At 39.8% G+C, this 142,759-nt stretch overlaps 7 protein-coding genes and 1 non-coding gene across 23 annotated transcripts; 5 read left to right on the forward strand and 3 right to left on the reverse strand.

Moving 5' to 3' along the window:
* Positions 1–687: 687 nt before the first annotated feature.
* atg9a (ATG9 autophagy related 9 homolog A (S. cerevisiae)) lies at positions 688–11,886 on the forward strand. 2 transcript variants are annotated; one of them, XM_074661406.1, is made up of 20 exons: positions 688–864; positions 1,136–1,191; positions 2,383–2,534; positions 2,672–2,715; positions 2,873–2,937; positions 3,045–3,194; positions 3,698–3,839; positions 4,608–4,748; positions 4,863–4,983; positions 5,153–5,328; positions 5,419–5,541; positions 5,800–5,987; positions 6,707–6,860; positions 7,583–7,762; positions 7,924–8,136; positions 8,241–8,473; positions 9,296–9,413; positions 9,589–9,859; positions 9,990–10,138; positions 10,231–11,886. In XM_074661406.1, exons 3-20 carry the CDS (start codon positions 2,432–2,434, stop codon positions 10,237–10,239), a joined length of 2,580 nt encoding a protein of 859 aa, XP_074517507.1. In that variant the 5' UTR covers positions 688–864; positions 1,136–1,191; positions 2,383–2,431; the 3' UTR covers positions 10,240–11,886. The 2 variants fall into 2 exon arrangements, with proteins under 2 accessions (XP_074517507.1, XP_074517509.1); XM_074661408.1 differs by having other exon boundaries at positions 2,677–2,715.
* Positions 11,887–11,898: 12 nt separating this feature from the next.
* c15h21orf58 (chromosome 15 C21orf58 homolog) lies at positions 11,899–17,172 on the reverse strand. 2 transcript variants are annotated; one of them, XM_074661409.1, is made up of 10 exons: positions 17,033–17,172; positions 15,363–15,507; positions 15,180–15,236; positions 14,958–15,015; positions 14,561–14,637; positions 14,161–14,355; positions 13,790–13,904; positions 13,563–13,702; positions 13,242–13,471; positions 11,899–13,152 (listed from the first exon to the last, which is right to left on the reverse strand). In XM_074661409.1, the coding sequence occupies exons 2-10, from the start codon at positions 15,375–15,377 to the stop codon at positions 13,134–13,136; spliced, it is 906 nt and encodes a 301-aa protein (XP_074517510.1). In that variant the 5' UTR covers positions 15,378–15,507; positions 17,033–17,172; the 3' UTR covers positions 11,899–13,133. The 2 variants fall into 2 exon arrangements, with proteins under 2 accessions (XP_074517510.1, XP_074517511.1); XM_074661410.1 differs by lacking the exon at positions 17,033–17,172 and adding an exon at positions 16,412–16,482.
* Positions 12,294–12,366, forward strand: trnak-uuu (transfer RNA lysine (anticodon UUU)). Its single transcript has one exon. It is a non-coding gene; the product is annotated as a tRNA-Lys (tRNA).
* Positions 16,716–57,048, forward strand: pcnt (pericentrin). Of its 10 annotated transcripts, none has more exons than XM_074661395.1 (62): positions 16,716–16,935; positions 18,510–18,539; positions 20,685–20,861; positions 21,281–21,424; positions 22,412–22,561; positions 22,654–23,534; positions 23,624–23,983; positions 24,821–25,229; positions 25,421–25,825; positions 25,914–26,132; positions 26,681–26,776; positions 27,093–27,236; positions 27,536–27,764; positions 27,977–28,056; positions 28,155–28,449; positions 28,787–28,887; positions 29,730–29,841; positions 30,076–30,202; positions 30,479–30,598; positions 30,684–30,762; positions 30,993–31,097; positions 31,486–31,597; positions 31,686–31,726; positions 31,818–31,952; positions 32,075–32,321; positions 32,404–32,554; positions 32,804–33,257; positions 33,376–33,573; positions 33,722–33,793; positions 34,933–35,037; positions 35,357–35,509; positions 36,222–36,368; positions 38,263–38,423; positions 38,716–38,888; positions 39,080–39,261; positions 39,367–39,529; positions 40,857–41,099; positions 41,565–41,797; positions 42,017–42,124; positions 42,434–42,454; positions 42,812–43,048; positions 43,125–43,298; positions 43,537–43,689; positions 43,998–44,177; positions 44,285–45,313; positions 47,036–47,206; positions 47,340–47,529; positions 47,725–48,059; positions 48,506–48,608; positions 48,783–48,955; positions 49,039–49,314; positions 49,513–49,643; positions 50,161–50,290; positions 51,143–51,958; positions 52,072–52,272; positions 52,410–52,628; positions 53,541–53,764; positions 53,853–53,932; positions 54,024–54,174; positions 54,274–54,401; positions 55,592–55,747; positions 56,581–57,048. In XM_074661395.1, the coding sequence occupies exons 1-62, from the start codon at positions 16,888–16,890 to the stop codon at positions 56,622–56,624; spliced, it is 12,711 nt and encodes a 4,236-aa protein (XP_074517496.1). In that variant the 5' UTR covers positions 16,716–16,887; the 3' UTR covers positions 56,625–57,048. The 10 variants fall into 10 exon arrangements, with proteins under 10 accessions (XP_074517496.1, XP_074517499.1, XP_074517502.1 ...); XM_074661398.1 differs by having other exon boundaries at positions 51,167–51,958; XM_074661401.1 differs by having other exon boundaries at positions 28,155–28,383.
* A 3,088-nt stretch (positions 57,049–60,136) lies between these two features.
* senp2 (SUMO specific peptidase 2) lies at positions 60,137–69,746 on the forward strand. 2 transcript variants are annotated; one of them, XM_074661756.1, is made up of 17 exons: positions 60,137–60,440; positions 62,572–62,633; positions 62,727–62,839; positions 63,170–63,236; positions 63,347–63,428; positions 63,547–63,721; positions 64,918–65,024; positions 65,123–65,205; positions 65,482–65,530; positions 66,520–66,595; positions 66,710–66,856; positions 66,943–67,074; positions 67,665–67,889; positions 68,153–68,232; positions 68,348–68,426; positions 68,512–68,607; positions 68,721–69,746. In XM_074661756.1, the coding sequence occupies exons 1-17, from the start codon at positions 60,286–60,288 to the stop codon at positions 68,781–68,783; spliced, it is 1,791 nt and encodes a 596-aa protein (XP_074517857.1). In that variant the 5' UTR covers positions 60,137–60,285; the 3' UTR covers positions 68,784–69,746. The 2 variants fall into 2 exon arrangements, with proteins under 2 accessions (XP_074517857.1, XP_074517858.1); XM_074661757.1 differs by having other exon boundaries at positions 66,713–66,856.
* Positions 69,747–71,171: 1,425 nt separating this feature from the next.
* Positions 71,172–74,985, forward strand: iah1 (isoamyl acetate hydrolyzing esterase 1 (putative)). Its single transcript, XM_074661761.1, has 6 exons — positions 71,172–71,364; positions 71,472–71,524; positions 71,714–71,874; positions 73,912–74,073; positions 74,188–74,309; positions 74,619–74,985. Exons 1-6 carry the CDS (start codon positions 71,302–71,304, stop codon positions 74,793–74,795), a joined length of 738 nt encoding a protein of 245 aa, XP_074517862.1. The 5' UTR covers positions 71,172–71,301; the 3' UTR covers positions 74,796–74,985.
* Positions 74,986–74,999: 14 nt separating this feature from the next.
* Positions 75,000–96,045, reverse strand: adam17a (ADAM metallopeptidase domain 17a). Of its 2 annotated transcripts, XM_074661758.1 has the most exons (20): positions 95,828–96,045; positions 93,535–93,667; positions 91,578–91,711; positions 91,158–91,246; positions 89,669–89,858; positions 87,160–87,290; positions 86,244–86,330; positions 84,873–84,995; positions 84,245–84,389; positions 84,069–84,160; positions 83,509–83,661; positions 81,717–81,916; positions 81,477–81,580; positions 81,199–81,333; positions 79,923–80,053; positions 79,567–79,645; positions 79,266–79,354; positions 79,028–79,087; positions 77,957–77,993; positions 75,000–76,970 (listed from the first exon to the last, which is right to left on the reverse strand). In XM_074661758.1, the coding sequence occupies exons 1-20, from the start codon at positions 95,931–95,933 to the stop codon at positions 76,585–76,587; spliced, it is 2,604 nt and encodes an 867-aa protein (XP_074517859.1). In that variant the 5' UTR covers positions 95,934–96,045; the 3' UTR covers positions 75,000–76,584. The 2 variants fall into 2 exon arrangements, with proteins under 2 accessions (XP_074517859.1, XP_074517860.1); XM_074661759.1 differs by lacking the exon at positions 77,957–77,993 and having other exon boundaries at positions 95,828–96,044.
* A 1,752-nt stretch (positions 96,046–97,797) lies between these two features.
* Positions 97,798–107,879, reverse strand: LOC141783960 (14-3-3 protein beta/alpha-1-like). 3 transcript variants are annotated; one of them, XM_074661603.1, is made up of 6 exons: positions 107,720–107,879; positions 105,566–105,978; positions 101,758–101,881; positions 100,161–100,321; positions 99,974–100,069; positions 97,798–98,857 (listed from the first exon to the last, which is right to left on the reverse strand). In XM_074661603.1, the coding sequence occupies exons 2-6, from the start codon at positions 105,857–105,859 to the stop codon at positions 98,792–98,794; spliced, it is 741 nt and encodes a 246-aa protein (XP_074517704.1). In that variant the 5' UTR covers positions 105,860–105,978; positions 107,720–107,879; the 3' UTR covers positions 97,798–98,791. The 3 variants fall into 3 exon arrangements, with proteins under 3 accessions (XP_074517704.1, XP_074517706.1, XP_074517707.1); XM_074661605.1 differs by having other exon boundaries at positions 107,724–107,858; XM_074661606.1 differs by lacking the exon at positions 107,720–107,879 and adding an exon at positions 107,409–107,431.
* Positions 107,880–142,759: the final 34,880 nt, after the last annotated feature.

Here is a 142,759-nt window from a genome sequence, read left to right on the forward strand (position 1 = left end):
ACACGGTAAAAAAAAGAGCTAAACAAAGTGTAACAAAATATAAACCATTTAAATACAAGGAAGTATAAAAAAATAGGAGCAGTATATACAGTATTGACAATAAACATACTATTATTAGTTTTTAGCAGCATCACCTACAGTAGCCTACACTTGCAGTATGACCATAGTATATGACAGTATCTGTGACTACAGTAGTGGTACTAAAAACGACCAGGCGGTGGTAGCAAATACCCATTTAATTAAATAAACCACAGTAAATGAGGACACCGTCATGGTAGTGTCTAGCAGGTAGCCCGTAAATTGCGAAATCTGATCTGAGATCTCGCGAGACTCACCCGACAATCTATACCTTATCCATTCGATGTCAATGCTTAACCTTAACTATTAAAAGTCAATGCCTAACCTTAACCATTTGAGGGCCAATGCTTAAAACTTAACTATTCGTGATCAATGCCTAACCACCTTAACCATCTCGCGAGAGTTTCCCCCAATTTGCTGGTTCTCTTCTAGACACGACCTGGAGGTTCATTCAAGGCGTGTCCTCTCCCATATCTAACACAACACATTCGTAAGGCCCGCCTCTGACCGCATCTGATTGGCTGCTCTCCTTGCCTTTAGGGAACTCTCTTTCTGATTGGCTGCTTCTTCCTACCCGTTAGAGAACTATCTCTCTGATTGGATAACGCCCCTGTCCCTCAGCTGTGACAGACGCCACACTGCTAGCTGTTTGGAAAATGAAACTGGCTCGTGTTTGACTTCGAGAGGCAGCCAAAAGAAAACCAAAACAAGATTAGTACTAGATATAAACCCCCCGGGAGGTTGACTGTTTTAACTTGGCAACGACTGAGGCAGAAGAACCCGACGGTAAGGTCTCCACGAGGCGTCATATTGTTTAGTGAAGGAGGCAGGCCCGTGCTGTCAAACCACGACAACAACAACACCTGAATCAGTCTTCACTGTGTTACTGTAGCTAGCTGCTTATTACCTGTTTCAAACAACCACTCAACACTCAGGTATGCATGTCATGTTGTGTGGGTTCAGCCCTGTGCTGTGCTGTACTGTATGTTGCCTCTGATCTTACAGTCTGTTGTGGTCCTACATAAGACTAAGAAAATGTCTCTTCCTTTTTTTACAGCTGGTAATGTTGAGTAAACACCAGAGCTGGATGGGATCTACTGTTCTGCAATGGAGGTAAGATCATTTCTGTAGCTGATGTAAGACACACACCATAGCTTTTGCTTTGAGTCATTATGGGTGGGTTAGATGCAGGGAATGAAATTCGCACCTGCCACCTGCCAAATACAGGGTAAAACTTTCAGGTCACCTGCCACCATGGCAGATTTTCCTTAATAAATATTAGTTTTAAAAAGCAATTCCTAAATTAAAAATAGTCAGGGATTAAGGTTACATGATCCATATTTCTACTGTCTGTTACCACTGACTGTTGTTAGAGTATTGACAGTTGGGTAAGCCAAAATAAGATGCATTCTTAAGAAATAGTCTAATTTTAAGTCATTTTCTTTGTACTTCGTTCATTCTGGGTGCCATTGTTTTGTCACCATTGTTATGTTGTTTGTACTCCAAACCATGTAATCATGGTCTTGAGTCAATACAATCTTAATCTGTGGAGTCTTTGGGAATTTATTATCTACCTGGAGATTTTGAGATTTTGGTGTGACACAACTATAAGAGATCCTGAGGCAGAGACCCTTGTCAGTTACCTATGTGGTTGATTTTAGTTTCACTTTAGTTTCAGTCTAACTGACGAGGGCGGATGCACCACAAAGGCGCCATACCACAAGTTTTAAATAGGCCTAGACAATAGATAACTGATTTCGTTTCACAAATTTACTGTGCTTTTGGGGCACATTTCCAATGTCTACTCTCTCTCAAAATTTAGTCATGTGTGAAGATAGTTCAGTAGTCCAGTCTGGGTTGCATTTTTATGAAGGATACTGCCTTTTAATCAGGTTTTGAACCCCTTTGTCAGCAAGAATCCAGCTCAAGGGTTGCTGCTCCCTCACTGATCCTGACCTCTGACCTCCCCTCAAAATGATCAGGCAAAATGTTTCTTACACGGATTGATATTCAATAATGAATAAAACAATCCAAAATCAAGGTTAATGTTGATGTTGAGGCATCAATGGATGCTGTGTTCTGTACTACATGTTTTCCATAATTTAGGGTGTGTCGAAATCAGTTGATTTTGTACCAACATATGATGTGTAAACCTTGTGCCTATGTGTAAACCTTTCTCCTAAGGCTGATATCACCCTTTTTCCCCCCCTTCTCCTCCTTATCATGTTTGCCACTCGACTCGTCTGTATATCTTCAACCCTCTTGCCTTCCCCTTATCTCTTCCTGCCACTCTCTGTGCTCCAGTCTGTAGCAGTGGGCTCAGCTACTTGGTGAGACTGAAGCTGCTGTCACTATGGCGCACTTTGACACAGAGTACCAGCGCCTGGAGGCGTCCTACAGCGACTCTCCCCCCGGAGAGGAGAACCTGCTGATGCATGTGCCTGAAGGAGCCAAATGTATGACATGCATACACAAATCACAAACAAATCATGAACTTGTCAGACACAGAAAGAAACACACCTTCCTCTTTTACACTGACAGTGATGCCTAACAACGACAACACCATGACTAATGTGTAATACATTTTTTGCAGCCCAGTGGCACCATATAGAAAACCTGGACCTGTTCTTCCAGAGAATATCCTTTTACATGGCTTTGGCATGTATTTCTACTGTGTTGTGCCCCTGACAACTGAATTGTGCTTCTTTGATTTTGCACTGTGAAGGTTTTAACAATAACACAAATAGGACCGCTAACCTCAGATACATTTATAACTTTCCTTAACGTCCATTACGTCTATAATCTGCACCAGAAGAATGGATTCACCTGTATGCTGCTGGGAGAGATCTTCGAGCTGGTGTATGTATCCTATCCATCAAAATTATGTTTTTGAGGGACTCTTGTGTCTGTCTGTGGCAGAGCTTGATGTAGTGTGTTTTCTCCTCCTCCTGTCTTTCCCCATGCAGTCAGTTGCTGTTTGTGGTTGGCTTCACCGTGTTCTTAGCTAACTGTGTGGACTATGACATACTCTTTGCCAACAAGTTTGTAAATCACACCGATTCATCTAAAGTCACGTTGCCCGATGCCTTCCTCCCAGTGGATGTCTGCAGTGCCCGGTGAGTGTGTATTTAGTTAATGATTATTTTTTGCAAAGGAGCTGCAATTGTAATTTCATTGCGAGTGTGTAGCTGAAGATAGATGATTGTGTTTGTGAGATTCAGAACGATCAACACTTAAATATTCAAGCAGACTTTCTTAGTATGTGATGTAAATTATCACATGGAACTGTTTATTCCTTACTTGTTAATCTCCCAGGAACATAACTCGATCGTGTGATATGTGATGTTTGATATAAGAATCTTAGAATAAGGCAATGCTACCCCAAAAACCTTCCTCAATGTCAATGCCCTTTTTCATGTGGCATTTTCTTCCATAGTCAGAGCAATGAAATAAAGGTTCTGTTGTCCTTGATAAGGCTGAAATGCGCCATGAGTTGAGTTATTTAGGTTAACTCCAGTGTGTTTATTTTTGCTATATGGAAATATTAAATATGCCAAAGCAATTAGACATATCTTTAGACCTTCTTTGAATAATAGAAGTGAATATTTTTCTCCCGCAGTATCCGAGACAATGCATTCGTGATCTTTGTGCTGATAATCTCTGGGGTGTTTTGGCTACATCGCCTGATCAAATTCATCTACAACGTCTGCTGTTACTGGGAGATTCGATCCTTTTACATCAACGCACTCAAGATGACCATGGTGAGACAGACAACATTATGTCAGGAAATTATTCAGGGCGCTTTCACAAGCCATAGTCCGTTTGGCTAGTCTGAATCAGAGGGAAATTGACACTTTTTGGCTTGTTTTTCTATTTAGTCTGGTTTAGTTTCACAGAGCACAAATTGAAGCGGAACAAATATAAGATTAATTTGCTGAGGGGCGTGTACGAAGGAGCAAATTTATCTTTTTCGTCTTGAGAGCCGCCACTTCTATGCAGGGAATCACAGAGTTTGATATATTGCTGTTGAAGTGTTTTCACTTTGACTCGGCACTGATCTACTGTGTGCATAAATCCCTTCTCCTCTAGTTTATCTTGAATTACTTTATAAACGTCACTATTTTTGTGGATTTTATTTAGCATATTCTCTGTGTTCTCTATGGCCCGGATGTCAAGCAAACATCGGACTTCCCACTTAACCTGTTATTTACCTGTGACCATCTCAACAAATGCACGCACAGGCAGCTTGCAATTTGGTTCACTTGGAAACGGTTGAGACCACCTCTTGCAAGCGGTCTCGGACTGGTTGTTGTGGTCTGCACCAGAGTAGGATTACTGCGTTCACAACCGCCCAAACGAACCGCACCAGAGTTCGATTAAAACAAACTAAATGTTGGCTTATGAAAGCGCCCTTGGAGAGGTATTGAAGATTAGTCTTGTTGGCATTATATACATTTAGTAAGATTTATTATAATCACATAGAATGAGCCATTATAGCCAATAACCTTCACTGTGCTTTTTCTCTTCAGTCAGAACTCCCCTATGCAACATGGCAGGAGGTCCAGGCCAGGATAGTGGAGATCCAGAAGGAGCACCAGATCTGCATCCATAAAAAAGAGCTGACAGAGCTCGACATTTACCACCGCATCCTCCGCTTTAAAAACTACATGGTGTGTCCATTTGTGATGAAATGTAAACGGTTGCTAAACTGTTCATGTCTGCCACAGCTACTTGCAAACATAACAAAAAAACCTCAAACCAATGTTCTTCCTGTACTTCTCAAGGTTGCCATGGTGAATAAATCACTCCTTCCTGTGCGATTTCGACTTCCCGCACTAGGGGAGTCTGTGTTCTACACCCGGGGTCTCAAATACAACTTTGAGCTCATCTTCTTTTGGGGGCCAGGTGCGTCCATGTTTGATGTGATTCATTATATATGTACATTCTGCATTTCTATGGTGTCCTATTCAGGTGGAATGAACCATTTGCATGCACTCATATATTTGTCAAGCTTTAGAATTACAACAGAGTCTCCCTTTTTACCTCCCTTGTTTTTTTCTTGGTTGCTCTGTAGGCTCTCTGTTTGAGAACGAGTGGAGCCTGAAACCAGAGTACAAGAGGGGAGGTAACAGGCTGGAGCTGGCAGACAGACTAGCATCCCGTATCCTGTGGATTGGGATTGCCAATCTGCTGCTGTGTCCAGTCATTCTGGTGTGGCAGATTCTCTACGCCTTCTTTAGTTATACAGAGGTAAGTGATTCACACGCGCATACAAACTTAATACATTTTCCTTTGTCATTTAGTGCTCTAGACAATAGTTTGTTGTGTGTTTGTGCCTAGGTGATCAAGCGAGAGCCTGGTTCTCTGGGAGCAAGATGCTGGTCTCTGTATGGTCGATGTTACCTTCGTCACTTCAACGAGTTGGACCATGAGCTCATGTCACGCCTCAGCAAAGGCTACAAGGTCAGTGCACTAGCTCATCTCTTGCCATCAGCTGATGCCCTTACCTCGCTAGAGTTAGAATATTTTTCTTAAAATAAATGCAAAAATCATGTCTCTACATGGCAGTGCAGAACATCACTTAACATTATGGTTTTGTATTAAAACCATGCTCTTAATGCTGATACTGGTGCCTCTCATTCACTGCCTGTAGGGTTAATAATAATTTATAAATAAATCATATTTTTTCTCTTCCTCTTCCTTTGTTCCTGTTTCTTTCAGGCTGCATCAAAGTATATGAACTGTTTCCTCTCACCACTGCTGACGGTGGTTGCCAAAAATGTAGCGTTTTTTGCCGGGTCTCTTCTGGCCGTCCTCATCGCCCTGACTATCTACGACGAGGATGTTCTCGCAGTGGAACATGTTCTCTCATCAATCACACTGCTCGGAGTGTGTATCACAGTCTGCAGGTAGGGGATTAGTGTCAGCCAGACCTAAATACACGTGTGCAGAATTGATTTACTGATTTTATTTAACCGAGGCATTTTATAAACACACAGATGAGTCATTTAACTATTTTTAGTTGTGGTAACACAACAACAGTTGTCGTCAATGGGGAGGAAAAGTAGGGGGTGTACAGTACAGCCTGAAAATCACGAGATCATTCTCAAAAAGTATTTGACACTAATATAAATACATGTATAAGACACAAATCTTCAACTATGTGGGATGTTAAAGCCATTTCTTTATTGCCCTTTTAAAGCTACCCAGAGTCGTAATCCCTTTAATTCTCTTCGGCAGCTTATTCTGCTATATAACCGATGAGTATAAGAGGGTTTTCTTCCTTAAGTAGCTCTTGACTATTTAAAGTCTGTTAGCTCTAAATTGAAATATTAGATGTTTTGGATCATTCTCATGAATTGATCTGTATGGAAAAAATCCAGTTCTATTTATATAATTTAATCTTGTACAATCAACCATTCAAGACACTCAAGAATCCATCAGAAACGTCACCGGTAGATTCTGAGCTATAGGATTTAATTTGTGACTTGTATTGAGAGATCCTTACTAAGCAATATTTTTTTTAAATATTATAGTTATCAAGCACATTTCCTCAAAGTAATTAATTCTTTTACTTTGATTTTCAACCTCTTAAGTTGTAAGACTAAGTACTTTTTTCTCTCTTCAGATCATTTATCCCAGATAAGCACATGGTGTTTTGTCCTGAGCAGCTGTTGAGGGTTATCCTGGCTCATATCCACTACATGCCTGACCACTGGCAGGGCAATGCACATAGATATGAGACTCGTGACCAGTTCTCCCAGCTCTTCCAGTACAAAGCAGTGAGTATGAATACTGACCTGGGAATAAATGTCAAGACTCTAGAGTAATTACAAGGAAATTAACTTGTCAAAACTGTTATATAACACGAAAGTCTGAGGTGTAATTAATTAACATTAAGGGTGGCTATATTCCATTTATACACGCCAGTTTCAGGGCTAGTGTGAACTTGCTCATGGACATGGCTTTCTGGGACACTTATAAATGCATTCAAGCCATCATTATTGTTATTACTTACATCTATGCTGCTTCTGCTATGACAACTCAAAAGACCGGCTGAACATCTATTTCTATATAATTGTTATTTTTCCAGAAAATCTCATCTGAGTACACGCAGCTTCTTTTCTCTAATGCCGAGCGTTACCCTCATTCCGTTATTTGCATTCAGATCTCAGAGAGACTAGTAAAACTAAAGGTTTCTGCTGTTTGCTATCAAGAAGATGATAGCAAACAGCAGAACTGAAGCAATAGTGCCACGCTGAGAAGCACCTTGTCGGTATTTGTAAAGGGAAGAGATTCACACTGCACTCTCAGATTGTCCCAGCTGGTGGCATTTTTAATCTTTAATCATAAAGTCACAAGTGTTCCTCAAGATTTCAATCAAAATGAATGTGCCATTTTAAATAACACATTTCAACTTCAGAGGTTCTGCATACCTTTGATGCGTTTGCTGAACCCTACCTGAGTGTACAGTGTCAACCTTTCCCCTCTGGTTTTGTTCCAGGTGTTTATTCTGGAAGAGCTGATAAGTCCAGTGGTGACTCCCATCATCCTGATCTTCAGTCTGAGGAGGAAGTCTCTGGAGATCATTGATTTCTTCAGGAACTTCACTGTGGAGGTGATCGGGGTAGGAGACACTTGCTCCTTTGCCCAGATGGACATCAGGCAGCATGGACACCCTGCGGTGAGGGACTGCCACGTACACACATACATACAGACGAAGACACTTAGAAATACCTAAACGACTTATCTATAGACTGTGTGACATGCATTAGATTGAAATATGAGTGAATAAGAGAGTCTGTGTGTTTATCTGTGGTTTGATCGTCTCTCCCCCCTCCTTAGTGGATGTCAGAGGGGAAGACAGAGGCGTCTATCTACCAACAGGCAGAGGATGGGAAGACAGAGTTGTCTCTGATGCACTTTGCCATCACCAACCCCCAGTGGCAGCCTCCTCAGGAGACCACACACTTCATCAGCCAGCTGAAAGAGCGAGTTCATAGAGAGGCAACAGGGGCTAATTCAGACACACATCCACTCTCGCTGTCTGAGTCTGAGGTACAGTCATAAACCAACATTCAAGTACTCTAGTGGTCATGAGTTAAATGACATCATCAGAGGCGAAAACTGATTTACTCTCTTGCCCTTTCTCTCTTTTGCAGCCAAGGAGCCTCATTGCAAACCTTTTGGTGGGTCCGTCTACACTGGCCTCTATTCATTTCGGCAGAGACGGCTCTTTGACTAATCATGCAGCAGCTGGGTTAAGCGATGGGGCGTCTGCCTTACGCTCCCTTTCCCCAATCAGCAGCAGTCTTCACCTGAGAGGCAGCTTGAGTGCAGCTCACAGGGCTTCTGGCAACACTTCAACCATGAGCAAAGCAATGGCAGGCTCTGGGTAGGAAAATTGTCCTTCTGAATTATGCCTCAGCAACATCTCTCTGTACAATACTAAATATTTACTGAGTGGCTGGATGAAATCTCACAGTCCAGAGTGAATCTAAAAGGGCTTTGTCATGGATAACCAAACCTTAAAGCTACTATGAGGAACTATCATTTTGTGTTGATTTAGTTTGTCTCCGTGGACAAAAGTGGCAGTGTTTTCGAGCACCAGAGTCCCTTTAAAAAAACTCTCGTTTTGCTGCAGCAGGGTCTGACAGTCTGCCCCATGCAGTCCTCGTGCCTCACCTCCCTCCAGCAGGCCCAGCAATGCGGCCTGGGCCTCCAGCAACGTGGTGTCGGTGTTGGCTCCCAGCGAGGACCAGCAGAGCAGCGTGGCGAAGCTCTGCCCCGCTGCTGCCGGGAGCAAATCTTTCCACCTCCAGACGGAGCTCCTGACTGCAAGTCAAAGGCAGCAGCGAAGCCGAATCTGGGTCTGTCCGTGGTGGGCTGGTCTCTGCTGGAGGCCCTGCTGGAGTCTGAGCTGAAGGAGTCTCTGGTGAAGCTACATGATTTTGTCTGATTTTGCTTAAATTGGACCCGGTGGCACCGATGACGAGCACTATAATAACTATATATAAATATCCAATCTTCTCGCTGATGGTCTCGTTTACTTATGTAGGTCATATAGAGGCATCAGTATTACATTGAGACTGTTTCATAACCAGTTAAAAAGTTCCTCATAGTAACTTTCATTTATATTCACTATTCATCTTCTCATCCCTATCACCTCCTCTTCATGCCCTCATTTTCTCTACACTTTTGTATTTTCTTTCTCTAGGACTGATGCCCGGACTGTGAGCTCAGGCAGCAGCGCATGGGAAGGTCAACTCACCAGTTTGGTCCTGTCAGAGTATGCCTCCACTGAGATGAGCATCCATGCACTTTACATGCATGAGGTAATTGTGTGTGAGCATGTGTGGGAAGAGAGTAGAGGACATCTGTAAGAGGCACAAACTGAATAAAGCGCAGTGTGTGTTGCCACATTTGTCTTCTTACCCTGAATATTTCACTGATCTTCTCCGTCTTGCGTCCTACCCATTCTTCCTCCTCCTATCTATTTTTTCCCTGTAGCTACACAAGCAGCAGTCCCGTGGCGAGCTATCCCGTCACACGTGGCACAGGCAGGAGAGTGACGAAAGCAGCGACAGCATCCCCGATGAAGTAAGGAGCGAACCCAACCCTCACTCCAGACATTTCCCTCGCTCACACACTTTCCCCACCACAGTTCCCAGTCCCAGTGCCATTCCCACTTCAGCTTCAGCCACCAGCAGTACCACCATGGGCCAGGAGGGGGCTCCATCACACAGCAGCAACCAGCGGCGCTATAGTGGGCCTGCCACAGGTACCCATCTTTTTGATGTTATTTCTCCAAAAACAATGATAATCTATTGAATGGCTGGTAAATTTTTTAGATCGGTGTGTTGATTGCTGGCACTTTTCAGCTCTACTGTCTATGTCTTTGTGTTTTCCAGACTCTCTTGGTGCAGGGGGGAAAGTAGTGAGGTCAGCCCGTGGCGTGCCCATGGGAGGGTGGGCAGAGGTGGGTCAGGCAGCGCCACGACACCACGGGACACTACCAGAGGAGAGCTCAGAGGATGATATGCCTCCTCACATACAAAAGGTGAATGTTGTTTGTGTGTGATTGGAATTTTAATTTGCTTATGTAAACTCTTTAAGTAAATGGACATTTGTGTTCTCTTTCTCTCACTTTAGATTACATAACCAAGCCATGTGAATAAGTATCAGCGTCCCACCCTCCATAGACATCCAAACACACATCCTCGTCCTCGACCGAACCTTTTTCTCCAGGATTGACCGTCTGATCCGAGACAGATGAAGATGGACATGTGCCAGAGAGGCGTACCATGATCCCTACAAACACTTAACTAGTGAAATCATCTGGACAAGTTACGACCGATGCCACCATCAATCATTCAAAGATACCATATGACTTAATACATGCCTAAACAGGCAAACAGGGTAAATATCTGAATTTCAGAAGAGGACCTACAGGATCAAATTATTTCTAACAGCCATTGATACCATCAAATTACGCTACGCTCTTTTATAACGTCAAAGATTACATAATGAAAATAATGCATGTGTTGCTGGGATGTAAACAAAAATGATGAACATTTCTTCATCCTTTGCACTATGCTGCTGTAGAAAAATACATAACAATTTGACCAAAATGTGATTACTTTTACAAATCAGATGGCATGAGGTGAAATTTGAAGAATGTGTGGTGTCTTTCTCAACAATAACAGCATTCACCAAACTGTGCTCAGAATGATGCTGATAACACAATGACTTTCATTGTGTGTATCTGTTCTTGTACCAATAGCAGGAGGCTATGCGTCCTACCCTGTGCTCTGTATTTCAGCTTGCATTCTGCCTCTTCACAAAACAAATGAAGGCCTCAAATAGCATCAAAATCACCTGACATTTTTTAATAACATTTTACTCCTTTTTTTTTTTTTCTGCATGTATTGCATAACAAAATTCATGTGAATTTTCTCAAATGTTCAGAAACTTTTCCAAGAGTCTGACTCAGTTTGCACACATACAGTAGATTCTTGTAGATAATTGTACAGCATAGACCGGTATTTACGCACACATGCAATGTGTATATAAATGTTATCGGGTTATTTCACACAACAGAATATTTAATTAATCAAATTTACACAATTATAAGGCCAATATGTTGTGATGTGTGACCAGAATGCTGTAAGAAAGCACATTTTAATCTGATTTAATTTTTTTTATTGTTTATCATTCGTTATCTTTCAACAGATTTGCGCAAGGGCGAAGCAAACAAACAAGGCTGTTTTTAAGCATGTAATATTGACTTATGTGCCATACAGAAAAAACCCTCAAGCACAAGTGCATGACCATCATCCACACATCCCTCTAAAGAGTTGAAACTCATCCCACAAGAAGAAACCATGACCATCCTCCACATCCTGCTAAATCACAGCATGACTTGTTCTCCTGTCATTAGCCGCAATTCTTTAAAAGAATTATGCACTTTAATAAGTTAATGCAGAGGGTGTCACTTAACTTTGGATTGTTTATATGTGTATGTTTTCTTGTATATATATATATATTTTTAATTATTTTATTTATCAAAGGGATGGAATATGACATGATGATTGACGGTTGTGAATAAAGGTTTGGTTTACTGTTGTGCACTTGGATGGATGGGGGATAAAGAAGTCACTGCTAAACTGATAATATGGTCAAGGATGCAGTGCTTCAGTGCACTAATGTTAGATTAAGATTGTGTTTGGTCTTTTTTGTTTTATAGATCCTGTAAAATACCATTTTGTACAGCTGTAAATTCATCCATTAAAGACAATGATACAATAATTTTGTGTGTAAACAGAAAAGGAAACTTTTTTTTACTGGCATAATAATAGCAAAATATACAAAACAAGAACAAGGAATTAGTTTAAAAAGATGAAGGATAGAGTTCAGTCAACAATGGTGGAAATGATGCTGCAACACAAGCTCGGAAAAACAAACTACCACGACAACATGACACAGATAATGGTGACTGTTAGCTACATTTGACATGTGCGTTAGCCTGAGTTAGCATACGGAGGCTAACTAGCGTACTACTTTTAGGTAGCTAGCTAACGTTAGCTTCTAACATTACTCCAACGTTATGGGGACGTTAATATAACGTTAGTACAGTCGATGAAACTGAATGTGAAATAGTTGAGATTTATACTGTATAATATTCTTATACGACCAAATAATTTTCTGCCTGCAGAGCCCGGATAGCTCAGTCGGTAGAGCATCAGACTTTTAATCTGAGGGTCCAGGGTTCAAGTCCCTGTTCGGGCGAAGATTCTTTTTGTCTTGTACCAGCCATAATTATTATTATTAGTATGAAGGAACCGACATCTTTCATGTGATGGTCGCGGGTATAAGTCCCTGTTGTCCCAGCCATAACTAAGGAACCGACATCTTTTATGTGAAGGACCCGGGTTCAAGTCCCTGTTGGGGCGTCGATTCTTTTTCTTTCTGTCGTCCCATCTCTAACTGCTATTATGATTAATTAATTTAGCAACTATTGCGCTATTCAATTCAATTCAATTCAATTCAATTCAAACAACTTTATTAATCCCTCTAGGGGCAATTGGTTTGGAGCAGCTTGTACATACAAACATAGATAAAACATGACAACAACAACAAAAACAATATATGTAAGCTAAAAAATATACATAAAACAGGACCCAAAACGATTACTGATGTAAATTAGACTAACTAATAAATGAATAAACAGACTGAATAAGAACAACAGAAGGATCAGTTTAATAAAGGATAAAAGGATCTGTGACGGTAAAAGGATAAAAGTCCATAAGAAATATAAAATTTAAGGAGCATTCAATAATCTGAATGAATGCTCCTTCAATATGTGTTCACACATTCATTTTGATGTAAATGTTACTTGATATTAGAAGTGGTTTATGTAATTATGTTAGAAACCATAAGTTAGTGACCCCTTATAAGTTACTTTAGTTAGTTCATTTTAGGTCTGTATGTTTGACCAGTCTTATGCAGCAGGGCATCACTTCTGACTTCTTTGATTCAGAGACAACAGGGGACTCTCAGAGTGAAATCTGAGTCCTGTAAAGACACACAAACAAATGTGTTTGTCAGTAAAAATTAACTGGTTGAAATAGACACAAAGTACACGTGCTGTTAGTGAACCTTACGCATTGAGTGGTGGGAGTGTGAAAGGGGCTGTTACATGGTGTATTGACGGTAGATGTCCCCCTGCTTGTCCTGCTGGGACAGGTGACACCGTCGATAGCCATGTAGGGTGGCTGATGGGAGGCAGCTGTGGTGCTGCAGGGGTAGGACCGTAGTGATGATGATGATGGACAGCACTTCCTCTTGGTTTGACATCTGGCCTTACAAAAATGGGGTTTCCCTGGTAACTGTCCTGAAAAAACAGATGTGGGACTTTGTTGAGAGACAGTTGACATTTTTTGCTTTGTCTCTATCTATCAGAGTGTGTGTATGTGTGTATATACCTGCCCAAGATATGTAGTTAGAGGGGCACAGTGACTGGGCCCTCCAGGCAGTGGCATAGGAGGCATGGCTTTAAGCATCATATTGTGCATTATGATCTGGTGCATCTGAGCATTTTGCATCAGCATCAATTCCACCATGTCTATAACACACAAAATACACATACAGATACAAACATGTGAATACAGGGAGACTCAAATAAGATAGTTCTCTATTTGCTGTTGCGTACCCTCTTTGATGCTGCCTGAGCGTGGTGCGGGGTAGGGCTGAGGAGGTGGGATCTGAGTAATCAGAGGCTGCTGTTGCGGCAGCTGTTGTATGATGGTGGCAGGATGCTGGGGTAGCTGCAGAGAGAGAGAAAGACAGGGGGAAATAATTGCGTTTTTTTGTATATTTAATTTCACACTATACTTGAACTCATTGCAAGTCAGTCTGGGTACCAGCGTCAATATATACCTAACATGTGAAATAGATGTGCAAAAATAGAAGAGAAAAAGAGGATCAGGAGGAGGAAAAGAGGATTAAATACACTTAACAGACCACATAGAAACAGAGTAACAGATCTAGGGGTGTTTTTGAGATTAACGCTGAGTGTCTCACAGTCTGTTGGATGATGCGTGGAGGCTGAGGAGGGGCAGGTGGTGGTGGAGGGGTCAGAAAGGTCAGAGCAGGGGCTGGCTGGTGTAGTGGGAGTGGCGGAGGTGGCTGAGGGGCACTGAAGAAATGTGACTTGTACTTTCTGTGTGCCCCTCCCCAGGTGTGAGGTCTGTCAAGGTCCTCTAACATGTGCTGCTCCTACACAAAACACACACAATTATACACTTCTCACAATAACAGGTGAAAGACTAAGACATTGGTTAAGTGCTCTAAGTTATTGGAAATGTCTTTCTCTAGTTTTGTAGTCTTCATCTTAACATCTGAATGTAGGTACATAAGAAATTATATTAATACGTTATAAATAAAAATGTGTATTTTTGGAATATAAAGATTTTGTACAAACCCTGAGTCTTTGCAATAGGTCCTGCTTTCGCCTCAGTGCACGGTGCAGTTGATCCAACTGTCCATCATCATAACTCCCTGAACAGACAAAATCAAGCTCTCAGAAACTACTCCATTAACTTTTTATCTTTCCCCATGTCTGCCTACTCTAATATCTTGTTTTGAAGTAAATAAAATTCCTTCTTAGTGCTCAACTTTTATTACCAGGTTAATTTTACCACTAAGCATATTTAAAGTACGTTCACTGTATTATTTTTCACTTGCCATCCTGGGAAGTCATTCTAGGTGTCAGCTAAATGTCTATAATGGAGAATGTAAATGTTTCTGTCAGGGCAGGTTAATTTGATACTTTCCACAGCTCAACATTTTTCATCACAAAGAAGTCTTTGTTATCTTACTTGCAGACTGGGCAGACTCGGCTCTGTCGTCCATATTGTGCTTTTTGTTTTCTAGTCTCTAGAAACATAAGTAAAGAATATTTCTTAAAAATGTTGATGAAAAATTCTCAAGAAAAGCAGAACAAAAAGAATGTTGAACTATTTCACTTGAGAAAAATGACCAAAGTAAATGAAATTCAAGCATTATCTTTCCCTAATTGTAGACTATAGTGTCTCACCTACCTTCTCCAGCAGTTTGAGTTTGAGTTTTGTCATCTGATCAACCATAGAGCTGCCATGCTAAAAGATTACACAAAGTGTTTTTGTAACATTTTCCGTGTGCTGGAATGAACATAATTGGTTGAAATACTAGACACAAATATACAAACAGGCATGCAAATATATGCTTTTCAATATCTCATTTACCTGAAATCTTGTCATTTGTAGTCACACAGAGTTTTGAGTATACCTGTGTGTTTGAGTTGAGACTAAAGCCAGACAGTGGTTACCATGGGACACGCGTTTGCCACTGGCACTCGACCATGACCTGCATAACTACTTGGTTTCTATGCTGACAAAGAGAAAAGGGGAGTGAGACTTTCAACATCAAATAACCTAAACAAATTAGTTCAAACTCCTTTTGCTATTGATTGCATTTTTTTTTTTAAGAACCTTCAAGATTCAAGATTCAAGAGTTTTATTTGTCACGTACTCATACAGGATGTGCAGTGAAATGTAAAGTGGCAGTGCTCACCAGATTGTGCAAAACAACATCAACTGTACAAATATTTAAAAAATGTAGTAAGAATTGTAGGGACAATAGCGACATTTACAGTGAGAGGGGTCTATATACAATATGGAATATAAATATAAGTAAGTGAATAGAATGGTAATGAGTGTGTGTATGCTCTGTATGAGGCCCTATGTGTGTGTGTGTGAACGTGTGTGGATAACCTGACTACAGGCCAGGCTACAGTACCCAATGGGACACACTCACGCACACTGTAAATAAACAGAAATGTCCTGCATGGATAGGCTTATATTCTAAGATAATTTTATTTAGAAAGATATAGATAATAAGATAAGATAGTGTATTAATTAAAGGTAACCTACACATAACACACACGATATTATCAATCAATCAATCAATCAAGCTTTATTTACATAGCACCTTTCAAACAAGTCAAATGAAATTCAAAGTGCTGTACAGACGATTGACAAACGTGTAGAATGTTAAAAATGGATTTAGAGACTAAAGCACACCAAAACAACCAATATAAAAGTTAATTGAATAAGAGAGCAATAAAAGATAATAAAATACAAGGAAATAAATGTAACAATAAAAATAAATAAATACAAATTATGAAATTACACTAACTCTTGTCATTGTTTGAATAAATGTAATCTGAATGGTGGTAACCTTTCAACCCAGTTTTTTGAAGACATACTACATTGTAACCTCAGTTGGGCCTCACCTCATAAGTTAGGCTGTTCTATCTCCATAGAAACCCATCAACCAGTGGAAGACTCCACTTTCAAAACAGAAAGTGAGTGGAGGTATGTTTTGCATTAGCCTAACCTGATTGGCTACAAGTGCTGTCAATCAAACATTGGCGACTTGACACAGCCATTTCATTGGTCAACTTAGATTCTGGTTTTTGAATGTTGTTCAATACAGGAGGCGGGTTCTATTTAACAAACTCAAACCCCATTGGCTGAAGCTGTGTAACGGAGTGATCTGATTGGTCCGTTTATTCAGTTGGAACTCGATAAGGGCGGAGTCGAGAAGACTTGGCGGCCATATTGAATATTCTGGTTGACAGTTGTTGTCTAAAAGAAGCTCAGAAGATTTTAGTTTTATCAAAACTTATGCTAGAAGTGAAGATCTGTTGTGCTTTTAAGTTAGGACGTATGTCTCTAGACTTGTAATGGTTTGATTTAACCCCGAGAGATGGATGACGGTGAACGGCAGAGGAAACTAGAAGCTGGAAGAGCTAAGGTTCGTTGCTAATACTGAATGCTAATACTGAATGCTAACAGTTAATGCCAACTCTTTTGTCACAGCAATGCGTTAGTCCACTGCTCACTACACTCACCTCCTACGTTATTCTACCTTTGGTTAGTCGTTGCTTAGATTCCCAGTTGCACAGTTAAACTACTGGCACTCGTAAATTCATCTTTACTCATTTGCCGCGCATATGCCCGCGGGTTGATCATTAGCTGAGGCTGCTAACGATAACAATAACACTTCTGGAGTAATGGGGTGATCTGCTGAGGAGTTGAATCACTTCGTATACACACTATTTACAAAGACGAGGGGGATTTGTTTGTAACATGTAGTATGTTTTTTTAATGTTGACACGGTGCAGGTACATCCTAATACATTTTTGCAAGCACAATATTCAACAGACAGATTAAAACTTTCAATTAAATTCAATTTGCTTTATTGGCATGACTGTCAGGTGAACAATATTGCCAAAGAGTCAATTCAATAATAAATAAAAATAAAAAAGAACAAAATAAAAACAAAAACATATATATACAATTCATTAAGCACATTACAATATAAAGATATTTAAAAATAACATGCATGTAAATGGAAGAAAGCAATAAAGAAGTAATTAATTTTTGTTCTGTCAATAAAACGAACAAACAAATAAAAAACAATTAATAACAATATATTGCAATATCAAAGGATAAACAAACCCTGAAGTAGAGGAGTACATAAAAGTCAGAGTGAGTTATATCTATTATGTGTTATTGTTGTTGTGGTTGTCTCTTAGGCTGTGACATGCACTGATATATCCTGCAGCTTCTATGGCGATGACACTATTTTATTCAAGTAGATGTTGTATTTTATTTTGGTTAGAGAGGGAATCAAAATCTTGGAGTTTACATTTAATTTTTGTAAAGATTTTTTTCCTAATTTCTTCATATATGCTACATTGTAGCAGGTAATGTTGCTCTGTCTCCACCTGTCTCTGTGGACAGAGACTTTCACCAACACAGTAAATCATTTTTACAGCTATAAAATGTGCCGAATAAAAGGGGTCTATTATTGTAATAAAGGGATTATAGCACAGTCTCGCAGCCTTGTAAACAATAAAATGACTTATTCACAACCCCAATGTTAGTTGTTAGATATTGGCTGTTCTTATTATGTTGTTTTTAGCTTCCCACAGCTCTAAACAGATGGTATGAAGTTGTATCTAATTGACATTTATGATCATAAAATATAGCCTAGAGTGTCTCCTACGGCATTTTTTCACCAGTCTGTGTAAAGTGCTACTGTGGTGTTGCTGCCAAGATAGAAGCAAGCAGCTGTTTTTACTTCAATGGGAGGCCATATTAGTAATGGGCCAATAATCAAGAATGGTCTACCCTGTATTGACAACCAGGCCACGTTGTCTAAAAACTAGATTTAAAACTAGGTCACCTGTTCAGAGTACCTCATTGAATTGCATTTCTTAGATGTTGTAGTTCACTTTCAGCTCATGGTAGAACTCATTCAAAAGTATGATGCATAATACTTAGGAAATAACTCAACTGAACCGCTGATATTCCTTATGACAGAAATCCTCCAACATGCCCCGAAGCCAGTCAGTGAGTATAGAAACTGGTGACTGGCAGAGACATTTGACTTTGTCCTGGGTTTTTGGGTTTGTGGACATTACATCTTTGTGATTTTCTGTCTTCTTGCCTTTTTGTTTTATCTCTCTTGGGTGGGCAATTTTCTTCTGCTTTTCTGCACCACGATTTGACTGCTGTCAGCTCACTGCTCTTAAAAGAATGACTCGCAGTACAGATTATCAAGTCTGTCACCCTGAAAGGAAATCTGTTTTGCATTTTCAATTTCAATGTCTAATGTAGTCACACACCTTGAATACACTGTCTGTCATGATGGTTGCAGGCCATCAGGTGGTGCAGTGAGCCCATGAGATTTGGCAAGGTTCAACATGTTGCACTTACATCTCACATGAATGGTGTTGCTATGGTAATGCAGTGCTGTCAGTTGCCTTTATTGTATTTGGCGCATCAAAAAGCTGTGATTTATTTGCCAGCCTGAAAGCATGGCACATATTTATACAAATTACACACAGACAGACATACATGAAAAAATCAAATCCTGTGAGGTGTTTTAGTGTTGACATTGAGAATACAATAGTAGCATTCAGCAGTGCAGTAACATCCGATGTGGCCATAATAAGCTCCATCCAGACGGTTAGTCAGACTCTCAGTAGTGCGGAAGCGGCCTTGGGCTAAACACCGCTCATCTGGCTAATATGCCTTTCTGAGATGTGATGTGTGTCTGTGGCAGGCGGAGGCGGTGAGAAGGGTGATGGAAGTGCACGAAGGGTGGGGTTTTAAGTGATAATGAGTACGACAGCAGATGGACAATGTGAGGTGGGAAGAGATTTAAGTGTGGTTTTATAACCATGCATGTAACATGTCATCAGAATAAACATTGTCGCACATGCATACAGTGTTGTCATACAGATACATGTGACTCATCATCACACAGAGCAACAAGTAGCTCTCCTGGTGCCATGCAAGCTCAAATTGAATTGAGCATGCACGCTCTGAAGCTGCTCGCCACACACAGAGCTCTGTCTCCTCCTCTCCATGTGAATGCATCTCCCAGTCTCCACCCTCTTTCCTTAGCCTAGACACATGCCATCCCCTATCCAGAGTTTGTGGATCCCTCTGCACTGTACGTTGGCTGTGGCAGGGAGTTTTAGGATGAAAGGTTTGGCACAGCGTGCTGTTGCCTCCAGACTGCAGGATCTACATGTGGACAGTAGAGCAACTGCCCCGATAAGGAAGAATTGACAGGTCTCACCACCAGCAAGAATGGAAGTCGATGATTGACTGTCAGTTATTGATGGAGTGGATTCATGAGGGTTTCTGTCACAATGTGGACTGCTGTAATCTGATTTAAGCTGCTTAAAGAAGAGAGACCAGCAAAGAGAGAGAGAGAGGCAACGATTAAAAAGAGGAGTGTGTTGCAAAGAGAAGTAGTCTGAGTTGGATTTGTACCAAATGAGTCCCTCTGGAATTCCAGCTGAATATCGTGACTTGATTGTCGAAGACGCTTTTCACTGTGAATGAACTTCTCAGGTTCAAATTCTTGATTTTTTTATTTTTTCTGTCCTCTCATGAGTTCAGAGAGGACATTGTGATGCTTCAAAAAGCTCCGGTCAACCAGTTTCCCTGTCTCTGACTTTGACTTTCCTACATGTCAGAAAATGCAAAGACTGAGATGTGTACTTTAAAAAATCTTTTAACCTTGTTCTGTTTCTGGTCTGCAGAGAGGCTGTCCAATGTGTGTCACTAAAATCTGCACTTCTCATGGGTTTGATACAGCTCTCTGGAGATTTGAGAATATTTAGCATCGTCACCTCAGTTTAAACTTGGAGACTTTGTCAGGCTGTGGTGTAACCTATTTTGGGTGTGAGTTTGGGATTTCTTCTTGGTTCATTGGGTCTTTTTTTTTCTGCGCAACTCTGACTCATCAAAGTAAGAGCTGCCAAATCTATTTTCTTTTCTACAGCGGGGACTATTAACAACTTATACTTTGCGTAATGATTTCAGAGTGATGCTTTGATAACTTTTTCAACTGAGGAGATAAATCTGGACTCCAGTTCTCTCTCACCTTTGACCCCTGAGCGTCACCATGCTGATAGTGTGGTGGTGCTCAGTGGTCCTGACCTATGTGTCCGTCTACCTCTCGCTGTCCTTCCTGCGCAGCTTGCTAGCTTCCGACAGAAGCGGGCGAAAGGCGACGGTGCGGGGGCGCCGAAAAAGACGCAGAAGAGGAAGGGCAAGGCAGACTCGCAGACTGACGGAGCAACGCAAGGCCGCCTCGTAGAACCGGCACTTTCTTCAGCCAAGGACACAGAGCTGAACAAGAAGACCAACCATGAGGTACGCCACTGATGGCATAGAGATTATCAGTCATGCATCATTAATAATAGTTACAGAGGAGGAGTTGCATAAGACTATTGGTTTAATTAAAACAGCTGGTCATTTTCATCACACAAATTGCTTTATTGCATGACATCACTCAGGACTGTTCACGGGTCACACAGCCTGACCTCCAGCATTTGTCTAATTTTGTCCGCTCACTGTATGCTTTAACAAGTGGTCCGTTGCCCCCGGCTCAGTAAACATACATTATAAAAATGGGTCACTAACCATTACGTTGCCTGTAAGGGCATGTTGTCATAGCAACCTGGTCAGGATTAACTGTGGCACTATTTACTGCCTTTTTAAAGGGAAAGTTCACCCACAACATTAGATTGCACATGGATTGCAATGGCAGTGACTTACTTCTAATCCTTTAGGAACCACAGAAGCCGGAGAAATCGGAGGTTCAGAAGAACCAACGACAGAAGGATCAGTCCCCCGCCCTGGAGCAAAGCCCGTCCCCTGTGGAAGATTTGAAAGAAGAGGAGCTAGTCGCACTCACTGGCAAAGAGCAGCTCAAGGTATACAATGATTAAACACATACAGAGGATGTCTTGCTATTATTAGGGTTTAGCATATTTCATCTTGCATGTTGAAGCATCGGACTACTTTTATGTCTTCTACGTAGTAGTTTCTTTTGGCTTTATCTGGCGGTTGCTGTTAAAGACTCAACTGGGCTTAGCTATGACTAGCAAAAGGGAAGATGGGTTTAATGTCATGAATGCATACTTAGCATTATAATCTTAGGCTCTAAATTCACACATTGGAAACTGCACTCTGAAACTATTCTATAAATCAGTGTTCCTGTTTACATGACGTGTTGCAGTGTATTTAGATTTGTTTGGTCATATGGAGTAATTTGTCCTCCTGCTTTGTTTACCCATAAGACAATGGGAGTCTTGCTGTGTGTATGATTTAAGAAGGGTGTGTATGTATTTGTGTTCTGTGTCATCAGAAACCCATGGGGAATGTAACTGTCTGCTCTTCTGCATGGCTGCTTGGCTGCACTGATCTGAAAACACAGCATCTTATGTCTGTGTGTAGAGGAATGAGTTAAAACGGGGGTTCTCAAGTTGTGCAAAATATTGTAAACTGTTATGTTACGTGAATTCAAGGCCTCAAATTGTCTTCACTATAGACTGCTACAGGAATGAGTCCTAAAACCTGGAAATTAGTTAGCATTTTAGCACTTCCGGTTCCCTCGTCTGGAAGTCAATTCGTTTTTAGTTAGATGGCTGACATAAGGTCTGTGGTTAACACAAGCTTAAGAGATTTTTACATTTTGTTCTACAATATAGTACTCTAAAGTGTCACATAGTGTTTTACATGATACATTGAGTTTTAAAAGTCTTAAAATGTTGGTCTTTTTGATACATGTCTTCTGATTCTGTCTTTTTGTTTTGTTTTTTCAACAAGGAACTTAGTTGTATTTTCTATTCTGTGTATGTATGATTGTGTGTATGTCTTTGCTTATAAATAATCAACCAGTACATGTATTACACTTGCAGCAGCTACAGCAGGCTGTGGAGAAGCGTAATGAGATAATTGCTCGGCTCAGCTCCAACCTGCAGGAGGCCTTAGCCAGCAGAGACCAGGTACAACTGGAGGCACAGTCGCTTACTGGAGAGATTCAGGCGCTACAGATACAGCTCCAGCAGGTAAGTGGCACTCGAAGCTAAATCTGTGGCACTTCACTATTAGTATGCACAGCAACTGAACTTGCATATTCTCTGAATTGTCTCTCACACAGACCAGTGTTGAGTTTCTGCGCATCAAAAGTCAGTCAGGGGCTGAAGTCCTCAAAACTCAACTACAGCAACAGCATGGCCGTTGCTCCCAAGATGCAGACATCAATCATAAGGAGGTACCATCAGGGGTATCAGGGAGCTCAGATCCTGGCTCCCAGTCAAGTGTTGAAGGCTTCGGCACTGGCACAGACAGCGAGACAGACACTGTTCTGCACAAACTGAGGGCTGAGCTGGAAGAAGAAAGGGAGAAGAGCCAACGCATATGTGCTGAACTAGCGGAGGAGATGGAGAAACACCAACGTGTGTTTTCTTTACTGGAGACGGAGAAGAAAGGCAGGGAAGAGGAACGAACAGAAAGGGAGGCCCAGCTGCAAGACCTCCAGACCCAGTGCCTTGAGATGCAGCAGTACAAAGAGGAAAAGGAGAAGCTGAACAGAGAAGTGCTGGAGCTGAGGAAAAGGCTCCAGGAGGAAGACGATGCAGAGAGGAGATTCAGTGAGGAGGTGGCCAGCTCTGCTCTTCGTCTCCAGAGACAGGAGGAGGAGATGCAGAGGCTCAGAGAGGAGGTGGAGGGAGTTAGGCAGTTGTTGGAGGAGAGGGAGAAAGAGTTGAAGTTCAGAGAGGAAGAGGTCATAGGTCTCAAAGCTTCTAAGAATCGACAGAACCAAGCAAAAGCTGGTTTTAGTCGTGATGAAAAGATTAGTGTAGATGAGGCCAATCTGGAAAGCGGATCGCATGAGGACAGCATGAATGTATCAATACCTGCTGGGGATATTCTGATGGAGCGCTACTTGTTCTCCATTCCTCTTGCACAATCACAATCTTCAGTGGTCAATGAAAGCTTTGAACACTGCAGTCAGCTGGACATCTCCGCAGACTGCAGGTGAGAGAAATTCCAATTGTTGTCTGTGTGTGTTTTTGTTATATAGGCTAGTTTAATCCCCTGATTTGTCTCTGTGCTTCTCTTCACAGTTTTGAGCTGAACAGTGAAGTGTTGGGAGATGAGCCTCTGTTGTCCATTTCAAACCGTCTCCCCGAAGAGAACGACAACCTCCACAACACCTCTACCCCACGGTGCTCCCCTGGCATCCTCGAGGATGATAATTCACACCCTCAGTCTCCATCTCAGTGGTTTCACAACTCCTCTTCCGGCGAGCTGGAGACGAGTAAACTGTCCGAGCAGCAGTTTGAGGAGACAGACCTGGAAAAAGAGCTGCTGAATCAGCAGTGTGGGGAGCTCCGCGAGGACCTGCTTCTCAAGGACCGGGACTTGAATGTGTTGAGGGAGGAAGTCATCAATGGTGCTGAAGAGCTGGAGGAGGCCAGGAGCAGGTAATATGGTTGATTTTGTTTTTCCCAGATTAATGTCTTTGTATTAATTTCTCATCTTATTTTTTTAAAATTCTATTATAAATGTATTATTTCTTGGTGCTCACTCAGTTACAGTATGCCTGTAGGGCTGGGCGATATGTCCAAAATCTTCTATCACGATATGGGTAATTTCATATCTCAATAACGATCTATATCACAATATAGCATGTTTTCTGGTAAGTCAATAAATATATAGTCTATATGAAATAACAACATGGTAAAGCATATCTTTGTACTCTCCTGTGTGAATTTGACAAATGAAAAGTGCTAAATATTGTCTCATTTTAAGAACTTGAGTGCAAAATTAACATAATAGTTTTAAGTAAATTATAAATACAATAAGAAATAAATGTAGTCTTAGCCCATATCGCAATGGAAATGATATAGAACAATATACTGTATATATGATAGACATTTTTAAATAGTTTTGACGATATATATCGTCATATTGCCCAGCTCTACTGTGTGCCAACCTTAATTTTGAGGTCAGGTGTTTCATCCTAATATTTTTCTTTTCGCCACGAGGTAAAAAAAATATTCTTGGTTCCTTAAAACAAGCCCAGTGCCGTCTTTTCAAAGTAAATGGTTACTGCTTTTCACAAACTAGCCCCTGAATTTTATTGTGAAGTTATCTTCATATCTATGTTAAAGCTTTTAGATAGAAGTGAATTTACTTAAACTCACTAGTTCTAAAACATATCTTATGCAAAGTGACCCTATGTTTTAATTGGGTGCTCAAAACTGTTCTACGATTTGAATCAACTTAATAACTCTTTTAAACTATGTTTGTATGTTCAGGTGGGCCCAAGTAACAGAAGAGCTCCAACAGGCTCTCTGGGAACTCGAAGAGGAGAAGGAGAAGAGGAGACATATTGAGGAGGAGATGAACTTGAAAGCCCATGAACAAGACAACCTGAAGAACAAACTCAGTGCCTTAATGGAGGAAAGAGAAAAAGAGAATGCAGTAATGTTGACGGGAAAGGAAACTGCTGAAACATCCCTGCTGGTCCCTGCTACTTCTCCATCAGAGGGGGAAGATAAGCTGGTAGGGGAGCTAAAAAATGAACAGGAGAAGGAGGCTGCACTCCCGTCTCATCAAAACCAGCAGGAGCTGCTGTTGTTGTCTCTGCAGGAGATAAAGCAGCCTGCAATCTCTGCCAAACAGAACCCAGAGCTCAGAGATGACAGCCAGCTGCAAACACTACAGGTACACCAGTATGATAAGTGGGTTTGTGTTGACAGCTTAATAAGAATGTAAACATGCTACAGTAGTCTCTGAGTCTGCACGCAGTTACCAACTCAATTTTAGATGGATGGAAATAATATTATACAGCAGCAGTAATATGGTTGTGAGTATAATGTACAAAAAGCAATTTCCCTTTCTTCGTTTTCCCCAAGGCTCAATGTGAACATCTCATGTCAGAGCTAAAGGAGACGAAAACCACAGCAGACTTTCTAGGTCAAAGGACTACGGAGCTGGACGAAGCACTAAAGGAGCTCAAAACTACTCGTGCACAGGTAGTAAAAGTTCAAGCAGAAGTGGAAAGACTGCTGGACGAGTTGGAGAAGAGCCAGGGCCGTCTGGACTGTGCTGAAAAAGAGAAGGACGACCTGGAGTCTCAGGTCTTGTGTTTGAGACAAAACCTGGCCAACCTGGAGGAGGCCCAAGTCCAGGCAGCGCAGGAGAAAGAGGAGCACGGGAGGAAAGAGGAGGAGATGGATGACAGGATTAGGAAAATGGAACAAGTCCTAGAGGAGGAACTGGAACAGTTTGAGAACCTGCTGAAAGCCAAAGATGTCGAGGTGAGATATATGATGGAATGATTTATTTTGCTCTGTTTGAATGACTACTGTCAAGAGATTAACATGATGTACAAAATGATGTGTACAGTTGGTAGAAGAGAAGGAGAAATGGGAGGAAGAGAGACAGGAGAAGCAGAAAGAGCTCCTTGATGTGAGGCAACACCTGGAGGAGCAGAGGGGGGAGAGCGAGGAGGAGGTGAAGGCTCTCCTGCAGAAGCAGCTCATGGCTGTAGAGGAGATTACTAAAAGGCTCAAGACATCTCACCAAGAGGAGATAAAAGACCTGATGGAGAAACATCAGCAAGAGGTGGGATCAATTTTACAGATTTATGATGGCATTCATTGGAGAGTTAAAAGTTTAATGTAAATGTTTTATTTAAAACTCCCAGGAACCCGTGTTTGCTCCTCGTACCACGCCACAATTGCTTCCCTTAATTTTGTATTATATATTTAAATATACAGTATATTACATGCTGTATGACATCATATATTATATTTTGTGAGGTGCTGAAACCCACATTGACAATATTTTTTGTTTGTTGTTGGTTAGTTTGCAGGATATTTCAAAAACCTGATCAGTTTTTGGTATATTTTTTATTTTTTTCAGTATTGTAAGAAAGGGCATTTTTTTCTATTTTCTTATGAGCTACCGCACCAACCTGGGGGAAATAATTCACATTTATTACATGTTTTCTGAGTAATTTGATGCAGATTCTGATTAAATATTTGTCAACATTTTTATCATTAAAATAGAATTTAAAAAGTGGATTGTGCAGCATTAGTGACGCTAAACTTTGTGTGTGTGCCTTCTAGTCTTGTAATTTCCTCGATATGTTTATCTCCATAAATTCTTAGATTTCTGAGTCGAACACTCATCTGGAGTCAGAGCTGCTGAAGCGACAGGTCGTTATGGAGGAAGAACAGAAGAGACAGATCAGCCTAATCAAACAGGTATCAGAATTAATACTCTGAATACTCCCGAGCAAACACTTTAATCCCAGTAAGACACACTACAGTGGAATCTCCCGTTTCTACGTTATTTAACTTTTTGCAGTCCGTGAGCGAGACACTGAACTCAAAGTTGCTCCTCTGGCGCTTTACAGCAGCCCACTGCTCCTAAATGCTTAGGATGGCTTAAATGCAGAGGTCAAATGTCATGTATGTACCTGTATGTATATGACAAATGTAATAAAGTTTAAGCATTCTGTTGCAATTTTGTATATTATTTTTCAGCTCCTCACGTCTCCCTTTCTCTGTCTTCCCCCAGGTGACTGAACGTGAGCACGAGAGGATGGTTTCAGAACTGACCGCCAAACACAATGAGGAGCTTAGTCGACTGAAGACGGAGGTGTCCTTGGAGCTGAGGGAGAGCATGGAGGCTGCTCACCAGGCTGAACTGCAGCAGGCACAGGTACTGTATATTACTATATACTGTATATTCACACAGGCACAGTGTAACATCTTCAGTCATCACTTCTATCTGTCTCCTTTTTCTTCCTTACATAACCATGTCATAGTCAAAGGGATTTTGTCGCTTACAATGTCTTTAGGAGTTTAACTCTGCTTTTTATAAATAGAGTATGGAGGATAACAGTGTCCGCTAAATGTGAATATAACACACAACCATCTTTTCCCCCGAACAAGCAGTCACTACTAGACCCAGAAAAAGCTCTCGCACAAAACCGTACCTCATGCTTTCATTTCCTTTAGGTCCAAAAGACCAGGGAGCTCGAAGTCTTGCGTCTGAGCCTGACCGACGTCCCCATGTCCCAGCTGGAGCAGGAGTCCGCTCTCACCAAGGTCCAGACCTCTCTGAGGGAGACATTTGCCCAGGAATGTGCACTCCTGCAGGCCCGGCATCAGTTGGAACTGGACCAGATCAGACGGCAGAACCAGGAGCAGCAGGAGAGACTGCGTGAGCGGCACCAACAGGACATGAGTGAGTGCAGACTGGAGTGCTTTTTCAGTCCGGGTCCTTTTTCATGTTTGCCCGTAGGTGCACTCAACATGCGTGCCATTATGGATGTGGGTGAGTCACCCTCATCCCTTAGAAGCATGTTAGAGGGCAAAGCAGAGCACAATGACAGATGTAACCTTCAGACTCTTTGACGTGGGTGAATCTTTTCATTTGTTTTGTGTGTGTATGTTCAGATGAGTTGAAGCAGCACTTGGAGACTCGCGTTGCTCAGGAGAGGGCTGCCATGGAGGAAGAGCAGACCAAAGAGATACAGGTCAAGTTTAATAAAAAATGTTAAACAAATGTTGCATTTGATTACTGTGATTTGAAAGCTATTTAAACATCTGTATTGCTATTTCATTATTTTCGCAGGCTCTAAGGTCACAGTGGAATAAGGACGCCGAGAGCACCCTGTCGAACCTCCAGACATCTCTCTCAGAGACCCAGAACAGCCTTACTGCCACACAGACAGAACTCGCCAGCACCCAGGACTCCCTCACCCAGACCAACAAAGCTCTAACTGAAGCCCAGGCAGTTCTGTCCCAGACCCAGTCAGAGCTGTGGGAGTCACAAGCCAGGACCCAGGAACTCCAGACCTCCAGTAAGGAGCAGAAATGGAAACTGAAGGAGCTGAAACAAGCCTGGGCTGACAGAGATGCTGCTGCCCGTGAGCTGCCTCCCCTCCCCTCCTCACTCAGAGTGCATACTTCCACTGAGGCTGCACAATCTGAATTATTTTAACAATAAACTTTTATCATTTTAATCTGTATCTTCTTTATCAAAATACAAATGGTGATAGACTATCATGCTGACTGGCTGGTGGCAGTTTTTTAAGATTACCTCAGTTCTGTCTGCAAATATTAGAGCTTTGTACAAGCATGGATTATGCTAATTTCAGACTCCTGATCACTGCGTTACACTACGCATGCTATTCCATGTATTTTGCATCCTAGTTTATATAAATTGTTATTGATTTGCTCATTCTGCTTTTTTGTGCTGCTTAGATGCTCTGGAGGAATTGATTTCCAGTCATAGGGCAGTGCTGCAGGAGAAAGAGCAGCAAGTACTCCACCTACAGGAGAAGGAACAGCAACTGCACCAAGAGGTGAGTTCACTCAAACACATTAACATGTAGGTAAATTTCAATTTATTTCTCATTTCAGTCCACAGTCCCTATCATTCATTCATGGAACTACATATACTGTATGTATATTTTTCATTTTATAGACATGTCACTCATTTCGCTAACATCAATCTAGAAAATGATAGGAAACTTTAAATTTAAATCCACAATACAATAAGTTTACTGTAGCCGTGTTTCCATTCACATATTTTTATTCACATTTTGAAGTATCGTATTAGAAAAGCTGTATGGAAACGGCAAAATTCGATAAAACTTCCTCAATTGCGTGAACAATTTTGCCGAAAAACGGTTGATGCGTTAAGTTAATTATGGAAACACCTTTGCTGCTTAAATTCTGGTGTAGCGAACATTTAACTCACATGACTGATCAGCTGTTTCCGCTGTCTGCGTCTTCCCGGATATATATTTATATTGTTTTCGTCTTTGGACAGCATGAAACAAGGCCAATATGAGCTCACATGAAAGAACAATTAAAACCTGCCCAATTGATGCAAATTCCTGAAGATCTCTCTCCATTTTTTTTTTCATAGATCGGCCAAGCCGACTTGTTGTGTTTCCGTTTCGCAACCTCTGCTTCATCCTCTACTCTGTTTACTGGCGGATTACAGCCTGGCGTAAAGCGTAGCCAATACCGCCAACTTCTGACAAAATTACGCAGCCTAGTTTATTCGCTCCAAACCAGTTGATGGAAACGCGCTTAATTCTGGGTTTTTTCTTGGCGACATTTCAAAAATTTGCTTAAATATCCCTTGACAATTGAATGGAAACACAGCTAGTAACGATGATTCTTCTCTGTGAACCAGGTTTTGCGCCTTCAGGAGGAGAAAACCACGCTAAAGCAGAGCTCAGAACTAGAAGTAGGTCAGCTGTGGACCCAGCTGGAGAACATGAGGACCAGTCGCCTTGAGTTAGGAGGTGAGATTGATGCACCAGCCTGACATCTGCTTGACAATGCTGTATTTCCATGTACTACATTTATTTAAATACTCACAGTTAAGATATTCAAAAAGTGCTCTATCAACAATGGCTGTTGTCTGTGATGTGATATGACACAGAGAGGAAAATAGATCTTGACTGCATGTGGATAATTCCAGTTACTGTGCTCTTACCTTTTTCTGCCTTTGTTGTTTCTACCTTATTTTCTCACAGAGCTGAAGGAGCAGCTGCTCGCTCGCTCATCTCGTGTCGATGACATTGAGCGCCTGAAGACAGAGTTTAATGAACAGAAACGGGAAATCAAAGAGCAGAATGAGGCTGAGCTGGAAAGCCTGAGGAGGTAAGAGAGCACAAACGGGCACGTTGGCACACACCGGCCGGATGCATTTATCCTCACAAAAGTCATTGCCTGTCTTGTTTGTCCAGCTTTGAAATGTGATGTATGGAATACAAAACAATATTAAACCTGTGGTTGTTTTTCCACTGATGTGGTTTGCACAGCATGCCATATTTTGGCCACAGTCTACAAGCTTGTCAATTATCTATCAGTTGTCCTCTACTGCCCTTTCACTGACACCATGCAAATTATACCTGCTTTATCTTCATCCTCCTTTAGGTACTTTGAGCAGCGATTGCGGGCAACAGAGGAGAGCTACAGAGAGGAAATTGCTCTTCTCCAGTTGAAGCTGGTGGAAATTGCCTTGGAGGAATCTGTGCTTAAAACGGCAGATGACAGGTTGGCCAGTATATAAGTCCAGATACATGTACTACAAACATGGATGAAATTATTTTAGTAACGGTTCGTATGGTCTCTGTTTCAGTTCCATATCTCAAGGCCAAGCTGAAGAAGAAAGAGATGATGTGCTTTCTGATACTGACCTCACACTGGAGAAACACAAGGTGTGTACATATATCTATATCTATATCTACATATACAGTATATAATTGTATAAGGCATTTTGAAGACCATCTGTTGCTAAATAAATGTGTGCTATTGAGCACTTTGAAGTGTCTTAATAGAATTTCAGGTTTCGCAAGGTATTGGAGTTACATTTTCTGCACATTTCAGCTGCATTTGTTTGTGATCTTGATCCCAAGGTATCTTAAGCATCATATTATTTCTCATCCAGGAATCATTTGACAATTTGCGCCTCCAGCTGGAGGAGAAACACACAATGAAGCTTGCCAATCTACAATTCTCTATGGCTCTTTCCTTTAAGGAAGAGCTGCGACAGGTCAGACACAAACTCAGTCCTTCAATCTTTAATGCCTCTATTTACTGTACACAATAAGAAGTTAGTATAAGAGAGGCTCTCGGCACACAGTACCCTCGTTGTTCTAAACGCCAACACTTGAAGGCGAGGTGAAAAGGTGGCCGTTGTAGAGTTATTAATATTGTTTGAATATGGGTTAATGGTGCACATACTAGACCTTCTCTCCAAGAAGGCATTCACAGTGTTGTATTTTGTTCAAATAAAAGGTGACACAGCGCCCCCTAATCCAGGGTTGGAAAGTTGTGGATGGAGGTGGTTTCCAAAGCTATTTGACTGTCCGACATGCAGTTCTGTTGGAGTCTACTGACCCGTTTACTCTCTCATTTACTTGTTTTTACTTGTGCATTAGGTGCGCTCAGACCTCACTGACCAATACTATAAAGAGCTGCAGGAGAAGAAGACTCGTCATGCCCTGGAGCTGGAGCAACTCCGAGCCAAACTTTCTGACCGTCACTTACAAGGTGCTTCACACACACAAAATCCAAACATGGTATCGAGAAGTTGCTAAAGTTAAATATTATAACGGCTCCTCAAACATCTTTTTCGCAGAGCTTACCAGAGTTCGTTCGGAGGCAGCACGGCAGGTTGAGGTGAGAACCGAGAAAAGATAATGACATAATCTATATGACAAAATAGATTGTATGGGCCGTATAATGCAAGATTATGGTGATTTTTAATTAGGTGGAGGTTGAACAGAGGATGTGGTGTCACACTGAGGAGCTGCAGACAAGGATGACCATCATCCACACTCTGGAGAACAGACTGGCTGCCCTGAGTAAACAACATGATGCAGAACTGCAAAGGAACACACAAAAGGTACACACTTCTTATACAAGCCTGTATACTAGAAAGGTAAAAATATACTGATAGATTTAATGATACAATATAGGAATTTCAAACCATGTTACCTATGTAAATGTTCCGGCCAACTCCTACAGTTGAAACAGGAGTTTGCTGGGGAGCTCGTTCATCTTGAAGAAGCTCTTAAACAGGAGAGAGAGGATGTGCAGGGGGAGATGAAGAGGCTGAGAGAAGAGCTCCAAGAGAAGCATGAAGCTGAGCTCTCTGCCCTGAGGTCAGAGCTTCACAGAGAGATGGAGAGGGAGAGGACACGCCTTGAAAAAGCACTTCACGAGGAGCAGGAGAATTTAAAGTCTCTACAGGCTGCACTGGACAACGATGAGAGTAAGATCATCTTTGAAAGACTCAAGTGTTTTCAGTAGACTAGAAATGGCGGTTCTCCATCAGCTTGTGTTTTGTCTTCTAGGCCCTCAGGTCCTGATGGTGCAGCAGAGACTCAAGGCCCAGTATGACAGTGAGCTGCAAAGGGCAAAGAGCTGCATGGCAACAGAAATCGAGGAGCTGACTGCTCTCCTCCAGGAGCAGGGTGAGGAGCGGCTACGCCAAGTTCAAGAGAGGTGAGCTCTATTTAGGCTCAAGATCCTTAAATCCCAGCGTCATTGTAGCTTGAGGTCAATGGTTTAATAGTATGTGTGGATTTTTCTTTTTCATTTAAAACAAAAAAAACATCCACCTAAAGAGGTGCAGATAGGTAATTGACTGTAGTGTTTTTCCATAAATCATAATAAAATCACCTCCATTTTCATCTTGAGGACCCTTGAAAATTCTTTGTTTTGAACAATTTGTGGTATTTTGTGTGTTTTCAGGTTTCGAGATGAAAAAGCAGCGCTGGAGCAAAGTTTGTCCCAAAAATCTGAAATGTCTCTGGCAGAGCTAAAGAACAAACATCAAACTGAGTGGGAACATGAGAGAGCAACACTACTGAACAAACACTCCCAAGAGAAGGACACTCTCAATGCCAAACACAAAGCACAACAAGATTCACTCGGTGCCAGTCACAGAGATCAGCTCGCAGCTACGGCTGCCGAGCTTGAATCCAAACACAACGCTGAGCTCGTTGCCTTGGAAGCAGCCCTCGATTCCAAACAAAAGGCAGACCTTGAAAGTCTGGAGGCCGTTTTTCAGGAGACCAATCAGGCTCAGCTGGAGGCTCTAGAAGCCGAGTTGACCTGCAAACACCAGGAAGAGAGGGATGAACTGGAAGTGAGGATGCTGGGTAATATGGACACTTTGGAGGCCACATACCTGAAGGAAATACAAGTAAGGACATAGAATTTGCATTGTCGCCTTATGTGAGCAGTGTTTGAAATTGAAGCACACAATACTGCCATTGTTTAGTTTCTCAGTTTGTAAGTGTTTTGTCGTTGTCTTTTTTAAGGCGCTGCGTGATGAAATGGTTCAACTTGAAGAGAGACATCGTCAAAACCTGAATCTCCAGAAGTCCCAACATAAGCAGACAATGGAGCGCCATGCCGCAGATCAGCTGTCCGTCAGGGAGGAGCTGAGGAAAGAGCTCGCTCAGGTGCACATAGAGAAGTTTAGTGCCATGGCAGCAGAGCTCAGCCACGTTCACAAGGTGAGATATAAAGATGGGTTGGTTAAAATCTGGTATACAGTCATCAGTCAAATTATCATTCAATCAAAAAACAGAAATACATATAATTGACTACATCTACTGCCGACTTTACTCAAAAGAGTGTTTTTTTCTCAATCTGTTCTTGCAGACGGAGCTGGCTGCTCAAAAAGAGGCCTTAGATACTGAACACTGTGAAGCCCTGGAGACCCTTAAGAAGCAGGTACTTACCCAGTCATCCCTACATTACTTTATTTTTCCAATCTCTTAAAAAGCCCAGATTTTAAGTGTCTTCTCATGAGGACACTATAATGTCCTGATAATGGCTACATGCTGCCATAAATAAGAATTATTGATTATTTAGTGATTTTTATTTGAACTGATCAGAAGCAAAAACTCAGTGTCTATAAATTCAATAGCAAAACAATAGTTCCTACTGATTGAGTATATATTTGTGGTGGTTGGCCATCACATACTATTGCACCATTCTGTCATACCTAACTTGAAACAGCATTTCCTCACATTCTTTACAAAGGAATTTTATCACAAATTGCTAGTGTGGGGCAATATGGCTATTAATATACAATGAGATACTATACTATGGATCTATGGTTGTATTTGACCTTTGTAGGTAATGCTGCAAATGTCTGAGCAGCACTGCTTTATGGCAGTATTGGACTTTTAGGATTTTTGCATCAGTGTAATGAAGTTGATTGAAGATCTTAAATTGGTGGGTATTTGATTCACTGGATTTATCAAAAACACCTGTCTGGTTATTGTATCTACAAATTGTTTTTCAATTGATTTTCTAAAAATATATCACTATATAAATTGTTAATACGAAATTATGTCTGTAACTAACAATTATTTTCATTGTTGATTAACCTGTCGATTATTTTTCTCAATTAACCGATTAGTTTGGTTTATAAAATGTCAGAAAATGGTAAATAGTCAATCGGTGTTTCCCAAAGCCCAAAATGACGCCCTCAACACAAAAATATTCCGTTTACTGTCATAGAGGAGTATAGAAACCAGAAAATATTCACATTTAAGAAGCTGGAATCAGAGAATTTTGACTTTTTATTTCTTAAAAAATGACTCAAACTGATTAAATTGATAATCAAAATAGTTGACAACTAATCCATTGATTGTTGCAGCTCTACACAAAAATACAGCTCATGTGATGGAGGATTGTATCCATATTGCGAACCCCTATACTGGCGTTAGTTAATTTATAGTATCACTTTTTCCTTTAATGATAAGAGTGAAGTGTTTTGGACAAAAAAACTCCACTATGGTCAATTTTGACTTTTTTTGTCTAATGTGATGTTGTTTTAATGATCATCCTGTGCTCTTTCTCAGGTTTTAGAACTCGAGCAACAACACAGCGCTGCTCTTCAGGAGCTCTCACATACCTACACTGCTGAGACAGAGCAACTCATCGCTCAGCACCAGCTCCAGCTACAGGTGTGTGTGTGTGTGTGTTGTCAAGCATGAGTGAGCATCACACTACCTCTTTGTGTGTGTATGTGTCTTTTACATCCAGTGCTCTGGCTGGCGAGTCGCTTTTAATGGTTGTCAGTAGAGTTCTTGTCTTTGTGGCTCTCAACAGCCCATTAGAGAAGGGATTACACAGAATTATTGTTCATCCTTCATAATGGTGTATTTGTGTGCAGAGACACAGAGTGTTTATTTGGATGTTTTTTTTCTGAGAAGCATTGTGAATCTGAGCATTTAACCCAACTGCATAATATTGTGGTATTAAACAAAAACGTGTCTGCTGTAGGAGTTGAGGGGCATCTCTGCGCGGGAATTGGAGGCTTGTCGCCGGGAAATTGAAGAGGAGTCGTCACGGCAACGTCAGCACGTCCTAGAAGAGGTGGAGCTCCTCAAAGTCCAATCAGAGGAGAGGCTGCATGACAGGATTAATCAACTGAAGGTAAAGGTGGAGATGCCTCGGAGCGATGAGGAAAAGATGGTAGCGTGGATAGCCTCGAAGCCGCCTTATGCTAAATATCTTTAATATTTGACCACCTTTTAGGCAGCCTGCATTCAATCATTGATTTCATGTGAAAATATGATCTTTCCCATTTTATTTTAAGTTGTGTCTTTATTTGACTCAGAGTGCCGGTTTGAAACATCATTATGTAATATCTCTGGATTATTGAGAGCTGTAGCGTGTGTGTGTGTGTGTGTGTTGTGGCATTGCCCTCTCTAAGCTCAAGCTGCACCAGTTCATTCCCAGGGATAGCTCTTCCTGTTGGACTCTGTCCCACTGGAGCTTTATTCAAACCCAGTTTCCACATAATCCCACCATCATCATATATGTACAAGTGTTCTTGTCCGTCTGTTCTCTGAATCTGTGCGCTGGACAGTCTGTGTGTTTGTGTTGCTGCCATCTGAACAGTGGCTAAATGGGATGATCTAAGCTTTTTATCCTCTGATGCAGAAGGTTTTAAGGCTGAAGGTACTTTTTTTTTTTTTAGACATTTTACAATCTGAAATGTGTAAGCCAGTAGTCAGCCATAAGCCAGCGAGACATGACCAGAGATCTCTTTAGCTGAGGAACAAACAAACATTATGCTGCAGCTTTTTAGGATGGTGATCTGCATCTTTTAATTGATGTACCAACATCACTGCTTTGTTTGAAGACGGAGTTTGAGGAGCAGAAGGAAGCGCAGCTTGAGGACCTGAAGAGGCGCTTCACATCTGAACAGGAGGAGAAGGAGCAGAGCTACACAGGCAAGATGAGCCAGCTCACTGTTCAACTGCAGCAGCTAGATGCTGTGGTGGCCCAGGTACTAGACACTCACATTCATAACATGAAAATCATTACCTAGTCTGGTGTTTTTACAGATTTTACATTATGTTCTTGGTGCAAATGAAAAGCTTGAATAAGGTGACACCTGCTGCTTCACTTGGCTGGGGGCAAGACTAGACAGGCCTGAGATAACTGTGTTGTATCATGGGTGTTGAGGCTCAAAGGACAAAGTCAATGAATAAAAAATATAGTGACTTAGAAACTGTAAATAGAAAATAATACAGTCTGGGAATCAACAGTGAAGAGAGAATGTCGCTGCTAACGCATGGCATCCATAGAGATTACATCTTGTTAAAGAGATTATCATATCAATGAATCACCACACTAATCTGGTGTGTTTGTGTGTGTTGTGTGCTCATGCTCTCTTGGTTGAAGCACGCAGTAGAACTGAAATGACTAGTTGGGTAATCTATTAGTCGATCGGCAGAAAAATAATCAGCAACTCTTTTGATAATCAGTTAATCGTTGCTTAATTGTGGAGATTTTTTTGCTTTTTATTGTCTTATGTGATAGTAAACTGAATATTTTAGGGTTTTGGATTGTTGGTCGGACAAAACGAGACATCCGTAGGCAGTAATTATTTATTTAAATAATTTATTTAAAGTAATTAGTAGGCAATAATTGGCAGATTAATTTAAGAAATTGTTCGTTTCAGCTTTGGCAGGTAATAACAGACTTCAGGTGTCAGTATAATCTGTAAATCTGTAGCAACATGCATTCATACACATTTCTATCTCTTTTTATTCATTTTCATTTGATTATATTCTCATTGGAGCAACGTTTCATTTTGTTGCTTGGTTGTTGTGGAGATGTGAAGCCTCTTGAAACTTTTATGTTAATCGTTTACTATCCCCTTGGTTACAAACAAGGTCATCTCTATACCCCCTAAATCCTACATTTCTGTTTCCAAAAAACAGTTTTTGGTGACACAGGACTCACATCATTAATACATGTGTGATTTCTGCAGTCCCATACCTTTCTTGTACCTCTACATCTCTAAATCCATGATGAATCTTGTTGGTACAATCAGCATATGTATCCATTGTTTCCATGGCACCATCCTGGCTTGGCTCTTGATAGTGAGATATTAGTGAGACACACACACACACACACACACATTCACCCCCCCGTGAGGTTAGCAAAGAGAAGCTTAAGAGAGGTTGGGAGGGTGTTGTTGTCAGGGGCAACAACATTGTTTTGTTGAGCCAGGTGGCTGCACAAGGCGTGTTTGATGAGAGGGAAAAAGAGAGGGAAGACGTGGTGAAAGGAGACGGGGAGAATGAAGGGGTCGAGGAACGAAAGGTAAGAAAACTTGACCAAAGAGACCTGGAAGAAAACTGATAAAAGCTCTTCTGAGAGAAAGTGCAGCAGTGAATCCAGAAGTTCCATCCCACACTGACTTGGCACTTAACCGGAGTACCTCTGTGTGTATATCTGTAAGCTTTAGGCTGGTTTTAATGGAGGAGCAATTTGTTTTTTGTGTCATGGCGGATTTGGGTGCCGATTGTTGTTTCTGGATAAGGTGGATTTCTCTGACAAGCAACATCTGGTTTTGATTTCCTTTTGAATGCAGAGCATGCCTTCTGCTTTTGTCATGCTCTTTACGCTGATAGGATGTTGGTGGCCATGTGATTTTTCTTTTGTGACTATGCCAGCTTGTTCTGTTTGTTCAAAGTATGACAGTGAGCCATTCTGTGAGGTCTTCATTTGGTTCTTGCCACAATCGGGGGTCAATCCGTTGTTTCTCCCCGCTCTGGCACACAGTTGGTCACATGGATATTTTTTAAACAAATCACAGGTGGGAGAGGGGAAGCTGATAGGTGTGTGTTAAATGTTGGTAGAATTAACAAGCTATCTGTCTGTTTTTCCAGCTGCGAGCAGAGGTTGGCTGTCTGCAGGGAGAGCTAAAGGGGAAGCGTGCAGAGATGCAGACTTTGGACACTCTCCTCCAACGAAGGGAGCGGGAAGGTCAGGAGGGAGGCAACCTTCTGAAGATGCTCACTGATGACTTGCAGACTGCTAAAGGGGAAAGGTAAGTGATATTTCAGCTAGGTGAATTTTATACTTTGAAATGTGTCTTTATGGTGAGAACACCAGCCGTCAGTTAATATTACCTACTGGCTTGTAGGTGGACTTTGTGGCATAAAATGTTAATTTTTATTTTATTTTACTGTTTTTTTTAACCTTGAAATTGTATAATTGTTTCTGAACATTGGTTTTGACTGTATTGGAAACCTTCAGACACCAGTGTGTTAAATGTAGTAAATAATTAATCTGCCATTCTAGTCATGTACTTTGCTTGGCGTATGCGTGTCTTTTCCCAGACGTAAACTGCACCAGGCCAATGAAAAGCTGAGGAAGGTGCTGATTGAGATGATTCGCAGCACCATTGCAACAGAAGACCTGATTGGACAAAAGATCAGTGCCAGAGGCAAAACATCTGAGCAGCCGACCCGTCAGAGGAGCTCAACAGGGAACAAAGATGCACAAGAGTCAGGTCTGTTGGCATCTCATTCATTCTGAAGAAGCAGCGAACTGTCGTTCTTTTTGCTCAGTCTGGTTTTTGTTGGAGATACATATATACATAAACTTCCAGTTCTTCAGAGACCTTTTCTAGGTGCAATTTAAAAATGTTCTATATGCAATTTAAATATTTGCATCATGCAACGATTCATATATTTTTCGCAGGTATTTCAGTTGCAGACCTGTCTTCAGAAGACATGGAGCTGACCCATCTGCTCTGTGAGAGCCTGCTGGTTTCAGATACTCAGATCAAACCTGGTGGAGAAGAAGCGGCTCTGAATGCCTGCAGCAGACTCCGTCACACTGTTGAAACACTACTGGAGCTGCTCAACCAGGCCAACACGCAGGTACAGGATGCATAGAGCTACTGATATCTCAACAATTCACACATAAAGCTTCTTTCTTCTATTGTTTGATGTCTAATAATCGTGGTTTTCTCACTTTTTCTCTAGCTGGAGCAGACTCATGATGTCCACCTTTTTCTGGAGGAAAAGTTCTCTCAGGGCAGAGAGGACTCCGCCCAACTCATTGAGCAGCACAAGCTCCTATTGGTGCAGCTTGATCAAGAGGCGAAGCTGAAGAGTCAACTCCAGCTGGAACTCCACAAGGCAGAGGGTGAGCACTGTAACCCGGGTCTGGCTCTGCTTCACTTGACTCATCTTATGCTGCCAAGTTACAGTAATTAATCCACTGACTGTTACCACACCTTGCTCCTCTGTCTATGCTCAAATCTCGCCACTTGTACTGAAGTTAAAACATAACTTTTAAGGTCGAATCCACCTGCATTCTTTTCCATGTTTTTCAAATGGAAACGCCCACTCAGCCGTTAGCGAAAAGCAGTGACGTAGTTCACCAAGCTAATCAATAAGGTTATGAATAATGTGAACGCTAGCATTAGCTGAGTCAACGTTAGCTGTGCTAAGTTTGGAAATAAGAAGTGGAGTTATATGTATACTCCCATGTAGGGATATCGCAAGAACTGATACTTCGGTACCAAGTCGATGCCCAGATTCTGAAAATGTGACAGTACTCGTTTTTCTACAGTATTGCAGGTACCGTAGGTACTGGGGGTCAGGGCTGGAGACTAAGGGCGTCCTGTTGTCCCGGGGACGATAAAAAAATGCTACATTGTGAACAACAAATCCATGTTGAAATTGGCAGAAGTAGAGCTAGTTAACGTTAAGCCGGTGGGCAGCACAGTCCTGCTTGGCTAAATAACGGAGCTAACAGTTCATGTTAACAGAGGTTGCATTGAGTTACATTATGATTTGTTCAGTAAAAATGAGTATTGGGAGAAAGTAAATTATAACGTTATCATGATGCGTTCAACTGTAAATTTTAGTTTTTGGCGAGAAACTGGTATCGACTACTAAATTTCTGTTATCGTGACATCCCTACTCCCGTGTTCTGCAAGGTAAAATTACTGTTTTCATCAATGGAGTCTGGTGGCTTTGAAGAGAGTGATATAATGGCTTCAGTTCCACACCGGAAAGAGCTGTCTGACGTCGAGGTAAAGTGGCTGTGGACGGGAGCAGCAGAAAAACATATTTTAGCCACCTAAAAAAAGGCCCACATAACAAAATCAATATCACTTTAAGTGTACGCTATATTTAGAATATTTTCACCGCTTTACCTTGACATCAGAACGCCCTTTCCGACGGGGAACTGAAGCTCTCATATCGCTCTCTTTAAAGCCACCAGACTCCACTGACAAAAACAGTGATTTTTACCTCTCAGGACAGGGTCTACCGCTGCATCAATCGGTTAGTTTGTTTGTGTTATTGTGTGACTTTCAGATCCGAAATAACGTGGCGTCCATACAGCAGTACATTGCTTAGCTTCCGTGCCGGTACTCATGTCTGCTTCTCCAAACAGGGTGCAAAAAACAAATAATGGGCCCACCCTTTAAACAAAACTTTTTGACTTTGCATGACGTGTTCAGGGCTTCTGGAGGGCTACGTGGCAGAGAAAGCAATCCTAGAGGAGTCTCTGCAGATGAAGGAGACACAAGAAGAGAGACTAGTGGAGGAGCTGGAGGACCTGAAGGTGAAGCTGCACCAGATGCAGGCCCTTCCCAAAGAGCTAGATAACCTCAGACTGAAGCATCAGGAGCTCAGTGAGGAGCACGCACTGCTCCTGCGCCACAAGGAGCATCTCTCTGCTGATCTCGGGGAGAGGGAGAAAGGTAAAAAATCGTGTGTCTCTGTCTGCATAAAATGACCTCTTTAGTGAGCTTGACCACCCACTTATGAAAATGTCTGTGCTCAGATGTGTCTTCTCTCCGTAGGCCATTGGCTCAATTTAGATCCTGACGCAGGTTTGTAGGTCAGAGTGAAGTATGAGTGTGTGATGAGGGGGTGGGGATGAATATGCAGTATATTTGCAGTGTGCTGTGTGAGGTTGCTGTTTGCAACACTGACAGTAGCTTGTAGAAAATGAGTGCTGTGTCATTTTTGCCTCTTAAACAATGTTCTAGGTCAGAGCTGTCAAAGCAAATGCATTCAGTGCCTTTTCAGGAGAAAAGACACAGTATGTGTAACAGCTGTATGTATTTAACTCCTCTAATGTCTTGCCCGCTTTTTAAAATTCCTCTGTGTGTGTGTATTTGCATCGAAACAATTGCCCTAACCTCACTTTTTCATTTTTCAAGCTCTACTGGCAGAGACGGAGCTTTTAACCAAGGATAGGCTGGACCTGCAGCGGCAGGCGGCGAAGGACCACAGCTCTCTGTCCCTGCGCCTCAGGGCCCTGGAGAGAGAGCTGGAAGAGCAGGAAACCAAGGGCCTGGAGACGGAGCAGCACCACAAGACCAACACCGAAGACCTCAACCAGCGCGTCCAAGCACTCGAGAAGCAGCTGAAACACGACAGGCAGTTTATAGAGGTGAGAATTTACAAAATAAAATAATCAGAAATTGAATGTAAAATGTAGTTCTTCATAAATCTGCTCTTTCATTTACAGTCGTCGAAACCCTTATGATCTTGCATCCTCGCTTCACTTTTTCTTTCTAGTGTTATTTGAAAGTGTCGCAGGCAATTTTGTCACGTTGCTGCTAAATGTAGCGGACACAATCTTTCACATCACTTGTTCCTGTGCATATAGGAGCAAGCTGTGGAGCGTGAACACGAGAGAGACGAGTTCCAGCAGGAGATCCGAAGCCTGGAGGCCCAACTCAGACAGACAGCCAGCGTGGATAATAAAGGACACAGGGTGAGGTCCATTCATTTGATAGCAAGTATACACAGAAACATCTAATAATATGATATTTCTCAGCTGGACATTATCTCACAAGATTCTCTCTTTTCTAGATAAAGAGTGCATTGCATTTGCAGTGTGTGTTTTTTTGATGTGTGTTTTTTTTGTGAGGAGTGTCTAATGCATTGCTGATGGGATTATGAACCTAAGAATACGTAGTATTAGTAGTACTCACAGAGGTTGAAGTGATGAATGCATTGTTTGTTTGCCAATGAGCCTGACCTTTACCATGTGTTTATCCCTGTGCTGAACGGATTGCTGTAGTTTGAGGACTTGGTTCTGCAGGTATGAAATCGAACTGTAGCATACTTCTCTTAGCTCCTCTGACTCTTGTGCATGGTGTGTATTGTACATCATTTTTTGCATGTAATCATCCCTAGATTCATTCTTACTGCTTATATGTGCTTGTCATACGCTCTACATTCATTCCCATTTCATCCTCCGTTTGCTAATATTCATTTGCACGTCATTTGTCTCTCACCTTCATGTCACTGCTCTCTGGTATGGCTTAACTTCAGTGTTCGCTACCAGCGGCTGCAGATCGGGAATGGCTTATTCATCTACAAATCATGTAGTTTTTCACTCTACTTAAAACTCTTGAAACGTCTCATCCAACATGCTGCCCCTTCTATGCCTCTGCAGGTGGAGAGTCTACAAGCTATCATCAAAGACAAGACAGAGGACCATGCCTCCTTGCTCGCATCCAATCAGCAAGCCCAGCGCGATCTTGCAGAGCGCAACGAGGAGATCGACAAGTTAGCCGGGCGAATCAGAGAGCTGGAGCAAGCGCTGCTTAACAGCGCTGAGAGTAATAGATCTAACAGTCAACTGGAGCAAGAGCTCCACAGAGCAAAGCTGAGAGAACAGGAGCTCACACAAGTAAGACAATTTAACACTTGAAATTACTCTTAATACCGTCGTTCATTTTCTCACAAGTGTACTCACTTTTTGTCAGGATAAGCAGGCGCTGGAGCAGCTGCAGCTGTCTAACAGGCTTCAGATCTCCGCCCTGCAGTCCAAAGTGGATGAGACGAGACACTGTTACCATGACAACACGCGTGACCCCACCCAGGAGCTTAGCGATGCCCTGGACACTGCTCAGCAGAGCCTACAGAGCAAAGAGCAAGAGGTCTGTAAGATTTTACCCAAAGCTGGTGTTTGGTAGCTAAGATGATTTGGGCTGATATGTGGTGGCTGTTGTTGCAGTGCCACCTTTTAGGACAAATGTGTGCAGACTGGATCCATCTTTTAAAAACCATCACCAGAACTAGACACTTTCTCTGAAAGCTCAACTTTTTTTAACCCGTTACCAAAAACTATGTTGCATCTTTTGTCTTTATTTAATAAGTAATGTTATGTCTTTTTAGGTTGAGGTCGTGCTTGGCCAACTGGAGACTGTGCAAAGGGACTTGAGCATCAAAGAGGTTGAACTAAAACACCTCGCGCTACAGCTGGAGCAACTGACCAATCAGAACGCAGCTCAGGTTAATGAGCTCCAAGAACAGATTGCTGCCCTAAAGGTAAATGCTATTTCGCCGTCATACCATGTAATCTATTTTATTTAGCTGCATTATGAGTGAAACTTACAAACTTCATCCATTCCATTGATGTAAAGGAGAGAATTGCTTACAACTTGATCGAAATGGATTATTAACATTTAATCCCACAGACCATTTAAGTATGCATCATAAACACTAACTTTTGTAGACCAAACCACTAATTGAATAATCGAGAAAATAATCGACAGATTAATTGAAAATGAAAATAATCATTAGTTGCAGCACTAGATAACTTATAGTTGAACTGGTATGTACAACTCCACTTGCAGGAGAATGTGTCTGCTCTCACAATACTCAAGGAGGAGAAAGAGGAACATAGTGAGGTGGAGGACACAGAGGAAGAGACCCTCTCCTCAGCATTACTCCAGGAGAAAAATCAGGAGATCGACCACCTCAACACTGAGATTCAAAGACTGGAACAGGAGTTGGAGAACACCAGAGACATCAAGGTCAGATTAAGTACACACAGAATACATGCAGACGATGTGGAAGTGCCTATAGTTGATGAGAAAAATGGAATTGTCTGATTAAATGTTCTGATCTTTCTGACAAAAAGGCTTTGGAGGCCGAGCTTGAAGATCTGCGCTCACAGGTGGAACACCTTCAGTCTGAAATCATGAGAGTTCGTCAGGACAAACAGGAAGAGGAGGAGCGTCTTCATGAGGTCATTAGCACCCTGCAGGCTGAACTCGCCACATTAGGCCCCAACCTGCATGAAGTCAGTGACTCTCAGGATGGCGACAGCATCAATCCCTCGCCGGCTCCCAGCCCCGAACCTCACCACGATACCATCCAGGCACAAGCGAGGAGGGGAGGACCGAACAGCCTGAAGCAAGAGCTCAGTCTGAGTCACTCTGGCTCATCTCGTCCCCTTCGATCTCGTCTCAAGGCCCTCCAGAGTCAGCTGGAGACTGCGGTGGCAGAGAAAGAGGGACTAGAGCGATTACTGCTCACCCAGGAGGACGAGTACAGAGGGCACGGGGAGGAGTTCGGAAAGAGGCTGACAGCTGAAAGGGAGAGGGCAAATGAACTCCAAGTGGTCCTCTCCGTCAAAGAAGCTGAGCTGGAGGAAGTCAGAGCCCAGAAAGAAGAGGAGACGAAGAAGAAAAAACAACTATCTGAAGAGGAGAGGGACACTTTCAAAATTCAAGCACAAGAGATGAGCGCCCTGCAGGAGAAGAACGCCCACCTCAGCTCTCAGATTATGGAGCTCCAAAAGAAAGAACAGGAGAGCATGACCGAGATCGAGACTCTAAAAACAAAAGAGCAGGAGATGGAAATGGAAATGGAAGGCCTCCAAGACACCAGTTTCACTCTTGAGAGACAAGTCCAGGAGGTGAGAGCCGAGGTGGTGGACATGGAGGAGATGGTCGCTGAGGAAAGGACGAAGACTAAAACCCTCAAGACTGTGAAGGGGGAGCTTTTTGCTGAACGCGAGGCACTGAGGAGGAGGGAGAGACAACTCCAGGAGGAAATTGAAAGGCTCAGACAGGATGTGACTTCAATGAGAGCTTATATCCAGGACCTGACAGCTCAGCTCAATGAGAAGGAAAGCAGTCAAGAGGAGGCTCAAAAGGAAGTGCTGGTGAGTGACAACTGTGCTATTTCTTTTGGTTACAACCACAATCCAAGATGCAAATTGTAAACTATAATTTCAAACACAGGAGCGCAACCTCCTCGTCACTTCCCAAATGAATGACTGGCCTTTTAAGAAAAGGAGTAACTATCTATAAAAGAACCAAATCTAAAGAATTAATTACAGAAGATTTTGATGGGGTAAAAAGGTTTGTTTACATAATTGGTTTATAGTTTATTAGCACTAGGGCTGTACCGAATGTCTTTTTTTTTTAACATTAGAGCTTCTGTTAAAGTTTTCAAATGAAGCTTCAAATGTCTGTGGTCATATTTTCACCCATCACCCTAAAAAATGGAAGAAAAAAAATATAGTTTTGTTGTTATTGTGGTCATATGCTGCTGTGCTGCTACACCGCCCTGCTAATGCAGGTGCCTCATGCGTTCCTCCCTTTGTGTGCGCCAAGCAAACAGTTTAGACTACAGTGAAAGCGTTGCTTTTGAAAGGCTAAACGGCAACAAATATGGATTGAAGCACAATATTTTGTTAGATAAAAACATGTTTTTAATTTTAGAAATGATTACATCTGTTTTTTTCAATAGATTTTGACTTTTGGATGCTATAGGGTTATTGGAGATGTTTGGTTTACGAGTCAGAAACAGTCCTACGCAGCCACCACCAGAATCTAATTCTATAAATGGTATAATACTAATAATATTAGTGTAATCTAATATTTATCTGCAACTGTGCAGAAATACCGTGTTTAAACAGAATGAATAGACATGCAAAAAAAACACACAAAAAAACTGCGCAGCATTCAAATGTTGATTTTAGAATTTAAATGTCAACGTTATGAATGATGCTTCGAACTATTCGTTACAAATCTAACCAGCAGTAAAACGGGCCTTTATTTTCAGTTACTGTAATTATGCCCTGAATATACATTACTTAAAATGCACATGGCCAAAAAAGTACAGACTGGGCCTTTAATCTGGTCATAAGAACCAGAACAAACCTTTTTCATCAGCCTATGCTCCGGGTTTGAAGGGGGTCTGGGTCAGAGTATTTCAGATAACTTACTAACCCTGCTTCAACAGGCCCCACGTCCAGACAGGAAATACCTTGCTGCCACTTTTTTTTGCTAGTGTACAGCTGTGCTGTAGGCGGGACCACATCTGGTTCTAGTTAACTGCCGTAACACGTCACATCACAGCGTCGCTACTGAGACTGCAGACTCTTACTAACACAGGGGAAGTGACATTGAAATGAGGAAGCAGGAGGGACAGCTTTGTTAGCTGTAGTCTTTTAAAGCTCTGATGCACACTTTATTCTTCACTTCTTTACGTTCCTAACTTGGCAGGATGTGGTAAGGACAAGTTGTGGTCGTTAAAAAGAATGCATGGAGGCTGCAAAGCATTTGTTGGGCTGCTGCATGTCTGATCTGTTTTCGATGAGTTTATAGTTGTTTGTAGCAAATGTAGCCATTGTTGTAAAGAAGTATCTAAGAATGAATCGGATATAAAACGCAGCATGTACTGTACATGTGGTATTCATTAAACGGCTTTTTACATTGCAAAGCAGGTGATCGGTTGTTGCTCTTAATGTAAACAGTCGTTTTTCCTGGAAAAACTGAAAGCTATGACCAAAATAAAGTTAAAATATGCTATGTGGATGCAGGGTTTCATGAATGAGTCAAAGAAAGGCTGCTAATAAGAACGTTTTTCTTTGTCTCAGACTCATGCTGAGGTGACCCTGGCTAAAGCAGACGCTGCCTTAAGACAGAGGGAGACTGAGCTCGCTGGACTGAGGGCAGAGCATCAGGCTCTGAGGGCGGAGCTGACTGCAGTTAAACAGGGTCTGAGTACCAGCACAGAGAGGGCTGAGAAGCTACATCAGGAAGGACAGGTGAGTACAGAATATCAGCTATAAGCTGTATAGCGGGAGTTAAATCTTTTTGTCTGGATCCACTGTTTTTGAGATCATGGCAGCACTGGATTGAGTATAATAAGCTGTGTTGACATTTACTTGTGTGTGTCAGACCAAAGACCGTGCCCTAGTTGACCTGGAGACTGATAACCAGCGGCTGAAGGTGGAGCTTCAAGGTCTACAAGAAGACCTGGCTGTACAGGAAGAGGAACTAGCCTACCAGCAAAGAGAACTACAGCAACTCAGACAACACTGTCACCAGCAGGACACACTTCCTCACCAACAAGGATACCCACAGAAGGGTGAGTACTTAAAGATGCTTCAAACATATACTCTGCTGTTATATTGTCAGATTCTGTGCAGTCTCTATACAGTCTCTAAACAGCTCTATATGTTATCAGAGGTCTAAAACCCCACAAGGGAACCCTTTAACGACGATGGCATCTCAACAGTAATATGTTCTCATAATGACAACTTTTATTTTCTTCATCTGTCAGATATTTCTCACGGAACTTTTGAGGACATTGTGAGCGTCTCTCGTGATGAAGCCTCTCTGAGCTCTCCGGAGGTTTTAAGGAGACTCGAATGCCCCGAAGACAGAATCCCAGACCGGTTCCACGCCTCTGCTCTCTGCTCTCGTCTGTCCGAGTTCAGCACTCTGAACAGCACAGGCCTGGATCTCCACCAGAACAAGACCTCTCCTAGGGTTCAGATGGAGCCTCCACACTCCAGGACCATCACACCAGATCCAGCCACGCAGAGTACCCACTCCCCAGGCTCCGTGTCGGTGTCTGACAACTTCTCCATGCTCGACTCACTGGACACTGACAAAGTATGCGGTCTAACACTTCCATGCATGCTACCTTTTGTTGGATATTTTGGACTTTTCTTTGGTTTCAAATATGGCTAAGTCAGTGGGTAATCTCTGGGTCTGAAACCAATGCAGAAGTGCCTTAAACCTGCATTCTTTCTAACAGCCAGCAGGGGGCGACTCCTCTGGTTGCTAAAAGAAGTCAGATTGTATAGAAGTCTATGAGAAAATGAGCCTACTTCTCACTTGATTTATTCCCTCAGTAAACATTGTAAACATGAGTTTATGGTCTCAATCGCTAGTTTCAAGTCTTCTTCAATACAGCATGATGTTCATTTAGTAAATGATGGTCTCATTTAGAGTCAAATAGACCATAAAGCAGGGTATGCTTTAGGGTACGTCCACTTCTTATATACAGTCTATGGGCTAAACATTTGTTTAATATTTTGTAATTATTTTTTTCTTAGGTTCGTGAGTTGGAAGATCTTGACTTAACAGCGCCTCCATCTCCTCTTGGCTCCACCTCGTCCTTGTCGGCACCAGAATGGGCCAGTGATGGATACGGCAGCAGTGAGTATTGACACTTATTTAAAGAATTTTGGGCACCGAGGAATATCAGGCTTTGGCTACACAGACAATACATATTAGCAGTATCAATTCATTGTTGGTTTTGGTCTTTTTATGGAGTTTGTTGACAGTAAAGTTGTTTCCACTTAACTCTCCTGTTCTTCTCTTGTGCTTCAGATGTGAGTTCAGAATTGGGTGCGAGGCTGAGAGTGGAGCTGGAACAGACTGAAAGGCTGGATGCTCAGTTTCTTGAGTATCTGCGCTGCCGAGGAATGAACCCCACAGTTAACACAGACAGTGCTGCGGGCAGTATGAGCTACAGCGATGACCTGTTGTCACCTGAGCTTCAGGTAGGCTTCATTCATACTTGACAGGGATTCTGTTGATTTGACAGTAAGCTTGGATTTTACTCAGTTTCTCCGTCTTTCTGCAGGCTCTGTTGAAGAAAGTGTATCAAGAAAGCTGCCGAATTCTCACTTTGTCCCAACGTCGTGCCACTTCCTCAACACAACCTCATGTCTCGGACATAAGAGCCTTCTCACTGAGTCAGAGGGAGTATCATTGTGGAGATGGTCCCGTCGTAATGGACCATGGGGACAATTCATCCTCCCACGCTCCCATGAGCTGGCAGCAGGAGAAGAGGGCACTGCAGGAGACTGTGATCGCTCTCCGGGAGCTGCTCTGTCGAATGGCCCAGAGAACCACACAAGTGAGTTTCTGTGGTTTTAAAGATAAATGAGATTTTAAATCTTAACTAAGTGGCATGACACTATAAAAGACTCTGTATATATAATTTTAATTTAGGTATATGACAAGAGAAATTCAACTTAGTATCTTTATCAGTACAGCTATCTGATCTTGGTTCTATTGATTATCTGTGCTGACCACGTGCTTCGTTCTTCCTCAGACTGACCACAGAGATGAAGACGACAGGCAGGATGAATCTCAACTGAGGGCCGAGCTGGACGAGAGTCGGAAACAACTGAAATGTTCTCATGACACTCAGCAAGAGCAAAAGAGCAAAATACACTCAGCCAGGTATATTACAAACACCGAATAACGACATTCAAGCACACCTTCTCCACAAGTTGTCGTATCATACAAAAACAGAAAACACGGTGTATTGTCAATCATATTGGCTAAAATCAGCAATTTGTTACAAGCGGGAATCATAAAATTCTGCATACAGTGTTTTGAAGTGGTTTATTTGATCTTTCAAATTGAGATAAAATAACTTTGAACATTAGTCATTAAATTAAATCAAAATAAATCAAATATATATTTTTTAGCTCATGTCAACTAGTGAGTGTCTGGCAAGATGTGTAACTGCTCACCTCCCTCATTTAGAAATAAATACGTGTTATCTATTATTATAACATAGTTTAGGGAATCTTGGTTCTTCAGTTCTTTGTGTGGTTTTAGGTATCGGTGGTGCTAGTATGAACTATCGCTCTCTTCACCATGTCTCTTTCACACTCACACAAACATACCTTCATGTAATACGACCAAAAGTGGTGAAAAGTAAGGTTTGAATTGTGCTTTTTTTTCCCTTCAGGGTGGCTGTAGAAGAGGGTGAGGAAGCTTTGAGACGGGAGCAGACCACAGTCCAGGAGCTTCAACAACAACTGGAGCAGGAGAGAGCTCTGAGTCTCCGTAAGGACAGAGAGGAGGAGGGGAGGAGAGAGGTAAGACGAGGACCAAAAACATGCATACTGAATATACTGTGAATTCTCATATAAAAGCTGATATTCTCTATAAATTAAGGGGTACGGTATAGACCTGCTCTTTATGAAAAGTGTCTAGTCTTTTTATGATTTGACGCAATATAAATAAATTGAATTGAAACTGAATTGTGTTCAAATTATGAAATAATAGCTGGGAGCAGCACGTACAATTAAAAGCAAGTCGTTAATACAGATTGAGAGAGAATGATCTACCTGTAGTCAGTATAAACTACATTTCCACAGTACTAATTCCATCAGTACAACAACAGTCATGTCATACTCACCACTCTTGGCGCTCCGAATCTCTTTTTTAACCGAAAGTTACCGTCAACAAAACTCAACACTTCCGGATGGTTTTTTTTCACATTAAAAGCCTATGTTTTATGGGGATGCTGCAATTTTGGAGGTAGTGTTGAGATTCATTCATGGCAACTCAACATTGTTTGGGGAAAAAGGCAAAGTGGAAAACCTGATAGTATATGAACAGAAAACAAATGTACTTGATGCCTCCACAGTTTTAAAGATCAAACAAACACATAAAATGTACCCAAATTCACATTACTGTAAACGTATGTTGCAACGTCTGCTGTATTAGTCATGTCTTAATGATGTGTTCATGTGCATACAGAGCGGGAAAGTGAAATCCGATTACAAGTGGTCTCTCGAGATGCATTCTAATGCCAGGTGTGAACAGACGTACGTAGAGCTGTCCACTTGTGATCGGATCACCCAAGGAGCATGTTAATGACAGATCTGAGCAGGGCCAAAGTGAAGAATCCACAGTGTACTTGTTCCCATTTTAAACTCTGACAGATGAAACTCCTCTTCCCTCTCCAGGCTGTGCAAGCGTCCTCTGAGCAGCAGAGGTCAGAGGTCATGGCTCTGAAGGGTCAGGTGGAACAGGAGAGGGTGGCCTGCAGCAACCTCAGACGGGAGCTTCAGATTGAACAGTCTCGCAGTGTGCTGCTGGAGAAACGCCTAGACGACACCCAGAAGGAGCGAGAAGAGGAACGCCAACTTTCTGCTCACCAACAAGAGCTCCGCTCTCAAGACAAGACTTGTCTCGAGCGCCTCCTGACCGAAGCAGAATCTCGCCTCGCAGAAGTTCACTCCAAGCTCGCAGATGCTCACAGGAAGCTGGATGAAGAGAGAGACCGTTGCTCCAGGCAGGTGGACGAACTCAGCCGCAGACACGAGGCGGATGCTACCAGAGACGGGAAGTTCATCTCCGACATGCGCGCCCAGCTAGTGCAGGAGCGAAGGCAAGGGGAGGAGCTGGTAGTTGTGATGGACAAACTGAGGGCTGAGCTGCTGCAGAGCAGGAGGAAATGGGAAGAGGAGGACAGAACGAGGAGGTTGGAGCTGCAGAGGGAGCAGGAGGCCGCCACCCGACATCGCGTAGCTATGGAGGCCTCAAAGGAGCAGAAAGAGGAAACCTGCCGTGCTTTAGAGGTGGAGCGAGAGCGCTCCAGACACTACGGGGGCGAACTGGCTGAGCTGAAGGAGAGACTGCGACTGCTGAAGGACAAAGAGCGGGAGACGGAGGAGCAGTGGGAGAGAGAGAAGAGGAAGGGGAGGCAAGAGCAGATGGAGAGGGAGAGACGACAGGAGAGGACCAACAGCAAACTGGTAAAATATCAACCTACGTCTTTACTATACTCACTACTTTCACAAATATAATGCTCTTTACATTGTTTTGTACATACACCAACACGCTGCTTTGTGAATATTTTTGACTTTAGTGTGAGTTGGAGTTGTTGAGGCAACAGGACCAGCAGCGGATGCAGGAGCTGCAGCGTACTCTGGCAGAGTTAGAAAAAGAGGAGAGAGAGATGGCAGCTCAGAGGCTGTCTGGACAAACCACAGGGCAGCAACACAAGGCTGCATCTTCACAGCGTCTCCAGAGTGACCTCCAGGCCGGCAGCGCACAACAAAACCAGCAGGTACACAAGTGGTTATTACACAAACACTACAGTAAAACCAGCCACAGATCCCTGGACTTTATTACTGTTGGATACATGTAATGCTTGATAATATTATAGGAATTTACTGGACAATGACTGTACTTTTCTCACCGTAGACGCCGTCCGTGCCGTCATCACCCAGTCTGCTGGAAAGGATGCTGAAGGAGAACTCGGAGCTGACGGAGCGCGTGACATCACTGAGTCAGGAGAGAGCCACCCTCAAACATAGACTCACCTGCCTGGAGCGACAGCTGCAGCGCTCGGAGAACGAGCTCGCCAAGGTCACCGCCGAAACTGAAAACAGACCCATCCACGACGTGACCAGCAGCAGCAAGGTCAGTACGAAACGCATACACACATTTGTTATGATATAAAGAATGGCATAATAAATATGTTTTGGATCAGCTGTCCAAGAACAGATTGTACAAGATGAATCACTGCAGTGTTTTCTATACTGTTGATAGGATTTATCTCGGCTCCCCCTCCCTAATAGATTTGCCCTCATCCTAAATGGTGTCTTTATATTTTTTTATACAAATTTTCATATTCTTTCTTTTTATTCATATATTTTTTCAACTGCAAAAGTGTTGCATTTAAATTGACAGATAAGTCTCACCTCCTTAGCCTTCTGCTTTTCTTTTTCTCTCACTTGAAAGCATTACTACAGCAAGTTGTTGCACCCCCTTTTGTCTTCATCTTGTTTACATCTTCTTCCCCATGAGATCACGTGAGAAAGACGTGACGTGGTGCGTTGCTCCCTGTGGCACGATAATCTTAATAATATCCTGTAGTATGTGATGCGCCGTTATTTTCAAATCTTGTAGTGTGTGCATGTTTGACATTAGAGAGAAGAACATCAGTGAAGTTTCTCTGTGTGTGTGTGTGTTGCAACCTGATTTCAAAATCGGTTAGGATTTTAAACCTCCTGTAGTCTGAGCCCAGCTTCAGTGGCTCTAATATGTAATTCTGGTTTCTAGTCTAGTTAACATTTTTCCTGCACTATGTCCCAATGTATATTTGATGTTATGTATAAAACCTGTCATTACATTTTTGTATTTTGAGTAGTTGCTTGGCTTCTGGTAGTAATTAAACAGTTTGGATTCACCCCCTCTCCTTTACATTACTATATGTTGGCTTAACTGTAAAAATATTGAAATACAATGCAACCAATGTCAACTTGAACAACTTGCTGTCATGCTGATGAGACGCAGTGATGTAACAATTACAACCTGTTTATTGGTTTGCAGATGCAGCGTTTGTATGAGCGCTACCTGCGTGCTGAGAGCTTCAGGAAAGCTTTGGTGTACCAGAAACGTTACCTGCTGCTACTGTTGGGAAATTTCCAGGAGTGTGAGCAGGCCACACTGTGTCTCATCGCCCACATGGGGGCACGGCCGTCACCCCCGCTCTCCCAAAACAGACCCCTCGGACGATTCAGGGCTGCTGTGCAAGTTGTCATTGCTGTCTCGAGGTAGGTAGCGTACCAGGATGTAAAGATCTAAGAGTTACGTCAGCCTTGTGTTTGGATAAAACTCATCACACACGTTTTGTTTTTTCAGAATGAAGTTCCTGACCAGGAAATGGCAGAGAGCGATCAGAAGATTATCTATATCGGGGACCGTCAACGGGCATGCTCCAGGTCAGCTCAGTGAATGCATTTTATGATAATAGGCATCGCTTGAACATGTGTGTATGAGTGGGTGGATTGTTAATCTTAATGTCTCTCACAGGGCCTAAAGCTGAAGTTTTAAGGCAACAACAACAACAACAACCAAGATCAAAGTTTGACTCGCCACCACACCGAGAAATCAGTGCCGTCCACAGAGACACAGTGTCCGCTCTCGTTCCACCCACAAAATCACCCTTCAGGTTGCACAACAGGTTTGGGCTCCTCTTCAGCTTTTAGATTGCGTGAAGTGGAAGAATATTTTAATGGAATTAAAGTCATTTTTTCATCACTGTGCTTTCTTCTTTCCTCAGGACGTACTCCAGCACAACTCTGGTGTCGGAGAGTTCAAGAGGAACGTCTCAGGATCCAGAGCGATCTCTGACAGAATATATCCACCATCTAGAGAAAGTCCAGCATCGGTTGGTGGGAGCAAGACAAGGTGAGCAGCATTAAGTATATGAGTAAGGTGAAACGGGTGGAGTTGAACGCACTAAGGTGGATGAAATTTTTAAAAAAAAGATGTCACAAATTGGATGCACACTTAGTGTAGGGTCAACACTGGGTCCATTCATCGGTTACAGGATTGGGGCACTGTCACTTCTTGGCTTTCATTCATTGCACTTTGCTCCATGTTTATAATGTATCAGTGATGTTGTACAAAGCTCTGAGCAGCGTGCAGTTAGAAATTACACTGGTGATGGATCCCACTCGAAAACAATTTATTAAGCACAACTTGGGTTCTGAGCGCCGAATTAGAGTAATAGCGAGTGATATCACACTGGGAGATGTTACAGGGCACTGGGTTTATGTTTTATAGCTCTTATGCTGAGATCAGACCACACAATATCAGCACAGTTATAGGCCACACGATAAAGAACCCTTCCGCTTTCCCTTTTAGTGCCATAGCGGAAAAAGACAGTCACTGACAACTTCTACAACGTGCTTCTTTTTTTTCCGAAATAAGGTCCCATGTTGGTCCACCGGAACCGTTTAGAGACTTCTCCTCTCTATACGGAGCACAAACCACTTCTGTCTAAACGCTAAACATGGCAAAGTGAGGAAATATTTCTTTCACCCAAAGGTCACAAGCATTATACCAAATTAACCAAACCTATGGGTGTGACATCACCCTCTGCACAATCATCGTCTTTCTATTGAAGGAAAAAGACAGAGCCCACCTTCACTGCCAAGTGACTGTTTCCACGTTCACGTCACTCATGTAGGAGCTGTCGGGTGGAACAGTAATGTTGTTTCCTGGCACCTTACTGACCACCTCTTTACATCATGCAAGAGAAAAAAACTTCATTCTACGATAGGTTGAGGTCCAACATTTAATCTGCCACATCACTCAGATCAGTCATGGCAAGAATTTAAGATTGCCTAATCTGACACTATATCAAAAGACGTACCTATTGTGTGGTCTGATCCCAGCATTAGATGCATGTCTCCTAATTTGGTCACTCGTTTTTTACAGGAAGTGTTTTTCCCATCAGAGAAATATACGCAGGAAATGCGCTACTGGTTACGAAGTTCAGGACAAATTCTGATCTTGTGATGGGCAGCCTAACACTTCCTGCAAAACAGCATGTTATTAAATCCCACAATGTGCTCTGTCATCTCCCAACCTAGTAAGCAAGACTCATTTAGCGCTGCCCCCTAAAGCGGAAAGGAGGATACAGTCAGCCTGTTCCCCTGATATGATTGGTTATCGGCAGCGCTGGCTGCAGGAGAATAGGACGTGGCTGTACCTGAGCTGCTTGTCGCCCCTTTACCTGAACGGTCCAGGTGAGTGTGAGTGTACCGTACTCACTCCACCAAATCATGAAACAGCACAATGCACCTCTCGGGAGGGGTGCTGACTTTTCATCATTCACTGAGGGGTGCACTATTAGAGGTGGTAACACTCTGGTCTGACGCATACATGTCCTGCAGGTTTATGATCCTCCTACATTTATGTTTAATGCCCATTTTCTGCAGATCGCATATGTATAACTGCTTTTTGAATGTATTATACAGACATTTATCCAGCCAGCTATTTGTTTCAGTACATGACAGAATGATGTAAACAATCAACTAACATGGATTTAGATTCAGCTTGATATTGAAAAATCACTTCACAGTGAGCAGGAAGTTTATTATTGTAGAAAACCAATTAAAAACATGTTATTGGTGCGATGGTTGGGAAATTCTGACAATGTGACATGATAATAAATAACTTTAGGCCATATTGTCCTACTTGTTTCTCCATCCTATTTTGATACTTTGGACGTTATGATCCTGAAATGGGAATTAAATTGCATTGATGTACAGAGATGTACAGGCTTATACTTATAATACTAAAATTATATGTTTTTTCATTAATGCTGTTTTCTAATGGGTGCTTTGCTCTTGGCAATATCTGTGGTTGCTTGTACATTCATTTGGGACATACAGTATGCATATGTTTTAACATATTACATTTTTAAACAAATGCACAGTTGTCTTTACTCAAAGAAATAAAAGTCTGATTGTTGTTTTTGTCTTTAACTTTACAAAAGCTTATGTGTGGATTTTATGTTGCTAAACTCTGGATGCTAATCACCATGTCTTGATATTTTGTTATTTCTATGTCCTATCAGGTTCGTCTGCTCTCCAGCCCGACCCGAAGTTATCCGACCGCTGAATGAATGTCTGTCTGCATATAATCCTAATCTGTCCATGCCTTGTGTGAGAAATATGTAGAAAGGATTATCACGTGATTTTATAAGTATATAAATTATTTTTCAATATTTTCTATTGTAATTTTTCTACTGTCTGTACAATAGTATTTTGAAGGACCCTCTTGAGATGTTGAAAGAACAAATGTTTTTCATTTTAAATAGTGCTGTATGTTATTTTTCTACTAGTGTTTTTATACGCTTTTGTGCTTGTAAATAGGACTGATGTTCATTGTACGTGTCCAAATTTGCACTGATTTTTACTGGAACTCCCCGATCAACATAGCTAGTGAGCACATTATTGCATAAAGGTGAACCATAATTGTTTTTTGTATTATCTATGTTTCCACCATAAAGTTGATAAATGTTTTAAACGTGTGGTTACAAACTAAACGGACTGTGTTTATTTTATGGCAGCTCATAACTCAATCCTGAGGTATGTCACTTTGGCAGGATGAAAATTCTTCAAGAAAAAAAATATATTAGATGTTTGATTGTCGTGTGGTATTTATTTATTTATTTATTTAACCTTAATACAGGATAGACTGTTTGAATAAACATGCTATTTTAATACAATACCCTGACAGTTACAAAAAAATAACAGGAACAGAGTGCAGATATTTGTTCTGCAGTAACAGATACACAATGTACAGGCTCATTTAAAGTGATGACGGGCAGGTAGAGAATGATTATTGAGAACGAACTTTGAAATATAACGACAGTATACACAGGCTAAATATCAGCGGGATTATGCAATCTCTCTTGCAATCATGACATTTTACTTTCACTTTTCCAGTCCAAGTTTAAATAGTTTCAATTCATACGTTTTTGTCTCCATTTTCACCTTTTTAATGGAACTATTTTTTTCTTGGCCTCTATACAGGTTGTTTAAACGATTGTTATTCGGCTAGCTTAAAGTGACTCCTGATTAGTTAGACCTTTGCTTTTTTTTTTTTTTACCTTTTAATGAGATTTATGATTACTGTGTATGCTAGTTTCCACCAGAAAAGACAAAAAAAATGCACAAAAGGCATGATGAAAGTAGAAATACTCATGGTAAGTCAGATGTATGAGATAGTGTGGTATATTTTCAAGTCTTGCATTAGACAGCGAGGCCCTAATTGTAAACATATGTGAAAGAAGCAGGGCAAAGGCCAGGGGCTGAAAGATAAACATGTAGGAGATACCTAAGACATGTGGTCGAACCTTAGCTCAGGGATTGGATGACCTGAACCCGATATAAGGGGGTGCGAGCCCCCAAAGGGCAGGACTTTCAGATTCGACTTGAGGCCTCCGGACTGCTATAGACGTCCGTCATGACATGTGTGGCTTGTTTGTAATAAACTCTATTTTACCAGCAAGAACAGTGTCCTCGGAGCATCCTTCATCATCACTTCAACAGCACTGTCGCAGAAAAGATACGACAATAGTAAGTCAGAGTTTTGACTTTCTATCATAATTTACATTGCTAAAATTATGAGATAGTTTCAAATAATTGACCATTTTTACAATTAACTTGAAATTATGAAGGCACTTGCAAAATATAAAATGTAAACCATACTTCGGTGTCTCATTTTTACCTCTTCATTAAACTCTTTCCTTTTACAAAATTAACTAAAACACTGACAGAGAAAGATCTGGAGTAGATAATGAGAATAAATTATACAAAATTGAAATCATACTCCAAACCTCTAAACTAAAAATAAATCAGATTTGAATCAAACACTATTACTAAGCTTATTTACTATATATTTGTTATTATTTTGAGTCATTTTTACCCATCATAATTTTGATTTAACATGAGCATTTTGTTTAATAATTTAATATTTTCTTTTTGTTTTTCCTGAAATGACCCTTGACTTTTTTGTTTTAATTGATTACACTCTTGATTCCTTAATTTAAACATAATCAACTCCTAGACAATAAATACCTGTCCCTGTTATTTATTATTATTTATGTATTATTTATGTATTATTTGTCATTTGTTATTTATTATTAATTATTAATTATTTTATATGTTTGTCTTCTTGGGAGTCACTGAGATGTAGTAACTGGGATATTGACCATTATTATGTAACAAATAATCGATATCTGAGCGACTCATCAGCAGCAGCCAGTAGGCTGATCTGCCTCTGACGCTCTTTGCCCTCTCGGTCAGGGGTTCGTTTGTTTATGAAGTCCGCAGAAGCCGCTTGTAGTAGTTCCTCCATTTCTTCTCTCACTTTCCAAATGTACTTCATAACTCCGCCCACTCGTTTTCCGTAGGTGTATAAATCATTCGCACCACGTGAGACATCAACACTGAATGACGCACAACCTTTCGCATCTCAGCAGAACAGTAGTGATGGGAAATTCGGCTCTTTTTAGTGAGCCAGATCATTTGGCTCAGCTCACCAAGAAGAGCCGGCTCTTTTGGCTCCCAAACGGCTCTTCGTTTTTACCACTTCTGCCTTTTATAATTCAGCCACATTTAGCGCTGTTTTGACCTATGAGAAAGTATGTGTGCACATATATCACTTAATTTATCCAATATAATTATTTTAAACCTTATAATTTCCAGAATACAATCATTTTACATGGTGCTTCGTTTCCGACTGTCACTCATCTTGTCTGCTACCTCCGCCCCTTTCCTGCTTGATGGTATGATCCTTGTCTGTTCATCACCTCATTGGTCGAACGGACGTCATTAACACAACGTTCAGTCACAGTCAGTGCATGAAGTGCCCGTGGCACGGAAAAGATCATCCTATCATTCTGCCTTGAATTAAGTAAAAAGAAAAAAACTCTTATGGTACGTGTCCACAGTGGCGTTTTTTATCGCGAGGGGATGCAACGCTTCCCAACATTGGACGCTCGGTGGGCTGTCACTAGACACAAGGCAATATGCTCCTGATTGGACGGAAGCTTTCACTCCGTTGGCTGCTGCTTCTAACTTTCAAACCGGAAACAGTATGGAGGCTCGTTTGGAAACTTTCTTCTCTTATTTCACTAAAATAGTTCACCGAAATGTGTTTCTGAAAACATTTGAGGTGAGAAATAAGCCATGCATTTGCTGAATCTGTCTTTTTTTGGATCGACAACGTTTATTTTAAAAGATTCTCAGGAGTTTCGAGAGGCGGCGAGTCGCATCGGACGCCCGTGATTTACATAAAGTAGACTAGACCTCAACTTTATGCAAATGAGGAGCGGGCGTTGTGACGCTCCGTTTCTCGAATCGCGCCGCCACACTACCAGAATGCATTGCACGGCTGCTTACATAGACAATGAATGGGGAGCGTGGAAAGCACGAAGCCTGTGGACACGTACCATCAGTGAATGGAGTGCCCGTGGCACGGAGAAGATCGTCCTATCATTCTGCCTTGATTTAATTAAAGAAAAAAGAAAATAAGAAACGGCTCTCGGACGGGAGCCGTTTCTTATCGTTCACTTAAAAGTGCCGGCTCTTTGAACCGACTCGTTCGTGACCGACATATCCTTCGCAGCACAGTGTTGCTAACACGCTAAGCTAAGCTAACCCAACGGGCAGGTTGGTGTGTCGTAGATCCGTAGTTTGACGTCTTTATCTGTGGTGAAATAGTCCTGGACCGCGCAGAAGACCACGCTACACTCTTCTCGTATTTGTCTGGGATGTATGGATGGATAGTTGACGGACTCTCGTCGCTGTTTGAGCCCGTTACGGGACAAAACCCCACCGAGTGGCCCGGGAGAGGAGACGTTAGTGAGGAGGAGGTCCAGCGGCGGGAGAACCACAGCAGCAGACCGGCGAAACGAAACTACCAGAGGTCGGTTGGTCAACATTAAACACTGTTTATGTACTCTGTCTATGTGTTCACTAATAATAGTTGAATTGTTTGGTACACCGTTGTACCCCCTTGGTTATATGATGATGTAATTAAACGTTATCTAAAGCTATTTAACCTGTAACGGTCATCTAACCTGCTAACGTTAACCAACTGACACAAACGTTCAGTTAAATGACACTAACGGTCAGTTAACGGTCATCTAATCAAGCTAACGTTCAGTTAACTGACACTAACGTTAGCCAACTGACACTAACGGTCAGTTAACTGAGCGGTCGTTATGGTGACCTATGCGACCAATCAGCAACATAAAACAGAGGTGTGACATTCAGTTAATTGATAAACTCTCTTTGGCATAATATAAAAACATCAAGTAAGTTTACATTAGTTTGTTTACAGGATGATTGAAGGTACTATCAGCCTCTCAGATGTAATGTTTGGGCTAGCTAACCCAAATGACAGGTATCATCATGTATACTTTCAAACCTAGCTGATACTAATGCAGTATAATATAACACTGCAATACATTATAACCTTTATGAAGGTTATAAGCTTTGTAGTATGTCGCCTCCCATTTATATCAGTGAGGTATAACAATACATTACATTTCATATTGGCAGAAGAAGAAATTGGCAATTAATTTAATAAACTCTTTTGAGCAACTCTTTTGATAATTGCCTAATCATGAAGATTATTTGTTAAGCAAAAAAACAAATATTCTCTGTTTTAAGCCTCTCAAATTTGAGGATTTGCTGCTTTTCTAAAAGCAGCAAAAAAGTAGTTTACATTAGTTTGTTTACAGGATGATTAAAGGTACTAACAGCCTCCTAAATGTAATGTTTGGGCTAGTTAAACCAAGGTACACTTTCACACCTTTACACCTAGCTGATACTAATGCAGACTAATATAACAGCACTGCAATACATTATAACCTTTATGAAGGTTATAAGGTTTGTTCAAACTGTTTTAGAGAGGTGTTGAGTCAACTACATGGTCATTTAGGAGGCTGTAGTTTATGGTACAGTTGAATTGTATTGAGAGAGGTGTTTTTAATAGTATGCCACCCCTATTTATATCAGTGAGGTATAACAATACATTACATTTCATATTCACAGAAAAGTTATTGGCAATTATTCTATGTATGATGTATATAAATTACTTGTTTCTGTGTTATTTCTCCATGATATCTTGTAGTATTGTGGTGATCATGTGATTGCTTCCCATTGGTTGTCAATATAATAATAGGTGAGGCCAAATCCACTTTGTTTGTTGAATGCCCTGACCAAGACCTACAGTGGTCGAAACATGTTGGCTTTTTTCATGATTTAGCCGCTGCAATAAAGGCTTTTTAATATATTTCCTTCCTCGTTGCCACTTGTTTTAGTATTGTGGAGTGCCTGGATTGCCTTCCTGTCTATCCTGATTTCTTTCCCCCGTTTTCCAAGAGTACCCGACACATTTTACCTTATGGTTGAATACACAGAGCAACCAGTTATCTCTCTTTCCAAATAATTGGCAACTATTTAGTTAATCGCCTAATCATTAAGATTATTTGTTAAGCAACAATACCAAATATTCTCTGTTTTAAGCCTCTCAAAATTGAGGATTTGCTGCTTTTCTCTGTTTTTATATCACTGAAACTGAATATCTTTGAATTTTGTTCAGACAAGACAAGATGTTTGAAGATGTCACCTTGGACTTAATCATAGTTTCCCAGACAAACTTGGCAGACTACTCGATAAAGAAAGTTGTTAGTGTCAGCCCAAATATTTTGTCTACCCCATTTATATCAATACCAGTACACTAAAGAGTAGAAACACCACAAACTGCAGCCTCCTAAATGACCATGAAGTTGAATCAACACCTCTCTAAAACAATATTGACCCAAAGTGAACATTATAGCCTTCATTAAAATAGGATTTATTACAGAATGGTTGTATTAGACTGAACACATTTTAGGCAGGTGTACCTAAACAACTTGTCAACTTAATCAAAATGTAAGAGAGGCACAAATTGAATCTCATTGTTGATATTTATGTTATTGAGTCGGGAATATTGTGATATTTGATATTGTTAGAATAACCCATCTCAAACTTTGTTTTCCCTGTTGCAGTGTTGATGTCGCAGACGGTGTTTGCCAGAGTGACCCGGTAGAGGTGAAAAGACGGAGGCGAGGTTTGTTTAAGAAAACAGAAAAATCTTGATATTAATTCCAAAAGTCTCCCACAAATGAAGCCCGTTGTTGATTTGTGGTGTCCTGTGTGTCAGATATAGTGATTGGCTTTGTGAAGAAGACGGTGGCCGGGGTAGCGGGTCTGCTCAGGCTGCGGAACCCGCTGAAGACCAGGTTTGAGAAGTCCAGACATTATGAAGATACGCAGGTTTGTGCTCCAACTTCCTCCATCACACATGTGCATTTGAAGTTTGATACATTGAAATTACAGTCTGATCCACACAGAGCAGATTCCTAAATGTAATATAAAGTGTGAATGGGGAAGAAAGATCTGATCACAAGTGGTTCATTAAGTTGCGTTTGAGTCAATGTGACAGTTAACACTACATTGAATGCTTAAAACAGTTTTATCTTGTAGAGTTTGGACAAGTAGATCAGGGACAGTAAATAACCACAGCTTAAGTTTGATTCTCTGGCATTACATTTGTGATTTTTATTCTCCATCTTGAATTACCTTGTATTTCCTGTTTTGATCCAGCCCGTTACTCTGATGGGGATAGATGAGCTCCACACCTCATGGCTGAACAGTTCTGAGTGGAGAATGAGTAAGTGAGGACGGCTGTTGCAGGAGAAGACTGATCTGTTGACTGTATTTATGTCCTTTTATTTCATCCTCACTCTTATCCCCAGTGTCATTTGGTTGTTTTCTCCACAGATAAACCAGTAGGTGGAGTGAATGAGAGGAGTGGGAAGAATCCCTTTCAGAGCTCCTCACCTCCTTTAATGAGGAAATACAGGCAAGTCACGGTCCAGCTCCTTTTCGCTCTCCCAGTTTGCTGTAAATATATACCCACAGGGCTGTATCACCTTTTGAAAATGCTCCTTTGCTAATGTACATAATGTTTTTGAATCCAGTGCGGCAGGGCTGTCTGCAGGGCTCCCCGACAGGGGGAAGGACAGGGAGAGGAGAGGCTCCCTCCAGCTGCTGCCCCCCAGACCTGCTCCAAGGGTGGGAACCACTAACCCTGATCTAACATGCAATGGCTTTGGATACAACCGCTGCTACAAGCCCAGTCTTACCGTGGAAGAGGTAAAATAGTCAATTATTATTATTTGTTATTTGTAGGGCTGTCAATCGATTAAAATATTTAATCGCGTTTAATCCAACATTATTTATCTGTTCAAAATGTACCTTAAATGGTGATGTGTTAAGTATTTAATAGTCTTATCAACATGGGAGTGGGCAAATATGCTGCTTTATGCAAATGTATGTATATATTTATTATTGTAAATCAATTAACACAAAACAGTGACAAAAATTGTCCAGAAACCCTCACAGGTACTGCATTTAGCATAAAAAATATGCTCAAATCATAACATGGCAACTTGCAGTCCAACAGGCAATAACGGCTGTCAGTGTGTCAGTGTGCTGACTTGACTATGACTTGCCCCAAACTGCATGTCATTATCATAAAGTGGGCATGTCTGTAAAGTGGAGACTCGTGGGTACCCATAGAACCCATTTTTATTCACATATCTTGAGGTAAGAGGTCAAGAGACCCATTTGAAAATCGCCATTAGAGTTTTTCCTTGCCCAAATTTAGCGTAAGTTTTGAGCGTTATTTAGCCTCCTTTGCGACAAGCTAGTATGACATGTTTTCTAGTTTCATATGATACCAGTATCTTCACTTTTGCTTTAAAACTGAGCCTGCTACAGCCTAAAAGTCCCTGGTTGCGTCAGTGCGTTAAAGACATTTGTGAGGATATTTTGGGATACGGATACTTTGGATAATCTGTCATTGTTTGTACAATTATTATGAACCTGGACGTCTTTAAAATCCCGTCTGATACTAGATTTTTGACTCCAGCATTGATAACAATATTTGGAAGTTTTAAAAAATCCAATAATGAGATACCCACTTATAGTATATATTATTATTTAACATAAATACATACAAAATCTTTATACGGATCCGTTTTGTTTTTTTTGAGCGGAAGAAAATGTGACCAAAATACATAATGAGTGGGATATTTTACAGCGTAAAAATAAACTTGTCAGTGCTCTCTGGTGGACAAACACTGTTTCTAAATGAACTCAAACCAAAGGAGTCGAAGGAGTAAAATTCACTCACACAATTTCTGTCTAATTAAGTTTTAACCAGTTACTCCCATTTACCGCTTTCAGCATTTAGAGTAACTAATGTAGTTTTAAGTTGTATTCATCACTAATCCTGCTTTCTGTAGCACATGGCTGTCAGTTATCATATATTTGGGTTCTCCCTTTAGGCCATAAAGCAGAACAATAAGGAGCACTACAGGCGTTTGCTGGAGATGGTAACCGAGAAATACAGCAAAAGCCAACCACTACCTTTCAACCAAACTAAACCGCAAGAGTGAGTATAACCCCATTATTCATGTCATCGGGGTCCATTTAACAACATACCGTAGGACATTAGCTACTCTCATATCCTTTTTCTCCTTTTCCTCCCAGTGAGTCGCTTTCACAGGTTGATCACAAAACTGCTGCTTCAGGAAAAGCCTTTGAATCGGTGCCATGGAAGTCGGGATACACAAGTAAGACGCTTGATAACTGATCTGAATCTGCAAATGTATTTGTTTGTGATGGGTAGTTTTAAGGGATGCTTTTATTTCAGAGTTGTAGTTAAGTTGTAATTATCTCCTACTTTTTTTTTTTTTTTTAATGGATTTAAACACTTCCTTGAATAAGCAGACCAGTTTTCACATTACACACAGCCAGTTGATTCAAACTAGATTGAAATGTGTCCACATCAGTAAAAATGTTCCAATGAATCGACCCTGCTCAACTGTCACTTGTCTTTTTTTGCACAGCTGCCCCAAGTGTGTTTACATGGAGAAATACATCTGCAACCAAGGACAGGTTAGTGTAGTATGTCTATGTGTATATATACGCTGCTGTTCAAAAGTTTTTAACCCCCTGTTATATTGATGCACCTGTTTTATTGATGTTTTTCTTCTGTCCTTCAATAATGGCTATTTTAACAGAGATAAAACAGTATAATTCAGACTCAACATATATTATATGCATTTGAAATAGTTTGGGCCCCAAAAGAAGAAGAATTAAACGAATAACACTTCCGTTTAGTCGACGATGTCCCCACAGTGTTGCATGACTGGGGGGGAAATGATTCCAACAGTATTCTCCCCTAATACCCTTTGATTTCCAATTTGTTTTCTAGTCCAAAAAAGCGTAAGTCACTCTCGATCATTATTGAACTAGAGCGGTGCATCTGGGCTCTAAATATTTTGGGAAGCTGTTTTCTTTCGGCCCTCTGCAGTCTACTCAGTGGTTAGACTGAATAGGTTTAAGCTGTGATTTGTCAGTCTATAGTATGTTCAGCTGATATTCCAATAGTGCTAACCCTCCTAGACTAACCTTATATTTCTATTTTGAAGTTTGAAGAATAGATCAGCTTGTTATAGACATTATTGAGCACTTGACTCTGAAACAGGAACCTGTTCTTATTTAAATCTGCACATATATTGATGCTAAGCTTCTTTCAACGACGACTGGTCTTTTCTTCTATTCTTACTGAACTGTTGCTCAGAGGGATCTTTGTCTCTTTCTATTCTTTCAATTGTCAGTCTGGTTGAACCATAAGACAGCGTTTTGTTCTCCATGTACAAAACAAAACCTTCATACAAAGTAACATCTATTTGTAAAGAAGACTTTCTACAATCTCAAAACATGAGAGACCATTCAAAGATATAGAGTAGTCCTCTCGGCCATCTGACTGTTCCCTATTTTGTGGCAGGAGATTCCAAACTTTTGAACGGCAGCGTATGCGTGTGTCATGTATACCGATTCATTCTGCTTATGTTACTAACCTCTATATGATTCATCTCCAGGTGGAGTAGCAGCTTGACTTTTAGTAAGACGTTCAGTGGAGCCTTTGAGGACACACAGCCTGTTAGATGTGCAAAGGTATTTGTCATTTCTCTCGCTCTTTCACGACATGTCAAAGCACCCATTAAGTTATAATTCTGGGCGGAAACGGAAATGTATTATTTCTGTCTATTGTGTCGACCTGTGTTGCAGCAGAAACAGGCAGCAGATTTGGACCTTTCTACAGAAGTCGCCACTCGCCTCAATCTAGTGGACAGAGAAGCCCCTGCCGTCAGTCTCCCCGACACACATTCTGCACATACAAGGCACATCGATGAGGACATACCCAGGCTGACCAAGGTGAGATGGCGAGGAGTGTGGCGTGTGTTGAAGAAAGCTTGCATGCAATATCTATTGCTTCATGTATTTGTTGTCTTTGTGTGTAGGAAATGGCAGCGGAGGTGAGTTTTGCTCTGGCTCAGAGTGATCCCAACCTTGTTCTCAGCGCGGCTTTCAAACTACGCATCACACAGAGAGACCTGGCCACACTGCAGGAAGGCGGCTGGCTCAACGATGAGGTATGTACTGAGAGTGTGGAGACAGTTTTGATTAAGTTAATTACATCTGGGATGCCAATTTAGATTTAATTTCTATGAAATACAAGCAACCTTGGAGACACAGAGTGACAACTTCAGGGTCTGATAAGTGAAGCCAATGCTGAAGTGCCTCAACCTGCATTCTTTCTAATAGCCAGCAGGGGGCGACTCCTCTCGTTGCAAAAAGAAGTCTGATTATATAGAAGTCTATGAGAAAATGAGCCTACTTCTCACTTGATTTATTACCTCAGTAAATATTGTAAACATGAGTTTATGGTCTCAATCACTAGTTTCAAGTCTTCTTCAATACAGCATGATGTTCATTTAATAAATTATGGTCCCATTTAGAGTCAAATAGACCATAAAGCAGGGGATGCTTTAGGGCAAGGCTACCTTGTGATTGACAGGATGGATTCAATGAATATACTGTACCAAACACTGTTTTCTGTGTCATCTATGTCACTGGCAGCATACTGTATCAAAACTAAGAGATAATAATAAGTCTGAAATCATATTTAAGAACTATTTTTTAACATGCATTATATTGTGTTTTCTCTGTTTCGTCTACCAAGGTGATGAACTTCTACCTGTCTCTGGTCATGGAGCGGTGCTCCGGTGAAGCAGCAGGATTAAAAATCTACTCGTTCAGCACCTTCTTCTTCCCGAAGCTGCGGGGCGGAGGAGGCGGGCAGGCTGGAGGACACGCTGCTGTGAAGCGCTGGACCAAGGCTGTCGACCTCTTCCTCTACGACCTCATCCTGGTCCCTCTGCACCTGGGCGTCCACTGGGCAATGGCTGTGAGTCAGAAGCACAATGACTACAGATGTGTGTTTGTTCCCCAATGTCACATTCCTCCTTTTTAGTTGGAGATTCTTGGCAGATGCTTGAGCAGTTCTTGATAATCCGTTAATTACACGGTCACTTCTAAGTATTTCCTTTATGTCAATCAGTGTGAAAAATCCTAATTACATCCACTGTGGTTCAGTGTTACAAAAAAATCCAAGGGGGGTGATCATACTGTATATTTTAACTTTTTTCTTCCATCTCTCTTTCATTCCAGGTGATTGATTTCAAGTCAAAGACGGTGAAGTCATACGACTCGATGGGCCAGAGGCACGATGACATCTGTAGTCTTTTACTGTGAGTCCTCATTGTGTTCTTATGCTTTTGGTTATCTGGCCATTTTAACTGCTTTTTTCCATATCTCTCCCTGTATTCTTGCACAATTAATGGCATCAATATGCTCATTTTCCAGACTCTACCTTAAAGAGGAGCACAAAGTAAAGAAAGGCAGAGAGCTTGACAGCCCCAAATGGACTATTGGAAGCTTGAAGGTAAGTCAAAGTGATTCATCACTAAATTTAATATTTTAATTCTTACTGAGATTAATGTTTTTGATTAATGCACATGCCTCTATAGGAGATTCCCCAGCAGAGAAATGGCAGTGACTGTGGTGTTTTTGCCTGTAAATATGCTGACTATATCGCAAAAGGAAGGCCTCTCACCTTTAGACAGGTATACACTTTATTTTCCCCTACTATTGTAACACTTTTTTTGCTTCATTTTATTTCCTACAACATTTTTTTTAATATAAACACTGAAAGTAACATTTGCCTCTTTTTCTCCAGTGCCACATGCCACTCTTCAGGAAATTAATGATTTGGGAAATCCTCAATCAGAAGCTGCTATAGAGGATCGCAACAATCTCAATCAACCGCCTAACAGTGACTCTCTCAATGGGAGCAACATCTGTGTACAGTAACTACATGGTGAAGAAAAAATAAATGAATGGGCCAAAGAAGTGGACTCAACTGACTGAAATCTAACCCAGTGTAGCTGTTCTGGTCTGGAGAAATTATAACATTAGTCTTAAAAGTCCCTTTTTTCTGTCGGGGGACGTATTGTCACTTTGTAATCTCTGAGTTGGATTTGGAGACTGGATGGAAGACGTGTATGTGGTACACAAGTTTTGGCACTACTGACTGAATGGCTTTTTTATTGACTTTGGATTGTTGGTTCTTCTGTTTGAAGTTCTGCCTGAAGTGCCTTCAGCCCTCTGACACTGAGCTCAACGAAGAGCATGCTTTTGTATATTTTGGGAAATTACTTGGTGTCGCACAACTCACAATTTGTTGAAGTAGATTGTTGCAGTGACATATAAGGGTAATTTGGCTGTTCCCCTCCCAGTTATGATCAACAGAGTGGATGACAACCAACTAAAATGCTATTTAATCATGAAACTCGATCTCTCTGTGAAATAGACAATGAAAATGAAAATACCTCCTTTCCATTCCCCTTTTCAGTGAAAAAATATGCATGGTTGAGCGCTTGTAGTATGTTTGTTTTGTTATTATTTATGACTTGACTGGATGAGAAAGTGTTTTTGGAGTGTGTATAGTTTGTTTTTCCTCCACGAGTGGAGCATTAATAGTTGTTTCCCCGTATGTAACATAAGGCGCTGTTTCATATGTGACTCTTTTACATGAGCATATTGCAAGAGGCTACTTAGGGCTATTCCATTGACTTACAGTATAGTATACTGCATAGCAAACTACTGTACACACATGCATGCTTGAGTTCATGCTTTAAAAATGTGATTTTCTGTTTTCTTTCTTTTTTTCCTCCCTGTAATAAAGTATTTCATTTTTTTAAAATTGGAGTTTGATATCTTAAATGACTCCTGCTTCAACTGGAGCTGGAAGGCATGATCTAAAATTTATATTACTCAATATTATATTACAAATGTAAACAGTCTTGGTAGTCTGCTACATCAGGGATTGTAATGCAAACTGGGGAGCAGACACGCAACTAGTACAAATTCTATTAGTTATTGAGAATCATTAAAATATGGGGCAATAAACCTGCAGTAAAAGGTGCATATTTGTATTTCATACAATGCCCCAGTGTGTATCTCTATATTGTATAACTATATTTCTCCAGAGTGCCGGTGTTGTGCCTGCCCGCCGAGATCTGCATGCACCTCCTGGGAGCGTAAATATTTATAAATATTTTTATGGAAATTCATGATTTTTCTTCAGTAACTTCCATGTAGTTCGTGTAATACAAATGTTTAAATGTCCCAAAATGGCATTTTTTGCCTAAAATGTAGAGGGGAACATTCAACAAATCGATTATTAATATTATACTTAGTAATTTCTAAGCTATTTATTTGGACTTTATGCCTGCCTTTCGATTTTCTAACATTTTTTTTAGGCGAAGTTTGCAGCTTTTATTCTGACAATCAAAACAAGAACAGGAAACGATAAGAGCAGAATGTTTACATCTTGCTTTATGATCATCTTTATTTAGCCAACCCTCATGATATAAATCAACATTTAGATTTTTCTAAGTCAAAGTGATAAGATATTAAGTCCAAACTATGCAATAGTGAGTCAATAAATCATAATTTTGATTTTGATCATGTGCCTTTTGTATACTTTTGTCATTCCTGTTATAATGACATATTATGTTTTTTGTTTATGTTTTAAATTACTATGCAAAAACTGCATTATTTAGCTAAATATCTAAATTTTAAAAAGTCATGTTTACAATCAAAATTACTTCACACACCAATGACCTCCTCATGGTTGTACTACAAGATTCAGTTTAGAAAAAACATTGCATAATTCTTTTGAATTTTGAATGACAAAATATTCAATAACTTCAGTATTATGCAGTGTAGTACCACCAAAATCACTTCACACACCAATGATCTCTTCCTGATTATACTTATTAAACTAAATAAGACATTTTGATGGCACTACACTTTATAATACTGAAGTTATTGAATATTTTTCCCATTAAAAATTCACCAAAATTATGCAAAAGCATATTTTTCCAAACTAAGTGTTGCAGTACAACCATGAGGAGATCATTGATGTGTGAAGTAATCTTGGTGGTACTACACTGTATAATACTGAAGTAGGCTCCGTGCATGTGGGATCTTCTTTAGCTGTAAAACTAGTGACTAGTTAAAATCCTGATCCACACTCCAGACCAGCTGGTGGCAGTAATGCAACATGAAGTTGTTTGCAAACCGCCATAAAACTCCAACGAAGAAGAAGAAGACGAATAATAATAATAAAAAGAGGAAGAACAGAAAGAACCGAAGGAAGAAGAAGCGTCCATATGTTCTAACTCTAACATATTAAAACTTAGAAGAGAAGTAGAAAGTTTGGTCTTTGTTTTGGTTTTATCCAGCCAGTTATCATGTCTAAGTTCAAAACAGTAATTTGGCCTAAAGTGATTTTATTTGGGGACTCCATCACACAGGTGAGCTCATAATAAATCCACTTTAATGACTGTTGTGTTATGCAAAACAGCATAATACAGCTTGCATAATACATGTTGGTAGCTAACAGTGCTGTTGATTCTTTCAGTTTTCATTTCAAGCCAGTGGGTTTGGTGCAGAAATTGCAGACAAACTAGCAAGGTAAGTAGTTCCTATATATCAGTTCTTCATTTGTTGTAACCTTAATGGAAGTGCTCATCTAATTTCTTATGTATTTTAGTAACAGCTGTTTAGAGTTATGAATTAAAAATGAATTCAAGTCACAACAGCAACCAAACTAAATAGTGTGCTTTGGACTAATCTCTGAATCTGACATATTTGTCCTTGTAGGAAGTGTGATGTAGTAAACAGAGGATTCTCTGGCTACAACTCCAGATGGGCTAAGATAACTCTTCCTCGCCTCATCAACAACAGCCCAAACTCAGCAGACAACAACAACAACATAGCTGCTGTCACTGTCTTCTTTGGAGTCAACGACTGTTCACTGGAAGGTACAGAGTCACACACATAAACCCTCTAATGACAGTTTAAGAAGTTTAGTAGTGATACATATTTTTGCTGCAAACTCTCTGTGTCTGATTTCAGAAGTATAGATCTCTATAAATATTTTCTTCTTACAAAAGACGTCGTACACAGATGTATGACATCTGAAAACATTTAAAGGGGCAGAAGCTGACACATCCTGACTTTTAGTCATAGTATAGTACGTAGAAAAAAAGTCAGAATATTGTATGTTGAAAAAGTGAAAAAAAGTCATAGTATAGTATGTGGAAAAAAAGTCAGTTATATTTCGAAAAAACTGAAAAAAGTCATATTATAGTATGTCGAAAAAAAGTCATTATAGTATGTCGAAAAAAGTCAAATTATAGTATGTCGAAAAAAGTCATTATAGTATGTCGAAAAAAGTCAAATTATAGTATGTCGAAAAAAGTCATTATAGTATGTCGAAAAAAGTCATAGTATAGTATGTCGAAACACAGATGTGCAAAATACAAACATATTTTGCACGTGAATATTTGTTTACTCATTGGGAGTATTATACAGTTTGGTTAAACAATTGTGTCCTCTGTGCCTCAGGAGGAGCTTATCTCCTTAGTTTGAGTAAATAATGATAGTTATGTGATCAATGTAACCTCGGGCTTGGAGACTAGACTTTTTTTAAAGAGTCTTTAGGGGGCAAAAAAGTCATGGTATAGTATGTCGAAAAAGTGAAAAAAAAGCTATAGTATAACATGACGAGAAAAAAAAAGTCATAGTATAGTATGTCGAAAAAAAGTCATATTATAGTATGTCGAAAAAAAGTCATATTATAGTATGTCGAAAAAAAGTCATATTATAGTATGTCGAAAAAAGTGAAAAAAGTCATATTATAGTATGTCGAAAAAAGTCATATTGTAGTATGTCGAAAAAAGTCATATTGTAGTATGTCGAAAAAAGTGAAAAAAGTCATAGTATAGTATGTCGAAACACAGATGTCGTACAAAATACATACATATTTTGCACGTGAATATTTGTTTACTCATTGGGAGTATGATACAGTTTGGTTAAACAATTGTGTCCTCTGTGCCTCAGGAGGAGCTTACCTCCTTAGTTTGAGTAAATAATGATAGTTATGTGATCAATGTAACCTCGGGCTTGGAGACTAGACTTTTTTAAAGATTCTTTGGGTTGCATCTTTGCCTGTGTTACTATCTGTCTCTGTACAGTAGAGCAGACAGGAAGGGAGGGGAGAGAGAGGGATATGACATGCAACAAAAGCAATGCCTGATCTGGTGGGAATGCAGCCTAAGTTAAGTTACGTAACAAACATACTTAACCCACACCATGATCTTTTCTTTCCTAAACTTAACTTAAAACTTAAAATAGTTTTGATCCCTAAACCTAATGTAATTGTAATGTGCTGTTAAGAGGTTGTGGTCATTTCACGTATTCCTGTGAGATCACGATTTCTGCCACTTTGGAGTTAATCCGATTAACAAACTATCAAAATGTACACGGCCCGGAGTTCTGTCAATCTGCGACCGGATATGTGTCTCAGTAAACGGAATTTCAATTGTAAGAACTGAACCGTTTTTGGAATAACCGTGTTTAGTATTTACTATGATATTTTTATGAATTTTTTACGACATACTATACTATGACATTTGTATGACATACTATGACAATTTTATGATATACTATACCATTACATTTTTATCACATACTATACTATGACTGTTTTACGACATACTATAATATGCCTTTTTTCACTTTTCATCATATTATAGTATGACATTTTTTTCGACATACTATACTTTGACTTTTTTTCACATTTTCGACATACTATACTATGACTAAAAGTCAGGATGTGTCAGCTTCTGCCCCTTTAAATGTTTCCAGATGTCATACAGTGACTGTATGAGTGGCGTAGGCCTTTTTGTGATTGTCCAAAATTGAAAACAACATAGAAAATATTGTCAGAAATAATTATTCATCCTTTTCTAATGTCTGTATGATTTTTCCTCCTCTCATCCGTTCATGTCATGCAGATAAAAACCCCCAACAGCACGTCCCTCTGCAGGAGTACTCCGAGAACCTGAAGGAGATCACCACCTATCTGGCTTCAGCTGGAGTGTCAGCAGACAAAGTCATCTTCATCACCCCTCCACCTCTTAATGAGCGTGCCTGGGAGAAGGAGTGCATTTTGAAAGGTAACACTCATTCACAATTTTATCCTCTCCCTTGTTCTTGTATCGTCACACAGACCAATTTTATGTTCCATGCCTACAAAGATCACGAGTGCTTCTTTGTGCCTTTTTTTTCAGGATCTCCTCTCAATCGTTTCAACTCTTCAGCGGGGCAGTATGCGCAGGCGTGTGTCCAGGCTGCCAGTCAGTGTGGTGCAGATGTCCTGGACCTCTGGACGCTGATGCAGAAAGATGGAGCGGTGGGTACTTGTTGGGGTCGCTGCTGCGTGTTGTCAGAGGCCACTGTAGAATTTTTGAATCAGCTGATAAATTTAATGGGCAGGAAAAATGTAAGCTTCTTTTGTTTGATGGACATTTACGATTTTAGATAAATGCAGTTAATATTGGTGTTTGTAAATGTTTCAAATCTTATAATTGTCCCAATATGAGAAACTGAAAACACTGACGTTAATGTGACCAGACGCAGTATTGAGATTTTTCACAATGCCCCATCATCTTCCTCTAAATGAATAATTTAAAGCCTTCCTGTTTTGTCCTCTGCTGCACAGGACTACTCAGTCTATCTGTCTGACGGGCTGCATCTCTCACAGAAGGGAAACCAGTTTGTGGCTCAGCACCTGTGGGGGCTGTTGGAGAGTCGTGTGGCCGACCTGCCCTTCATCCTTCCTTACTGGGGAGACGTTGACAACAAGAGTCCCGAGAGCAGTCTACTCTGTGACCAGTGAAGGAGAGAGCTTTGGAAAACATCTTCAAGATCTTACAGAGCTGGATATTTTGGGGAGATCAACAGCTACCAGCACTCCTTTTTATGCACTTGTTGGAAACGTCCAGGTGAACTGAGAGCCTGACACTGGACTGCATTCCTGCTATGAAACAATAAAGAAGCTGTGATTTGGTTTTTGCCAGTATGTCAAATGCGAGACCATGTATTCATGTTTAAAATGCACAATAACGATTTTTATTTTGAGATTGTAATGCAAGCAAGAAACTTAAGGAACTCATCGGGTGACTTTTATGAACATAGAAACATTCCGAATATACACATCATCAGAATATATGACACAAGACATCTGCTCGTTGTGTAACAGCTCACATCAAGCCAGTAAAGTCAATGTTAGCTACATTAAATACATATTTTACAATTTGAACATGTGACACAGCAGGTAACAGTAGTGAGACAGAATTAAATGACAGAGAGAGGTGCATAACTCACATTGGCACAAGGACAGAAAACTAAATCAGAACTCAGAAAGTTTCTTTTAAAATTAAAATCAAGATTGTCCAGATTCATGTTCATCTACTGGAAGTCGGAACGGTTAGGCACAATATCAGAAAAGGGCACCATGTTGTTTCATACAGACGATTTAACCTTCTCGAACTTAAAGGTGCTCAATACGGGATTGGGATTGGCATTTCCCTTGCACTAAAAGCACGTGCGGCCGGCCCGGCTATGTCAACGAAGTCAGGTAGACATTACTCCTCTATATCTTTACATAGCAAATAGTTGTGTGCTGCTATATTAATGCTCTGGATATCGAATTTAGCACCTTTTAAAAGTTCCAACAGCTGGACAAATGTGTATAATACTGGAGAGACTACCACTCGGCTCTGCACAGTACTCAAATGTTGCATGCCAAGTACAACGGAGTGAAAATCCTATACAATTAAAGAAACCATTAATGACACACAGAACAGTAAGAACACGTATAAAACTTATTTAAATTCTCCAGTGATGTGAAAATACTTTCCATTGCCGCTATGACACACAGATTCAGAATAAAACTCATTTTAAAGTCAACGTTTTATAGCTTAATATTCACCTGTTAATCTGTTAGTGGAACAAAAGACAGTACTTTGTGCACAAGCATTAAGGGGAGAAAAGGGGGAAGGCTGAGGCTGTTAGCGGGATGCTTCTTTTTTTAAATTTATAATCTACAATCATAGCTCACTTTGCTTTTTAACGGGAGGACACAATTGCATAGAGCCTTTGGATCTATATAATTGTGCTTAAATCTTTTTTGTTCTTGAAAAAAAAATTGCAAATTCAGAAACTATTTAGCCAGTGGGTTAAGACAACAATAATTTAACTCTATAATGTGTTTGGGCAACTGGCCCGCGGTAGATTTATTCCCACAGACCTACTTGGTTATCCAAGGCTTCATCTGGCCAAGGACCCCCTTAGCTAACTAAGAGAAGGCACACGTTATTCCATAGGCACACAAAAACATTAATTCACTATTTCTTTGTCGCAGGGATTCGTGACTACTCGTGTATGTATCTAGTGTTGCCTGAAATGTCTTTAGTTCTAACACTAAATCTGACCTGCAAAACATCTATGCTTTAACAGTTGCTGTCTGTGTTCATTTGTGATAAGAAAAAAAATGCATACGACGCTGTATGTATTTGATTGTTCCCTAAGACACATATCAGGTTGCATGTATGTATGTATATGTTGGTGCTTTTAAACTTTAAAAACTACAGGTGATTTACTTTCAGCACTCTGTCTCTTTTGTGTCAACGCAATCCTGCCTCTTGAGGCGCCGCCGGTCCCTGGCTGACGGGTTCTGCTCTGTCAGATCCTCGTAGGAGGATTTCGTAGCCGACGAGGAGGCTCCTGCGGTTGTGAAATCGTCCGACAGGCCCTCCTCTCCCAGGTGAGAGTCGCTGCTGGTGTCCTCCTGGATGGTGGCCATCCGCGGCCCCCCTGCGCTGTCCGGGGTGGGGGCGCAGCTCGGGTCGGGGGCCTGGGTACTGGTGCTGGCCGCGGCGACCTGGCTCTGCTGCGGAGGCTGCGGGGGCAGGGAAGAGGGCGCGGTCCGGCCGGCGGAGGAGGAGGGAGGCTGAGGAGGCTTGACGATGCGCACGGATGCTGACTCGAGGTTGTTGAGCATTTCTTGACTCTGAAGAGCGAGAAAAACATGTGAGACTGAAGCACATCAAAGCTGACCGTCTGACTGAGGAGGGATCCATTCCCTTTTTACTCCATTCTGCTCAGATCTCCATAGTTTAACATCATCAAATAGTTAATAAGCCTTAAAGAGAAATTTAGTAATCTGCTATCTCCATCCCATTATCATCCCGAATACCCACTTTAAAATTGTGAATGAGTAAAACAAACATTTCTCATAGTGGACATTTTGTGTTGTCAAACAGAGGTGTAACTAATATTAATAATGTCTGCAGTCCATTTAGGAGCACATGGGCCCTGACATTGTGCATGCTGGCTCACTTGCAGGACTTACTGTCACACCTAAATGAAATTAAGCCATCATTAATGTTATTAGTTGCTCCTGTGCTTTTTCCTGCTACTACAAGTCAAAATGTCAGCTATGAAAAAGGTCCATAGAGGAATGCACCCTCAGTCTCCATGTGTTCTTATAAAACCTAAAAAAACAAATAATAAAAAAACTGTGCAGACAGCGATTACAAAAAGAAACGGTAAATAAAAAATAACAACCACCTAAAGAACGTTACCCTCGTCTTGTCGTGGCTTTGAACAGCAGCATATGCAAAATTAAAACGCTGACACACACCGCATCTGATTTCACAAGACAACAAGGTGCAACCTGTTCAGTCCTCTCTCTTGTTTGAATACTCCTAAAATGCAATCTTGCTTTCTTGAGGTAATTTCTGATCAGGTAAAACTCTGCACGAGGAGCACGCTCATAGCTATTCAGTCACAGTAAAACTAGCTTTAAATTTGAGCCTCTCTCGCTTCGTCTCTCTCCGGTGAAAGACAGTTTGAGGGCTGGCAATGTGCAACCAGATCAGTGATTACATCAAGGAGTAAGTGACTGCAGGAGTATCCCAAACGTGGGCCGCTGACCATGCATCATCATGGACTCAATTTGGCAACGCAACACCAAGCCATGGCACACGCACTCACCTATGGCGGGAGCTCTACTACAAACTTCCACCATCTGCTGCAGTTCCAATGAGAATGGAAAGGGGCCAAGGCAAAGAGTGATGGACAGGTCATTCAGAGCTTTGAACCTGGCAGCGACACTTCAGTGACGGATTCTGAATCCATTTGTGTTCTGCTCTCTACCCCTGTATCTTCAAGACTGTAAGCCGGTCAGGACTGTCTTTAGGTTTAAGAGTATGATTGTTTTGTATACTGAATGTCAAAGAGATAATAAATACTATGTCAAATTAAAAAAGTAAGGCATTACGCTCTTGTGATGCCACAAACGGCATTTCTTTAAGCCCCTGATAACTCGGTTTTAAAGTTTACCTTTTTTCCCCCCAATAACATGAAATACTCATGATGAAATAAGCAACAATCAAAGTTTTTGAAAGAGACATCCTTAGATATTTTCAAGTGTATAACACTCAAACGCTCAGCTAATCTGTGTTATCAGGACTGTGTGCATGAGGTTTGATCAGGTTTGGTTGCCCGCAGCACAAGCAAACAACCCCGCAACTGTCATCAGATTTGAATTCAAATAAAGCCTTAATTGGTGCACAAAAAGTGTGTAACATCTTTTTCCAATGGAGCTCTGGCATTTCAAACCAGTGGAGAGATAACAGACAAATACAAAGATTTCTCAAGTGAACTGTTTTAACTTTAACTGTACTCCTACCCTCACAGTTAAACGCTGATTGATATGTCTTTTAAATAAAAATACAATTTAGATTTTCAAAAAGGATCACAAAAGCCAGTTATATACATCTCATTTAATTTAATCGTATTTACTTTCCTCCCACCAGGAGTTTTGCTGAACGTACTGCACATGTTATAGCACCTAATTTAATGGTGACAGATGATGCAGGGATCTAGACACAAAAAGGCAAATGCCTGAACCTGAACAATCAGCCTTCGTACTCCCCTCTCCCTCCCATATTAAAGATGTCAGTGTTTAAAAAAATCAATGTGGGGTTGTATTAGTTTGGTTAGTGTGGCAGCAAGGCTAGTGCACAGGATCATATATGGGCATTTAAGAGATGAGAGACTTACGCTTGGAGGGTAGTAGAAGGACTTTGTGTTATCCTCATACTGCTGGTCAAGTCGTTTGTCCTGCAGAAAGAAACACAAAAGGACAGGACTGTCAGCATTTGACGAAGTAAAATTATTAAAGTCATTACTGTAAAAAAGAAATCTACAACCAAAGAGCAACAGGATCCAAAAAGGAGCAGTTAATGGCACACTAAAGATACTGGGAACTAGTGTAAACTGATGTGCAGCAGATTCTTACCACACAGTGAACCAGGATACTGAGAGGAATCCAGAAGACGAGTGAAAACACCACGACAGAGCCCACTATGTTATCAGCCAGGAACTTCCCTGATGCAGAGGTGGCATTTAGAATGGTAGTAGAGACAACAAAACAGAAAGACCAAGGTAAGGAGAATGACAAGATCTTGACTCAGCAACGACATTAACGGTAAAACAAAAGACTGGCTTTCCAAATACTGATATGTCTGCTTTGGGAACCTTTTTCACACATTCTCATACGGTTGATTCGATTTCAAAGTGGCCTGTTGTAACCAACTTACCAAATGTGTTGATGTCCAGTTTGTCGATGAAATTCCACAACCTCTCAATCACGTCCTGCACCTGCTTCATGCACTTTCCCTGATGAAACAAGAGAACGTTTACACTCTCTGAACAACCAAATAAAGAAAAATCAATCAACTCATTGTAACATTTATATCATTTTGCAAGACCTTTCAGAGCTGGACTGTCTTGGGAACAAAAAACGAAATACTAAACATGATGGAAACATGGTAGTCATAAAGTCATAAAAAGGTCATAGGATAGTATTTCGAAAAAAGTCATGGTATAGTTTGTCGAAAAAAATTGAAAAAAGTCATAGTATAGTATGTCGAAAAAAAGTGATTTGGTGACTCACGTCCTCAACACAGAAGCCCACAGTGCAGGGTTTTCCTTTGCGAAGGAAAAGCAAACTGCCATTGTGCTGGATGAAGGGAGAGCATGTGCCATCTTTTCCCCTGCAGCACACTTTACAGGAGTCCTCCGTCTCTGCAAACAGAACAGGCAATTAACTCTTTATATGTTTGCAAAATTGTAAAAACTATAACCTCCATTAACTGTAGTAGTGCACACATTAACTTTATTTTTTCAGAGCAAATAATAAGTTATTTGTTCAGACTGGACTCATTCATTCAGACCTGTGAACAATCTCTTATAATCTTTTTATTAAGCCACTGCAATCTGGAAAAATCCTATATCTAATGTAAACTTTCCATAAAGTAATTAAACAGTTGTGTTGTTAGTTCAGCGACCACATTTGTTTAACTGTTCTTAAAGGATTTCATAAGCCCGGGTGTCATAGATAACATATGACATACGATATCATAGTATAGTATGTCATAAAAATGTCATAAAATAGTTTGTCAAAAACAATGTCATAGTATAGTATGTCATAAAAATGCAATAAAAAAAATAGTCATAAATTTTATATGTCATAAAAATAAAAAATAAAAAGTCATAGTATAGTATGTAATACAAATTTAGAAAAAATAGTCATAGTATAATATGTCATTAAAATGTAAAAAACGTAATAGTATAGTATGTTATAAAAATGCAATTAAAAAAATAGTCATAGTATAGTATGTCATAAAAATGTAAAACAAATGTCATAGTATGTCATAAAAATGTAAAAATAGTCATAGTATATGTCATAAAAAAGTAAAACAAATGTCTTATTATAGTATGTCATAAAAATTTAATAAAGAAAATGTCATAGTATAGTATATTATAAAATAAAAAAAAAATGTCATAGTATCGTATGTCATAAAACTTTTATAAAAAATATCATAGTATATTATGTCAAAGATTTTATAAAAATGTTATAGTATGTAAAAAAAAATGTCAAAAGGATGTCATAGTATAGAATGTCATAAAAATGCAGTAAAATAGAATACATAGAATAAATTAAATTCAAAGATAAAATGAAATAATATTGTCATTGTACAGTATGTCATAAAACTGTAAAAGAAAAAGTCAGAAAAAGTCAGGAAAAAAGGTCAAAGCATAGCTTGTGTTTCAACTGAAGTTCAAATATAACAAGTGTCTAGTGTCTGAGTTTATATTCGTCTTAGTGTATAACTGTCAACATATTGGTGAATACATCAAATGAAAGGATTACATTCATTGCTCTTTACCATTGCAGGCACAGGACTGAAGGCTGTGCATGGCCTCACAGAACGGGTTGCAATCTCCATTTCGACACCGGCCGTTGTCAACACACACAGTGTTGTCATCAGCGTTTGCAGGAGGTGGACATTTACTGCTGTTGCCTAACATGTGAAGGAAAGGAAGAGAGAACTAGTTTTCCAAGGTATTTCTAATTTATCAATTTAAAATGGGTACTCAACATCACAGCAAACAGCCTTCCAGTGATCGCTGCAGTTCTTGTGTTAGACCAGCAGGAGGCACTCACCTGTACAGGATGATATGCCTTTACAGGTCGCACTAATGGGTTCCTGGCACCTTGTTCCTGCATGCTCAAACACGCAATTTATACAGCAAGGGCTGTTTCTGTCGCTGTGGAGAGAACAGAGACATTTGAATGTGTGTGTGACTCAAACTAGTACCACAAAGATCGTCTGCCATCTTAAATTAAATGAATCCAATGTTTGAGTGTGTTTTGTACAATATATTCAAGTTTACGATCTCATACCTGCACTGTGCATTACGTTTGAATTTGCAGTCGGCTGAGCAGCAACGGTCATTGTTGAGGTGGAGTAGCCCGGGGTCGCACTCCTCCCCTTCCTCCACTCTGGAGTTCCCACATACCTTACTGTTCCTCTCCTTGAAGCACACGGGAGCCTTGAAACGCAACGTCTTTCCTACGGAGATCTTGCTGCAGTCGGAGAAGCGCTTTAGGACGGAAGGAGAAGTAGACGATAGATATTAAGGAGTGAATGCTTTATTGCTCAGCTGTGAAAGGTGATGTGACAAAGGACTGCCATGAAGCTACAATACTAGAATAATAAGATCTAAATCTCTTTCTGATGCAAAAAAAAGTATTTTAAGTATTGCAATTCTACAAGAATTGAGATTCGATATTAGGATTTATTGCGATTTTTGTTAACTTCTAGACCATGGGGAAAAGTTGAATCATACACTTCTAGGGACTTTTACTTTGGAAAATATCAAAATGAATACATTAAAATGTTTGATTTTCAGCATGTATGTAGTCAGAGATTCAGATGCTTTGATTCAGTAGTCAGAGCATTATTTATAAAAAGAAATCCAGCAACCCAAAAATCATAGAATGAAGATATTTCCCTCACAAATTAGTGGTATTTTCTTTTTCATTTATAAGGGACATGTAATGTTTTATACTTACAGTGGATATGATCTAATCAATCTTATTTCCATATATGTATTTTGTATACAGTTCCCTTTGTTATCACCTTATTTTGAAAAACGGACGTAGTCACTCGTGTATACTTCCGCTAACTTCGCCAAGTCCATCACTAGCTCTCCCGTCATCTCCGTTCTCTTTATACATCCATGGTCAGCTCCATCGGGGCCGTTTGAATGCATTTAACATAAATGTCAGTATATGGGTGCTCTACAGTTGCAGCGTCGGACGATTTCACCACTGAGATGAGAGTGACGGCTGGCTTGACCACACCTTACCGCAATATGATAACGTTTCCTGTCCATGACAGAGCTAGCATGCAGCTTTAGCCATGATGTCTAATTCTGCTTTTCCTGCAATGTGTGAAACCCAAAGTGTTTCCATACTTTACTGTATGTGTGTAGCATTTACCACTTTGGATTTAAAATGTGAGGGTGCAGGTCGTAGCCACCTGGAACCTCCTCCATTTTCTACTTTTTGTTTCGGCTCGCAGTGGCAGACTGTGGTTTGTTTTGGTTGGCAGATACGGAACGGATATGACGTCCATAACAAAGAGTATAAAATTAAAAGCTTCCTTCTACCTCCGCATAAACTCAAATGAAGCAAATATATTGATTCTGGCATTAATAAATCAATTTCAAAATCGTAAAAAAAAATCGCGATTACATAGGTGAATCGATTAATTCTATTTTATTGTTGCGTACTAATGTGATTCAAGATTTAGTTTCGGCCGTGGCAGATATCTTTAAGAAGGTCTAGCTTCACAACAGATAAACAGATAAACAGCAGCACCTTTCACCTTAAACTTCATCAAAAAAAAAACTCATATGCATATTAGCTGTTAAGGCCAATGGCGGAGGAGGTACAGTACATTTACTGTCTGTCATTATATTTCACACGAACAACTGTGACTCACATTTATCCAACACTGATTCACACTTCATATCACACTCTGTAGCATGAACACAGTATCATGAGTATCCTCATAACTGTCAGCATAGTTTCTTATATACCTAGCAGTTACTAAATGGTAATGCGCCTGTTGTATCCTACTGTATGTTGAAGTATAAATACCACATTTGATCACTATTTGAGAAGGTACCTTGTTATTGTAATGGTCTCCGCTCACAGCAATAGGGTACATGACAAACTTCCCGCCGTGGTCGTCACTGGGAGCACAGTGAGGGATGTTGTCAGGATCGTGCTCTGCTCCGAAGTTATGGCCCAGCTCGTGAGTGGTCACCAAATCTGCCTCCTGATGGGACGCAAACACACCAGAGTTATGAACATATAGTTTACTATTGTATTAATCAAGAACAAAACTAACACTACGTCTTGATGCACATTCTCATAACACTGATTTCACTGACAAAAAACATGCATATTATCATAGAGGCTACATATACAAATCCCAAAACCTACTCTCAGCTCATAATTATGTTTTGAAACTTAACTGTAAAACTGTGCTGAGGAGCAAGCAAGGTGTCAAAATGCAACCGCGTTAACATCATTACTCATAACACCCACACAAAAGGGTGTGTCTGCTCTACTTCGAGCCCACACTTGGCAGGATGACATGTTGCATAACATCCTGGCTAAAACCGAGTGCACTCAGTAATTAGTTTTGTCAAAGATAATGATTGAAAAGGAGGTAAAACAGACCTTTGTTAGGATGGTTTTGCCATAGTTCATGGTGCTGGTCAGGCCAGTGTTGAGGTAACTGGGCTTCTTTACAGAGTGAGATGGGTAGTACGCTACAAAAGTACAAAATCAAAGAAAGATGTCAGTTTTTGTTGTTTTGCATAAAAGCCCACTAAAAGAGATTATAGTGTCCTTACGTTTTGGGCAGAGGCCGCCCAGGGCTTGAGGTTTTGAGGGGGCCACATAGGCCAGCCCCAGTGTGCCCTCGTCAAAATCCTGGTAGGTGAACAGGTGGGCCAGACACACAACGGAGGCGTTGCCAGCTATGTCTGAGCTGAATTGCTGAGGGACAAAAGGAGATCTATTATCTACCAACATTTGTATTTGTCAAAGTTAGTTTCATTCCGTTTCACACAAGGGCTCGCAACACTGTAGATCCACATTTATCAAATCTAACCCAGACTTCTTAACTCTCACACCATGAGGATGAACTGCAGTGTTATGGCAAAAATCATTTTCATTATGTTTTTTGAGCAAGATTTATTTTGAGCGGGACATTTCATATGAACTTGTCAACTTGTTTTCCAAAATCAACCTTCTTACACTGGCATTTCTTGTTACTCATCGGCCAACACATCCTGATTTATTTGTGATAAGCTTCAATAGGTTGCGCTTGATTGGACATATTGCACATTTGTTTGAACACATTTCACATTCTGTTGGTTGACAATTAAATGTACAGTCTCAAGGTTTTGACTGAAAAAAAGACCCACTGTATTTCCCAAACCTCCCTTCCTTTCATGTACATCTTTCTCTCTTTCTTACCTCCAGAAGTTTCTTCACATCCCAGACCTTCTTTCCTTTCTGAGGGCTGTTCTCCATGTTGTAGTGGACCCAGCCGGGGCCAGCTTCAGGGGGACGCTTTGTAGGCTCCTTGTTGATGATGATCTGAGAATTTTAACCAAAGACACCATTTACAAACAATTCATCAAATTGTATTCAAAAAATGTAAACAAATCTTAGTGTAATTAATGTTATGTGACACATTTCATAGTTTAGAATTTAAAATGCATAACGCACATTAGATTTATTTTGCCCCTCAAATCACTAATGAATTATAAATTATTTTATATTGAACAGCAACATAGTTTGTCAAAAGTGGCCCCGAACCTGTAATAGCTTTAACAAAAACCCTGTTTCCATCGCAGGAACTTTCCCACGGAAAGAAGAACCTTTTAAGGAACGCGCTGCGTTTCCACCGCAGGCACCAGGGTGTAAATTAAGTTCCGGGGATATTTTTCGAGGCCTTTTTACTTTCTGAAAGTACTGGAATTTGGCACTGTTTCATTTTCCTCCGCTACATTTCATTCATAACATCCAACGTGCATCAGTAAATATATGCAGCAGTAAATATCGTTGAGTGAGACAAAAACTGTTTATTTTTTTCCAATGTGTTTTTTGATGTAACAGGCGTGCACACTGAACTGCAGGCTGCAGAGTGTGTCTACCGCTGTGACCACCAGCAGCCCTCATCCCATGTCATGTTGCCTTTTCATACGTCAGCGGACATATTTGCCTAATCTTCAAGGTGGAAACACAGAAAACAGTGTGTTGAAGGAACCTTTTAGTTCCTTGAAAAGTAGTTCCAGGGACTAAAAGTCCTGGAAAAATGTTGGTGAAAACCCAGCTTAAGTTTTAATGCATAGGTAGAGGAGACCATGTGACTGTTAATCAGTCAGCGTCATGTTTTGGGGTTTGTTTTTCAAGCTACAATTTGTTTTCTAAAAAGGTATTAGGGCTGTAAGCGGCACATTACAAGTTCTTCTTGACATGTATGGGGAAGAAAATTGGAAAATAACTGAGCAGCTAAATGAATGCATATCTTTTCAGTGAGAAAACCCGGGACTCACAGTATGACAAACAGTGTCTCCATTCATTCCCAAAGCCTGTGGAACAAATTAAATTACCCCAAGGGGCACACACAAAAGCTTTCAGTTCCTCATATAAATGCTGTTCTCAACACACTGAGAGACACTGTTATTCTCAGCTTCACTTCCGGGAGTGACTCAATGTAAAACAAAGCTATCTTGCTGCTGGGAGCAGTGATGTCTGATGCTAAAACGCCGTAAATTGTTCCACAAGTCAGACTTGAAACATGTTATAATGAAGAATCAACACACAGCCAGCCAAACACACCTGATGGATCTGGACCCCATAGCCTTTGAATTCATCATCCCAGGTTGTGTTCCTATAAATGTCATCAACTCGATCAATCAGCTCAATCTGGAGTGAGAGAAGCAAAAAAATTATATAGCAAGAATTATTAACGTACTCTATTATATATATATATATATATACACTCATTTAGTAACACGGACAGACTGGGACAGAAATCCATCCCGGGACTTTCACATGGAGAGGTGTTTTATGCGAGCGGCTGTAGGACGCAAGCCGACAAATTTTGGCAGTAATTTTAACACCAATACAGTTTTTGTGGTAAAAATGGAATCTGATGAAGCTGAAGACCTTCAAGACACTTCAAGACATAGTGGATGACACCTCCTCAGTTTGTATCAGCACGTTGCCACTTCATTGAATCAAAACAAGACCGGCCAGGCAAGCTGAGGTGAGCTGGAACACTAGTCGCAGTTCCTCACGTTCACGATGAAAATGACTGAGCTGATCAGATTTCAACCAAAATGAGGATCATTCCAAATTGCGAGGGGCCATACGTATCCCCCCTCAATATTGAAAGTATGAGATTGGCTCAGTCTGACAGGCAGCATTACACTCTGTGCTGTCTGCCTGCAGTTTTTGGTCACTTTTTATTATTATATTATCATTGTTATTTTGCTCATAATGAAAAGCAGGCCAACTACGGCAAGGGTTCGCTACCCTTGCCATGGTGGCAATTTTTTTTTTAGAAATTCTGAATTTCATATTTTAGAAAACAGAATAGGGGCAATAGTCTGGTAACAGAATTATTTTTCCATACTCTCCTCTTTTTTTTCTCCATATTTTTCCATACTGTTCAGGAACCCTGTGCATGTTAAATCTTAACATGGTGAATTCTCTCTGCACTACTTTTGTACATAGCATCATAAAGACTGACCAGATAGTTGAGAGTGACGCTCTCTTGTCCGCGACCCATGTGTTTAAAGAAACGGTAATCTGCAACCAGCAACAGGGGGCAGGTATTCTTCTTGTGATCGTGGGTCTGTCTCTTCTCTCTGTGGTGATACCCTACGAGGAAGAAGCAGCAGGAGCAGTGAGAGAGCCAAGTACGGGGTAGAGAGAGAAAAATGTTCACAGTTTTAGCCATCAGGTTTTTTTAAGTATTGCCATATTAAAACAGTCAAGGGTAAACTTGCATAAAGATAGATACATCATGAAGTTAAACAATGAGGCCATGCTCTAGTATCCCATTCTTAATTGCCCTAATTTTCACATTTAGCAGCACATCTTCTTTTTTGTTTGCCTGTGAACTGATTAATCGCTGCTTCTCTTCTCCAAGCCAGAATTAAATAGCAGTTTATCTTTTTAGTAGTAGGTATAGATGGGGTCTACTGTGTATACAACTACAGTAAAACTAAAGACGATTTCACACGTTAAACCGCATAATGTTGGGTTCAATCAAATATTATAAAAATTGATTATGGTCGTCGAATGTATACAAAAACGAGCCAAGTTGAATTTCACTGAAATAATATGTGAAAAAAACATTACATAAATGTTTTTGAAAATAGTAAGTTTAACTCTAACGCAAATTTCTCCCACTAAAATGACTGTAAACCTAAATACAAGGTCATTTCAGGTTCATTTAACATTTTAATCCCCCCCTGCAATGGCTCTACGCCTAGAGCTGCAACGATTAATCGATTAGTTGTCAACTATTAAATTAATTGCAAACTATCTTAATAATCGATAATAATCAGTTTGAGGAATTTTTTAAGACAAAAAAAGTCAAAAGCTCCAGCTTCTTTAATGTGAATATTTTATATATATGACGGTAAACTGAATATCTTTGAGTTGTGGACAAAACAAGACATTTGAGGACGTCATCTTGGGCTTTGGGAAACACTGATTGACATTTTTCACCATTTTCTGACATTTTATAAACCCAACAACTAATCAATTAATAATAAAAAAATAATCAACAGATTAGTTCGACAATGAACATAACTGTTGCAGCTGCAGCCCAATCTATGCCCCTCAGTTTGAGAACCACTGGACTATAAAATAGTCAACAATTCCCATCAAAATTTTCCAGAGACCATGGTGAGGACTTCAAATTTATAATTTTGTAGTTTACAAATAAATTAAGCAGCTTATCCTCACATTAACAGCTGGAGGTAAAGATCTGTTTTATTTGACTGCCACAGAAAAGCATAAGAAGAAATCAGGAGACGCCACATAACTTCATACAACCTAAAACACCTCAAACAATGAGTAGCTGAAGAATAACAGAAAAGGACAACAGGAAGACATCCCATTTGAGCATTACATCATACACTTGGCTGTACACTCTTTCAGAAGTGTGGGTGTGCGCTACCCTGGCTTCCACAACAAGCAGTGGGAGACCAGTGACGACTCAGAATCATCTCATTGGGCAGCAGAGCCTCCATGAATTTTAATGCCTCCTCCATAATAACCTTCACCTCAACTCATATCCCCAATGAGTGCTTTCAACCAGCAGCCAGTGAGAGGTGTTTTAGATCTCTCTGGCACACTATCACTGCTATATGCTTTACATTTCCAAAGCAGCACAAAAGAATCAAAAGGCATTTGGTTGTTACATAAAACCCACTTGTCAGCAGTGTGTATGTGCATAACTTAGGCTAGGTTTTACAGATAAAAAGGCTTTTATTAAAAGTGACTGTTACAGAATCTAACACCCACCTCCTTTGTCTCACAACTACAGTAGGGATGCACCGATACCGATACTAGGATTGGATATCGAGCCGATATTGAGTCAAATAGCTGGATTGGATATCAGTGGCAATGGGGCCGATCTATTCAATTCAGCTCTATGTTTATATGCCATATACATTATATACTGTAATTTTAATTCCTGTCTAATTTTTGACTAATTTGTTGCTGCATTAAAAAGGTTTTCATTTCAATTGTAAGTCCTGTTAATTTTGAAGGTTGATACCAAGTTGGTGGTGTACGATTTTTAATAATAAAGAACAATTAAATAAATTCATATCTATGTATTTACTTGTCACATTCTGTTTTACAAAGTTGGGAAAGAAATGTTTAAGTCAAGCCTGATGTTGCCTTAAAAGAATGATCCCAGTCACTTCCACACAGTGAAGCATACAGCTGATTAATTAAACACTGGTATCAGATCGGTACTCAGTATCGCCCGGGTATCGCGATCGGTATCGGGACTGAAAAAGTCGGATCGGTGCATCCCTAAACTACGGCCTCCTCCTTCCCTCTATCCACCTTAAACATTTGTTATCCTCCTACTCTTTGTCTACTCGTTACCAAGAGCACAGTCTAGGCTCCACTGCATTATACTCCATTCTCATCCTACACATTTCCACTACAAATATGATCACACACATTTGCAAGACTCTCCCCCCCTGGTGAGGGAAACAGACGGCAGAGCTCACCCTTTTCCTGGTCCGCCTGCTCCTGCCAATCCCAATCACTCCTGGCAGTCTGTGGCAGCAGGTCCTTAGCCTCTGCGTGGATGTAACCACACACTTTTGGAGAGAGGATGCGGCTCAGATTCCTGATGTTCTCTGAGCGATAAACCAGCAACCTGCCATCAGCTGGGGAATCTACAAACCTCCACAGGGGCTGGATGGCCAGAGAAAGACAGGTGGCATTAGAGAACAAAACCGAGGAGTCAGAAAGGGTCACGAGGAGAAGAGAGTCTGGGAGAAAAATGTGCAACAAAAGAGAGAACGAAAATGTAAAGATATAGGTGATGAATGACAACAAGAAAAAATACAGAAAGGAAGTGAAGTGACATAGGGCATTTAAAAAGAATGCCATGTCACTGACCAGTGCAATGTAGACATTACATTTTTCTTCACTGACATTAAAGGGATAGTTCGGGTGTTTTGTAGTGGGGTTGTATGGGGTACTTATCCATAGTCAGTGTATTACCTACAGTAGATGACAGTTGGCACGTCCCTAGTTTAGAGAAACAGAGAGGAGTTGCCGCACGGAAGCAAAGCAATGTACTGCTGTGGACGGGGCCGGCAGCAAAACGTATTTTAGCCATCTAAAATAAAGGCCTAAACAAAAAAATCAATATCGGTTTAAGCGTACGCTATATTTAGAGTATTTTCTACGTTTACAATGTAGGAATAGAGGCCCTTTTTTTCTTTACATATTGTCAGTCTTTCCCCCCTCCCCCCAAACAGTGCAGTAGAACAATGACAGAGCTACAGTACTTTACCCTCACTGTAATTGTTTCATTTCAGAACCAGGACAGAGCAAATGTGTCACTGTCAAAATACTTACAAAATGCACTGTATACTTTTTTTTTTTTTTTACATACCTACTCTATAGTTGTGGTAGAAAAATCCTCATCATGAGATAAACTGGGCTACGAGGCACAAAACTGCCTACCTCTCCTACTCTAGCATTTTTTACATCAGCTACTACAGGTGGATGTTGGACTGGTATTGTCAGAGATAGAAAGCTCAAGTTATTATACTAATATGAATGAAAATCAATGGTACATCCAAGATTACAGAGTGTAAGAGACAATTACACAGAATGTCACTCGAAAAAAGGGAAGAAAAATACTGAGAAAAAATGTGCTTGAGTAGTCATTTTTTTATGCTGACAAGCCATATCAAGTAAAAGGCGCCCACACACTGGAAAGCTTCCCAGATTTAGAGTACAGCACTATAGCACTATATTCAATTAATGTTTTTGGGAGCATTCAGCATATGAGTCCCTTTTTTCTTGATTTCTTTGTGGCTTTGATAATGCTGATAAGACCATCACAGTCTTCAACAGTGTGGCGTCTCTACTGTCGAACTTAAGTCAAATAAAGCCTTGGATAAAATGTCCGAAGGTTAAACGGTACCTTCCTGAATTTGGATTCTACACAGACAAGATGATTTTACAGCCACTTCTTACCTCTACGTTGTACTCTGCTTCATCAGTTAGAATGTGAGCAGAAAACTCATCTCCTTCTATGTGTGCCTGCACACGTGAATTCTCCTCTCCTGCAAACAATACAAATAAGGTAACTTTTATTAAAAGATTGACATATGCAGACTAAATCCAGTAATCTATCAAGTAAAAGGTACACTGATAAATGAACATACTGTCCTGTCAGCCAGTTTCATCTTAACGAAGCAGTATCTGCATCAGCCCAACATTAGTTATTGCTCATATTTGGCAAATAGTGGCAATTATTTGATCATAATTTCTCAGTTTAAGGTCTTAAAGATCAATAATTTGTCTGTTTAGCTTTACTTGAAATGTAGGATCAGGGGAAAAAAATCTTATTTAAAAAAAACATTGGTGAATCCCTAATCCTAGAATAACACTCACCAACAAGATGTCCAGTGAAATAGGTCTGAAGATGAACATCGTAGTTCTCCTCCGTCCCATGTTTATCAACAAACACAGCTTTAAAGTTGTCAGTGAAAAGGTCCGTGTTGGTGGTCAAGTAAAGCTTGAAATTTCTGAAAAAAAGAAAGCGACACACGACATCTACATTAACACAAACATTTTTGATTGCATGGCTGTCAATACTGTGAGGAGTCACATGGAATTTAGTGTTGAGCCTATTTACCGCCACAAAAAAGAGAAACGGTGAGAAAATACTTTGAGGATAATGTCTTTTCATTTGATCACATGTTGTAGTCTGATCAATGATATTTAAAGTTAACATTTTTTTCAAGTCTGTCTCAATACTTTGTTGGAGTTATTGGTCGCTGTAAATATAATTGTATGTCCTGGCCATACTGGCTGAAAAGCGATCCCTTCATAGCCTGACTTCAATGTAAGTGAAGGGGGATAAAACCCACAGTCCTTGTTCTGTGCATCCCAAAGATCAGCTGAGGCTAATATGACTCTTCAGCAATTCATCAAGCGGGTATCTTCCAAAGTTACAGTTGTTTTAGTAAAAGATTTACTCAAAGTTGCAGAGGACAGAGAGTAAAACAGAGAGGGAGTTTTCCTACTAAAAAGACTATCATTTTTGAAAATACCCACTTCCTCAGACTAACTGCTGAAGCATCATATTAGCACTGGCTGTCGTCTGAACTTGGGAGAGCATATTTGCATCATACAGAACTGGGGATTTTGTGTATTTTTCTCTTTAGCAAGTTCTCATAATGAAATACAGTCCCAAGTAAAGATATTTAGGTCCTCGTTTAGTTTTGCTTTTTTTGCTTTCTTCCCTCTCCCCAATCTTTAATGTATTTCTCTTATTCCCTTACTCTGTAGTTGTGTTCTGGAAGGATAAATAGAGAGAGAGATCGCGCTAGAACCCAAACAATCATGATTTGTGAACAGGCATCTGAACCCACTAACAGATTACATCTTAAAACTTGCAAACCAGTGTGTGGACTGCTCCTCTAGTGTGCGTACTCATAGTGTATGTAAAGATCAATTTAATTCACCTAATGCAGGGGTCAGTAACCTTTACTATCAAAAGAGCCATTTCAGGCAACAACAAAAAAAAGCTGCAAAACATTTGAGCATTGTGATGAAGGTAACACAGTTTATAGTCTAAGTATATAAGTCTAATGCAGTGAGGGCCAAAGTGCAAATGTACTACAGAGTATAAGGGCCACATTGAGGGAATTTTTTTTTGAGATTTCCAGAATAAGGTCATAACTTTACAAGAAAAAAGTCGTAACATTACGAGAATAAAGTCATAACTTCACATGAAAAAAGTTGTAATATTACGAGAATAAAGTCATTACTTTACGAGAAAAAAAGAAAATAACACGTAAAATTACTACTTTATAATATGACTTTAATCTCATAACACTACGGCTATTTTTCTTATAAACTTATGACTTTATTCTCATAATATTACAACTTTTTTCTCATAAACCACTGACTTTATTATCATAACATTACGACCTTTTTTCTCTTAAACTTATGACTTTATTCTCTTAATATTATGACTTCATTCTGGAAATCTCAGATTAATTTACTTGCTTTATATATAAAGCGTCTCGAGATAACTTCTGTTATGATTTGACGCTATATAAAGATAAATTGAATTGAATTGAATTGAAATCAACTTGTAATGTGAGTTGGGCCTTTACAATGGAGATCCGCTAAGAAGGGATCTCTTCACGGCCCAGTATGGACAACAGGAATGATTACAGCAAACCAATACCTTTTTCAATATGTGCATGGGCATGTGAGTTTTTATTTTAATACAGACTTCAAAAGATGTGAACCTATCCTGCATAATCACTCCACAGATAGATCAAAACTACTTTACTTTTGAGGTGAGCTTATGTCAGAGGTGAGTGTGCTGCTGTACCTGTGCAGGGCTCTGAAGCTCACCAGGCGCTCGAGGTGGGACTCGGTGTGGATGTCCCTCTTCCTTACAGAGTGCAACTGGAGGCCTGACAATGGCAGCACCTCAAAATCTGACAGGATGGCGTTCAGAGCATCTGGAAGACATTGGAGAGACAACAATGGTCAAACACACCACCAAGCAGAAACTGCTGTTTGTTCATTTAAATCACCAATAATAGTTCTATGGACATTTGGCAATTTGTTGTTCCCAAAGTACGGACTGAATTTGGAAAGAAAGCTTTTAGTTTTTCGGCACCTACTGGTTGGAATAATGTACAATCTGATCTTCAAAACTTAGTTACCTTGAATGAGTTTAAGGTCTCTGGTGAAATCGCTGCAGTCAAGGTTGTCTGTGTGCAAGTGTTTTGTATGAGCAAGTTTTATAATGTTGTTAATTTATGTGTTGTCTTGTTACTTTCACTATAACTGTCTTGCTGCGTTCTTGGCCAAAAAAAATAAATCTGTGCAATATTAATACACTGAATGTGAATAAATTTATCTGTGCAATATATCCTTGACGCAAAATACACCTCAAGTGCAACTTTGTTTAAATTGTATCTATTACATCTACCCTACCTATTTTACAAGTGCAATTACCTCTGTTTACATTACATCTATTTTTATATTTTATACTTCTAGTGTAACACTTCTGTTTATATTTATTTATTACATCTCCCCTCCCTATTTTTCAAGTGCAAATACCTCTGTTTACATTACATCTATTTTTTAAATTTTATACTTTTAGTGTAACACTTCTATTTATATTTATTTATTACATCTACCCTACCTATTTTACAAGTGCAATTACCTCTGTTTACATTACATCTATTTTTAAATTTTATACTTTTAGTTTAACACTTATATTTATTTATTACATCTACTCTACCTATTTTACAAGTGCAATTACTTCTGTTTACATTACATCTATTTTTTAAATTTTATACTTTTAGTGTAACACTTCTGTTTATATTTATTTATTACATTAACTCTATCTATTTTACAAGTGCAATTACCTCTGTTTACATTACATCTATTTTTATATTTTATACTTCTAGTGTAACACTTCTATTTATATTTATTTATTACATCTACTCTACCTATTTTACAAGTGCAATTACCTCTGTTTACATTACATCTATTTTTAAATTTTATACTTTTAGTGTAACACTTCTATTTATATTTATTTATTACATCTACTCTACCTATTTTACAAGTGCAATTACCTCTGTTTACATTACATCTATTTTTAAATTTTATACTTTTAGTGTAACACTTCTATTTATATTTATTTATTACATCTACTCTACCTATTTTACAAGTGCAATTACCTCTGTTTACATTACATCTATTTTTAAATTTTATACTTTTAGTGTAACACTTCTGTTTATATTTATTTATTACACCTACTCTACCTATTTTACAAGTGCAATTACCTCTGTTTACATTACATCTATTTTTATATTTTATACTTTTAGTGTAACACTTCTGTTTATATTTATTTATTACATCTACCCTACCTATTTTACAAGTGCAATTACCTGTTTACATTACATCTATTTTTAAATTTTATACTTTTGTGTAACACTTCTGTTTATATTTATTTATTACATCTACCATACCTATTTTACAAGTGCAATTACCTCTGTTTACATTACATCTATTTTTAAATTTTATACTTTTAGTGTAACACTTCTGTTTATATTTATTTATTACATCTACCCTACCTATTTTACAAGTGCAATTACCTCTGTTTACATTACATCTATTTTTTAAATTTTATACTTTTGTGTAACACTTCTGTTTATATTTATTTATTACATCTACTCTACCTATTTTACAAGTGCAATTACCTCTGTTTACATTACATCTATTTTTTATACTTCTAGTGTAACACTTCTATTTATATTTATTTATTACATTTACTCTACCTATTTTACAAGTGCAATTACCTCTGTTTACATTACATCTAAAAGAGTCTCAATGGGACTAACCTGGTTAAATAAAGGACAATAAAATAAATACTAGTTTACTACAATCCTCTCTAGCCTGGTGACATGGTTTTATTCAGGCTAGCAGCTAACCAGGACTCAGTGCCTAACATTAAACACTTTATAACACTTTAACAGGACACAAACAAAGTAAATAAACAAAACATAAATCGCAGTAAGTTACAATAACCACCGTTAACGCTCATAGTTCATAAGACAGTTAGTTAGCGTTAGAGCTAACGTTAGCATGGTTGCTAAGTTACTCACCGAACTCCGGGTTCTCTTCGTGGTTTTCTTCCGTAATAACTCTCGACTTAACGGCCCCGTTGATCCAACAAGGAGCCAGAAAGACAATTAACAGTATGCTCCTCATTTTCAGTCAGTTATGCTGTTGCTGTCATTGTCACAAGTTGTCTGTTTGTCTGATGTAAAGGTATGTACAACTGAATAGCTAGCTAGTAGCTAAGGCTCATTAAAAGAGGTAAGGACACGGTCTATAGAAGTGGAGTATGACGCATGCGCAGTATGGCTGGAGCTGCGGTCGTGAGTTCCTATTGGCTCAGATCAGATTTTACTGCGCATGTGTAGTACCCTGGAGATATGACGCGGGAGATATGACGCGGGACCTAGCCTCCTTTATATAGGCCTTGAGAGCTACCCGGAAGTGCACCGAGTGGAAAACATCCGCATTTGGCACACTTGCTTTGGAAGAGGTGATAAAGGATGGATGCTTTAATTGGTGGAGGTCGGAAGTTTAATATTTTATATTACATAATAATAATAATAATAATAATAATAATAATGTAATAATAACAATGTAATAATAATAATAATAATAATATAATATAATAATATAATAATAATAATGTAATCATAATAATAGTAATAATAATAATAATAATATAATAATAACAACAATAATGTAATAATAATAATAATGTAATAATATTTTACAATTTATATTGTTGCATATAGTAAAAAATACAATATATCTTTTTTAGTAATGGTATAAAGTAGCATAAACTAGAAATACTCAAGTAAAGAACCTGTACTAGTACTTAAATAAATGTACTTTAGTACATTCCACCACTGCCAAGGATTGATTTTGCTTGGGAAGACATGATAAAGGATTGACGCTTTAATTGGTGGAGGTGGGCAGTTTAATATTTGATATTACATAATATAATAATAATAATAATAATAATAATAATAATGTAACAATATTTTACAGTTTATATTGTCTACCGCTGTTACATAGAGTTAGAAAGTACAATATTTTCCTCTGAAATATAATAGAGTAATGGTATAAAGTAGCATAAACTAGAAATACTCAAGTAAAGAACCTCAAAATTGTACTAGTACTTTTTTTATTTTTTAATATTATTTTTAATTTACTTATCTTTGTGATTTTGGTCCTTTCCTTTTTTTTGTATATGTTTCATTTATGTTTCTATTGGATTTAATTCATTTATATGTATAAATGTAATTGTTTATGAAATTAATTCTGCTTATTTAATGGTGCAGTAATATTGTTATAGAGATGGGGAGGTATAATTTGTTTATACAACTATTTCTGTGATTTATTGGATTTTGTACAGAATACCAATAAAAAGACTTTGAACCAAAATTGTACTAGTACTTAAATTAATGTACTTTAGTAAATTCCACCACTGCCAAGGATTGATTAAAATTAAAACCACTCATTGCTTCTCAATTTCTTTGATTTTGAGTATGAAAAATGACCACTACATTTGGTTAAATCTTTTATATAATACATTTTACTTGATATAGTCAACATAAATAATGTGTCAAATATTTTAGTCCTAAAGAGTCATTTATGTATTCAACTATAATTACTTAATCTACATATCAGATTTCCTCATAGCATTTTTCCCCTTTATTTTATAACCATCATTAAGCATAGCTGCTCTCAATTATCAACCTGCAATTTCAGTTCAGGTTATGGAAAGCCAGTAGGAAATTTTGTAAATCTTAACTTTCCTCTCTGAGATATAACAAAAACAAACATTAGCAGAATGGCATAAACAAAATTGTTAAATCAAGTTGCATTCCCTTACAATTATGTAGTTAAATTCGAAAATAAATGAAATCTCACCCTGTCTAAGGTTGTCAGAAACATTTAACTTAAAGTTAAAAAGCAAGAACAGATACAGGGAATTTACAAACATCCAAGTACATTATTGAGCAAATAAAATAAACAGAAAGACAAACTTGGGTTTGGTTTATAAAATGTTTTATTGTTAACATAGCTGATACATAGGGATTCAAACAGTTCCACAAGGCTTTTGGGGACTACAATTGAATGAATAGCAAAACAATAGTGGTCCAAATCTCTAATGACAATCACTGGACAGACTAACAAATCACCCACTTGTCGGATGTGTACAAACCTGCATTGAAAATTACTAAACTTGACACTTAGACTTGTGTGTGGTACAGCATTTGTTCCCATTCCAGTGTACTATCTCAAGAGACATGCATGACAGAATTGTCTTCTTCCCATTAAAAAGGTCCCTGCATTTGGTCAGACAAGCCCCACCATTTTCCCCCTCCCCAAACAACAGGCATGCTTCAGTGAAAGAGTGGCATCATAACCAGGGCAGAAAGTGAGGGTTAAACCAATTGGCACTACTTGGCTGTATTATAATATTTGTTGCCAGCATGTAAAGTGCACTAGCTTTCCCTGCAGTATGAAAATTCCATCTGTTTGAAGTTGGACTTCAGCTGCTGTAACCGTACCAGGTAAGAGACAGACATTTAAAAAAGCTAAGGGGGAAACTAGTTTTTATATCCAACATTTCTTATTGGAGAAAATCCAAACAGGCTCAATTGATGGGATTTATGCTTCCAGTTGTTCAACAATGGGACTTAAATTTGATTGCCTCTAAATTGAGTTAGAAGTCTGATACCATGTCAAGCTATCAATCACTTTTCTACAGCTGAAACTGCACAAATGGGAAGGCCAGGACAAACACAAACCAAAGGAATGGAGGGTTTCTCTTTTCACCAGTTGTTCAAATCTACATTGTGAAAAGAATGATTTTTTTTTTAATTATTTCCTTACATGACCCTTTTCAGCATTGGGTTTCATTGGTAGAATGTTTGAGTGGAGCAATAAGGAATGAAGGATGTGTAAAAAGTTTTTTTTTTTTTCTTCCTTTTGTTGTTTTTGGAGAAGACCCCAACATCGAGAGCTTGCGTTTCTTTTTTTTATTTCTCACTTTCTGGGACTGCGTCGCCTTCGCACTCTTCATTAGCGTTGTCTGATGTCCATAACTGAGGAGAGAAACGCAGGTCTTGGTTAAACATACAGTGGAATACAGCCAAATATCCAGACTCCTTCACTATTTCTGAATTTTGATGAGTTATAGAGATTATTAAAATTGACTTTCTATCCGTCGGTATACGCACAATCCCATAATGGCTGTAAAAATATGATCAGCAATTTGTGCAAATGTACTAATAAAAAATCTGAGCTCTCATTCACACGTTTTCAAAAACCTTTAGCCGTACTTTGTAGAGGCACTTTCTGTAATTTAACCCAACATTGTAGAAATTTGAAACAATTAATCAAAATGCAATATGGCAATAATATCAGTCAAAATAATCGCAATTAGATATTTTTTCAAAATCTTTCAGCCCTAATTCGAAGTGCAAATATTAAAACTCCCTTTTTAAATAAATCCTGCCTACAAAGAAATTTGGTCACTTGACACTAAATAAATACTGAGGCTTGGTATTCTTCAAACGAAGTGCTGATTAGGTTGTCAAATTTGAAACCCCTTTTTCAACAGCGAAATCGGCGGTGAGGAGGGGGCGACTTTCCGCAACAAGCAATCTGAAAATCGCAGTAGGATCTCTTTCTGTCAAGACCATGAATCAGGGTTCATACACATTTTGGCCAAAGACTTTTCCAAGACTCTAACCCTATTTTCATGTCCAAAATGTACTGACTTTCGAGGAAAGTTGTTTAGCACACAGCGTCCTCAATGAAAGGGTCTGCGTCTGCGCAGCAGCAATGACGAATCTACTCAAGTTCACCTCACCCAGTATATTCTTTGCGTCAAATCCTGGAGGTGTGATCAACGTTTTCCAAAATCTTTTGCGATTTCAGGTACATGACTATTCCAGGTCTCTCATTACTGTACTAATCCTAATGAATGCCTCTGGGGAGAGACTGTCCGGAAGTGTGCACCGTTATACCAATTTGTACGGTTCGTCGCGCCTCAACCCTTACTGTGACAGCAGGCTTTAAGCCTTCAAGTGAGGCCATTTCAATAAATTAGTTTGTTTGAAGCATACTGAGACCATAAGACAGATATTGAGGCACCATAACAATATTTATTACACAGTGAAGATAATTTTTGTGCCACGTGAGAACAGAACACTTACTGTCAGGTTGTCTCTGAGGAGTTGCATGATAAGAGTGCTGTCTTTGTAGGACTCCTCATTTAGCTGGTCGAGCTCAGCAATGGCATCATCAAATGCCTGTGAGCAAAAAGGAAAATGTTAACACTTGCAACAAAGTACAACTGCAGACATGGGAAAGTGACCGATTTTTGTAAGAAAGTCTGCAGACCTTTTTAGCCAATTCGCAGGCTTTTTTGGGATCGTTGAGAATCTCGTAATAGAAGACGGAGAAGTTAAGCGCCAAGCCCAAGCGGATGGGATGTGTGGAGTCCATGTCCAGGCTGCAATCAAACGCTTCCTGGTATGCTTGCTGTGAGTTCACAATGATCTCTGGAGACAGAGGAAGAAATCAAACATAATATAATAGTTAATGTATGTATGTCAAGGTTGAGATACAAGTCCACTTAAAGCAACATCTTTTTAAAGTTTAATCTTACCAAAATTTGTCCAAACATCGCATCTTCGATACTAACAAGGTATCATGATGTAAATCAATGGCACCTCTTGTTAACATTAGCCTGTAGCTCCGTGCAGGATTGTGCTGATACTGGCTGCTAACAGCTAAAGTTAACTAGCTCTCGTCCTGCCGATTTCCACACGGATTTGTGTTAAGTAGAATTATCAGGGAAAAAATATGGTGCGTCCCCTAAACACGTCAATAGTGAGTTTACTGCGTCCCAAACGCATTTTCTATCGAGACGAAGGTAGAGTTGGGTCGATTTCCGTTTTTTCCGGTCCGGTCTACAAGTTTACACTGATTTGATTTGCCAACCGGTTGAACCAGCACTTGTCATCATGACATGTTCTGGCAAATTAAAAAGTAGCCGACATCTGCAACAGGTATTGACGGCATCAAAACGCTAAATCCAGCTTGTCTTGCATTAGTAATAACCAATATGACAATGTGATTAACATAATATTATGTTTGTATATAAACGGACTAATGGAGCCGCTGGTGTCTGACAGGCCGTGCGCATCTGCTGAGCTGAGGCTGGTGACATAACACCAGCAACATGAAGGAGATCAAATTTCAGTAGAGGGGGGAAGGGGTGCACGTTGTGTTTGTTTACTAGAAAGCTCATGTGTTTTTTGGGGTTTAAGTGGAATATTGGGAATCAATGTGGCCCAATGACAATCAGTCAGCATAGACCATGGTGATAATTTAATGTTCATTCAGACATTAACTGAAGCAAAGAACTCGTGAATACCAGCTCACAACCAATATTAGTAGAATACTGAAAGACATGCCCATGCAAAATGTCTGTATCAGCACACCAATTTTCTTAATTGGATCTGAAATACACTTTGCTAATAAGAGAACAGAGGGCGAGGTGGGGAAGAAATTCTGTCACTACACATTTTTTCCATGTAGGAAAGCTGGAGGCCAATTTGCTGCCACACACTCCTGTTACAACACCCTCCTATGAGGTGGGGCCCTGTGGTCACACAGCCATGACGCATTGTCCTACTTGACGTCATTTCCAGCTTTTAGCTCTGAGACAAAATCTGACACATTCCCATTTGGAGTGTAAAAAGGCCCAGATTTTTAAAAAAGATAGGGGTGGGGGGTATTTTAGCTTTTACATGCAAATGAAAAAAGACAACTGGACATCACAAAGACTCCCCACTACAACATACAGTACAAATAAAGAGGAGTAAAGTAGTAACAAACAAAAAAAGCAATCACTCAAATTTAACATGAAGGCCTTTCTTCCAGGGTGAAATGCCTTTCTAAAATAAAATAAATAGTACAACTGTGAACTCACTTTTTCTCTCATCTCCATCGGCAACTTCAGCAAGGTATCTATAGTAGTCCCCCTTCATCTTTAGATAGAAGACTTTGCTCTCGGCCTGTTTGGAGTTTGGAATTAAATGCTCGTCCAGCAATACCTGTGAAGACAGAAGCAAATACTGAACAGTAAGACTCTGCACACTGTGACATTTGACTGACAGAAGAAGAGCCAAATCTGAAGGATGATATTAAACAAAAGCATTCACGGAAACAGGCACGCTATATTTAGAGAATAGTTACCTATGGTGCCACAATGGGTACACATTAAAGTGAGAAAACAAACACATCCACATTGCATGTTACAACATTAAAAATAGGTGGGGCTCACCCACTGCAAGTGTCCCATTAGCCTCCATCCACCAGAGAGCACTATTCCCTTCGCCCTTCATAGCTGCTCAGCTCAATGGTTAACGAGTACAGTTCTGCTACATCTCATCCAGTGTCATTTAGAAGAGGCATTTTGCTCTGTGTCAGTTTCAGCTTAACTCTCTCCAAATTTGTCCACAACCAGGCCAGGCCTCTAGTGTGTCCCCAACTGTCTTCTGCCCCAGATTCCACACTCTTTCTATAAGCCCTCTCTTCCTGTCAGCACTGTATAGTAAAGATTGTCTTATTGCTGACACCAGTCTTATTGCTGATTTTAAAAGACGAGGCCAAGCTCTTTCATTCCCTACTGAAAAGAAGTTACTCAATTCTGAAAGTCTAGGGTAAGATACAAGCGTTGCCAGTGTTTTGTCATACTCCCAATTATTACTTAAAACCGCAAGAGTTCAAAAAAGGACCATGCTTACAGCACGTTCATGTAAAAACCAAAAGGCAGCTCCATCTCTGGCCGGTAAGCAGGATCTGCCTCCATCTAGTCTATATAGTGCAGAAATATGATCAACGGTAACAGCTAGGAGAAAGTTTTAGCTTAGATGTTCAATGATGAGTTTACTACTCCAACTGCTGCTTACTTTTACATCACTCACACATGCTTTAAACTTTACAAAAAATATAGCAGATTGATTAAATACTAATTTTAACAACCTTCAGATTGTTAACAAATTAATTAAGTCTGTCCTTTTCAGCTGAAAATGCATAGTTGCTTAGAACAGTGACAGGATTCAACAAAATAGTAATAAATAAGTGGTAACATAGCTAAAATATAAAACAAATCACATCCTGTGATTACACTCTAGGATCCGTCTCTGAATGGACTTGGGAAGATTACCAGGGCTAATCTGTGTCAGTGAAACCGTGGTTTTTGCTCAAATTAAAAGATTTAGAGAATAGATTAACAGATCACTCAGAATGAAAATGCTTGTCAATACCTCGACCCTAACGACAGTCCTGACTGAGAGGCAATATGGTGGTTAGAACAGATATAAACGTCCTTTTAGCCTTTAACTATATATATATATATATATATATATATATATATATATATATATATATATATATATATATATATATATATTATTATTTTTTATTTTTAAGTCGAAGGAAAAAGCTTTCCCTTCCAAACCCTGGTGAGAAAGAAGCTGCCCTTGTCTGAGCCAAACCCACCACAGCAGCCACTCCCAAGTCATTTACTGACACAAAGATTGGCTCAGCCGAAACACGCGCATGTCTCAAGTGCAAAGCATTCCTCTTTCACTGCATGCTCTGCACAATAGACAAGAAGAGGGGTAGCCTCCCTCTCAGTGCTTTCACACAAAGCTCTGATTTCAGTCACCAGTACTGACAAGAAAGCACGAACAGTGTTGCTGGATTAAAGAGTGACTGGTTATGTGTGAGCGCCTTTACATGTTAGAAATTGATGTATTTTTCTGTGCATGGACTAAACCCTCATTATCAATTCAAATAGCAACACTACAATTAGCTGTGAGGTGGTTCTTGTTTTTTTAAGATTTTTTTTAAGTAATAATCTTGAAGATTTTCATTTATATAAATGTCTGTTAAGTCACTATTGCCGAACAAGGTAACACAATGGTGACTGAGCCTATGGCCCACTGATGAAAGCCCTTGCATTTGCAGTATTATGATCTGGGTGTCTGTGGCAACATTCCCAGGAAAGACGACACTGTTTGGATCTCTGGGAGGTGAGATCCCAAAACACACCTGCAATTCCCGATTATCGCCATATGTGCCGCCAAAGAGAATGAAACAGATCTTCGAGGTTGTAAATTTAAACTCAGCAAATGTGATAAATCAGACACGATGATGACTGAACAAGAAGAACATGTGGCATTCTGTATGACAACTTTGACAAGAGTTTAATTTTGAAATGTCCCACCCCTAGAACACCAGACGAGCCTAGGGTGGAAATCCAGTTGGAGGAACCCACTTCACATTTTTTTTAATATTTTATCTATTCCGATGCTTCAGATGTCAAGGTGCAGTCTACAGTGTCATGTTCTGAAGAAGAATTAATAGAATTTGCTCAGCTGGCATCCAGTCTGGTGTACAAGCCCTACATTCACATCCTGTGTGGAAACTGAAGCCCAAACATCTCCAAGCCCCTGCTGCGTCCAAACGAGATCGTCTGGTTTCACAGTCTGCTATGCAGGAAATCAAGACAGAGAGAACACAAGCAGATCACTTGTCTATTGCAATCTCCTGCGCTTCTGCCTTTGTGGGTGCATAGCTAACCTATCAGACATCTGCAGACAAGTTACGGCCTGAGGACTGACACACCCTCCTCTGCTGACAAACCCTCAGTCAACACTCACTAGCAGCGATGCTGAAAGCTGAGTCACAGCTGTGCAAGTGCATATTCTCATGTACACATATGGAAAGCTAGCTGAAAATTAATGGGCCCTGTAGCTTTGTAGAAATTATCTCAATCATACGGATACCGTTCCACCCAGATCTCCTCTGATCCATTATCAAGGCAGGCCTGAAATAATGCAAAGCACCAATCTGTGCTGTTGCATTAGATTAAACAAGAGGTTAAAGTATGCCGTCCCCCTCCCCCAGTATTAAGATAAGCCTTTAAATGTGGAGTTATGTCTGAGAATGCATTTAGCTCAACTGTCAAGCACAGCCTCATTGGTTTCAATGAGTAGGTCTGCAGGAGGGTGTCATTTTTGATGATCTGTACAAACTGGGCTTTAGGGAGTGTATGATTCGTTTAGGCATGTAAATTCTTGCACTTGGCTAACCACATCAGGCTTCTATCTGCCAGATGGGACTACATGGATACTGAACATAGCAGAGCTTTACAGAGCACAGAGCGTATCTTTCCGGTGTGTGTGTCCCGAGTTCTCTCTCTCCACCCATTCAGACACACCTTGCTGGTGTAGTCACTATGACATTTTGTCAGTTCACGCCCTCACATGGTTTCAAGCCCATTGTTCTAAAGCCAGATTCCCAAAAGGCAGTGGGAGGACTACATAACACTTCCTTGTCCTCTCCGGCCACATTTATACAACAGAGGAGCTCACAGGAAACAGGGCAGATGCCATTTTTGACACACAACATTGAACTAAATGTGTCACTTTAAATTGTGTTACTACAGATGTGTCATGAAGACAGACAGCTGTGAAAAACTCATGTTATACTTCAAGTTGAGCAAATTTAGTTTCTTCCACCAATTTCTAAGTGTATCCTTAAATAGCTAAGCTACACCAGACATTTATTTTAATACAATAAAACCACTTCAACCACTCTATATATACATATATAAAATTATAGCTCTGCTTTTAGAGTACTTTTTTTCCAGGAAGGTAGTCTCCATCTCACATACAAAGATCCATTCTGAAGACTTAAAAATTGGGGTGAAAAAATGGGATACTTACCAGAACCGTGCCGCAGATATCTTGCAGCTCCTTTTCCACAGTCTTCTGATACTCCTTGACCATCTCCTGCTTCTTGTCAGACCCCTCAGCCTTCGTGTTGATACTGGACAACACCCTCCATGCGGAACGCCTCGCCCCAACCACGTTTTTGTAGGCGACGGACAGCAGGTTCCTCTCCTCGTTAGACAGCTCGTCTCCCTTCTCCGTTACCTCCTTCATGCACTCTGCCATGTCGTCGTAACGCTCAGCCTGCTCGGCCAACTTGGCCCTCGAAATAAGATCCCCCTTTTCCATGGTTTTTATTATTGTATTGGGGACAGATAAACTGGAAATCCGGGGTGACAATCAAGCACTGTTGAGGTTGAAGAATGGGGTGTAGCTGTGTGGTTATTCCCCCACGGCAACGTTACAAGCTGCGGAAAAAGAGTGGATAAAATTAGTATAAAACTATAACTGGAGTGAATAGACAAGAAGAGGGGTAGCCTTCCTCTCAGTGCTTTCACATAAAGCTCTGATTTCAGTCACCAGTACTGACAAGAAAGCACAAACAGTGTTGCTGGATTAAAGCCTGACTGGTTATGTGTGAGCACCTTTACATGTTAGGAATTGATGTATTTTTCCACGCATGGACTAAACCCTCATTATCAATTCATATAACACTACAATTAGCTGTGAGGTGGTTCTTTTAAGTAATAATCTTGAAGATTTCCATTTATATAAATGTATGTTAAGTCACTATCGCCGAACAAGGTAACACAATGGTGACTGAGCCTATGGCCCACTCACTGATGAAAGCCCCTTGCATTTGCAGTATTATGAACTGGGTGTCTGTGGCGACATTTCCCAGGATATTCCCAGATAAAATTAGCATAAAAACTATAACTAAAGTGCATAATAATCATTATATGGCATGCATCCAGCCTGGTGTGAGCTGAAAAAGTGGCACCATCTAACGTTAGGTAACAGCAGTCATTAAAATGCCTATAGCCCACTCATGAAAGCCCTTGTATTTGCAGTATTATGAACTGGGTTGTCTGTGTGCGACATTCCCAGGATATTGCCAAATACATTAGTATAAAAATATAACAAGAATGCACAATAGCCTAGAGTCATTATGACATGCATCCAGCCTGGTATGAGCTGGAAAAGTGGCACCATCTAACGTTGGATAACAGCAGTCATTAAAATGCTTAAAGCGAGGAGAAAAAAAACGTGTCCTTAAACTATCACCTTCAATTAGAGGATATTCCCAGATAAAATTAGTATAAATCTATAACTGTTGTGCTATAATAGCCCGTCGATCATTAGCTATATGACATGCATCCAGCCTGGTATGAGATGAAACAGTTGCACCATCTAATGTTAGGTAACAGCAGTCATTAAAATGCTTAAAAGCGAGAAAAAAAAACACGTGTCCTTAAACTATCATCTTTAATTACAAAAACCCCGCTTTCACCATTAACATTACGTTACATACTTACTCCTAAATTACTAGGAATAAGCTCTTAACTGCCTCGGAAGCATAGATCTCTGGTACAAGGTAACACAATGGTGACCGAGCCTATGGCCCACACTGATGAAAGCCCCTTGCATCTGCAGTATTATGAACTGGGTGCGACATTTCCCAGGATATTCCCAGATAAAATTAGTATAAAACTATAACCTGAATGCACAATACATCCGCCGATCATTATGACATGCATCTAGCCTGAGCTGAAAAAGTGTCATCATCTAATGTTAGGTAACAGCAGTTATTAAAATGCTTAAAGCGAGAAAAAACACGTGTCCTTAAACTATCCCATTTAATTACAAAAACCCCAGTAACATTATGTTACATACTTACTAATAAACTACAGTGTGAAACAATGAATAAGCTCTTAACTGCTTCTGAGGCATAGATCTCTGCTGGCACAGCCCTGTTCCGCAAAGCAACCCGCCACAAAGCTGTCTGCTGCAAGCTAACAGGCTAGCTAACAAGCTAGTAGCGAGCTAACAGTATAGCTTTAGCTTCAACGGCCACTCCTTTCTATAAAAGACAACATCACGTTAAGCGCTACTCATACAAATACACTAAAGCACACCACAATGTACCAGTTTGGCAGTCAATCAGCAATCAAATACTTCAAATGAAAGTGAAAATAAAAGTATTCTGACCTACTGGAGGTCCAAAATCTGCTCCACAAATTGATCCGATTTGAGAGGTTGGTCAGAAAGGCAAAGAACAGCCCGAGCGACAATACAACTAAACGGCAAAAGGGGCCTGTTCCTCTAAGAATGTCGACTGGCCAATCATATGTCGTACTCCCATTTGATCGACAGGGGTTTAACCAATGGGTGTTTAGTGCAGGGGAAAAAGGGGCGGTGCTTCAGAGGGGGGATAGTTTGACAGACCGGAACACTGCAGCGGGCTGGGGCCACGGGGTTTCCTCCAATTAGAGCAAGGGATGAAGACGTCATCGCATTGCCATGGTGATTGCTCGTCCAATCACTGCCCCTGCTTTCACACACGCTGTAGGCTCTGTAGGCGGGTGTGGCACTCTCACTAGATCTTTCTCTAATGTTTATTCAAGGATTTATCTGGTGATATTTTATATTTTGCTTATTGTCAACAAATCACATGGAAACACCAAAACCAACAATGGATACTGTAATACTGTAAATCTACTGTTAGTACAATAATACTGTAAATCTACTGTAATACTGTAAATCTACTGTAATACTGTAAATCTACTGTAATACTGTGAATCTACTGTAATACTGTAAATCTACTGTAATACTGTGAATCTACTGTTAGTACAATAATACTGTAAATCTACTGTAATACTGTGAATCTACTGTAATACTGTAAATCTACTGTAATACTGTGAATCTACTGTAATACTGTAAATCTACTGTAATACTGTGAATCTACTGTTAGTACAATAATACTGTAAATCTACTGTAATACTGTGAATCTACTGTAATACTGTAAATCTACTGTAATACTGTGAATCTACTGTTAGTACAATAATACTGTAAATCTACTGTTAATACTGCAAATCTACTGTTACGGATATGTGCACTAACATATGCTGATCACTCATGATCACATGCTTTCCAACGATGTAAAATACAATGCCAATAAGCATTGTAACAACAGAGAAATAATCCACCAAGCACAAGTTTCCGAACTTTTTTTCCCATTTTATTTTGAATTTGGCATGGCCGTATTTACCTGATAGGTTGCCCTGGTGTCAAAGTTGAGTTATTGGGCCCCCACTAACCCCTGGTTCCTATCACTCTCTGCGTGTACAGTTTTTATATGCTATGCTGGAATACTACCTGGCCCCAGACTTGCTGTGTGGTAATTTTATTAAAAAAAAACAATATAGGGCGTTTTCATATTTAGTACGATTGATTCATACCATGCCCGAGTACGATTTCCCCCCCACTCCCCACTCCCCCGCCGTTCAGCGTTCACATTAATAAAGTTGTTCCGTACCCGAATAAACTTGCGTCATCATCCACGTGTATTTGTTTATGATGAGACCGGCTGTTCTAGCAGCAGAGCATATTAAAACATTTCATTCAAATTCACCAAAACCATCGTCGTTAGTCTTTCCAACAATCAACAACTCTGGTTTGGTCAAAATAAACTGCTATTTCATAGAGTTTGACGTGAAAATATGCCAGATCTACACTCTGTTTCCCCCTGCTGTCTCTCTCTCTGGGCCATACTGTACATTTGAAGGATAATGTTAATGAAAACTGTTTTATCCAATCGTCCTCCAGAGGACAAAATAAATTCATTAGAATCGCACAAAAATTGCATGACTCAAAACCTTGTCGCTGTTGACGGAACACATTTTTTGTCATGTTTGATTTAAAAGTCTGTGGCATGGTGAGAATTTAAACACCTTTCCAGTTTGACCACTCCTCTGAAGGATATTGTTCTAACCAGCTGGATTGTTTTACAGAGCTCCTGTAGTGCTGATTGTATTGTTTGATTTTCAAATGAAAATGCATCAGATAGCCTCCGTAATTTGGAGACAGACCATTGAATTAGCTAAATAAAATAACAAACATCGCCCAACCCCATCGCCTATACTACTGTCTATATTTTAAAGACCCTCTGCTTTATGGGGCATATACAGATGATCGGAGGAGACCGGCAGCGCTGAAAAAATCCTGCTCTCATAACTACTCGCTGACTGCTAACGTTACTCACGTTAAATAGCAGTCCACTTCCGTGTTTCAGTACAGTTGGCTTTCACACCTGATGCGAACCGTACCCGAGTACACATGAGCCGTACTCCAGACCACCTTTTCAAGTGGACTCGAGTATGGATCGACGAACTGTGCCCGTGTACCGGTACGGAGCGTTCACACTAATCAAACGAACTGGACTTTGGGGTCAAGTGTACTCGGATTTGGGCCCTGATGTGAGAGCACCCTTAGTGATAGCATATTCAACACAGAACCACAAAACTGAAAAAGGTCTTGAAACTAGATTTTGACTCAAGTAGCCTCTTCAAGACAGGGCATAAAGTAAATCTTTGCCTGCTTTGCACAGTTGGTAATCCAGCCTTGTTTATTGAAAGATCTAAACTGGGCCTAAAATCGGCCTCTAATGCGTGGTGGGCATAAATATGGTAATCAATAAATTACTTCAACTAGTCATAATCCAATGTCCTTATGCACCAAGAGATTGCTCTTGCTTTTTGTGTGCCATTTCTCATCCTCTTTTCAGTCCACATTGTAGTTTAATAGTCAACACGGTGTATATATACTTTACAAAGAAGGGTCTGTGGATTGTCTCCCAGTGTTATCATCGATCCCATCATTTTAAGTAACGCTGTCATGTCTGGTTCAACTTGCATATTCAGTGTTGCCAGATCTCGTGAGAGAAACAAGCAGCCAGGTCTATAGAAACAAGCACAAAAGAAGCAACTCCCCCATCCCCCCCCCCCAAAAAAGCCCAAATGAGCAACCTTACCTACCTACATCAATATGAGAGAGAGAGAGAGAGGCGGCTACTTGATCACTTCATATATATGTATGAATTTATGTTGGATTGCATGCATTTCATTTCATTTTTGCATCCATTTTTAGCTTGTAACTTTACATTTTTCTTATCAACTAGGTAACTCATTTTTGCAAATCAGCATCGGCATGATGTGCTCCGATATCACAGTTACAAAAAACGGCAAACTGTCTTTGAATCCTCCCCGACTTGAGGTTGAATCTAATCTTGAAGTCCACCCTCTTTTTCCCAGTCTTTATGGTACTTTTTGCCATATTTCGCTCACTTAGTACCTGGCATTGTTAGTGAGAAACACTCTGAGTGGCGGGCGACTACACTTCAGAAACAAGCCCAAAAATAACGCAACCTGCGGCTACCAATATTTGTAAGCCACTTGTCAGGAAAACAAGCCCAACGTCTCCTTATAATAAGCAGACTTAGCAACCCTGAGCATATCTTACAGGGATAGTCATAAAGATGAGCACACTGCAGGTATCTCAGTGAGGGGCGGTGTCCCACTGTGTGTAGGGGATGAAAATGGCCTCCATACATCCTGAGAAGGATCAGTTTCCACTCAGGAATGTCCCCCTACTGAAATTCGACCTGAAACTTTTTGACAATAGGTGAGCAGACAAGGTTTGACTCACACATGCTGGTATGCCAGTCATTTTGCTTTTGATGGATGAGGATGACATTATTCTGTGTTTTTCTTATTTTCAGCAATCTCATGACCCTAATCTGGCTCTCTGCCCAAAACAAATATATGGTTCATGTCAATACTATGACAACTGAGCAAAGTCATGTATAATGTGATTTGATCAAAAGCTCCACAACAGTCACAAAATGAACCTTGAGATTGTTTAATCAACTCTTTGTTCCTCAACTCAACCTTAAAGCCAACAGGGACACTATCTCCTTAAAGGTCCCATATTGTAAAAAGTGCTTTATAATAAAGCAGGTGCTGCAGTGCTGTATAAATACTGTGAAAGTATCGTAACACTCAATCCATGGAGAAATATACCAAACCCGTATTCAGAAACTGTGCATTTGAAAGAAGCAGGATTTCCTCAGGATTTCTGTAAGTTAGTGATGTCACAAATATACAGGTTGCGTCCAAAACTCCACGCTAACATGCTATTTAATACGCTAAAACAGTATGTGAGATATTTTAGTATGTCCGAAACCTTAGTATGAAACCAATAGTACGCGAATGCATACTATTTCTGCTGAAATATTACAGTATGCAACGCTGGACACTACAGCAGCATAAATATCCCACAATGCAATGCGGCAGTAACGACAACCTTCATAACAGACGTTGACAGACAGCTTTGTAACCTCATTAATGCTTCAATTTAACTGTAAGTATTGGATTTCACTTTGCTAGACCTAATATATATCTTAAATTAATTCAGACTTTGATTCTCACAAACTGTCGTTTGGGTCACATGAGGTTGGCACGGGTTACCATGGTTACACGTCTCTAACCGGCAAGGAAGTGACCATGTAAATTACTGCTCAGTGGGTATGTAGTGCATAGTGTGAGATTTCGGATGTGAATGATCAGCTTACAGGAAGTAAACATGGACCTAAGCTGTTGCCTAGCAACATAACAATTCCGTTGCAATTCCGCTGAAATGTGCTAAAAAAAGAGTGTTTCAGATAAAGGGTAAATACCGGCATATTAAGGCAGTAAGTATGATGAAAATAAAATGTTTTTTGAACGGTACAGTAATGTATGTAAACATGTTCTAGTAGAAACATAAAATACAAGTGTGAACCTGAAAATGAACAAAATATGGTACCTTTAATTAAGGTGCTCAGAAAAAAATGGGAATTTTAACATGTATGACAATTTGCTGACAAAGATCATGTGGTATGATTGAAAGCGCCAGATCAGCTGAGATGAGATTGTTTCGTCAGCTACTGTGCCCATGTTCATTGTAATAAAGCAACTTTAACAGTTTTTAACATTTTTTTGGGACAATGGATCTCTAGAGGAAAAAGCTCTATCAGGGTTTGGGTTCACAGATACTGCTTGTTAGTATGAGTAATTCATTGTTGGTTTTGGTCTTTTCATGGGAGGTTTCAATACAGGATATCACCAGACATCCATACATCCATTATCTGTAACTGCTTATCCTATTCAGGGTCTTTTGACACATAGAGACAGACAACCATTCACGCTCACATTCACACCTATGGGAAAATTAGAGTCAACAATTAACCTGACCTGCACGTCTTTGGACTGTGGGAGGAAACCGGAGAACCCGGAGGATATCACCAGACATAACTTTTCATTTGTGTTGCTGCAAATACAACAGATGTTCCTTGTATGTGCGTTAAAGGACTGACTATATGTCAATGTGTCAAACAGCCCAACTTGTGTATACGGCCGTCCTCTCTAATAACTCACTCATTAACTGTGCAGTGGCTCAAACATCAGGTAGCATGATTGTGTCAGTTTCTATTCAAATCTTGTTTGCCAACAGCCGCCCTCCTCAAAAGATCTTTTGTATGCCTCTTCCTTCTCTTACACAATTCACCCCGCATCACTCTGACCTCTGTGCTTGCTTGATCTCCACCTTTGCTTCATACCTCTCAGTCACAGAAGAAGGCAGAGTGACAAGCTGCCTGAGGTCATGAAAAGGCGTGGGCTTATGTAACGCTTGGTTTCAGCTGAAACCTTTCTACCTGGCAACAGCTCTCACTCAGTTGCTTTGTTCCATATGATGGCAATATGCCAATATACGTTATGTGATGATGTAGAAAAAACTATTTCAGATAAATTACTGTATATGTCACGGGGGTTATCATGCCATACAAATAATAAAATACAGTCTCAGTTCTCCGATACTGGAGACTGCTTGTATCACTGTGTGCTTAGTCATACTCTACATCCCCACGGTAACAACCACAGATGCATTAGTTACCATTCCTCACTGACGCCAGTCAAACTAGTAGGAGCTTTAACTTTTAGCCAGACAGGATTAAATCCTTATAAAACAAGTTGCCTCTTTTATTCCCAGACTACAGGCTAATAGGAATGATTATGAAGGAAAAAGTAATTTTAAAAAAGCTGTTGTTCTATTTCCTTATTTACTTTTTGACTCCTTTCCTCTTCACGGTTGACTGCAGGCCTGCTCTTGCACTGACCGACTCCCCAATGGTGAAGCCAGCTGTCTGATGCGGTCTGGTGACTTGTTGGCAGTGAGGAGTCACAAGTGATTTAAAGAAACGTTCAAACTGAATCACAGTGTAATCTAGGTCACTTTTACAATTAATTATTTAGAGACTATAATACAGGTAAGAAAGAGTTCACCTTCTTTATCATAATAACTGTGATTCTCACCAGAAGCTATTTACGTTAGAAAGAGACGTAGGCATCCATCATATGATAAACCTTATCTCTGAATGGGAGAGATAGGAGATGATATCATTATCTAGGGTAGGGATGTTTTATATCCCCTTATTTATGTCTTTTTTTTATCTATTCATAATCTGATTGTATAGCTCACTCTCCCACTACTGACAGTAGCTCCTCATTAGAGAGTGTTATTAAGATATTTATGATATTTGGATGTTGGATGTATTTATCTTTATCGTTATTTATTACTAATATTATTCTTACTAAATTATTTTTTATATATATACATGGATGTTGTCACTGAAACTGCTATTTATATATTTACTTCTCTCCTTTTATTATTATATGATATATGATTGTTTACCCTGTCTATGTGCAGCTTATTGTTCCTTCCCCATTTTTTGAATCAGCCTATGTTGAATCAGTTCCCAACTAGGGGAGGTTATTTAAGAGGATGTGAGTCTCAGATCTGTTTGACTCTGATGATCACAATAATCATTTGTTTTACCAATCCTTTATTTCAATGTTAACATTTGTACATATTTCCTTTTTGCATTTGTGCAAAAAAATGGACAGTTATATTTGAAACGTTCTTCAAACATGTTTTGAAAGTTGTGAATTAATGCGTGGCACTTTAGATTCAGGGTTGACTTTTTGTGTTTGTTGTGTTATTATTTGCAAAAGATAAAGCCAATGTTGTATGTTTTCTGAAATTGTTTTCAGTCATTTCACAGCAAATGCATCCGCTCCGGTTGGGACAAGACATACAACTGTTTTCTGTAAAGAGCTGATCAAGAGTTAGATTCAGCATCTGATCATGTGCTGCATCATAAATAAACGGTGCACAAGGACCCTCTTTTACAGCCAGCAGGATACATTACGACAGCTTTTATTGCTCTCAACAGGAAACAACTTTAGCTTAACATCCTGTTTACGGTCAAACCGCATTTTCTTGCCTTTACAGAGTCACTTAAAGAATCCATACATATTTTATAAGCACCTGCATCAAGGGGAAATATCTAGATGTAATGTAGCTATTCTGAATAAAGTGTCTTTCCAATTTCAATATCTTCAGGGAAAAATGTATTTTGACTTTCGGTCATCTCCCTCAACTGTAAAGTCTATATTTGAATTACCACTTACACTCCATAGGCGAAGAACTAAGACATCTATTTCTGTCATCAGACATGGCGCTCTTAGATGAAGAGTCTATTGTCCACAGTAGGCCAGATGGCTATAAATAGTAATGGTTAATAGGTTGGGAAATCCCATGGCGTCAGCTCTAGTTTTGAGCAGCTTGCGTGAATATTAGCCAGCTGCGTGGCAGCTTATACAGCTCAGGTTCACATTGTTTCATCTGAGATGTGGAGCAGCCAAAATATCAGGTTTGAAAAACTTCTGCTTGCTCTTCCTGAGGTTTCTTCCATTTTTTCTGTTTTCCCTGTTAAATGTTTTTTTTTGAGGGGGAGGTTTCCTTATCCGATGAGAGGGTCGCACTGTAAAGGACAAAGGGTGTCGTATCCTGTACAGATTGTAAAGCCCCCTGAGGAAAATTTGTGATTTTGGGCTATACAAATAAAATCGACTTGACTTAATGCAGAAACTGATTAGAATATGTAGTTTGGATGAATTCAGTGACAACTGTAGGTGTGATTGCTTGTTTTTCTGGATATTGTAAACCTCATTGTGTTTATTTAGTGGCTTGTGACTGTCAAATGACTGACTGTGAGAGTCGAAGGTGGTCTCCACTCCGCACTGCACAGTGGTGGGAGGTCGCCTCATGGCAATCAGGCCTCTGTGCTCCAGTTCACAGCCCATCTCTTGGCTCTAATTAGAGGTAATTAAAACACTCTTTCACTCTCTTACTCACACACACACAGACACATACATGCACAGATGCAAGCACACACCAGGATTTCAATAGGATCTAGGCTCTAATTAAATCCAACAGAGAATGTCACTGAATTATCATGTAGGATTCAGACTCTCCTCCTGCATTTCAGTAAAGTCAATGTGCTTTCCTCCCCCCCCCGTAGCTTGTGCAGATTTCAGAGGCGCTGATGTGCTGAGCTTCCTCTCACTTTATCTGTCCTCACACTGGAAATCAGCTTCTGCACATTCGCATCCACTGCTCTTTAAACAGAGGTTATGTGCTGAAGCCTATATGAAAAGTGTACTGCATAAACTGCTGTGTGTGTGTGTGTGTGTGTGTGTGTGTGTGTGTGTATTAGTTAGCTTGGTATGCAGGTTACATTCTCTTTCTTTGACTGCTTGTATGAATAATACATCACCTGCGCTCACTAAAGTGCACATCGCTGTAGAGATTCACAACACCGAAGTGCATATATATATCCGTTATATACAGTATACAGTATTTCCCTCAGGTCTCATTCCATTAGGTTTGTTAGTTGAGTTAACATGTTGTTTTTTCAGTAGCGTTATGTTTTGTTGACCTCTTTTAGGGGCCCTATAACTCTGTTAATTTAGTTGTCTGCAGTTGTGTGTTTTGTTGAACATTTTTTGGGGCAAATCAACCCAGCTTTTGAACTTAAAACCAGCGTTTCCTTGTGCCTTAACTGCTTGGACCACGACAACATGTAATTTGGGAAATTTTTGGAAAGAATATTTGTAAAGAGCGAAGACTTTTGCAGATAATAAATGATCCAATGGCTAAATGCATTGCACACATAAGTCACGGCTCCACCTTGCATAAAGATCGGTACGATCATCATGACTCTTATGAAGCTGCTTCTGAGATAATATTTTCAAAATCTGATGTGGATATTGTTGAAAGACAATCCTGAATTCTGTGAATTGGAGGAAATGACACAGGAAACCTTTACTATGGTTGTTCTGCAAAGACTTGTAACCTGTCGTTTATTGAGGTGATGCAAAACCCTTCAGACAGCGTCCTCTGTGGTGTTTGTCTCCTTTCCCAACTCCTCTGCTTTCACAACGTATGGAGTCTTCTCACCACCAGTTCTCCCTGCCATCTCTCTGACTGCGTTTCTCCTGACTGACTCAGCCTTTCCGTGGACGCTCGACAGTCAAACATGTTCAGACACACATATGCACTGGCTTGTCCCTGGCAGAAAATCATTCTGTTTGTTCAGAGCTGACTCTCCACGTCCTTTTCTTTTAACAGGCGGGAACGAAACATCTAAATTAACGTGGCTCCCCCCCACCCACCCACCCACACACACATGCAGCACTTCCAGCCTGGATGCTGCGGCCGCCAAGCACCCTTCCACCTCGCTGCTGCAGAGCGGCAGTTGGCTGCAGGAGAGCCCTGAGCGAGGGACACTCTGGCTGGATATTGTGCCTCTCTGTCGAGCTGCTCCATATGAACCAGAAAACATGTCATACTAACTGAAGTGGGGGGTGGGGCTTGAAAGAAAGTGAAGGACAGATGGAAAATGTAGGATCTAATATGATAAAGGTTGTCATTAAAACAAATGCTTTTGAGTTCCTGCTGCAGTGGATGAAATGTCAGGAAAACAGTAAATTATTGAGGATTTATGTGGTGTAATCATACTGGCTAAGTCAGCTGTGGTGTTATTGGCCTGGTCCAATACAGGTCATTGCTGAATAGAGTGAAGTTACAATTAGATGCTGATGTAGAGGCTGTTTTATCACTGTCTCCATTAATCTTGAACGTAGACATGCAGGGAAGCCAATCTCCAACTCAGCACTACAGAGAACTATTGTCGAGGTCGACGAAGAGCAGATCAGAACAGAAAAATCAATGAGGCTCCTCCGGAAGCATGATCGCACTCTAGCAATATGGCAGCGTAATGTCATTAGCCTTGTGTGCAGCAGCTTTATGTAACATTAATACGTACAGTATGTTTGGTCTTTCATGAAATACAAGTGTTATTGGGGAAAATACCATTATGAAATTAAAAGTCCTATAAAACTATAATGTTATTATGAAAATAAGAAACATTTATGATAATGAACTGAGTTTTAATCATTTCTATTGGGGTTATTGTTAGATTTATTCTCATTTTCACACACTCAAGAAATCATAAACTTGAAAAAGGAGGACAAGAGGGGTTAAAAGAAATGAGTCCATCTCTAGGATATGTAAGCATACACAATATTTTGATTCCAGTTTTCCAAAAAGATGAAAATAGGGCCACACGTCTGTTACGACAGTGCAGGTTTTCAAAGAAAGGAGTTTTGTACATTGGGAAAGACAGTCAGTTGAGGACATCCAATATGGTCTCTTCACACTTGTCATACAGTGCCAGATGAGTCATGTGTATTAAAGCTGAGCAACAGGTTTCTTCAAGCAACTAAATACAATGTCGAAATCACTTCTGTGAGTGAGGAATAAATTGGGATCACTAACACACTTAAATAGGCTACTCTATCAAAAAGTAAGCACAACTACAAGTATATCTTTCTGTAGGCCTATAAGGCAAGGATACCAAAAGATGAAGTAGAAGTAGACCTATAAGCCAAGTATACTTGGACTTTTCTGTATACTTGTCAGTATGAGTATACTTTTTTTTTTTCTACAGTGAGTGGGGAAGTGGGGAGAGGGGGAAGCATGAAAACAGCATAAAAAAACTTGAAATATCCCACACTGGAAGATGAAAGCTGTTGTGATTCAACCTTGTTGTAGCACAGTTTGGTGATAGTGTGGAGGAGGGAAAAGGTGTTACACAACAAGTGGGCTTCCAATACTCCCACCAAGGGTGCTACAGTACCAGAGATTCAGCCAAATGAAGCAGTGATAGGAGTAGGCTGAAGTGCTCCTATCTCTCTTTCATTTGCCATCTGTCTCTATGGCATTGTTTCATTTTCATTCCCTCCTTTCCCCGCTATATTTTTGCTTCGCTTCGCCTTTCTCCATTAAAACACATGCAATATCACCACTGGAAAGAACATACTTTTATCTAGTAAGGACTGTTGCTCTGTGTTTTGCAAGGTACACACCCAAATACCATCAGTCACGTTGTCATGTAGATCAGACATGAGGGCTGACGGGCGCCTGTGTCGACCTGCAGAGATGAGACGCAGCCAACTATGCACAGGAATGCAGGCAAGAATGAAGGAAGGAGGCCGTAAAATGAGAGGGAAGGCTCTCTCCCAGGAAGTGCACATGATAAGGACAAGCGTCTCCTGAGGGGAGAGGCGTCGGTGTGCTGGTAGGAGGGCATTTTGTAATAGTGGTAGGAAGCAGAGCCTGTGCATAAAAGCAATTTATGTACACATTTAACATTATATTTAATCCCTTGAGTGATCTGGTTCTGCATTATCTGAGAGTAACTTTAAATAGTGCTAGCGGATATGTGTTTTTGTTCTTAAAGGAACAGCGTGTAAGAATCGTTGTGCTTAACTTAAGAATGAGCCGTTTATCTTCATAGGGAGCCGGTCCTCTTAAAGAGTCCGCCATGTTGCTCCACCATGTTTCTACTGTAGCGCAGAACGGACAACCACACTGGCTCTAGAGAGAGCCTTTTATGTTTTTACGTTACCTGAAGGCCACAGTAGTTCTCCGAAACGCTTGTGAAACTGCGGTAATGTGAGCCACAGAGTACAAAACCGTGGTACCGCCAGCCGCTGTCTGACTTCTGTTGCTCCCAAAGTAGTGTTATTATGGTAAGGATGGCCTCTGAGCGAGGCGAACGGCGTTACCACGGATTTGCACTCGGCGACTCACGTTACCGTAGTCCTAGAAAGGAAGGAGTGAGAGGATGGTTACTCAGTTGGTTGCAATCTGCAACCACACCACTAGATGCTCTAGAGTCAGTGTTTGGTTTGTCCGTTCTGGGTTACTGTAGAAACATGGCAGAGCAACATGACAGACTCCGTGAAGAGGACTCGCTCCCTATGCAGATATAAACGGCTCATTTTAAGCTAACAAAAACAAAACGATTCTTAGCTTCGGGTGATTATACACTAAAGAAAACATAGTTATGAATATTATATTTGATATTTGCTAATACATTCCCCGAAATGTTACACACAAACAATTTGCCAAGTTGGTATTATTAAGGAGGTGTACGTGATTATGTTCAGACAATAAAACTACCCATTGCGCAACCATGCAGTCTAGCTGTCATATAAGCCTCGCCCTTCCTCCTCTGTGGTTAGGTGAGTTGAAATGGAAAGTTACTAGAACAGTTTTTTTCGGCCACACCCTGTGGCTTACTAAAAGGTGAGGTGATTGGCATGCTGTTGTATCTCTCACAGTCATGCCCTGCAACGTGTCCCTTGTCTGGCTGCAGCCCAGATTAGCAGTTTAAGACTAATAAATGCAGGGATTTGCTTGTGACAAACAAAATAGCAACAGTATGACCAAGACATGGGCATAATTGCAAAGTGTAGAAGCCTGTACGGATGTATCTTTTGTTGTTGTTGTGTTGTGTTTTTTGTGTTGGTGTTTTATGAGTCATCAGAGGGCAGGGCTCAACCACTGGGCCGGTAGGCAAATAGACACTGCCCTGACTGTGCTTCAACATGCCCGATGAGAAAGCTCCCGCAGCTAAATCAAAGACAAGTAATGGAGTAATGTGATTTTATAGTTACATTTATGTGCGACTGTGAAACAATAAACTGAAGTCTTAAAAACGATTTATGATTCTTGAAACATTTCAAGTAAGGCAACTTTGACAAAAAAATATGATTACTATAAAACCAAATAAATGGAGATGCCTAATGGACAAACATTAATCTATCTCCTCCCTTTCAAGACTGCGGTAACGGTGCAAAACCATGTTAAGGCTGTTCACCTCGCTCAGAGGCCATCCTTAAAAACAATACACATGTGATGAAACCTTATAGAAATGATGTTAAAAACACAAGCCCCTACCTCAGGAAACAAGCAAGTATCACACGTCATTCAAAAGTTTCACTGCTGTGGGCACAAAAGACCTTTTAATTGTTCTGTGGAGCACTTTTAGACTGCTAAAAACACCAGAGGATAACCTTCAAACTAGTATGTTTTGAACTTGTGGTTCTTCAAACCTCCAAACCTGTAATGAATGCTGCCCCATCATAAAAGGTATTGACCACAAAACTGAACATGTTAAAGTGTCCTACTAAACTGGAAGGATTTCTTCACTTTCTTGAGGAAAACGACATTTAAAGACTTTAAAGATAACACTAACAAGGTCAACTTTATATCTTCCTCCAGAAACAATTTCAACCTCGGTGATAACTTGAAAGACTTTGTTATGCAATAAGAAGGGACATGTTGCACACTCCCTTTTCAAAAGGTAAAAAAGAAAAAGAAAAGAAAGAGCAACGCCCTGCTGCAGTGCGGTGTTACCTCTAAAAGGCCTCAGCCAAAGGTCCCCTATCTGTGAGCTACTACATCACACCGCCAGCAGCGCTGAGAGCTTCCGGTCCTCCTGGCCAGAGGGGCTTTTCCAGTGCAGTGGGGCAATTGGCTCCAGACCCAGAGTGATGATGTGATGTCAGCTCACTGCACAGAGGTCACAAACTCAATTATTCACAAGCATGCCTCACTTTGGATCAATATATTGAATAATAGGTTTGGAGTAGCCAGTGCACCAGTTAAAACAGTATAGAGCATTTGCTGTGCTGTTCTGGGCCGGATGTATCCTCAGGACCGGCCCTAGACTTCTGGGGGCCCTAAGCAGGATGTGGTTTGGGGGGCCCACCCTCATTGTAATTTGTTGACACTTCCCTTATGAAAAAAGAAATGTATTCAAGTGTGCTATTAGTATACTTCTTTAAACTTAAAATAAGAGAGTATGCTTTCAGTTTACTTATTATTTACTTATCAGAGGTACACTAAAATTATACTTCAGTATACTTGACTTATACCGACAAGTATACAGAAAAGTCTAAATGTACTTGGCAAGTATACAGAAAAGTCCAAGTGTACTTGGCTTATACTGAAACTTTTACAGAAAATTAGATTTGGCTAAGTACTATAAGTTCACTTAAAGACTTACAAGTATATTTGCAATAAAACTATTAAACTAGTAGTTTACGGAGAGCATACTTTAGTGTACTTTCACAAACTAAAAAGTGGGCTATAAGTATATATTAAACTAACAGTATACATATAAGTTCACTTGTAGTATAGTCCATATTATAGTTCCAGTAGAAAAATACAACTTGGATGAAAACTGGTTGTGTACTAAAAGTTTACTAGTCTTATATTTAAAGTATACTTAAAGGTATACTTTTATAAACTAAAAAGTGGGCCAAGTTAGTCCCAAGAAGTATTCAAGTAGTACACTTACAAGTATACTACTACTAGTACATTGATATTAGTATACTTATTTCTTTAAGTATACTTTGGATTATACTTGAACTATACTTCAGTTTACTTCATAAAATAAACTTTAAGTATACTTCTTTTTTGTAAGGGCATGGCACTGAACCAACTTGTTCATTGTAAATATTAGTTTAAGCACACATAATGTAAAAATAAAATCAGGCACATTCACACATACAGTCAAGTCAAGGCTTAGAGAGTTTCATAATAGAGTGAATGAGTCCTAAAACCTGGAAATAAGTTTGCATTTTGGCACTTCCGGTTCCCTTTTCTGGAAGTCAGTGGGTTTGAAGGGGTTTTTAGTTAGATGCTTGAAATAAGGTCTGTGGTTAACACAAGCTTAAGAAACGTTTTGTATACGTCAGTAAATATCCCATTTGTGAATTTTTAAGCTTTTATATGTCTTTAAAAAGGCGGTTGCTAACAAGTGGCTAAATGAGACTACTAAACGTCATCTCGCCGACTCATCCGCCTTTACAGCCTCGTTGTGTATACTCACGCTGATGCCACTGTGGTGTAGTTCATTTATAGCCTAACGTTAGCTTTTTACTTCTGGCGATTGCATTTACACTTCAAATATCATAAAAGTGGTGCTCATTTGTGGAGATTATTTTACAGAATAAAACGTGTAAGTATCATAAACTTGTGTTTGCCACAGAGTTTATTTCCTGCAATAATCCAAAACTCAATGGAAAAATCCCATTGGCTTTTTGTCGAGGGAACCAGGGCGATTCTAACTTCCTGGTTGGCCTACAAAAAACACATCATCCCTGGAGCACTCTATAGAGAAAACAAAAGATTGTAACCTGTTTTCGGGAATGTGCATATAATCTACATGTACCGAGCTGCAGCAAACCTAGTAAACTGATCAACCCGACATTCACACAGTGCTCCTGTAACCACGGCATGATTAACATGGACCACATGAAATGGTTTGGGGGGGTTGGTGTTAATTATTAAGTGGCTGATTCAAGCGCTTTGCAGGCAAACAGCAGCAGAAAGGTCACCGGGAAAACAGCTAGGGCACCGAGCTCATTTCTAATGATTCAAAAGCACCCGTGCTGCTATCATTTGCAGCTAATATTTTTGAGATGGTTTCTCACGCTTAACCATCTCACACACACACACCCACACACTCACAAAACCACTCGCTTACATGCACATGCTCGCCCACCCTTGTTCTGCAGTAGATTACAGCTCGCGGGTCGTATAAAGCAGAACAGGCCATCGTGAGTTTTCATCCCCTCCTCCCTCCCTCTCCTGATTATTCTAACTGACAGTGCACTCTGTCTTTTCTGGGTTGCCTCTGCATGCCTCTCGGGCACAGATTGGCACAGAGATAAACTTAGCAACAGCTAGCCGGGTCAGACTGCAGCCCTAATAGAGATATATATAGCGAATGAGGAAGAGGAATTGGAAGAGGAAGAGTGACTGGGGGATGCAGTTTATAGCAGAATGTATGAGACACACAGCAGGTAAAACAGGTCAGCTTAACACGGAAATGACAGAAAAGACGGTTAATTCTGTTGGCTTATTTTACTGAAAATAATGATGACGAAAAAGTAAAAGAGAAGAGATTAACAAGTATATGTCACATTTGAGTATGTACTGTACTGATATCATTACTAGTTTTTTGCTTTCTTGCCGAAAGTCAGATGAGAAGAGCAGCCTAAGCTTAGCGTAGCACAAACACTGAAAGTGGGGGGAAACAGCTAGCCTGGCTCTGTCCAAAGTCCACCTTGTCTAAAGCTCATAAATTAACGTTTTTTATCTTGTTTGCTTATATCGTACAAAAACCAAAGTGTAAAAACAACACTTGGAAATAGTCAGGTACGTAACCAGCTGTAAACCATAACATATTGTTTTTACATTTCAGTTTTTGTTCAAATTAAACGGAGTGAGCTTTAGAGGTGCAGTTAGGTGGATTTTGTCACCTTTAAACAGAGCCAGGCTAGCTGCTGTGAAAAGGGCATATACGTATATGCCCTTTTCACAGCAGTCATTTTGACATGTCATTGCAGGGTAAACGGTTAACACAGGTGTAATTAATAACATTAATTATGGCCCTGTTCCATTTAGGTGGGCTTGCGCCCTGGTATTGTGCGTACTGGCTCAATGGCTGTGACACTAAGTAGAAGGGAATAGTATCTTCCTTCAATGGTGATGTATGTTTGATGTTCTTTGTTTGACATTTTTCTTCTCTTCTCTTCCTGTTTTTTTTTTTTTCATGGTGCAATGGATATGTGATGATGTCACTTCCTCAACCAATCACATGATTTGGTGGTGTTTAAAAGAACACACACCACCATTTTATCATCTTAATGTCCTGATGAAGGTCCTTGTTGACCGAAACGTTGACTAATAAAGCAGAGAAAAGTGTGTGCGGGAGAAAGTCATTTTTTTGAAAAACTAAATAGAAGGGAAGCATAATTCATTTTATCGATTACACCTGTGTTCAGGGCTGGCTTAAGTCATAGGCCATATAGGCGGTTGCCTATAGGACACTGCCTTCTGGGGGACACAGGTCGCCCTCTAAACAAAAATAATAATAAAATATATTTTTTAAGAATATGGCCGCCCTTCCTCATTTTCTGCATTGAGGTAACAAATGAAAAAATAAATTAAGAAAGAAAGAAACACACTTTTCACCCCAGTAACTCTCTTTCTCACACTTTTTACATCTGCCCGGCCGCACTTATTTGTTAATAAAAGTGTAAATTATAGTGAAACTAACTAAACACAACAATATCGGGGACCAATTGCTTTATTTTTTTATGATAAATACAGTTATTTATGAAAATAAAAATCATAATTTATGCCTTAAACACAGAGCTAGTGTTAGGGTTTTAACCCTAACCCTAGAGCGGCGCCGCTGCCATTCAAATTTCTCTGAGGGCACCAAATGGGCTAGAGAGGGCCCTGCCTGTGTTTACTGTGACATGTCACAATGGCTGCTGTGAAAAGAGCCTATTTAGCGTATAAACATGAGGACAGTATCTATCTTCTCCAGGGGCGTTTCAAACGGGGTATCCCCCTGAAATATGATTGTCCCTCCCAATGGCATTGGGCTACAACACCAGGGCAATTCTAGGTGTTTCAACACCACCATTAGGGCACAGGGAAATGCACAAGAGCCTTTCTAAGACAATTTTCAAAGCAGTATTTATTTCTGATGACACCTCATTTAAAAAATCCTGGAATCGCCCCCTGATCTTCAAACTCTCAGCAAGAATGCAAATAAGCATATTCCCCAAAATGTCGAACTATTTCTTTGGGCTTTTGCATGTATGTGTGTATTTGTACGGGGGTGTATTTGAATGCCACACAGGCCTCCATCATACTAAGGCCCTTCACCTCAAGTGTTTGCTCTAGATACCATTGAGCTGCTGACATTTCCTCTACAACATTGCACTTCCATTAGAGATGATATCTTTGCCTGCGCCGTATCATGAGCCCCTTTATCTCTATGTCTATGCTTTTATTCCCATCATTCTATCAATTGATCTGCTCTCTCTCTCTCTCCTCTCATGTTACAGATTCCCACTCTCTTACCTCCTGCTGCTGTCTTGTCACCATAGCAATGTGAGCCGCCTGCCCACGCTTTCCATTGTCGTTTAAAAACAATGGCTTTGCAGAAGAGAATTGAAAACAGAGAAGATAGCCTGTAAGTATACGTTCAAACACCACTGTGTTCAGATAAAACAATGATGAATTAGTGGCTGAAGTGGGCTAAAATGTTCTCATCATTCTCTATTTCTATTGATTTAATATGCTACATGCTATATTAGGAACAGGCATGGAGCCAGAACCGGTACAAATATCCTGTGGCTATAAACACACAAAGGATATCCCTGGAGGAAGCACTGCCACACTGCCTTCCCGACACATATGCTTCAACAGGAAGTGATTTATGACCCAGATATGGAAAATCTGATAAGATGTTTGGTGCTTTGTTACTGTATGTGCTGCATCAGACTACATCTTTAGATATTTTAATCATTCTTATTTTTAAAAACCGATATACAGCATTGCAATGTATGACAGGCGTAGCAGTAGGCTTTAGGCTTTTGTCTGCACCGAACTGATTATGCAACACTATCAGACTCACGCAGATGGAGATCTGCATGGTCTTCAGCTTTTACTCTTGTTATCAATTATTTTCTTCCACAGGCGCAAAACTGTCGACACGACGGCTTTGTTTCACTGAGGTGATCTGGCTAAAAGGCTGAGAAGCACAGACGGCAGAGGAGAGAGAGACGGAGGGAGGCTTCAATCTGTGTCCAGGCCTCAGGTCACGTTCTGCTCTGATGACGAGCACTCTGCTCTCCTTTCTATTTATTCCTCCTCTTCTCCTCCTCCTCCTCCTCCGCTCCTCCTCCTCTCCTCCTCCTCTCCTCACCCAAGGTGACCCTGCTCTGTGATGATGCAGCAGAGAGCTTTGGAAATAGGTCTAATTTGCACCAAATTCCTCTCCTCTGTCAAATGTTGTGTCCTTTTCTGCTGTCCACTATATCTTTTTACTCTGTAGCCTACATACTAAACATCATTATTATAATATTTATTATTATAATGTATTTAAAAAACATTTATGCAGGAATCAAGTCACATTTACATTTTTTATCCCCTTTTTCTAATCTTTTTTTTTTCCTGAAAATATCCCCCTAAAAATAGATACTTTTGTTGAAACTGTTTTAGATTACACAGAGAGGTGTTTTTAATATTTTGTTCAGTACATTTTAATTTAAATATTTAAAATTTTATTTATATGCATAATTAATTGTGATATATTTTTTTATATTTTTAATTTGAATATTTAATTTGTTAATATTTTGTTCAGTACATTTTAATTTCAATATTTTAATTTTATTTATATGTATAATTAATTTTGATACTTTTTAAATATTTAAATATTTTTAATTTGAATATTTTGTTTGTTAATATTTTGTTCAGTACATTTACAGCACCTCAACCTGCATCCTCTACACCAGTGATACCAGCCGTTCTTATTACCAGGGCGTCAAATACCGGTGCTTTGTCACAGTCGATACCCACAAGGTACCCTTTCGTGGCATTAGGAGACGCACCAGGCTTTTCCATTAACTGCGATGTAAACCAATCCGCGGCAACAGTAAACACACAGGTAAAGTGCTGTGGAGACATAGTTTAAAGAGCGAAAAGACACACACTGTGCGGGCGGGAGGAGGAGGTGGGTGGGCCCACCAAACACAAGGCTTTCAACCAGGAGACCGCTGTTTGTGTCCTCTGCGTTAGTTTTACTTTACCATCTACTGTTTGTTCGTGTCCCGTGTTCACAACGTCAGGTCACATTTGCACTGTAAAAAACGTAGATATTTTAAGCCCAACCATGTTGTTTTTTCCCCAAACCTAACTATAGTGGTTTTGTTGCATAAACCTAAGCAAGTGTTTTTGTTTAATTCACAACATTAAGTACGCGTTTACTGCGACCGAAAAGTGACGGCGAGAGGTCTGACAAAGCGTCACTATGGGACGAGTTGGGACAGTGGTTATATGTCAAATAGGCCTAGTGTCAAGATAATTCAGTTAATAAGTCAGTTAATTTTACTTCAAGTTTATTTTATGAAGTAAACTTAAGTATAGTTCAAGTATAATCCCATGTATACTTTATGTAATAAGTATACCAATATCAATGTACTAGTAGTATACTTGTAAGTGTAATACTTGAGTACTTCTTGGGACTAAATTGGCCCACTTTTTAGTTTATAAAAGTATACACTTAAGTATACTTTAAATGTAAGAGTAGTAAACTTTGAGTACACAACTAGTTTTCATCCAAGTTGTATTTTGTAGTGCAACTAAGTGAACTTGGACGTATACTGTTAGTTTACTAGTTATATACTTGTAGCCCACTTTTTAGTTTATGAAAGTACACTTTAAAGTATACTCTCCATAAATTGCTAGTTTTTACAGCAAATATACTTTTAGTTTTCTTTAAGTGAACTTATAGTACTTGGCTAAATATACTTTTAGTTTTCTTTAAGTGAACTTATAGTACTTAGCCAAATATACTTTTCTGTAAACTTTTCAGTATAAGCCAAGTATACTTGGACTTTTCTACTTGCCAAGAACATTTAGACTTTTCTGTATACTTGTTGGTATAAGCCAAGTATACTTAAGTATAATTTTGTTAAGTGTATCTCGAATAAGCACATAACAAGTAAACTGAAAGCATACTCTCTTGTTTTAAGTTTAAAAGAAGTATACTAATAGCACACTTGAATAATCTTCTTTTTGGAAAGGGATGCTCTACACTAACTAGTTGAATCAACACTTAGGAAATTGAACATTATATGAAGGTAGGATTTATTGCAGGGCTTTTGTGTACCTAATAAACTGGTAACTAAGTGTTACTGTGGAGTGAGTGTAGTAGCTGCATCCTCTCGTGATTTATCTCTACAAACCTGCCTCTCTCTCTCTCTCTTTTTCTCTCTCCCACTCCACGACTTTGACTGTTGCCATGGAGACCGAGTGCAGTAAAAAACAGATTGACATGCTCGCTGGCATCCCTGTGTGATCTCCTGGCAGTGAGGTCATGTGGTGCATACAACACACAGAGAGAGGCAGATGAAGAGAGTCAAACGCAGACGGAGACAGACAGGATTTGGGGGGGGCAGACGGAGGGAGGATGCCAACAGAGTGTGTCACCGAGCCGAATGGTCAGTAATCTGGCCGACACCTGGTACTACACGCACACACAAAGGAAGAATGACAGAATAAAGGCTGAGTCTGTGTCAGCACGGTGGCTTCTGGTGTTAACAGTGAGTCTTGATGTGACTGTTTACATTCCACAATGACAGCTGTCCCAGGGCGTTAACTGGGCTGATAACTGGGCCGCAGTGTGCATCAGTAGACACAGTGACAGAAACCAGACAGAAACCCAGATAGGAGGGTACCCTTATGGAAAAGTAGTATACTTCAAATTAGTATTATGAAGTTAAACTTACTGTATACTGTACTGTATGTTTATTTTGTGTATTGTACGCCTTTCTGTGGAAGCAATTGCCCTCCGAGGACAAAAATAAAGTTGAGATTGAGATTAATTGATAAACAACCAACTCAGATTACCAAAACATCAGAAATAAATAACCATAGATGGATAAAAACAACATAAAACTATACATTGCATATTGAAATTGTTAAAAGAACCATTCAAATAACAGCTTAAAGACAAACGTCCCTTATGAAAAAGTACTTCAAGTTATTATGAAGGAAACTTAAGTAAAGCACGTATATTTCCCACTTTATATAGTAAGTAACACTATATATCAATGTACTAGTAGTATACTTGTAAGTGTACTACTTCAATACTTCTTGGGACTAAATTGGCCCACTTATTAGTTTATAAAAGTGTATTTTTAAGTTTACTTTAAGTGTAAGAATGGTAATCTTTGAGTGCACAACTAGTTTACATCTAAGTTGTATTTTGTAAAGCATGTTATAGTATGAAGTAAACTATACCACAAGTGTTTGGTATATGTGTAGCCCATGTTTTAGTTTATGAAAGTACACTTTAAAGTATACTCTCAGTAAACTACTAGTTTAATAGATTTTACTGCAGGTATACTTGTACATTTTCTTTAACTTAGAGTACTTAGCCAATGATTTATGTATTACATAAAGAGACTTGCTCCTTTTGCTGTTTGACTTGATGTTTTGTGATGAAAATTAGTGAAAATTAGTTTTTCTTGCATGCCTCCAACTCTCACACACTTTAATAGGCTACTCTATCAAAAAGTAAGCATAAGCCAAGTATACTTGCAATAATATACATTAATATACATTTTCAAACATGTACAAAAGAGAAAACAGGCACTTACGTGCAGAGGAAAAGGAGTTTGCTCATGAAACAATTAAAAAACATCCAGTTTTAACCTTGGCAAGTCTTTATCAGGGTTGAAATCGGCAGGTCACAGGTGTGTCCTGATTGGATGATTGGGACAACCGGTGGGAGATAATGAACGTCAATTAGGAAGTATTTTTCCAAAATTCACAAACAAACAAAAAAAAAACACAAAAGTTTTTTTTTTGTGGAGTGTTTTTGTCATGTTCTGGACTTGGAATAATAGAAATAGATTTTAAAGTTTAGTAGATACAAGTAGTAGGTAGATAGTGAGATGGCAGGCAACACAGATGGAATTATATGGTATGAACCTTAGCCACTGGGCTACCGGGACGCCCTAATAAAACTTAACTGTAGATGGTCCACTTCTTATTTTTTTTTCCTTCCAGAGCTTTCAACCTTGTCTCTTGGTCTCACAGTCTTTCTTAGTTCAGTTGTCATGGAGATTGTCCACGTTGTCCATGACAACTGCGTCCACAGAGGAAGACCCTGAATGAGAAGCTCCAGAAAAAGCTAGTGGACCAGAGTTTTCTGTTAAACACAACTGGATACAGAAGGAGAAAAAGACACGAGAAAGTGGGTATTGTTAAGTTATTATTATTATAATTTGGTTATTTATGAAGCCTATTATGGGAAGTTTGTTTATTGGTTGAACTTGTTTATTTAACAGTGATGATACAAATAAACATTGTTACATTGGAAAGACAAACGCAACAGATATTAATGCATCATTTAGAGCTGCAATGATTAATCAACTATTAAATTAATCGCCTACTATTTTGATAATCGGTTTGAGTAAGAAAAAAAAAAGTAAAAATTCTCTGATTTCAGCTTCTGAAATGTGAATATTTTCTGGTTTCTTTACTCCTCTATGACAGTAAACTGAATATCTTTGAGTTGTGGACAAAACAAGACATTAGAGGACGTCATCTTGGGCTTTGGTCGACATTTTTCACCATATTCTGACATTTTATAGACCAAACAACTAATCGATTAATCAAGAAGATAATAAATTAACAATGAAAATAACCATTAGTTGCCACCATATAATTTTCCCATCTTTCTTTCTTGCTGTTAAAGACATTGTTTTTCTTGAACACTTGTCACTCTGATTGTGTTTATAATACATCCGTGTGTGCTGTGAGAACATGAGAAACCAGAGGAGATGTTATTCTTGGACTCGACTTGTTGTGTGTATAGTAAAGTCCATCACATCAACACCCTGCATCGTCGTCGTCATGGTGATGAATGCAGCCTCTTTTCCACTACAGTGGGTGGGATAGTCCCCTTTTTTTTCCCCACTGCGTGATTCTTATGAGTACATTTTTGAGCAGGCTGCGGTTTCCATGGTTACCAGCAGCACGCCAACGTTTTTACAAGTGCAGGGAATTGGGAGGGAGGGTTAGGTGCATGGGAGCATCTGTGTGGTGAGGAGGAGGAGGAGAAGGAGGAAGAGGAGTGGGAGGGATGATGTGGTAGCTGCACTTCCCGTCTTGATATCCTGTTTCCTGTTTCCTCTCCTGTATGGAGTGGAGTATCTGTCCATCCTCCATCATATATATGTCATACTACATGTTTGGATACATGCAGCACACACAGGGTGCGTTTCCCCTTAAATAGATGCTTAATTGTGGCAGAAATCATTTTCAAAATATCCGAACGAGGATTCAGGATACAGACCCCTGGGTTATTTAGGCAGCTCCTTCGCCCTCCTGTTCAATCTGTGAGAATACATTCTGTTTTTGTTTTTTCCTTTGAGCAGGACACGACCAAATCAATACCAAACCCCCCCTCCTCCTCGCACTCATCAGGATGAAAGAATGAGGAAAAGGAGGGGAGAAGAAGATGAGAGAGGAAGAGGGGGTTAGAGAGAGAAGCAGCCAGCAAGAGAGCACAACTCGACAGGGGAATGAAAATGGTGAAATATTCATGAGAGAGAGAGAGAGGGAGACAGGAGAGCAGAAAGGAAAGAGACAAAGAGTCATGCATGTGTGTGCGAGCATTATTCCTAATAAGAGGGAGGCCTCCCAGCTAAGAGGCCTTATATATATCAAAAACTGTCTTTTATCTGCAGCGTCAGTTACAGCCCGCTATTAATTTACATAGACAAGAGCATCTACACACTGTCCCTACAGGATTACATTTGCATAAAAATAGAGGGGTCAGGCTTAGAGTACGTACTCGTTAGTTGTGTGTTGTAGGCTATGAGGCAGTGCACATGTGTGTGTATGTGTGTGTGAAGCTTTCTTGGATGAAGGCAGAAAAGGACAGCGGGCGCGATGGAACAGATCTTTGAAAAAAGATCAATGTTATACAACCTGTTTCTTTTTAAAGCAGGAGTGAAGAGGAGTGGGTTTGATTGCTGCATGATGATTTCACATAAATGTGATCACACGCTGCCCTCTTCTGGCCTGTAGCTGACACCGCTGCACTGACAGAGGTGGTGCTGTTGTGTTGTATTAGTGCAGAGAGGGAGTGATCACACTGACGCTTTGTTCCTAAAATCAGGTGACTCTAAAGTGTGCTAGAAGTGTACTTCATAAAAACACAATGTTCTGTTCATAGTGCATTTATTGTATTTAAACCTGCAGTAGGCAGAATGTTTTTGGCATCATTGAGCAAAACAATCCATAAAAACCTTTCAGCATATTGTAATTCAAGTGTCCTGAGAGAAAACTAGACTTCTGCACCTCCTCATGGCTCTGTTTTTAAGCTTTAAAAAATCTATATCTATATCACAGGTCATTTCAGAGAGAGAGAGAGAGCGTTCCTATTGGCTGTTCATTCAACGGAGGCAGCTGTCAAACGGTCAAACTAGGCAGCACTGATCAAATACGAATCAATATTCTGTTACTGTAATGCCTATTTCTCTCCTCAAATGTTTTCAGAAACATCTTGTAGTGTACTGTTTAGCTGTAAAAATTAGAAAGTTATAGGTATTTCCTCAACTGATCTCAACATGGCTGCCGGGTCACAAACTTTCTTTATAAAAAACAACTTTTTTCAATTATATTTGCTCCGATTCTACCTACTTCAGCTTCAAGAGACATGTTCAGTTACACATCATACAGACTAGTTATTTCCAGTGAAGAAACGTTGTCAAACTACACCTCTTCCTCTCATCTTGACCATTGTAATGCACTCTGTTCTTGTTTCAGCCAAAACAGTGGCATTATTACAGTAGCGCTAAATTCTACTGCATGATTACTAAGACTGATAATTTCAGAGTGATTTGGAGAGCTCAAAAGACACAAACGTGAATAACAAGAAGATAATTCCAAATGAAAGATGTGAGAACATGCAGTCGTGTCCTTCCGTGCATGTGTGTGCGTGTTTACATACATGTGTCACAGGAATAAATCTCGACAGCACACAGATTGAAACCCTGATCTGCATTATAAAAAAAGACAAAAACAAAGGTGACGGTTGGCCTAACCCAGTTTGTCAACTGCAGTGATTTCTCTGCTCCACCCTGGGATGGACCGAGGACGACCGAGGTGTTGCTGGTTTGACTGGTCTGATGATCATCCATGTAAGGAAGTTGTTTTAGCAGCAGCAGTTTCACACTCCCTCTGACCTCTACTCTCTGTTCACACATTAACACGTGATGTTTACACAAATAGTTGAGATTACAGCAATTTCACTGATGCAATCAAACTGTTAATCAACCACATAGATTATAAAGATTGCAAAAACAATTTGGTTTGAGATTAACGATCATATTTTTTTAGAATGAATAATACTTGCAATGACAAAATAATAATTTGAGAAATACTTAGGTCATAAGTTAATACTGAAATATTTATTATTTATATTTATTTCATTTGTTTGGTCAAAAGAAGTCAAATTTAACTTATTAAACGGTTTCTAAAATCCTGTCAATTGCTGACAAGATACAGCGGATATGACCTCAGTGTCCTGGATTAGGTCAGATCATAATCTATTCCTTTATTAATCATCATAACAGCAGATGAGGAACCACTGTCTTCCATTACTGTATTATATTACCACTACCCTTATGAAAAAGAAGTATACTTCAGGTTTATTTTATGAAGTAAATGTAAGTATAGTTCACGTATAATCCCAAATATACTTTATGTAATAAGTATACTTGTAAATGTACTACTTGAAGGCTTCTTGGGATTAATTTGGCCCCACTTCTTAGTTTATAAAAGTATACCTTTAAGTATACTTTAAACGTAAGAGTAGTAAACTTTGAGTACTCAACTAGTTTACATCCAAGTAATGTTTTGTACTGCAACTATCATATGAACTATACTACAAGTGAATTTATATCTATACTGTTAGTTTACTAGTTATATACTTGTAGCCCACTTTTTAGTGTATGAAAGTACGCTTTAAAGTATACTCTCCGTAAACTACTAGTTTAATAGATTTTACTGCAAGTATACTCGTTAGTTTTTTTTAAGTGAACTTATAAGACTTAGCCATTTTTTTCTGTTAACTTTTAAGTATAAGCCAAGTATACTTGGACTTTTCTGTATACTTGTCAGTATAAGCCAAGTATACTTAGACTTTTCTGTATACTTGTCAGTATGAGCCAAGTATACTTAGACTTTTCTGTATACATGTCAGTATAAGCCAAGTATACTTAGACTTTTCTGTATACATGTCAGTATAAGCCAAGTATACTTAGACTTTTCTGTATACTTGTCAGTATGAGCCAAGTATACTTAGACTTTTCTGTATACATGTCAGTATGAGCAAAGTATACTTAGACTTTTCTGTATACTTGTCAGTATAAGCCAAGTATACTTAGACTTTTCTGTATACTTGTCAGTATGAGCAAAGTATACTTAGACTTTTCTGTATACTTGTCAGTATGAGACAAGTATACTTAGACTTTTCTGTATACTTGTCAGTATAAGCCAAGTATACTTAGACTTTTCTGTATACTTGTCAGTATGAACCAAGTATACTTAGACTTTTCTGTATACTTGTCAGTATGAGCCAAGGGTACTTAGACTTTTCTGTATACTTGTCAGTATGAGCCAAGGGTACTTAGACTTTTCTCTATACTTGTCAGTATAAGCCAAGTATACTTAGACTTTTCTGTATACTTGTCAGTATGAGCCAGGTATACTTAGACTTTTCTGTATACTTGTCAGTATGAGACAAGTATACTTAGACTTTTCTGTATACTTGTCAGTATAAGCCAAGTATACTTAGACTTTTCTGTATACTTGTCAGTATGAACCAAGTATACTTAGACTTTTCTGTATACTTGTCAGTATGAGCCAAGGGTACTTAGACTTTTCTGTATACTTGTCAGTATGAGCCAAGGGTACTTAGACTTTTCTCTATACTTGTCAGTATAAGCCAAGTATACTTAGACTTTTCTGTATACTTGTCAGTATGAGCCAGGTATACTTAAGTATAATTGTGTTAAGTGTATCTCTGATAAGTACATCTAAACTGAAAGTATACTTTCTTATTCTAAGTTTAAAAGAAGTATACTAACAGTACACTTGAATACACTTCTTTTTTGTAAGGGTAATCAGCTTTCTATTTCTCTATAAATGTGATGTGTTGAGGAATATCATCCCAATCTTCGTTGCTTCTCAGCCCCCTCAGGCTCAGAGGTTTGGCCCTGGTTCAAGTGAAACTCGTCTGAGCTCTCCCACTCTCTGTCGAGGCCTGACATACATTTGTTATATATCTGTCTTGTCGCCTGCCTCCAACCTCTTCTTTTTGGGTTTCTCAAGAATTCCTCAAAACCCCTCCCGTTCAGGGCGAGGCAGGGCCCTGCTCGGTGTTGCTTTTCTGTATGTTACAGGTTAAACAGGCGGAGAGCACAAATGAGTTTCACTGCAGCAGCTCCTTCACAATATGAAGATGGCAGTAATCGCCAAAAAGAAAACGGTTGGCTGGAAGACAACAGAAACTCCTGCAGGTTTATACATGCCCTCTGAGATCCTGCTTACTGTACCTCAACAGAGAAATACAATCTGAGACCGTGTGTGTGTGTGAGCATGTCGGTGTGATAAATCAAATCGATAATCCCTGAGTGAAACTTCTCCTATGTCACTTGTTCTTCACTGCTCTGTTCTCATCTTGACACTGATGAAGAAAAAGTAGTTTGTCACTTTTTATGTGTAAAATCTCACCTTACTGGTGTCAAACTTTTTCTTATTGTAGTAAAAATAGGGAGAAGTTGCCATAGATTCGAATCTATATGAGGATTTGACCTCTTATAATTACAAAATAAATGACTTTTAAAGGTTTGAAGATTCAAAATTAAAATGATCCCACTTTACTCTTTATTTGTGTTTATATGGTCTGCCGCTATTTATTCTATTTTAATTTATTCTATCTATTTTATATGATACGAATTTTCCAATTTTTTAGATTTTTATTGCTGATGTGCTTTTTTGCAGGCTGTGGAAACGTGAGTCAGACACCAGTGACTACGGTGTTGGACTTCTTGTATTCAGGATGCCTCTCTTTCCCTTTACTGTACTGTATGTCTATGTTCTTTCATGTATTGTACGCCTCCAACTCTCACACACTCTAATAGGCTACTCTATCAAAAAGTAAGCATAAGCCAAGTATACTTAGACTTCTCTGTATACTTGTCAGTATAAGCCAAGAATACTTAAGTATACTTTTGTTAAGTATATCTCTGATAAGTAAGTAAACTGAAAGTATACTCTCTTATTTTCAGTTTAAAAGAAGTATACTAATAGCACACTTGAATAAACTTTTTTTTTTTGATAAGGGTTCCTCCTTACAAAGTTCTGGTTGTACTGTCGTCTCCTCTGTGGGACGTGTTTAGGGGGAAACAGTGAAACAGAAAGAAGACCTAATGACACTTTGACCATGATGCAACGTCTCTACCAGCAGGCAGAAAAAGGAACTGCATCACGTCCGTGCAAAGATCCCCTCAGTGAATTTAAACATCACACATGATATGTAGTTTTTATGCATCAGGTGTTTACACATTGTGTCATTTTGAGAGCTAAATAAAAAGACATAATTTATCTCAGAGATATTACACTGAAGCCACATAAAAACATCCAGCCGCATCATAATGACTGTTAATGTCGACCTGTTGTTTAGATAATGATGAGTACATCTTCCAGAAACAAGTTCGGTTCTGTTTTTGTTTCCTTCTTCCTCCTGAAGACACATTTCAGGTTTGACAGCAAATCTGTTCAGGAAGGATTCCTCTCTGCTGAATGGTGTGACTCTGAGAGTGTCACGCAAGTGTGTGAGAGAGAACGTACACGTGCCTGAGTACATGAAGGTGACATGAAGTCTCATAACAGTTTCTCTCCCTTTTACTTTTCGATAGAGTATTCTTTGTATGGCTCCTCTCTGCAGTGTGACAACATGTAGTCCATGCACTGGTTGAAAGTAACTAAGTACATTTACTCAAGTGCTGAACTGAAGTACTTCTATGAGGTTGAAATACTTTGCCAGAATATTTCCATTTTATGTAACTGTCTACTTCCAAAGACAAATTTACTTTTCACTCCTTCACATTTCTTTAACAGCTACAGCTAGTCACTTTGCATATCAAGCTTTTAAAAACCTTTAATATGACATATGCATATTTTTATATATATTTATATATATTTTCTTATAAAATAAGGCAAATACATCTTTAAAAAAAAGTTTTTCCAAAAAAAATTACTTCCACCTCGGTGTGCTTCAACATTAAAATGCTGCGTACATGTTAATGCATCAGTCCAATAATAATCAGAAATAAAACGCTGGCAGCTGTTTTTCTTTGTTATATGTTAAAGGTGCTATTGATACAACTGAAAATAAAACATCCATTTTTGACCCGCCAAAATCTTTAAAATGATTAATTCACAATCATAATATTGTTTTTTAGGAAAAGCCATACTTTTATTCGACACCTTTCTAAAAGCGCTGTGGATGTATTATTATTTTAAATTATTCATCTAAATAAAAATGTTATCAATAAGACCTTTAAAGGTGCTATTGATAACACTCATAACAAAACATTTATTTTGGACCCACCAACATTTTTAGAATGATTCATTCACAATGATAATAATTTATTTTTGGAAAAGCCATACTTTTTTTCTACACCTTTCTAAAACCTCTGTGGATGTATTATTATTGTTATTATTATTATTATTATTATTATTATTATTATTATTATTATTATTATTATTATTATTATTATTATTTTTAAATATTCATCTACATAAAAATGTTATCAATAAGACCTTCAAAGGTGCTATTGATAACATTGATAACAAAACATTCATTTTGGACCTGTCACAATTTTTTACATGATTAATTCACAATCATAATCTTTATTTATTTTTATTTTTTTTTGAAAAGCCATACTTTTTTTTGGCACCTTTTTTAAAAGCTCTTTTTAATTTTTATTATTCATCTATATAAACATGTAATCAATCAAACCTTTAAGTACATTTTGCTGATAATACAGACATAAGCAGTAAAAGTAAGTGAGTACAAATGTTAATGTCTGTTAAAAACTTCGTAGATATATATATATTCACATTGTAGTTTTGCTACTTTCACTTGAGTATAAGATTTGACTTTCTCAGTGCAGTAATAAGCGTGGAGGCTGTGATTGTGGTTGAGTTAGAATCAATCACAGCAGCAGAAAGAAAACTGGACTGGGCAGATTGGGAGGCTAAACCAGGTGACAAGTGGCAGAGCTTGTTTGGCAGTCTCCCACGCTTTCTTCAACAATACCCGCCTTCAGTCACCTCACTGGTCCCATCCATAAACTCCTCCACCGCTCTGTTCAGCTCCCGTGTGACGTATATAAATAAGGCACACATTGTTGTCTGTATGTTTCTGAAGTCAGAACACCGCAATGAGTCAAGATTGAGCAATTCTCAACAAAAAGAAAAAAGGCATTTTGTTTGATTAAACTGGATGATTGATCAACTCTGAAAGAGACTGAAAACTGATCTCATGAGACGTGTGAAGGTTGTACACATCCAGGCAGATCCAGACAAACCACCACTTGTGTCTGAGATCTCATCTGATCAGGATGTCACAGGTTGATTTACACAATCACACCTACTCACCACTAACAATAGTGTCATGGTTTTGTATCTGATAGCATCTAAACTGGAGAGCGGGAACCAAACTGATAACAGTGAGCTGTTTGTTTTTTTGCCTTTTCTGCAGGTATATTTAAGAGATTTCTGTTTCGACACTTATGTTTCTGTGACAAGAAGGTGACAAGATTTCCCATGGACGCGAGTCCTAAAATAGTGCGTTGAAGCGACCGCACAGGAATGTCGTGTGTTCTGTTTGCCTGCATTCCTCACACCTCAACTCACCGCACACTTATAACTGACTGTACATACGAAAACAGTTAGCATGCCCGTGTGCTATTAGTATACTTAGAAATAAGAGAGTATGTTATAAGCAATGCTACCATGTGTTTCAGGTGGTGTTTTTATATCTTTTGTACTGCTGCTCGTTATCCAGGAGACATTTCCCTGCAAGGGGAGATTAAGAAAATCATTTAGAATTTATTGTATCTGTATTTTTACAATAACATATCATATAACAATTTTAAGACTTTTTATTTCAACGCAGTTTTAAGTGATGAAGAAATCTTTATCCAGAGGAAAATGATATATATCTGATGAATTATTGATCTGCTATGCTAGGCCCATGATGACAAATTATTAGAACTGCAATCACCAATAACTTAATTAATCTGCCATTATTTATTTGGTCAATAAAATGTCTTTGTATTTCTTGTTTTGCGGTCCAATATTCAATTTTCAGTGATAGAAAAAAAGCAACTAAAAAAGGACAATGGAGAAGCTGAAATGACCGAATGTTTTGTGTTTTTGCTTGACAAATTACTCAAACGATCAATCAGTTATCAAAAATAATAGTAAATTGATAGATTTGACAGATTCTGTCAGTCGACTCACCGATTAATCAACTAGTAGTGAGTTTAATAATTAAGTTATTTGCACCAAGTGTGAATAATAACGGTCCCTTTAATAACGGACTTAATGGTCAGTAACATCCACGGCTCAGGGCTAAAACATCAGCAGTGTTGTGAAGCAAAACACACACAAACACTCCATCAAGAATCCCAGAATCCCAGAATAACACCTGGAAAAAAGTACTGGCCTGTTTCCTCCTTTGTGTGTGTGTGTGTGTGTGTGTGTGAGCAGCATGCGGGTCTGCCATGCCCTCAGTATGTGTGACTGTTTTTACTGTCATCAGTGGGAACCGTGTGATACCATCTAACCCCGGCCTCAGCAAAACACTGAAAAACATCACGACCACGGAGAGAGTGTGATGATGAGGCTGTTACATCAGCACAAGGAAAACCACAAGTAATTAGTTGCACGGGAGCAAATGGCGCTCCCACAAAGTCAATAAAATAATGTGTGTGGATCCAACTCGTCTGTCACCCAGGTGGAGTTGAGCAGATGTAAATATAATATTCATACACACCATTTCAAACCTCAACTGCCGAGTGTGCACATACTATACGATGTCTGTTAATAGTGAGACAACAACCGACAACATGATAATGATCTTCAAACACATTACGACACTGTTTCATTGTTCATAAAGGCCCTTCAGCTGTTTACCCAACAACAGCAAGCTTCACCCAACTCCACGCTGACTGTCCAGAGTGACTCAAAACAGACCTCATTACAGTTACAAGCGCTCTCGGCTCAGACAAGTGCTCACATGCTAGAGAAGTGGGGATGGATTTGCATCTTATTTCCATCCCGGTTATAGGTGCCTGGAGTGAGGCGCGACGGCGTTAAAAACCAACTGTCTTCTAGGAATAGGGAGGTGGAAAAGAGAGACGGGAGCGAGGACGAGGGGGGTTGAATCCCACTGAGCAAATTGACACAGATGACAAAAAGCTTCTTGGAGGGTTTGAGTCGTTGGAAACTGTTGGGATCGGCTTCATGTTGCATCCAGGCTGCACTGGATGTCCATTTGTCTGTGTTTTATTGCAGCACCTTTCCATTTCTCGCTGTATGCTTGTGTCTCTCTTCCAAACAGTCATGAGATCATCTCTTTGCCTCGGGCTGTTGAACACCAGCAACTAAGATATTCCTTTATTAGTTGACAGCAAGCCTGGTCTGGGTGTGGGTTCCCTTCTGTTGGAGAGAAGACTTTAATTATAGCAAAAAACAAACATGCAAATGAGTTCCTTTGAAACCAAAGTGGATCTTCTCTCTCTTCAAGACCGGAGTTATTAAGCTGGCCCTTTTCTTTCTCTTTTGGCATGTTTTTAGGGTGATTTTGTTAGTAAAGGGAGTTAAGTTGTTCACCTTTCTGGGTCAGACGTCACAGTGTTTCGCAATAAAAAACAAAAGAAAGACATGAGCTGCTTTTAAAAAGGTGTGCATTTAGGCTGTCAATCTCTTAAAATATTTAATCGTGATCGATCACATGATAGTCGAAAGTTAATCGTGATTAATCGCAAACTCAAAAGGTATCTGAAAGGGAGATCTGTCAAGTATTTAACACTCTTATCAACATAGGAGTGGGTAAATATGCTGCTTTATGCAAATGTATGTATAAATGTATTATTGGAAATCAATTAACAACATAAAATATGACAAATATTGTCCAGAAACCCTCACAGGTACTGCATTTAGCATAAAAAAAATATGCTCAAATCATAACATGGCAAACTGCAGCCCGACAGACAACAACAGCTGTCAGTGTGTCAGTGTGCTGACTTGACTATGACTTGCCCCAAACTGCATGTGATTATCATAAAGTGGGCATGTCTGTAAAGGGGAGACTCGTGGGTACCCATAGAACCCATTTACATTCACATATCTTGAGGTCAGAGGTCAAGGGACCCCTTTGAGATTGGCCATGCCAGTTTTTCCTCGTTTAGAACATTATTTAGCCTCCTTCGCGACGAGCTAGTAAGACATGGTTGGTATCAATGGATTCCTTAGCCCGCTGCAACTTCCAAAAAGATTGATTACTAGCTGGGCCTGACAGCGGCCCGGCGGATTTTTAAAAGCTTAATTAAAAATCGTAGACTTTTCTGTATACTTGTCAGTATGAACAAAGTATCCTTATGTATACTTTTGTTAATTATATCTCTGACAGGTACGTAAAAAGTAAACTGAAAGTATACTCTTATTTTAAGTTAAAAAGAAGTATACTAATAGCACACTTGAATAAACCTCTTTTGGTAAGGGATTAGCTCTGCTGCCTCAGTACTAACAGTCTAATGATGTCATATATCAGTCACAAGGGACATTTGTCTGCAGAACGAGTACTTTTACTTTTGGCATTTCAGTTACATTTTGCTGATAATTCTGAACTTTTACTTAAGTAGGATTTTGAATGCAATGACTTCCACTTGTAATGGAGTATTTTTACATTGTTGTATTTGTACTTTTTACTCCAGGATGTGTGAAAATCTGCTTCTTTTTACTTCCCGAGAATAACCCAGGAGATCTATTCTCAGGCTTGACCCCGCGCTTTGATCCATACTCTTTCTCGTTTGTCTGTTTTCCCCCTCATGGTTTGTTCCTCTTGACTCTTTGTCAAGTCAGCATCGAGTCAGACCCACCATCAGCAGCCCGGGCACATATTCCCAAGCCTCACACACACACACACACGCATCCTCATATCCCTCCCTCACTGTATTATCCCATGTCCTCAGTGCAAACACAAACAAGCTC

This window comes from Sebastes fasciatus, chromosome 15 (assembly GCF_043250625.1).
Source record: "Sebastes fasciatus isolate fSebFas1 chromosome 15, fSebFas1.pri, whole genome shotgun sequence".
Taxonomy (NCBI): Eukaryota; Metazoa; Chordata; class Actinopteri; order Perciformes; family Sebastidae; genus Sebastes; species Sebastes fasciatus.

What these genes read in the sequence shown, in the direction of transcription:
- atg9a (XM_074661406.1), top strand. Translation starts at nt 2,432, where the DNA reads ATGGCGCACTTTGACACAGAGTACCAGCGCCTGGAGGCGTCCTACAGC. An exon ending in GTGGATGTCTGCAGTGCCCG is followed by an intron (nt 3,195 to 3,697) that starts GTGAGTGTGTAT and finishes TTTCTCCCGCAG; the next exon opens with TATCCGAGACAATGCATTCG. An exon ending in AGCTCTTCCAGTACAAAGCA is followed by an intron (nt 6,861 to 7,582) that starts GTGAGTATGAAT and finishes GTTTTGTTCCAG; the next exon opens with GTGTTTATTCTGGAAGAGCT.
- c15h21orf58 (XM_074661409.1), bottom strand. An exon ending in CTCAGGCAGCATCAAAGAGG is followed by an intron (nt 13,703 to 13,789) that starts GTACGCAACAGC and finishes TGTGTGTTATAG; the next exon opens with ACATGGTGGAATTGATGCTG. An exon ending in TAACTACATATCTTGGGCAG is followed by an intron (nt 13,472 to 13,562) that starts GTATATACACAC and finishes CTGTTTTTTCAG; the next exon opens with GACAGTTACCAGGGAAACCC.
- pcnt (XM_074661395.1), top strand. Translation starts at nt 16,888, where the DNA reads ATGGATGACGGTGAACGGCAGAGGAAACTAGAAGCTGGAAGAGCTAAG. An exon ending in CAAAGATGCACAAGAGTCAG is followed by an intron (nt 38,889 to 39,079) that starts GTCTGTTGGCAT and finishes TATTTTTCGCAG; the next exon opens with GTATTTCAGTTGCAGACCTG. An exon ending in GCGCACAACAAAACCAGCAG is followed by an intron (nt 52,273 to 52,409) that starts GTACACAAGTGG and finishes TTCTCACCGTAG; the next exon opens with ACGCCGTCCGTGCCGTCATC.
- senp2 (XM_074661756.1), top strand. Translation starts at nt 60,286, where the DNA reads ATGTATGGATGGATAGTTGACGGACTCTCGTCGCTGTTTGAGCCCGTT. An exon ending in AGCCTGTTAGATGTGCAAAG is followed by an intron (nt 66,596 to 66,709) that starts GTATTTGTCATT and finishes CCTGTGTTGCAG; the next exon opens with CAGAAACAGGCAGCAGATTT. An exon ending in GCGTCCACTGGGCAATGGCT is followed by an intron (nt 67,890 to 68,152) that starts GTGAGTCAGAAG and finishes CTTTCATTCCAG; the next exon opens with GTGATTGATTTCAAGTCAAA.
- iah1 (XM_074661761.1), top strand. Translation starts at nt 71,302, where the DNA reads ATGTCTAAGTTCAAAACAGTAATTTGGCCTAAAGTGATTTTATTTGGG. An exon ending in ATTGCAGACAAACTAGCAAG is followed by an intron (nt 71,525 to 71,713) that starts GTAAGTAGTTCC and finishes TTGTCCTTGTAG; the next exon opens with GAAGTGTGATGTAGTAAACA. An exon ending in CAACGACTGTTCACTGGAAG is followed by an intron (nt 71,875 to 73,911) that starts GTACAGAGTCAC and finishes CATGTCATGCAG; the next exon opens with ATAAAAACCCCCAACAGCAC.
- adam17a (XM_074661758.1), bottom strand. Translation starts at nt 95,933, where the DNA reads ATGAGGAGCATACTGTTAATTGTCTTTCTGGCTCCTTGTTGGATCAAC. An exon ending in AGGCATATCATCCTGTACAG is followed by an intron (nt 81,334 to 81,476) that starts GTGAGTGCCTCC and finishes TTCACATGTTAG; the next exon opens with GCAACAGCAGTAAATGTCCA. An exon ending in TCAGTCCTGTGCCTGCAATG is followed by an intron (nt 80,054 to 81,198) that starts GTAAAGAGCAAT and finishes TTCTGTTTGCAG; the next exon opens with AGACGGAGGACTCCTGTAAA.
- LOC141783960 (XM_074661603.1), bottom strand. Translation starts at nt 105,859, where the DNA reads ATGGAAAAGGGGGATCTTATTTCGAGGGCCAAGTTGGCCGAGCAGGCT. An exon ending in ATATCTGCGGCACGGTTCTG is followed by an intron (nt 101,882 to 105,565) that starts GTAAGTATCCCA and finishes CTGTCTTCACAG; the next exon opens with GTATTGCTGGACGAGCATTT. An exon ending in CCTGCGAATTGGCTAAAAAG is followed by an intron (nt 100,070 to 100,160) that starts GTCTGCAGACTT and finishes TTTTGCTCACAG; the next exon opens with GCATTTGATGATGCCATTGC.